Here is a 144179-nt window from a genome sequence, read left to right as displayed (position 1 = left end):
GGTGTTGTTAGGTGGGGCAGGGGCAATGCAAGAAAACTGGCGCATCAGCACTGAAGCTCCGGTTTCTTATAAATGTGTTCCATAGTTTTACTTGAAAAACCTCTAACTATAATAGCTGAATTTTTATGGTTTTGTGCATGTAAATTCTGATCCTAACTATAACGTCCCAGTAACCTTTGTATTTTTAGTGAATTTCTTAGTTTTTTTAAAAGCCAATTCCTAACTATAATGTCCCTAAAACCTTTGCTGTTTTTTTTTTTTATTTCAATGTTTTTTTTAATGCAGCGGGGGTGCATCCAACCCCCTTGAGTGCATCCAACCCTTTTGCAAGAGGGAAAAGCAAGGAGAAGACACTCAAAAATTGGGGAAAAAAGCTAGGAAAAAGCAGTGAAAACTAGAGAAAATCAAGGCAAAGGAACACAAAAAACACAGGTAAAAGCTATGACAAAGCAGTGAGAATTAGGGAAAAGCAAGGAGAAGGCACACTAAAAAGAGAAGAAAGAGCAAGGAGAAAGCAGTAGGGAAAAGTGAGCAGAAGACACACAAAAAATGGGGAAAAGCAAAGAGAAAACAGAGAAAATTATGTAAAAGCAAAGAGAAGGCACACAAAAAAAGGGGGGGAAAAATAAGGCGAAACTAGTGAAAATGAGGAAACGGAAGGAGAAGTAATTCAAAAAATGGTGGACAAGCAAGGAGAAGAAAAGAGCACGAGCAACACAGCAGCAAGGGGGGAGCTGGGCCATTTTTAAAAATGTTTCCATGGTTTTGCAGATCCACCGCAATTTTGTGACAAAAATTGAAAATAAAATAAAAAACTTTTTGCACTCCGGCGGGCGCCATTAGGGACCCCACCTGAAAGCCTAGGTGGACTTGTCTGAATCTGAGTTCCAGGATTGCTGGCAGAACTTGCCGGTCAAAGTGCTGGCAGCCGAGCAGCTGAAGTGTGTGGAAAAATTCATGAAGATTCGTCAAATGGCACCAAAGATTTTAGCGAAACAAAAAATACTTTGTTTATAGAAACTACGTCCTAACTATAACTACCTACTGGCGACCACCAGTATGCATTATGTAAATATATATATATATATATGAATAGAAATATATATATATCTATATATAGATATATCCATATATCAATAGATAGATAGATAGATAGATAGATAGATAGATAGATAGATAGATAGATAGATAGATAGATAGATTGTAAACTTTCATTTCTCCAAAGTCACAAAAAGCTCACATCTTGGACCAAAATCTGGCTTTCTGCCATATTTGATGTAATTCCGTTTGGTCATTTTTGTAGTATTTCTGTTCAATTTTCCAACTGAACAGGAAAACAAATACATGATTGCCACATCTATAGAGAAAAATCCAACTTCCCAGGGGCATTTATTTTTTCTTTTTCCTTCTTTGTGAGTTTGCTTTTTAAACAACAAAACACTTAGGGCTAGATGTATAATTTATCCAAATAGCGATTACCTAATTGTGATTATTTTTGGATCACAATTACAGAATTGCCATTTGAATGTATCAAACTCCAGGAGTTTCATTTAGCGATTCACAATGGCTCACAAATCTACCTAGTTCATTAATATTCATGAAGTAGGTCGCAATTTGCGACCCATTGTGAATGGCTATAATCACAGGAATGGTAGCCTGCTGGGCTCCGCAGACCACCATGTCTGTGATTCCTTTTAAATAAAAAAAAATATATATATTTTTTTTAAATGCAGCCGTTATCCTTAAAGGGAAACGGGATGCATTTAAAAAAGACAAATGAAATGTTTTCTTTTCATTTTCTAAGAGTAGGCGGTGGTCCTTGGGACCATTGCCTGCGCTTACAAAAATGTCTTCCGTGCATTTACAACGAGGAAGGGGTCCCACGATTGTGCGGTCTTCTCTAGTGAACCTTATTCCTTTTACTGCTGTCCAGTGACATTTACTTGGGCTCACTACTTGACCCACGTCCTGTTCCAGTTTTTCACTTTCTCGCCCCTAGCCTCGCTTCTGTTGTTATGGATCTCATCAACCGCTCTTCGATTACACTCCAGGTGCCCAGAGGTTGGAAACAAGCTGTGGTGGGCTCACTCATGACAAACCTGCTGTGCAACTCATACTCCAGCTCCCAGGGCATTCACACTCACCCTACAGGCTCCTCTGGCTGGCCATTTAGATCACATTCTCTATGAGCCTACAATCGTACTACACCATTCAATCCACCAGCAGGGCCCTCTTTGCAGAAATTCCCGCTTTACTCCCCTTGCCGCTCCTTAAATTCCTCTTTGCAATGGTTCTTTTTTTTTAGCAAAAATGAATCTCGCCCAGACAGGTGGCTGCTTATTCTCTCATCTGGCTGCAAAGACTTGGAAATTCCCTTCCGCTCCTGCCTCGACTATTAGATGATCATCTTGCCTTTCGTAAATCATTAAACATCGTCCTGATCTAATTCATTTTACCGTTCTCTTTTTCTGATTATCTAGCAGATATTCCTACTGCCAGCGGGCTCGTATGGGTGATAATGTGCACCATGAATGCATACCATAGAGCAGAGCTCTAGCTAGATGAATAAGATTGCCTATCCGTCTCAGATTCGTCCTTATTTTGTAGACTGTAGTATGTTAGATTTGGAAGTAAATCGCTCCAGGTTTGACACACAATAGGTGTATGCATTAATTTCCCCCAATTTGTGCTGCACGTATATTAAATCAGAACATTTGTGGATTAATGCATACGTTGTACACTATGCAGCTCAGAAACACGAGAGGCAATTACAGCCCTGTGTTGCTGTGCTGTCTGCAGCATATGCATTGGAAAATAAAGACACAGGCCCCATCTGCATTTACCCTCTACAATGAATCGCATCATGATACGACCTTTTACACTACATGTTGCAGGTTTGCTTGTTTTACATTTTGAATTTGGCATTTCTTCATTGCTCTAGTTGGGTTTTCATGAATTGTAGTTTTTATATTCAGATTTTGTCTTCTGTTTCTTACTTGCCTTCTGTAACTGCAGTAAAAAAGCAATCTCTGGGAAATCTGATATGTCTTGTCTTTGCAAACTGGTGAGCTATTTGTATTAAAAAATAAACTACAAGCATAGTTCTCAAAAATAAAATAAATGAAGGAGAACAAATGAGGACATGCTGCCTAAATGTGATGGCCATAGGCTTCTAATGACAATGCTAAATTATAAAGTGATTACTTATAACTCTTAAAGAAAAATAAATATGCTTCTTAGTAGGCCAGAAAAGATGATGCTCATTGGCAAGAAGACTTTGAATTACTGTAAACTTAAGACGTAGAGGCTGGTTCAGATTTTGGCAGATGCAGACGGACCGTCAAAAATAGTCTGTTTACCTATTCTTCCCCATGCATACTATCTACCACTGGCACTATGCTTACCTTAATGACCACTAGACCATATCTAACAACAATTTATCATGTCTTCATGTCAGATCACGTCTCACACTTCACATTCTCTCTTGAGGCAGACAGGCCAGAGTGCTTGTCATAGAGGATGACAATGATTTGAGAGAGTTGCTTATTGGCACACTGGACTACATGCAGCTATGCAGTCTGCTCTACAGAGAGGTTGTTAAGAAACGTCAGTGCCTCCACTCTCATGAGCGCTGGCAGTATGGGGGAAAAGAGGAAGTTGCCCAGGCGAACGAGACCCAAGTACATTTACAGACTGGGTGCTGAGTTTGTACCGAAGGGATAGGAGTGAGTGTGGTGCAGGTGGTAATGGTGGTGGTGGCTGCAGGAATAGATGTCGTAGCCTGATGTAATAGTAGCCTCCTGGCTGACAACTTCACCCTCTTTACCACTGAATCCCTCATGTTAGTGGCTCCGCCTTTTGACTCCTTGTTGGTCCAAGGGAAGTGTGGCCAACTTCTCCCGTGGTTGCTCTGGAGGAAGCTGAAAGAAGATGTATGTGCACATCAGTTGCATACTAGGGAGGTAAATAGCAGAAGCCACACAACAAAGAGGTCCAAAAAGTAGACACTTTAGCATATTAATCTTAACTGGGGCACATAATGTAACACAATAAAGGAAGTGATTTTGATTTTGGCAGACCCGTTCTCCAATATAAATGTCCTGGGTACTCTAGTCCAGATTTTTTAAGACTTCACACAACACAGCACAGCTAGAGAAGTTGATAAGCTGCTTTGTATGAAACAGAGAGAGCAGATCAGTGCCACATATAGAAAGATGTGGCTCAGTTATTCTCTCTCATTGTGCTGACACACTTGTGCCTGCCTAAGGCACACTTGTGTTGTTTCGAAGAGTGCCTGTGTTGTGGTGAGGAAAGCTTCAGCGCAGGAATGGATACTTTCCTGGAGAAAATACATATAATATAAGGCTATATCATCTTTGTAGGTATGTGCAGAATGCAGCACACATGGAAAGAGGAAAAAACAAAGAGAAAAAAAATATTTTTCCTCATTATACCAGACTTGACTGGGTGCACTATTCTGGTGCAAAACCCATGTTCACAAGTCTTCGTAAATATGGTTGTGCATAACAGTACATGGGTGGAACGCCCATGCTCCACCCATTTAACACCAATCTAATGCAAAATAATGAAAAGCAGTTCTATTCAATACTTTGTGTCACTTTTGTTTTTACAAAGCAAGGTGAAGCTAGGCATATCGAGCTTTGAGTAGTTTTGTAAATCCCAAAATAGACCTTGCTTAGAGGCTGAGACAGAAAAGTGATGCAACTTCTCGTTGACGCACTTGCCTAGCAATGGCCCACCAGATAATTTTCCTATGAAAGGGGCTGACCTATGCAGAGGAAGATAAGAAAACAAAAATGTTTTAAGAATCCGTTACGGTATACTTAAAAATATTAAAACATGATTATGCATACAGGGTTAGAATTACATTTAGCGTACACTAAGCCAAATTGTGAGTTGGATTTGCATGTAATAAAGTAGATTGGATATCCATTATATTGTTTGAGAATAACAAGTCAAACTACTTACAAATCATTGTCATTGTTTTGTTTAATAGTTTTTCATAAGTGCATGTTTGTTTTACTTTAGACATTACTGTAAGAAAGTGGACTATTATTTGGGGTGCACAAGTATCTACCTCAAAATAGTCCAACACTTGCCCTTAGTGTGACACTAAGAAATCAGGCTTAAATATATGGCATTATTGTAATTCTTTAAAGAAGTGTATACACTGTAGAAAACGTCACTTAAGATACAAAAAACTCCAAAATAATTTAAAAAAGAGAAGAAATCTATGAGTACAATAAGACCAACATGGCTAACATAAAATCAGGGGAGCCACAGATAAGATATTTTGAAAATGTTAGCAGAAAAAGCACCAAGAAAAATCAAGTACCCAATGTAATTTAATGGTAGCTCTGGAATGGAACCAAGGTTCAACTTCAGGCTGACTGCAAAAGAGCCCCGGTCAGGTACACTAAGTGGTTGGTTCTGGTGAAAGTCTGGATGTCCAAAAGATGAAAAACGTTTCTAAGTCCCATTTAAGAAAGACACCTTTCTAAAGAATTTTTTTTAAACTTTCTATTAAGTTTCAACACCAAAAGATACTTTGTCAATGTTTGAGAGGAAGAACATTATCAGCTGAAACTGTTTCTGCCTCCATGAAACTGAAGGTCATATAAATGCAGCAGGATGGTCTACTTTTAAGCTTTGGACAACTCTGGCTGAAAATTTTCTAAACCCTCAAAACAGAATGAGACTTAGTGAATGATTTATAACTCGGCGGACAGGCTACTCCATAGCAACCATATATCTCGTCTGCGGAAATCTGAATCCCATTATATTCTACGGGATTTAGATTTCGGTGGATGGGGTATCCATCAACGTTGTGATGGAGTAACCCATACGCCGAGTTCTAAACCTGGCCCTTAGTTTTTATGTTTGAGATGAGTGGACTTTTGAATGGGATGTATCTGAAAGCCAATCCAAACCTGTGGAACTGTAAGTTGGATACTGTTTCCAAGTGGGTCCTCCTAAAGCTTTCAAAAGATTCCAGACTGTTGTTGGCATTGAAACAAAGACAAGAGTGCCCTTGTGCCGAAGAGAGTATGGCAGCATCAGTTCTGAAGGCAATGCACTGATTCTGTCCCATGCAACAGTGGCAATGCATTCATTTGGCCCATGCAGCATCGGCAATGCATTGTTCCAGCCCACACAGCAGGGGATGCATTGGTTCGGCTGCAGCACATACCTTAGGTTCACTTCCAAGGGCCCAGTACTAGGGTGGCACACTTGGTGTGAACAGCTCACCAATGACAGAGTCCAGGTGTAGAGGCAGGTTGATTGAAAATCTTTTATGTCCCTGAGGTTTCATGTCAGGAGGCCACTCAGCCAGCCCTGTAGTCACTCTGGGTTCCAGGTTGTAGAGATGCAAGCCCAGGAAAGAGGGTGGCAGGCAGCAGGTCACTATAGCAAAGCCAGAGTCCAGCAGAGTGGCAGAACTCGTAGCATCACAGCAGCTCTCATTCATGGCAGAGTATCCACAGATCCAGAAGCCTCCTGAATTTGTGGTGTCAGGGGTCCAGTGCTTATACCCAGTTGTGCCTTTGAAGTGGGATCACTTGAAAGAGATGCCTTTAAAGTGTACAAAACATCAAAGATATGCCTTCGAAGTGCACAGAGTCCCCATCTTTCCTGTCCGAGCTCCAGACTCACTACAGGGGGTTATGCAGCCCTTTGTCTGGAGACACAGTCTATTCAGGTCTAATTAAGGCTGTGCCGAGCTCCTCCTTCCCATCCTGCCCGGAAAGTCAATCAATCACACTTGAGCTCCCATTGTCTGTGGGTCTTGGAGGAATATACAAGGTCCAGCTGTCACCCACCCCAGACGTGATCAGAGGCAGGCAGCAGGCACCAAATGGCTAAAGTTAGAAAATGCCAAATTTCTAGAAGTGGTATTTTCAGAATTGCAATTTGAAATCCAACTTCACAATAAGTTGTGATTTTAAATAGTGATTCCAGAGACAAAAAACTCGAAGTGAAAAGCAACTTTGGGAGTTTTTCACTTCCGGGACATGAAAAACTTAATAGTACATGTCCTACTTTTTACATATATTGCACCCTGCCATCTGGCCTGTCGTGGGCCTGCCCTAGGAGTGACTTACATGTAGGAAAAGGGAAGGATTACATCGGGCGAAAGGTTTACTCTGCCAGGTCAACATGGCAGTGTAAAACTGCACACAGAGGTTCTGCAGTGGCAGGCCAGAGACATGGTTGGAGGGCTACATAGGTTATTGACACAATCAGTCCTGCGGGCCTACTAGTAGCATTTCATTTACAGGCCCTGGGCACAGGTATGCACTTTACTATGGACTTATATGTAAATTAAATATTCCAAGTGGGTGAAATTCAATGTCATCATGTTTTAGGAAAAGAGCACAAGCACTTTAGCACTTGTAAGGAGGGGTAAGGTGCGAAGAATCTTTAAACAGACAAAACTAAGCAAGCAAAAAAAGGAGGTATAAATGAAAAAAGTCAGGGAAACCATGCCAAGGATGTCAAATCTAACAAAGAGGAAGCAGGTTCAGTCCTTCAGGGCTCCTCTCACATAGAAAGTGTTCTATGGAGGGTGCCTTGGTGTGTTACATTTATGGTTGATATTAGATAATGGGTGGGGTGACTCCTGGGCACTTTCTTACAATGGGATAAACATGTGTGGGACCAACCCTTTCATTAGTTGCTGTTTGTCTTACACTAAGCTGGCCCAAATGCCAAAATGTTTGAAGTCTTCAACCACGCTAAAACTGGGATATGAGGTGTGGGAGTATGTATGGGAGTGTCATATGGAACTCGCCAGTGTGCTCCCAAATCTAATAATAAAATTAAGTTTGAAGCAGGCCTTGAACCCACAACTAAACAGGATTCACACGTGTAGCAAAACAAACAGGGTCCCTCAGTGACCAATCAGGAGATACACAGCTGTTATCTGGTCCTGTTTGGTCCCTTTCAAGAATGCAAATGTACCTCAGACAGACCTGATAAGCAGGATTTGAAACTGTTGAGGCAACAGATGACCACTTCCCCCACCCTGAATATTCTGCTGGGATCAGAAGAGTTATCCTTATTGTGTAGCTCATAGGTGGAAGTTCATACCTCGGTCACACACCATTCAGGGGCAGTGGCTGTTTGCGGGGCGCAGAAGGGGCGGGCAGAGGGGAGAAAAATTAAATTAAGAAAACAAAAGTACCTCCTCTGCCACATCGCGCCACTCCTCTGCTGCACGCAGGCACAGGCTGCCCTGTGGCCAATCCTGATGCTGCTCTGAGCAGCGCCAGGATTGACTGGAAGCGCCCAGCCAGGGCGCTCCCAGGCAGACTGGGAGCCTGTGCATGCTCTCTCCAGCCCAGCAACTATGTTGAGCTCTTTCCAGTCCAACAACTATGTTGCTGGGCTGGAGATAGCCCTGTGCGTTTGGCCAGCTCAAGACGGTCGGCCAAAACACACATGCTCTCATAGGGGGAGTGCTGCGCACTCCCCTTCACTGCTCGTCACCCCTGTGGCCCCACCACTTTCAAAGAAAAGGATAAGAAACATAATTTATTATCCTTTTATTTTAAAGGTTTTGCAGCTGCCTCTGCTGGCAGGGGGGGCAATGCTCCTCCGCCCTAATGGAGGAGCCACCCCTGTTCAGGGGCTAAGTACAGGCTGACCAGCTGACAAAAACAAGTGCTAATTAGCCTCCTGAAGGCCTTGGCAGGGAAACAGCAAAAATTGCAAAATTTGCTTTTGCTTAGTATTTATTGAAACTCTGACTTCTCCACTGAATTGAATTTTAACAACTATCAAAAATAATGGTTTAATTATATTTCTTGCTGGTCTTCCTTCCTTAGATTTCAGCATTACTGTATTAATCTGCACCCTGGTTTACTACATAGAACAGCTAGGCCTGTCACAGTAAAAAGTAGCTTTTGGTGCCTTGGCACTGTAGGGACATTTGGACATTCATTTTCTATATGTCCCAATTTAAAAACCGTGTACCTTGCCTTGTGGGCTAGAAGGTCTGCATGGGATGACTTACTAACTTTTAAAAGGGAGGTCTGTAAGTGTCAAAAAGGGTTATATTGAAAGGTTTCACTGCAGTTATTACACTGCAGCAGTCAGGTTATACAGGGTAGGCCTGGAGCCATATTTTCAATGCCACTGTAGTGGATGGCACAGTAGAGACTGCCGTCCACAACTGGAATTTAAGTTTCCATGCCATAGTTTTATTTCTGAAATATATAGGGGGTCCAAAAACGTACACTGGACACTGCATAGATGTTTCACTGCATTAAGATTTCAAGATTACCAGAAGGTGAGTCCTAAAAAAACTATGGGGTTGATTTATTAATTTCTGGACAAGTTATTAAATGAGAATGTAACACATCAGCTGTTCATCTTAATATGAGTGCTTTTTTATAATATTTGACTTCTAATTATGTGTATGGGCTGTATGTCAGATTGTGATGGCGTAGCCATTTTGGCAAACAGAAGATCAGGGTCTTTGTGTATTACTTGAGGTTACTTCATTCCTAATGCCAGAGAGTACCCTGTCCACAAACATTTCAAGTGCCTTAAGAAATGTTCATGGCACAGTCCCCACTGACTTGTCATTTGCAAGGTTAAGTTCCATAGTGAGGGCCACACTTGTATCAGCCTGGATGAAGATGGTGATGAGACGAGAAGGCAGGTAGCTGTGAGAAGGAGGGTGGCCAATATTTAGTGAGAAAAGAGTACTGGTGCAGTTGTGTGCCCCGATGAGTGGGAGAAAGAGAGAGAGGACTGAGGATATCACGGGCCGTGCACCACACCAACTGCTGATGACTAGAAGTTGCATGAGTAGTGTGACTGTAGTGGGTGCGGCCACCACAGACCCAGCCTGTAAGGAACCCGAAAGAGATATCAGACTGCCCTGAAATAGGTGAGGAGATGAAACACTGTGACCTGCGCCCCACTCCTGGGGCACACACTATTGCATCAGACCTGGGCCTCTTGCCCTCCCTCCCCTGTGCACACAGAACGAAGAAACACAAGGTGATCAGAGACACACAGGGGTGGACAGGGACCCCAGCAGCCGGTGCCCCATGCATAGGGGCTGAAGTGAGTGGATAGTGACCCATTCTCTGTACCTTCCTTCATAGTTGAACTGCTTGCATTGAAAATGTTCCACAAGAAACCCTCTACTCCTAATGACAAACATGTGCAACAGCATGTTCGCCCAACATTAGGGGCTGCATGAGACTGAGACAAACCGGAGCACCCTGGTCAACTCCAACACATGGTGGCATAACCCAATTTACAAACCAGAACCACACCCTTCATGAGGTCAAATCCAATCCGGGGGAAAGAAAAAACACAGTGACTGACACCCAGTGATACAATAGTGTACATAATAGGGACTATTTCAACCCCTAGCCTTCCTCAACCCATGGAGGTTTCACTCAGGGCAAAAAGGAAAGTGACCCAAGGTGGTTAAGGCCACAGCTGGAAGACCAGAGGACTGGATGACTGCCTCTGAAGCACAACTAGGAGCAGCACTACAACAAGATAGCCCAGTCACCCCTTGTTTCTTTCCTGTCACGTGCTGACTCACTGCAAACACAGGAAATGTGACTCCAAGAGCCACAACCATCACATTCCTACCCAAAAGAATAGACCAGACAGGTGCTGGGAGGAAAACAGGCAGAGTACACTAGCTGGTCAAACACCACACATCAACATCCAACAATGGTGCACCCCCAAACTGGGAAGCATGCCCTCTACCATGACAAAGGATATTGCATAATTCTTAGAGACACCAGCAACAAGTGGCCTGCTGAGTCACTTTGAAACCACTTCTAAAAAACACTCAGAGCAACCTGAAAATGTTTTACAAGTGATCCTGGACACTAAGGCCTCACTGTAGTCCAGGTCAGATACAGTCACCATGGAGGTGAATTTAATCAAGATTGACCATTAAAAAATAATTGAAGTGAGTGGGTGAGATAGAATCAACTATGAGTAGATGCGACCCACGCTATAGTAGTTGCAGTCCCAGCTTTGCCTCATACAAATAGAAGTCACTCAGTTACAGATTACCCTAGGGTTGGTGAAAAATAATACGTAGATAGGAACGTAAACACCAGCGAAAGAGGAAGCCCAATACCATGGGAGTCATCCCACCTTGAAGCATGCAGCACTTGAGCATGCACAAGTAGTGACTGTGCTGATACAACATAGTCAAAACTCCTTCACTGTCCTGGACTTAGATCATGGATCAGAAGAGGAAACTGGAACAGATGACTTGCAAGACAATGGACTGGCCCTTGCTCCCAGGCTGGCGGACAACATAGCCTGACCAATAGACAGTGGTGTTCAACCCTTAAAAAACACTTTTAGAGCTACACCGCCATGACCATAGGTGACACATGGCAACTGTGATCTGGGTGTGGTGGTAGCCACACAGAGTTCCAAAGTTTCTGGGTGGAGAAATGAAGACAACACCCCCCCATACACTTAACAAGACAAGACAGACTTTCTCAGAGAGCTTAACTTTTGCATAGGCTTACAGTATTCAAATGGCATGAGACACCAAACAACATGCCAGGAAGGAGGTTATTGGGAAGTTGGTTATTAAAGAATTCCTTGTTAATACTGTGACATACATTGAGTTAGTCACAAACACTGCCCCAGCCAGGACCCGAAGGGTACATTGAATCCCTCATCCAAAAGCCCCCACAAAGATGAAACAAAAGAGTTTAGCACATCATGACCGAAAAGGACTCCCCCGAGACCTCCACATGACATCACTATGCAACAGCAGATAGACCCACAGAGGAGATGTAACGCCAGACACCACAATAACACCCAAATATAACATTGTGACCAGGAACATGCTGCTAATGCCCACACCCCACAAATAACATGCAGTCTATGAATACCTCAAATGATGGCTGTTGGACTTTTGGCCATACGCATGGTCATCCCTAGTCTTTTTGCCTCCTTCCTCCTGGTTTTTCTGACCTTTCGCTGTTGGCTCTAGGACTCTGAGCACTTTATCACTGCTGACCAGTGCTAAAGTGCAGGTGCTCTCCCATCTAAAGTTGGTATGATTGGCTTATACCTAGTTGGCATATTTAATTTACCTATAAGTCCCTTGTACAGTGGTATCTCTATACCCAGGGCCTGTAAATTAAATACTACTAGTGGGCCTGCAGCGCTGCTTGCGCCACCCACTGAAGTAGACTTTCAAACCTGTCTCAGGCCTGCTAGCGCAGGGCCTGTGTGCGCAGTTTTCTGCCACAGGGACCTGGCATCTAAATTTACTTGCCAGGCCCAGAACTCCCCTTTTACTACATGTAAGTCACCCCTAAAGTACGCCCTAGCTAGCCCTATGGGCAGGGTGCCATGTATGTAGAAGGCAGGACATGTGCCAGATTGCATGGCCTGTCCTAGTAGTGACAAACAGCCTAACTTGGTGTCTCACTGCTGTGAGTGCTGCCTTCTCATAGGATTGCATTAGAAATGCCCTGCCTTATGTGTAAGGGGTATTGTCTGATTTATGAGGGGTAGCGTAGGCGTGTTTGGTATGGTTGTGATGGTGATAATAAATACTGCTTACTGGTGTGGGTGTATTTTTTATTACTATCACAGAAATGCCACTTCTAGAAAGTGCACATTTATCTGTGCTTATAATTCTGGTGTTTTGCAGCTTGACTCCAATCCACGTCTGGGCAGAGTGACAGTTGGGGCTTTGTGCATACTTTTCAGACAGCCTGTACACAGGGAGGGTGGAGGTGTCACTGAGGTGCATCTGCATACTGAATAGTCTTCCTGGGCTGAGAGAAGGGAGAGGCGGGGCACACCTGCATTTGTAAAGACTGTGCCCTGGCCTCACACAATAGGGTCGTTAACCCCCCACTGATGTTTGGAGCCTGTGCTGAAAGGAGAGAGGGGGCACTCCCAGAACCAGTTGTAACTGGCTGGAACCTCCTCTCCCTACCATTGTAAAACACTGTAAGAACTGACTATAAGTACAGGGGAATTTTCCCCACAATTTGAACATTCTTGGAACTTGAAACTGGACACAGAACGCTGATGAATGGACTCACCAGGAAACCGCCATGGACTGCTGCTGCTGTGCTGACCTGTGACCTGCCTGGTCACTAGGAGGAACTGCCACCATCTGCACCCCTTGTGCTGGCCTGTAGCTGGGCCCACCAGCCCTGTGCTCCTTCTTGTTTAGTTGTTCCCAGGGGCAGGGTGCTGTGGCCCCTGACCCCTGCAACAATCTTTTACATCTTTGCCAGGAGGGAGCGCGAGGCGCCCCCCTCCCCTTTAAAGGATTTCCCTGACTTGGGCCCCCCCTTGGAGAGGGCCGGTGGAGGCCCGGGGGGCCCCCCAGTGATCACGGGTCCCAGAAGGGGCCCGTCAAAAATTCAGAGAGGGTGCGTGCCGCCCCTCTCGGTCTGCCATGTTGAGGGAGGCCCCCGTTTTTGCGCAGAGGAGCGCCGGGGGCCCCATTAGTTGTTTTAGGCACTGGAAGTGCCTCCCCATCAAGACAGGTACTTTTAAATGGACCAATATGTTCCTAATCTAAAGTTCTTTCTACAGACTTTGCTATTATGATATATTGCCTACCTGTTCTATGATGCTTTTACATATGTGTGCACATGTTCCTTTTATGGGCATGACTTGCTAATATGTTTCCCTAACTTGCCATAGGTTTTCTAATGTTCCTACTATGGGCGTTTTATGATATGCTTATGACAAGTGTTCTAATGTGATAACGTGTTTCCTGACTACTGCTTATGTTGCAGAATACTGAGTAACCTGTGTGTTATGTGTGACTACTGCTAGTTTGCAGAGTAACTAATGTGTAACGTTCTGACAACTGCTAAGGTAGCAGGATAGTACTGTTATGTGATGTTGGTCTAATGATTACGTTGTGTACAATACAGTATATTTTCATATAATCTGGTATTGTGTTTCCTTTGTGGTGGGGATATTGCGTCACATGTATGTGTGTGTTGTGCAAACGCTTTACGCATTGCCTCCGGGTTAAGCCTGACTGCTCGTGCCAAGCTACCAAGGGGGTGAGCTGGGGTTATCTTGGATGTGTAACTCCCTTGCCCTGACTAGAGTGGGTAAGTTCTGCCTGGCTGAGGTGCATACCCTAGCCAACCAGAAACCCCATTTCTAACATTGGTTGTCAGCGGTGAGGATAGGACTTGCGCTTGCACAATACCATTGTGACCCATTATTTCACTACAAGGATTGCGTTTAGACCATCACATGTTTGGCTTCTCTTAACTTTCTCTCTTTGGTCATTTTTCCTGTTGTCAGTTCTCACGCTTGGGTATTGTGGTTGTCACAGTTGAGTTATTTGTACCTTTTCAAGATGGGGCTTACCTTTGATTTAGAGGACCTGCCGTTTTACACGCAGGGGGAATTAGAGGGGTTCTGTAGAGAGAGAGGGCTGCCTGTAGAAGGGGACCTCATGAGATCTCTGAATTTCTTTGAAAGGTTTGTGACATTTACCCAGGGAGGGAGTGTGCTTAGGGGGTACCCAGAGGATCCTGAGTGTAGCGAGGGTTTCCAATGGGAGGGCTCTCAGACCTCATCCCTAGAGAGTGGTAGAGAGACTGATCAGGAGGGTGAGAATGACCGGTTGGGGACGCCAGTTGACAGGGAAGGCCCCAGTGATAGGGAGTCCCTTGCTGGGTCCAGTATAAGAAGCAGGGCTACCTCTCATTCCTTGACGCCTGATGAGCTAAGAGATAGGCGGGAAGAGAGGGACCTGAAGTTGCAGTTAGCGCGCCTAGCTGTTGAGGAGAGAAGGGCTGAGGTAGAGAAGGCCTTAGTACAGGAGAGAATGGCAGAGGCAGAGAGGGCCTTTGCCAGAGAAAGACTCGCTCTAGAGCGCAGTCTGAAGGTTCTGGACTCACCAGTGCTGCAGGTGGAGTCCAGTGGTGGCAGCAATGTACAGTGCTGTAGCAAAGATGTTCCTCACATACCCATAGATCTGGTACCTAGGTTCCAAGAGGGGGGTGACATACGTCAGTGGTTAAAGGAATATGAGAAGGCTCTGGTAGAGCGCAGGATCCCTGAAAAGGATTGGGGAACTGGCCTAGGGAGTTTTATTCCTGAGGAGGGGAGGGATGCCCTACTGACTCTAGAAGAGAGTGACAGGGAGGGGTACTCCGCTGTGAAGAACGCACTGATTATGAAGTATGGTTTTTCCCCTGAGGAATACAGAAAAAGGTTTAGGGGTGGTAAGAAACTGTCCCACCAGTCTTGGGAGGAGTTTGTGGAGGATTGCTGCATTGCACTAGATGGATGGGTGAAGGGTAGCACAGTAAACAATTTTGAAGGGCTATTTAATCTGATTCTCAGAGAGCACCTGTTTCGTTGTTGTTTTTCAGAGTTATGCCAACACTTGTCAGTGTGTGAGCTCTCTGACCCCAGGGAGCTCGCAAAGGAGGCAGACTTCTGGTTGCGTACCAGAGGGTCTGGTGTGGCATTAGGGGGTGTTCCTAATGAAAGTGGTCTAGGTGTTTCCCAACAAGGTGTGGTGGGAAAGGAATGGAGTGTCCCAGGTAGGTCCCAGTGGACTGGGATGGGTGAGGGACCCCATGTCCCGTCTCCGAGGAGAGGGAATGGGGCTGGGCTGAGGCCCAAGGTGCCCAAGATACCGTCCCAGGCCCCTGAAGGTTCCATGAGTGAACGCCAGGAGGTGAGCCTAACCTGTGCCGTAGGGCCAGCTGTTCAGAAGGATCCCATTTTGTCATTAGGACTTAGGCGGGTGGCTGGTGATAGCGTTCCGCCGGTCCTGGTGTCTGGTAGTCTCGCTCTACAGCGGAGGAGGCGGAAATCCAGGCATAGGGTTGAGAGGGGGCTGCGGGCCCCATTGGAGAACCTGGAGGGTCAGGGGTCAGCTCTGAGAGCAGAGCCCCCCAAAAATGACCTTGGTGAGACCATTTCTGGGCTGGGGGGAATCCAGACTCTGTCCGATGGGCAGAGGTCAGGAGACCTGCGCCAGCCAGACTCTTGTGTGGCCCTTGGGGAAAGTGTTTCCCTGGTGGGGGGTAGGTGTGCCCCCCAGGAAGTCCTGGTGCGCCAGGCAAGGATTCAACCGCAGGGTGGTGACTCTGGGTTGGATGATCAGGTCCAGGGGGTAAACTCTGACCTGATGGGGAGTACGTGTGCTCCCAAGGAAGTCCTGGTGCGCCAGGCAGTGGTTCAACCGCAGGGTAGTGACTCTGGGTTGGATTGCCAGATTCAGGGGGTAAGCTCTGATCTGGTAGGGGGTAGGTGTGCTCCCAAGGAAGTCCTGGTTCGCTGGGCAATGGTCCAGTCTAAGGGTGTCATCCCTGGACTAGATAGACAGGTTCAGGGGGTAAACTCTGATCTGGTTGGGGGGGCGGTTAGTGTGCTCACCCCGTGTGAAACTTCTGGTGGCTTCTCCCGAGGTGGGGAGACGCAGGACTCTGGAAGTGGGGTTCAGGGAGGGGGAAGCCCACCCCGGACCCCGGTGCAACCCAAGGGTGTCGTCCCTAGGTTGGGTGGTCAGTCGCCAGGTAGTGATCCTGGGCTGGCGAGAAAGTTGTGCAGGGCTGCTGTACCCAGCACCCTGGCAAGTGTGGATTCTGGTGATACCCCTCCTAGGAGAGGAGGGCGGGATCCTAGAAGGAGGGGTAGAGGGAGGAGAGCCTCGCCTCTAGCCCCTGTAGAACCTATGGGTGCGGACCCCAGGTTGGTGGATCAGTGGCAGGGTAGAGCCCCTGAACTGATCGGAAATGGAGTGGAGACAGGTTGCTTTGCACCTGGGGCTACCACCCCCCACTCATTATGGTTTCAGAGACCAGAGGCTCCTAGATGGCCTGGGGCCTGGTTCTGGCCATTGGCAGCTAGAGAATCCCCGTGGGTTGGTCTAGGCTGCCTGGGACGCATTGACAGAGAGATCCCAGTGGAGTCAGGAAGGCGTAGAACTGGAGCATGCCCCTGCTGTTGTGGGCCTGGGTCCTTGTTCTATCGCCCCAATCAGGAAAGTACATCAAGGTATTGATTGTTCTCCCCTGGATTTTGGCTGGTAGGGGGTTGTGTTGGACTTTTGGCCATACGCATGGTCATCCCTAGTCTTTTTGCCTCCTTCCTCCTGGTTTTTCTGACCTTTCGCTGTTGGCTCTAGGACTCTGAGCACTTTATCACTGCTGACCAGTGCTAAAGTGCAGGTGCTCTCCCATCTAAAGTTGGTATGATTGGCTTATACCTAGTTGGCATATTTAATTTACCTATAAGTCCCTTGTACAGTGGTATCTCTATACCCAGGGCCTGTAAATTAAATACTACTAGTGGGCCTGCAGCGCTGCTTGCGCCACCCACTGAAGTAGACTTTCAAACCTGTCTCAGGCCTGCTAGCGCAGGGCCTGTGTGCGCAGTTTTCTGCCACAGGGACCTGGCATCTAAATTTACTTGCCAGGCCCAGAACTCCCCTTTTACTACATGTAAGTCACCCCTAAAGTACGCCCTAGCTAGCCCTATGGGCAGGGTGCCATGTATGTAGAAGGCAGGACATGTGCCAGATTGCATGGCCTGTCCTAGTAGTGACAAACAGCCTAACTTGGTGTCTCACTGCTGTGAGTGCTGCCTTCTCATAGGATTGCATTAGAAATGCCCTGCCTTATGTGTAAGGGGTATTGTCTGATTTATGAGGGGTAGCGTAGGCGTGTTTGGTATGGTTGTGATGGTGATAATAAATACTGCTTACTGGTGTGGGTGTATTTTTTATTACTATCACAGAAATGCCACTTCTAGAAAGTGCACATTTATCTGTGCTTATAATTCTGGTGTTTTGCAGCTTGACTCCAATCCACGTCTGGGCAGAGTGACAGTTGGGGCTTTGTGCATACTTTTCAGACAGCCTGTACACAGGGAGGGTGGAGGTGTCACTGAGGTGCATCTGCATACTGAATAGTCTTCCTGGGCTGAGAGAAGGGAGAGGCGGGGCACACCTGCATTTGTAAAGACTGTGCCCTGGCCTCACACAATAGGGTCGTTAACCCCCCACTGATGTTTGGAGCCTGTGCTGAAAGGAGAGAGGGGGCACTCCCAGAACCAGTTGTAACTGGCTGGAACCTCCTCTCCCTACCATTGTAAAACACTGTAAGAACTGACTATAAGTACAGGGGAATTTTCCCCACAATTTGAACATTCTTGGAACTTGAAACTGGACACAGAACGCTGATGAATGGACTCACCAGGAAACCGCCATGGACTGCTGCTGCTGTGCTGACCTGTGACCTGCCTGGTCACTAGGAGGAACTGCCACCATCTGCACCCCTTGTGCTGGCCTGTAGCTGGGCCCACCAGCCCTGTGCTCCTTCTTGTTTAGTTGTTCCCAGGGGCAGGGTGCTGTGGCCCCTGACCCCTGCAACAATCTTTTACATCTTTGCCAGGAGGGAGCGCGAGGCGCCCCCCTCCCCTTTAAAGGATTTCCCTGACTTGGGCCCCCCCTTGGAGAGGGCCGGTGGAGGCCCGGGGGGCCCCCCAGTGATCACGGGTCCCAGAAGGGGCCCGTCAAAAATTCAGAGAGGGTGCGTGCCGCCCCTCTCGGTCTGCCATGTTGAGGGAGGCCCCCGTTTTTGCGCAGAGGAGCGCCGGGGGCCCCATTAGTTGTTTTAGGCACTGGAAGTGCCTCCCCATCAAGACAGGTACTTTTAAATGGACCAATATGTTCCTAATCTAAAGTTCTTTCTACAGACTTTGCTATTATGATATATTGCCTACCTGTTCTATGATGCTTTTACATATGTGTGCACATGTTCCTTTTATGGGCATGACTTGCTAATATGTTTCCCTAACTTGCCATAGGTTTTCTAATGTTCCTACTATGGGCGTTTTATGATATGCTTATGACAAGTGTTCTAATGTGATAACGTGTTTCCTGACTACTGCTTATGTTGCAGAATACTGAGTAACCTGTGTGTTATGTGTGACTACTGCTAGTTTGCAGAGTAACTAATGTGTAACGTTCTGACAACTGCTAAGGTAGCAGGATAGTACTGTTATGTGATGTTGGTCTAATGATTACGTTGTGTACAATACAGTATATTTTCATATAATCTGGTATTGTGTTTCCTTTGTGGTGGGGATATTGCGTCACATGTATGTGTGTGTTGTGCAAACGCTTTACGCATTGCCTCCGGGTTAAGCCTGACTGCTCGTGCCAAGCTACCAAGGGGGTGAGCTGGGGTTATCTTGGACGTGTAACTCCCTTGCCCTGACTAGAGTGGGTAAGTTCTGCCTGGCTGAGGTGCATACCCTAGCCAACCAGAAACCCCATTTCTAACAATGGCACATACACGTTTTGTGCCTTCAAGAGACTCACCTGACCATTACAAAATTGATGAAACTGCAAGAGATGGGAGGCAGATATATGGCACACCTTCTCAGTGTATGCAAAGAGGGCATTAACATGGATAGCACCATGATAACACGAGGGTCCCACTTGCAGTAGGCACAAGCAGGGTAGACATGAAAGCAGGTAGGTCATACTTGAAGGGCAGCTGGACAAAAACCTTGTGATCAGAGTGTTGCTATGTGCCCTTAACACTGACCAATCTGGCGATTAACTCTGGTGCTGATACATGACCCACTGAGGCCATAATGAGGGGGATTTTAACTATCTACTAGATAAAGACCTGGACCAATAAACACCACTCCTACAGGGTGATGGTTACACCAAAATGAAGATTCCTTTTAATAGTGGGTAAGCAACATGTAGATGTGGGAGGTGTGGAGGGTTAGAAATACAACCCATCTAGAGTACTGTTTCCATTCTCTGGTGCACTACCTGCGCACAAGGCTGGACCTGTTCCTCTGTACTGCCACAACAGTCAACATGAAATACCTAGATTGCACCCTCTTGGATCACAATCTGTTGGAAATCATGGTGCAGTTGGGCAAAAGAAGGGCTGAGATCCCATCCTGGAGCCCTCCGCTGAGGCACTGCAAGCTACACTCTTCTGGGACACACAAAAGAACAGAGTAGGAAGCCTTCAAGGTGGTAATAAGGGGACAATGCATAGCCAATACATGCGGGGAAAGACAAACCCTACTAGTAAAACTTCTCAAAAGCTGGAGTTGACCTGCAACAACTTGAAACAGACAAACCCACAAACTCAGAAGAGACACATGGTTTGTTTCCTTCTGACTTAAATATACAGAACTACTAACTAGATTGGGAAAGCTAGCCAAAACAAATATATAAACCTAAAACCCGGGGAGGTGGAAAAAACTGGGAAGCTGCTAGCATGGCTACTGAGAGAGGATGGTGTGCATAGGCGTGAACGCACTGATGTTATGATCTGACTGCATGGACATAACCATGCAAGTAGATATAAATGCAGCTTTTCACGACTACTACACCACCCTATACACAGAGGGGCCTGCATTAACCAGTGACAAACTGTTTGAACATGTACAAGACACACCGATACCCAGCATAGATCCACTGCAATGCAGCGAACTGGGTGAACCACTTCTCATGAAGGAGACATGAACCGCCATCACATAAATAGCACAAAACAAAACACCAGTGATCAATGGCCTCCACTTCACATTTTACTCCATCCAAAGTACTCAACTGTCACCTAAGCTGCTCAAGATTTATAATAAAACACAGATGAAGGAATTATTGCCAGAGTACTTGGTGCTTCTTGTTGGAAAGTGGATTATTGGTAAGGGCAAGAAAGTAATTACACTTAGCAATAGGCAACTAGCCCCCACTAGGTTCAATTAGGTCTCAATAAATTAACCTCAGCTCAACCCTTGGCAGATAGGGAATGAGCAATAAAGCTTAACATGGGAGACAAAGGCCCTCATCATGAACATGGTGGTCCAGATTTCTTATCTGGGGAAGGGGCACGGGAATGTGAAGGGCAGACAGGGGTGGGATGTGATGTGGAAGGAGTGGAAAGGGCAAGGAGGTGAGCATGTTTGGGGACAAGACGGGGTGAGCCAGTGGGTTGGAAGAGGTCAGCATGGCAGAGGAAAAGTTTCTTCGGAGCAATTGGGGTGTGCGTGGATGAGGGCATGGGGGTAGAGGCAGAGGGTGTGGATGTATATGGTGCTTGTAGTGGGTGCAGGTGACTGGACAGTATGCTGTGGTGTGGATGCCTGATGGGTGGGTGTCTTGGTGCGTTTGTGTGTTTTGGGAGGAGGGGGGTGGACACAGTGGGAGAAGACAGACAGCTAGTGTGGATGCATGTTGTGTGGGTGTCTGCAAGTCTGGTGTGTGTGCTGCATGTGTCAACTACAGTAGTTGTGGTGAGTGCAGGTGTGGTATATGGGGTGCATGTATGGATGTCTGCTATTGTGGTAAGTGCATGTAGAGGAGCAGCAAAGGTGAGTGAAGGTGCAGTGCATGAGTATGTGGATGTAGAGGGGACAGACAGGGAGGCGGAAGAGGTGGGCACACTGGGGGAAGTGGATGTTGTTGTGTGTGCATGTGTGTTGGCTGTGTGAATGCTTGTGGTGGGAGGTGTGGTGCTTGTGTTTTGAAGTGTGTTTCTTGTGTGTTGATGTGCTTGACTGGGTGTCTGAATGTGTGCCTTGGACGGGTGAAGGGAGTGGGGTGCTGGAAGGGGTAGAGGAGGTTGGAGGGGGGACGGAATGGCCAGGGAAACTGGCTGCCGTCCGAGAGGAGGCCAGAGCCTGAAAAGATCTCTGTAGGGCAGACACAGCACCATGAATGCCATCCAAATAGGCATTTGTCTGCTGCACCTCTGATGCTAGCCCCTGGATGGAATTGACAATGGTTGTCTGCTCTACAGAGATGGTTCTCAGGAGGTCAATAGCCTCCTCTGTGAGGGCAGCAGGGCTGACTGGGGCCAAGAAGACGCCCACCTTTCTGGGTGGGTGGGCACGAGCAACTCAGTGGGGAGCAGAAGGAAGGGCGGTGATGGAATGGGGGTGGTGGAAGATGTCACAGTAGTGGTGTGGGCACTAGGGCCCACCACTGCCGGGGAGCCCCCATAGGAGGAGGTCTTGGAGTCACTACCTCCTGTGGTAGTAGCCTCCCCCATGGAACTCCCCTCGCCCTCCCACCCACTGGTCCCCTGGGCATCGGTTGTCTCTGCCTCCGAGGATCCGTGGGGCGCTGCCTTCCCACTTGCTGGTGCCTCAGCTCCCTCGCCAGATGTTGATGCTGTACCAAACCAACACAAGAGAACAGGGATGCGGAGACAAAACAGGAGAGACACTTGTAAATATATGAATGGAGGTACATGATGGCCAGATATACACCCACCCAGAAGACACACCCAACAGGCAGCACCGTTCACTATGCCCATGGCCATGCCCCTGACTACTGACCAGAATACTTCTCTACACCCATCCCCTGGAATACCCAAGGAGCCGATGTATGGCAAACCTGACAAAGACACCCCTACTCCCTTTGGGGACCATAAAGTAGATGGACACCAGTCAAAGTCCCTGCCTCTAAGCAGCATGAACCCTAATGCACACCCAGACCAGACATCCCTCCAGACTGAATTATATGAAATTAGTACTCACCCCCTTGTGACTGCTGTGCAGCCTTCAAGCGCCCATCCAGGTCCGGGTACGCCACTGCCAGGATCCGTTGCATGAGGGGAGTCAGTGCCCAACCGGCACCCCTTCCATGTTGCGAGGACTTCCCCAGCTGGACTTCAATGATCTTATGCGCCCAGCGCCGCAGGTCCTCCCACCTCTTTCTACAGTGGGTGCTCTGCTGGTTGTAGACCCCCAAGGTCTGCACCTCCTTGGCAATGGCATGCCAATGTGCCCTCTTCTGGTGGTCGCTGACCTAAAAGGGTGACACAGAAATGGAACACAGAGGTCAGGCACTTGCACGATAGGAACAGCTGGCTATCATTCACTATGGGATGGACAGTACTTTCAGACATACAGGACAGTCGCACGCAGCATGCCATGCACCATTGCCCATGCAGGCTCAGAGGTACACACATATGTGCAATCAACACCATCAATAACACACACACAGTGCCCACAAAACCCAGATTCACCTGTACCTCTGGCCGTCCGTACAAGTTTTGCATACAGGGGCAGGACCCCATCAACTAACTTCTCCAGTTCCTCCTGGGTGAAGACTGGAGCCCTTTCCCCTGCAACACAAGGCACATCCATAGCCAGAGGCAGTCCACAGCAGTACACACAGTGGAGTACCTGTCCACATGAGATCAGGGAGTCAAGTGATCAAACGATGACGAATGCGCGTACGTTCTGCAGCGGTGTGCACCGTCACTGCCGGCAGCGATCATGATACGCCAGGATTCCCCATTGGCATCCATGTTAACCAATGAGGGTGTGAACAGCGGTAAACAACGCTTTACGCTGTGACGTGAACCACTAGCGGTATGAGGTCACTTCCACAATGAAAGGGCAGAATTACAGTGGGCAGACATTTTGCCATGACCTACGCATCTAGAATTAATTACTACTCACAATGCAGGCCTTATTAGCCACATGAAGCACCTAGGCCTCTGTCCATTCAGTATTGTAGCACACATGAAATACTCTGTTCCCTCCTTGGGATGTACATGTGTATCTGTCAGGTAGCAGTTATTTTAGAGACACTACAATGAACAATGCAGTGCACAAATGATGACAAGTGTGCCTATGTATGTGTCTTCATCACACCTTTTTGTAACCCCTCGTAGGTACCGACACTTCTGGCGAGGAAGGGCACCATGGGTGTACAGACCACTTGTGGATACGAGGACCATGGTGGAGTGTCAGATCATAATCACTTACAGACTCACATGTACAACAATTGAAGACCTTTGTGCATTACTGGATCCTGCACTAACTCTGGGAAATCATAATCAGCATGCCATTCCAACTGAAGTGTAGGTTCTCTCTGCGTTCCATTTCCTGGCCATGGGCTCATTTTAAGTGACATTGGGCATGGGTGCTGGATTTTCACAGCCAATGTTCAGCATGGTACTGACAAGATTTCTGAATGCATTTGTACGGCATCTGCAGTCCTATGTGAGGTTCCCCAAAGTACTGACCTACCTGCCATCAAGTCTGAATTCTATGCCTTTGCCAACATATCCCATGTTATAGGTGCCATCAATGACACCCACATACCGATCATACCCCCCAAGAGTCAGTGAACAGGTGTACAGAAACAGAAAGAACTTTCACTCCATGAACATCCAATTGGTATGTACTGCAGACCAGTACATCTCACATGTGAATGCCATGTTCCCAGGTTCAGTCCATGATTCCTTTGTGTTGAGGAACAGTAGTATGCCACAGAAGATGGAACAACTACAAAAGGACAGAGGGTGGATCATAGGTAAGTGTGCTTGTCACTAACTGACACATTGCAGAAAACCAGCCTGTCTGACTAAGGGGCATAACAATGACGACTCTGTATTGCACCATTTTCTAGGTGATTCTGGCTATCCAAACTTGTGTTGGCTCCTGACACCAGTGAGGAATCCCAGGACGGATGCAGAGAGGAATTACAATGAGGCCCACGTACGTACTAGGATGGTAATAGAGCAAACTGTAGGTCTCCTGAAGGCTAGATTTCGTTGTCTACATATCTCTGGGGGTTACCTGGCCTATGGGCCTGAAAAGGTGTGTAGAATAGTATTGGCCTGCTACATGCTGCGCTACATTCTATCCCCCTCTTGGAGGTGGAGGGTGCTGTAGGTCCTGATCAGCTACCTCAGAGAGGTGAGGAGAGTGATGGTGATGATGAGGAAGGAGAAGATGTCAATTCCAGGAACCAACTGATACAACTCTACTTCCAGCAACTGTGTGGGACTTGGGCCTGACATTAGGGTTTGAGACTAATACTGTCAGTGTGCTCAGTCATATAGGGGGGTTGGTAATGATAGGATAAACATGGCCCACTTCTGCATGGTACACACTGAAATTTTATGCATTTCCTCCTTGCCACCATTTAGGCACACAGGACTCCCTTCATGCACAGATTTGACAATAAAGTTGTTCTCTGCCAGTTGCATCCATACTTAACTTTGTTCACAATTTAACACAGGGGACAGTGTTACAGGTGTGAAATGTGTTATATTGGTTGAAGTGAGTGAATAGTGCTATTTACAGTGATGGCAAGTCGTAAGGGGAGGGTGCCCTCAAGACCAACATGGAGGATGCCTTGTGGTAGTATTGATGGGTCCATCTTGTCTAACAGTACTTCATATTGCCTCTTAGCAATGTGGGGTTGGTGATTGGGTGGGATGGTTGCTGTGCCTATTGTTGCAGAGTTACTTATTGAAGGGGGCCTTGTTCTTAGCTGGGGTTCCAGTGCCATATCTTGGCCTGAGGATCAGTTTGGGCACCTGCTGTTGATCTTCAGGGGATGACATGGTAGGCCCTTGTATTTCCTGTGAGGGTAGTTCCTGGGATGTTTCTGCTGCTGGGGTCATCTGATGCTGGTTGTCTGGTGCTGTTGTGGGGGCCTCTTGTCCTGTGTGGGTGTCAGACTGGTTTTTGACCAGCTGCAGCAGTGCTCCTGCTATGCTGGCCATTGTGGCATTGTGCTCTTTCCACTGCTTCATGGCCTGTTGGTGGTGTTCCTGCTGCATCCTCTGACTGTGCTCCAGGGTGGACACAATCTGTGCCAACCTGTCATGGGTATGTTGGTAGGCCCCCAATACCTCTGATATCACGTCCTGGGCTGCTGCATCCATCCTGTGGCCTCCTCCCTGGCTCACTGCCACCCTTGCACTTGCCCTAGCCCCCTGTGCCTGTGTCCCCTGCACAGGTCTGGCAGTACCACTTGTACTGGGGCCCTCACCTTCCTGCATGTTGGGAGTGGGAGACTGTGGCCTCTGTACCTGTGTTCCACCAGTCTGTGGCCTGGGTACACTGGTGTGGGGACGCCTGCCCTGGGCTGCTGGTCTTGACTGGGTGGTAGGGGTGACAGTGGTTTACTGGGTGGGGCTGCTGCATGGTGAGAGTCCAGGACTGTGTGAGGGGCCTGTCTGCTCATCAGTGTCCGTAGTCCTTCTTCTTCTGATGATATTCCTTGTAGGTGTGGATGCGGGGGGACTGTCCAATCACAGACAGACCACTTCCTCCCTGAATGATCACTTCCTGGGAAGTGTAGCAAACTCAATCCTAGGAAGCAGCATTCTTTAAAAATCCAACAAAGCTGAAACTGAATTTTGAAGATTATGTATGGCTGAGCTCACCCACTGGTGTGGCTAAAAATCCTACACACACGCCTCTCCTGCACTCTCCTAATCTAATCAAGAGGGCACCTAACTGTTTGGGGCTCCTGAGCTGCTCCAAATGTCCTTCCCTCCTTAGAAGACCAGTTTGTCTGCTCTCCCCCATCCTGTCTCACCTTCTGCTGAGACAGATCTCCTCCCCAAGGCACATCCTTTAGCCCAGGCCACTTCACACCTCACCTCATCAAGGCAGGCTGGCCAGGCTGCCAGAGGCTAGCCAATCAGAGAAGGGCACTATAGAGCTGAAGCTGTCAACTTTCAGAGTTTTAATACTCTGTACCTAAACTAGCTATATTAAATCCAAAAATGGCAAGTTGTGGGATTTATTATAACAATTAATTTGATACCAAACTCAAAATATCTGGCTCTTATGGGGATTTATTAAATAAAATAAAGTCTCCCCATTTTAGCCTATGGAGGCCATTCACTACAGTGAGGGGAAAACGAATTTGGCTATTTCACCTCACCAGGGCTTATATAACAATTTCAATAAAGTCCCTGCTTATAGTTACACGGCACCCAAACCTGGGGGCACTTAGGGCATACCCTAGGGGTGACTTGTATGTAAAAGTAAGGTTGTTTAAGACTTTGGAAGTACTTTTAATTCCAAAGTCAAATTTGTATATAACTTTAGTTTAAATGCAGCCAGCAAGGCAGGCCTGCCTCTGAAATGACACTGGGTACCTCAGCAGTGCACCTATGGGTGCAGTACCTATGCTGGGGTCCTTAAACTTACATGCTCTAGAATATACTAGGGACTTATAGGTAGCTTGATACTGCTGATTATAATAAGCCTAAATTGCATATCAATAGTACACAGAGCACTGGACCTGGGTCTGGTAAGCAGTACCAAGGGCAGAGCCAAAAGTCAGTAACTACCAGTATCTTTCCAAAATGTTTGGGGGTGACCAGGGCAAAAAGGAGGACTTGCCTACACTTCCCCAACCAGGCTGAGATCCTACAAATGTAAAGTCAAATAGACCATTGTCCTTGCTTATATTGGATTATGAAATACTCTGGAAGGTTCTTGCACACTGATTGCTGCCAATAGTGGGGTCCATGGTCCACTCGGACTAAAACATTTTCATACGTGCCAAGAACATGTTTTAAACATCACAAACCAAATATGTATTATGGGAGACAACACAACTGCCAATATGGTTTACCTAGGAGTGTCTCTTGACATAGGAAAAGCATCCAATACACTTGATTGGCCTTTCTCCTAATGGTACTCAAGATAATGGGCATGTGTTCCATATTTTTCAGGTGGATTTGTACTCAATATAATCAAACAACAACAGAGTTGAGAGAAGATGGGTCATATCAGACTACTTCAGAATAGGCAGGGGTACACGTCAGCACTGCCAACTCTCCTGATTGGTTTTCAAACTGGCCATGGAGCCATTGGCATGTTTACTCCATCCAATGGCAGCTGGGCGGGGGATATGCATGACTGGAAGATGGCATATCATTTCATTATATGCAGATGATGCCCTGTTTTATCTATGTAAATCACGAGCTACTTCCACAACAAGAGGACCTACTGGAAAGCTTTGGGGCAATCTCAGGCCCTAAACGTAACTGGGCCAAATCCTGCCTCTTCCCCTAATAGATATACCTGTACATAACTGGCTGGCTATCTCTCTTACCAGTCGTGACTGACAATGTGAAACTTAAAAAAATGTAGGTGTACAGATATATCACAAAACACTGGACCTCAATAAAGGGCATTCTAAGTAAAGGTCAATCTGAAGTTCTGTGCCACTCTGGATTTTCCTTCCACTCTTGCGGGTATGCCGAGTGGCAATTGCTAAAAAGTTTATATTACCAAGGCTATTATATTACCTTACTGGTGATCCTCCCACAATCTTTTTTCCAGAGAATGCTCGGCCTCCTCTCCTACGTCATATGGGAGTGTGGCAGAAAAACTTGGATGCTGCACGAGGTGCAGCACCACCCAGGGCTAGTTTTCAATGTACTCAAATATGTCATACAAACAAGATGGGGTGAGGGCCAAGCTGAACCAACCACATCTGCACTCCCAGTGGATCTTCACACCTATGTTGCAGGTAGGAAGGCGGTGACAAAACTGAACACTCTACTTCTGGCACAACTACATAATCTGAACCCAAGTTATAGGACAAATTGGGAAACAAATCTGAGAAAAGAGTTCCTGGAAAATCAATAGGGGATGATCAATAAACATGTCAAACCGGTTTCTCAGAACTCAAGATTCCCCTTTGCACAATTTAATTATGTGCACCAAACATACCTCACCGACATCTCATTTATTGTATTTTTGGAGGTACACGCAAAGAGTGACCCCACTGACAACTGATAGATACAGGGGCTCTAACATATGGTGGGAATGTCAGAAGAGAATCACATTGGAGATAGTAGACCATACTCTACTTACTGGGGCTCATGCCAAGATGCAAAAGGTGACAGACTGTCATGTAGATTTGTAAACTTGGTGTTCATACTATTAAAAAGGTGCCTTGCAAGTACAGCCCCGGAATGGGGACTGTGGACAAGAGACTTGTTGAGGTGGGCAAAGGCACAAACTGACACACTAACACAACTTAATCTGAAAGTCGAACCTGGACCCATAGTCCTAATATGGGATTATACATATATTAGGAACCTAGAAGCAAAGAACAATACCAGACTACCATGAACACATAATTAAATCACACCATAAGCAATAGACAATAGATTGCAAGCAGACCTCTGTACTAGAACCCAAACACAACCTGACAGGGTGGGAAATGACTTATATAAACCAGCACTAAAGGTGCATATTCACACTCATGACTAAGGCCCTCATTGCGACTTTGGTGGTCCTATGACTGTTGAGGTGGAGGTGGTTGAACCGCCATGGGCCCAGTGGAGCATCCCGCCAGGAGGGGTGACCTTGGCATTGGTGTGGGTAGATGTCTTAGGTGGGGGAGGGGCATGGCTAGTAAAAGGTACACTATGGGAGGCTTGGGAGGTGGAAGGCAGGGGTTTTGGGAGTGGAACAGGGTGCTTGGGGTAACAGGGACTGGGTCAGTGGGAGGGAACAGGGAACACTCATGCAAGAAACATTTTTTAGGGGCACACGTTTGGGAGTGGAGGGAGAGGGAGTGGTAGTGAGGTGTGCATAGTGAGGTGCCTTGGGTGCAGGTGCGAAGGTGGATATCATGTGTGTGCTATGTGACTGTTGGGTGTGTGAGTGTGTACATTTAGATATAGTGGGAGGAGGGGGAGGAGATGCAGGGTGATGTCAGAGGGATGTGTGAATGTATGTTGTGATGGTTTGTGCGGGTAGGACGGATGTGCTGCATGTAGGGGTGTTGACAGTTGTGCTGAGTGCATATGTGGTATATGAGGTGCATGCATGGGGTTTGCTATTGTGGTGACTGTGAGAATCAGTGCACTTATGGCAGGATCTGAGAGTGATGATGTGATGACTACAGGTATGAGTGGCGTAGTGCCTGTGAGGAAAGAGGTGGTGGGGGAGTCCGTGTAGGGAGTGGATGTTGTCGTGTCTGCATCTGAATGTTGTGTGTGTGCATGGCGGTGGTGTCTTTTGTGGAGCCTGTATTTGTCCTTGTGATCTGGGTCTGTTGATGGGGATGCATGTTGTTATGAAGGTGTGCCTCGGATGGGTGAGGGTAGAGGGATGTGGGATTGGGAACAGCTAGCTGGAGGGGAGGCGGAAGAAGAAGGAACACTGGCTGCAGTCAATGTGGAGGCGAGAGATTAAAACGATCTCTGCAGGGCAGACACAGCACCATGAATGCCTTCCAGGTAGGTGTTTAACTGCTGTATCTGTGATGCCAGTCCCTGGATGGCATTCAGGATGGTTGATTGCCCCAGAGAGATGGACCTCAGGAGGTCCATAGCCTCCTCATTGAGGGCAGCAGGGCTGACTGGGGCAGGGGCAGAGGTGCCTGTGACGAAGGAGATGCCCACCTTCCTGGGTGAGCAGGCACAAGCAACCGAGTGGGGAACTACAGGGAGGGCGGTGCTGGTAATGGGGATGGCGCACAAGGATGGTGCTGGGATGGTCCCAGATGGGTCCGCCACCGCCAGGGCGGCGTCCATCAGAGGAGGAATCTGAAGATGTAGTCCTCAATCCTGTCTCCCCAGTGGCACTCCCCTAACACTCCGTCCAACTGGTCCCTTCGGCTCCAGTGGTATCAGCCTCTTGGGTCCCTTGAGCTGCAGCTTCCCCACTTTCCGGTGCCCCTTCTCCTTCACCTGATGGTGCTGATGCACACAAAGACAGAGGTGGAGAGGGAGAGAGAGTGGCAGAGAAAGACGGGGTGAATGGGTCAATAACACCCCTACATACAGAGTAACAACAACACAATCTGCTTCTATGCCATGGCAGGCAATGCCCTCACCTCTACATGCCGCAACCGCAGGACACCATGGAGGATACCACAGCCATGCTGATGGAAACTGCTAATGGTGAAACAGTAGCACTCATGTACATGATGAGGGACAACCTAGTTACACTTGCCCAATACCTGGCACATTTCCATGGTCGTTTGTGGAGACATTTCCTGTACACCTTACTCAACTGAATCCTGCATGGCTAGATAGCATGCCCACTGATCCATTGACAAATAGCACAATGACATCTGGCCCCATTATACCTATCTACACATACAGTACATTGCATCTGATTGAGGGCACACTAATTAACTCGCTCACAGTGGTAAGCTGATAATGATGGCAATGCCCTGCCACGTCACTTGTACTGATGCTGATGCTAGGAGCTTGGATCTTAAACCTTGTTGATGGTCACCACGCAATTCCCAAATTGAAAGTAACTGCCCACATAAGTCACTGTCTGCATGGTATGGGCACACATCTATGAACCAATCATGCCAGGGTGGCTGATAGCCATAGTCGGCATGCTACTAACAATGACCTATGCTACATCATTGGACTAGTAGGAAACCCTAAGCCATACAGGCAAAACATCCATCAAGTTGTCAGTGTGTACTTACCCCCTTGTGGCTGCTGTGCTGCCCTCAAGCACCCATCTACCTCAGGGTAGGCCACTGCCAAAATGTGGACCATTAGGGTAGTCAGGGTCCCTCCCTCATTGGGAGGACATCCCCAGCTGGGCCTCTGCGGTCTTCCATGCACAGCGTCTCAGGTCCTCCCACTGCTTTCTGTAGTGGGTGCTCTGCCGGGCATGGACCTCTAGGGTCCACACTTGCATAGCAATGGCACACAAATACCCTTCTTTTGATGGGCACTGACCTGCATGGGTAACAAAGACAGAATGACAAAGTCATGTAGATTGGCATTACAGGGTCAGCAGTGGACATCACACATCAAACACATTTCCTGACCACAGTCACTTGCCCTCACGCCACTAATGCTCACACTCCTCACCCATCTCCATTAATCCACTCCGTCTGCCTCATCCCAACTCCTTTCGTCCTCACACACATCACAATCACAGATGACGGTGACATGAGACTCACCTGCAGCTCTGGTGCCCCATACAACTGTCTATACAGGGGCAGGACCCTGTCCACAAGCTTCTCCAGCTCTTCCTGGGTGAAGGCTGGGGCCCTATCTCCTGCAAGACGTGGCATCTTGGCTTCCAGACTCAGAACATAGCAGCACACGCAGTGAAGATCTTGCTTGCATGAGGGTCAGGAGTCAAGTGAGGTATGTAACAGTAAATGGTGGTTACGGCCACCGCATACTTGACTGTCACCGCCGGTAGTGATCTCCCTTGGCCCCAGTTTCCCATAGACAACAATGTCATCCAATGAGAAGTTGCACAGCAGTTTAGACCGCCTACTGCCATGACGTCTAATGCCGGTGGAATGAGGTCACTTCCAACTGTCGACCTGGCTACCCTGGAAGAGAGGCATGTCATTAAGACATATTGTCTGAACCGTCAGACCATCATGGAGCTGTGTAGCCAGTTGGAGCCTGATCTGTTGCCTGCCATACATAATCCCTATGCCATCCCTGCTGTAGTGAAGATGTTGTCTGCACTCCACTTCCTTGCCTCATGGTCATTTCAGATGACAGTGGGGTTGGCAGCAGGGATGTCACAGCCACTGTTCAGCAATGTGTTGAAGAATGTACTGTGTGCTTTCCTCATAATTCTGCCCTCCTACGTCATGTTCCCTCATAATGTGGATTTGAACACTGTTAAGGATGCCTTTTATGATATGGCACATGTCCCTCATGTGATAGAGGCCATAGAGGCCATAGATGGCACCCACATTGCCTTATTTCCACCCAGGATAAATTAAACAGTGTACAGAAATCGGAAAAACTTTCACTCCATTAATGTGGAGGTGGTGTGTCTCGCTGACCAATATATCTCACAGGCAACAGCCAGATTTCCTGGTTCTGTACATGACTCCTACATTCTGAGGAACAGCAAAGTCCCACACCTGATGGCACAACGACAGAGGGACCAGGCATGGCTCATCTGTATGTATCTAATAGGATGCGTGCCCCTGTCATCTCACGTCACTTCACAATCTACCCTGTGTCCCCACCGGTGTTGGGATGTGTCCTACCTTTGTTCACACAGGTGACTCTGGGTACCCTAACCTTCCCTGGCTGCTCACAACAGTGAGGTATCTGACAACAGATGATGAACTCCATTTCAATGAGGCCCACGGCAGGATTAGGTATGTCATCGAGAGGACCTTTGGCCTACAGAAGGCCAGATTCTGCTGCCTACATGTAGCCGAGGTGCCCTACTCAATAAACCACTTAAAGTCTGCCAGCTTGTTGTTGCCTGCTGCATGCTGCACAATCTGGCCCTGAGGTATCACATCCCATTGCTTGATGTAGAGTAGGTGGCAGCTGGACCAGTATCTGATGAAGGGACATAGTGAGTGATGAGGAGGAAGATGATGAGGATGCAGCTGACTCCATTTAATAATAATAATTCAATAATACATGAGAAACAGGTATGTGTCATGTGCAATGTATGTTACCTGTACTCCTGTCTGCATTGTGCCATAGCTCCTCCTGGTGTCTGTCATCAGTGGAGGTGGTGAGTGCAGCTTACCCTCTGGGTGGTTTGGGGGGCATATTGCCTATCAGATGAGGTGTTTCAGTTCAAATGTGAGTGCTATTTCCACTGTGCTATTGTATAGCATCACTCATGAAATTTATTGTCCATGTGCTATATTCCCTGTACTGCTTTGTCAACTGCAATTGTTGTGCCAAGGATAGTGTTGTCTTCAGCATTGTTATCATTCCCCACTGTCCAAAATGGAAAACGTGTAACCCAACTTTTACATCCCGTAGAACATGCCTTTAGGTGACATTAGTCTGCTGTGAGGGAAGGACTATTGGGTAAGGATATCGTGGAAATGGAGACTTGACATGGGCATTTGGTTTGTGATTCCACATGCTAACTCATACTAGAGATTGAGACATTGTTCAGCATGTGTGTTGAATGACCTACCGTGTCTCCTATCATGATAGTTTTCCTTGTCTTGGTCTATTTGCAGAGCATTCGTATGGTGTATCTCTGGTTCCTGCCTTACCTGGTGGCTCCCTTGACACATGTATCCAGATTATCTCTGCTCTACCATCAACCTTGCTGCATGTTGCTCCCCGTTCTGTTTATCTCACAGACATTTGCAGGACACTGGTTTGACTGTGATGACATCATTCAAATGCAAATCTTACTCGTTACAATAAAGACAAATAGGCATTAGCTGTGCTCAAAGGTGTTTAATGTTACTCACAAGTGCAATGTGTGATGAGTGGAGTCATGGTGGGTGTAACCATCAGAGTAGTTGTCCCATATCTAGGTAGTCCAGGTCCAGTATCTAAGGGGGCATTGGAAAATGGAAGCATGACAGTGGACAGTCAACAGGCTGTATCAGTGGCAGACAAGGGAGAATGTTCTGAAAAAGCTCACTTCCTGACAGTGGTCTTGGTCTTGGCATCAGTTCCTGCAGGATATCTGGATGGACATCCTCGCTTGCGTGTGGGTTCCTCAGCTACAGGGGGAGGGGTGCTGGTGGTCTGTGAGTCCTCCAGAAGTTGAGGGCTCATTTGGAATGTGGCTAGTGGAAGGGGCCTGCTGGTGGGTGGATGATGCCCTCAGGTTGGTGGTCAGTTCCTTCAGTACCCCTGTAATGGAGGCCATAGTGGCATTGAGGGTCTGCCACTGCTGCATGGCCTCCTGGTGGTGTTCCCTCTGCAGATTTTGGTTCTCTTGGACGGTTGTGAGGATCTTGCCCATAGTGTCCTGGGACTGGCGGTAGGCTCCCAGAACATGTGAAATGGCCTCCTGGCCAGTCCTTTGTTGTGTGTGCCCTATCCTTTGGGCCACAGGTGCCTGTGCCCCTGGCACAGTGTGCCCACTCTCATGGTCTTGGGTGTGCAGCCTTGACTCTGGTCCCTGTACTGTGGGGGCACACTGCTGATTGACCTGTCCTTGGGACACGGGTGTGGAGATGTGGAGTTGGCTGTGTGGTCTGTGTGGTGGTAGCCACATGGGAGGGGAACTAAGATGTGTCCAGGGTGGAGCTTGTAGTGGTGAACTGACCAATTGGCCCAGGCAAGTCCTCAAGATCCAGAAATCTACAGGGGCCTTCATCCTGGAGAGGGCTGTCTCTCTTCGGCATCGGCTGCCAGGTGGCAGTGGCAGCAGGACCTGTGGATGGAAAGGGAGGGAGTTACATTATCGAGATGAACTTGTTGGTATCATCTTCTGATGCTTGGAGTAGCTTGACTTGCTTCCCAGTGATGGCAATGATAGCTGCAGCACTGCAGACATTGCTTGCGGGTGACATGTTGTGGCATTGTTTCAATTTGGCATTTAAGTCTGGGGATTTTGGATTGCATTGCTGTCATTGCCATGTGTTGGTATGCAGTCATAGCATCCAGTTGGTATGGCTTGTGCTATGGTTGTCCATGTAGGTGTTCCACTATGAAGTGGGACTATGCATTCTTGATGTGTAGGGAGTGATGCATTGTTGGAGTTGTGGTGCTTGGCATTGTTATTGATATCTGTGCATTAGGGAGGGGCTGTGTGGGGATAGTGGCAGTGTGGTGTTGTGGCATGCAGGGGAGGGGCATGGGATTATGGGGACATAAGTGTGCAATGGGGTGGATTAGGGAATGATGGGTGGTGGGGACGCATGCTGGGCATGAGTGGTTGGTGTCTGGGGAGTGTTGTTGACTTACCTGAGTCGAGCTCTCCGAAGATTCAAGTCAGGCCCTCAGGATGCATGATGTCCAAGACCTTCTCCTCCCACAATGTCAGCTCAGGGGGAGGAGGTCCAACGACAGTCTTGTGGATGGCAATCTGGTGCCTGGATGCAATGGAATGCACCTTCCCCCGTAGATCATTCCACCTCTTCCTGATGCCCTCCCTTGTGCCTGGATGGATGTCTCACTGAGTTGACCCTGTCAACGATCCTCCACCATAACTCCATTTTCCTGGATATTGAGGTTTGCTGGACCTGGGATCCAAACAGTTGTGACTCTAACCTGACCACTTCACCTACCATGACCCTCAATTCATCATCAGTGAAACGTGAGTGCTTCTGACGGGACATGGTGGTTGTGTTGGGGGATGTTATGTGTATATGGTGCAGTGTAGGGTGGTTGGTAGTGTGGGGGTGTTTGGTTGAGTGTGCTGGTGGTATCTGGTGTATGTGTGCAGTTGTAATGTGTGTACTGTGTTGGTGTTGCAGTTGTGTGGTGTGTGATGTTTGGGAATTGTGGTGGTGCCTATGGTTTAGACGTGCAGTGTCTTCCTTTGCTGTGCTCCTCTGTCTCTCTGTTGTTAGTTGTTGTTGCAAAGGATTGTGTGGGTGTGTGAGGGTATGTTAAATAGTGCAGTTAGCAGGTGTGTGTGGTGTGTGTCACGTGTGGGGTATTCAGACTACTCAATGTGGTGTCAGGTTCTGGTGGAGGTGATGTTTTGACTGAGGTGGTTTCGCCCTGCCAATGGTTTACCGCCATGAAATGACCACTGTGCTGATTTGTGGGCCATAATATGGAGGGCGGGTGTTGTTGGCGTGGTAGTGCTGGTGGTTGGACCGTCTCTCTCCCGCCCTCGGTCGGCCTGATGGTTTGGGATTTATGGCTGGATTTTGGCATATTTGTTTGTGTCTTGTAATACGGCGGTCACTGTAGCACCATCACTGGTGGTATTTTGGCGGCCACCACCACAGTGGTCTTCCAAAAAGAGTGCCAAAGTCATAATAAGTGCCTAAGTGTCACACTCCTGGCAGCAGCTACAGCAAGGAAATTACAATGGGGACAGGCAACTAAGTATTGGACTGTACAGCATACTTGGAAAACTGAATACCACTCGTGGAACATTGCCTATTGGCACACCTAAAGGGCATCCACAGGACACTGAGGATAGATGCCAACACTCCAACACTCTGAGACTAACAAGAAGAGACTCTTAAATGAAGTACCACTCACTTTTCATATTAACTTGACTTATGGACTGCGAAGGGAGGGCAATCTGATGGGAAACTGATCTGTACATGCTAGGCATATATTTTGGACAATAATGTATACTTGCACAGATGTTGCACTGTTTAAATTAAATAGAAATTTGAACAGAAAAATAAATTAAGTACATTTGATACGGTCCCCAATAATTTTGTGGATGGTCCTGTGGTGAAGCTAACTTGTTATAGGCATCTGTTTGAGTATTGCTATACACCATATCTGCATGCCATTCTGACAATGGGTAATGGGCCATGGTCCCATCTTATGGTTACCTTGTGCTTTGCCAGTAGAATTCCCTTTGCCACTAGTTTCCTGACCTCCTTTTTAACATCTTTATTATACTCAGGAGAGGTGCGGCCACCAGCCGAACTCTGTAATAACACTTAGTTCCTCAAACACTTTCAACCAGAACCCCTGCACTTCAGGACAGTGCCATACCATGTATAGGAAGCCTGTCTCCCTCTCCCCACATCTCGGGCAATAAGACGTAAACCATATTTGTGTAGCCTGCTAGGCGTATAGGATATCCGATTTATACATTTTAAAAAAATGAGTCTGTGCCTCCTGTTTAGCGAGATGGAACATGTCACAGAGCAGCAGTATTGCCATTTTGCATCTGGCAAGCCTATACCTAAGTCACTTTGCCAGTCCAATCTAGCCTTATTACACCAGGTCTACGTACTTCCTGGGCATGGGCATACAGCCTGGATACCAATTTACTGTCTATAATCATAGAGAGCGCCTGCATATCTGGTGGCTCTAGTAACTCGTCCCCTAGTAAGTCATACATAGCGTGCCTCACTCTATGGTATTGATACCATAAAAGTAGTGTAGGTGCTTCCAGTTGTTCCATGATAAATTCCTGGGGCCTCACCACCCCCTCCACAAACAGTTCCCTAAGTTTCTCTATGTGCATTTTCTGAGGTGCTGAAAGCGCTGCCCCATCTCCACTTATGGGAAACCAGGTGCACCGCTCAAGTTTGGTATGAGGTGAGTATACAAAAGGGAGAGCCTGTTTAGTCATAAGATGATGCCATGCATGTGTGGTGGTGTTCAATAAGTCCATCACGTCGTGCCTACGCCAGGTAGGGTGCAAATATTTGATAGGGCAGGGGAACGGGGTGCCGACATGTCATGCTCCATGTGCTAGTGTGGCAACGTATTGCGTCCATGAATCCACATGTGAGCAAACATGGAATGTGCTGCCCTGTAATAGGTCTCTAACTCAGGGACATTCAGCCCCCCGATATTGTACGGGTATGTCAAAATGTGCCACTAGACACTTGGCTGCTTACCTGCCCATGTCCATTAGATCAAAAGCAACCGTATCTTGGAGAAAACATGCTTAGGCAGCAATATGGGGATATTCTGAAAAAGGAACAGGAACCTCAGAAGTACTACCATTTGGCAAAGTTCCACCCCAATGAAAGCAGCAGTTTGATCCAATGTTCCACTGCATTGGTTAATTTTTGTATGGCATTCCCATAGTTATCTGTTATGACTACAGCAGGATCTGTGTGAATCCGTATCCCCAAATAGCACACTGAATCAGTCTCCAACTGGAAAGGGAACTCCATTGGTATTGGGACCATAGCTAGGGTAAGGGGGAAAACAATAGACTTATTCCAGTTAATGTTTAGGCCAGACAGGCCTCCAAAGCGTAACACCTTCCAAAGCATGGGTGTGAGGTTGCTGGCTGGGTCTCGAATATGTAATAAATTGTCATCTGTGTAAGCCAAGAAGGCCAACCTGTAGCCCGGGAAGCAAACACTCCTATGACTATGGTATTCTCGCAAAGCACACACCAACGGCTCTGCCACCAGAGCATACAGCAATGGCGAAAGCAGTCAGCCCTGCCTCATGCCTCTCGAAACAGTAATCGGGCTAGAGATTCTACCATTTACTCTCACCCTGGACACTAGGGCGGTATATAATGTCTGCACCATTTGAATGAACACCTCACCCACCCCCATGCGGTTCAACACCTGAAACTTAAAGACCCACTGAATGGAGTCAAATACTTTTTCAGCATCTAAGAAAACTGCCACCACCCGTACCACTGGGTCTATGTGTTGTATGGTACTGAAGAGAGTCCTAAGATTCAATGTCAGACTACAAACCAGTACGAATCCCACCTGTTCCGCCCCCACCATCGTCGGCAGCAGCGATGCAGGCTATTCGCTAGGTTCGTAGCATTGATCTTTGTGTCTACATTTATCAGAGAGAGAGGTCTAGATGAGGAGCATAGTAGTGGGAGCTTATCTGGCTTAAACAATGTTATAATTAACACCTCTCTCCTACAGGGTGGCATTTCTTTATGTCCAGCCATCTCCTCATATCAGATATCAGATGTCGTATCAGAAGGTCCTGGTATGACTTGTAAAAAGTTACTGTAAACCTGACAAATCTCTCCTGGCTGCAGTGGTGCCATCAAATGTTCTCTATCCTGTTAGTTAGCCAGGGCAGAGCTATGTGCACTAGATAATCTGATATAGAGGCTGGGTCAGTAGACACTGGAATTGTACACCGCAGTGTAGTACTCGTGGAATCGATTGACAATATGTATTGGGTCCCTCAGCAGTCCGCCTCCCTCATTCTACATCTCCAGTATCATGTTGTGTTCCTGGTTAGGGTGCAGGAGTTCAGCCAGTGTTGTCCGCAGGCAATCCCCCTCCCAATATGTACGAGCCATGGCATCCTTCCCCATATGCTGAACCTCTGTATGTGCTGTCTCTCTAAATTCTGCTAATTGTCTCAGGTATCCAAGTGTTTTTTCTCCAGACATCCTATTTCACTCTCCAATCATGTCAGGTACTCCTGCAAGGACTTCTGTACACCAATACTTTGAGATAGTCATGCCACAAATATATACCTTAAAGGTCTCCCACACAGTGCTAAATTTAGTGAATAAGCCTTAATTTGTGCTGAAGAATTCTTGTATTGCTAGGGCAAGTTCCTGATGGAAGGCTGCATCTAGGAGTAAATAAGGTGGTAATCACGACATAAACTGTGCAACTCGGTTGCCTCTTATCTCCAGAGTGAGAAGCACTGGTGCATGGTCTGAGTACATCCTGGGCCAAGGACAATGTACATGAGCCCTGGGCATAAGACTTCTGGCCACAAGCCAGTCATCTATACATGTGTGCAAGTTGTGTACAACTGAGTAGTGAGTGTGTCCGCCCTCTGCAGGAAAGTCATGCCTCCAGATGTCAGCCAGACTAATATCCACCACCATAGAGACAACCACTAGAGCAGCAGCAGAGGGCCTCCTGTGGGGACAACCCAAGCGGTCTACCGCCGGATCCAATACACAGTTACAATCTCCTGCTCGCATTTGCGGGAGGCCCCCATCATCACTAGTTTTACAGACAGGCCCTGATAAAACTGTGGATCATCATAATTAGGTCCATAAAGTCCCACCAATATGAACATGAGGTCCCCCTTAGTATAGTGAGCTATTATGTCCTTTGATAGTTCTCATATGTGAATCTCCGAGTTCCTGCTGTCCAGATTAATACCCAACGTGCATGTGAAGTAAAACCTGCAGCCAGAAACTGACCCAGGAGCCTACGGGTGGCTAGGACAGAGTTGTCCGGGGCCAGATGTGTTTCTTTTAGCATTACAAGGTCTATGGCATGGCGTTTTAAATAGGCAATCACATTCCACACCTTCCTGTTATCATTTAACCCCGATATTCCACGTCAATAGCTTCAAAGCAGGTAGTCATTACCTGAAGGGTCTAACCCATGTCCAGCCATATTCCAGTCAATGTATTATAGGATGTACTTGGTCTAAATAAAAAAGCTGCCATCCATTGTTGCAAAACTTATACAGAAGCTAGAACTTTTCCCAACTGACATACCGCAACCCTCACCCCACCCACGACAGACTGTTCCCCAACTCACCCATTTCTGCATTCAGAAACCCACCCAATCCCACCCATTCTCTGTATGAGACACCCCCCTTATGGAACAGTGTGGAGTAGACACAGGGGTGGATGCTACCGGGCCGTTCCCTATCATGCCCCCTCCTGGCCGTCATATTGCATATCAGTATACCACTGCTATTCGCTAGGAGGAAAAACTCTTCCCGGCGACCAGATCCAACCTCAATCCTGCCCTCACCACTGTCAGCATCAATAGCCACAAATGCATGGACAGCTTCCTATCACCCAGACAGGGCAAATATGCATTATGTCTTTCACAGTGATCCAACATATCATTATACGAGCACGTTAACAGTCAATCACTAGTAATCTTTCCATCCGACTACGAGTATCATTGGGGGGAGAAGGTTCACGGTCCCATCCCACTGTCAACAATCCGCCAAACAATTAGAACACCTTTAGGAAAACAAAAAGTATCAATCACAGTTAACTATGTTTACAGCATTTCTCTCTCGCATCAGGGAGGGCGAGCCACAGCGGCTTCTCATGGAAGCCCTGTGTTGCTAAAATTGGGTAAGGTGTTAATGATCTTTGAAAGGTTTTGGCTGCCCAGCCACCATGATCCACAGCTTGGCCGGGTAGAGCTTGCAGTAGTCCAGGCCCACTCTCTTCTTCTCGGCCTGCCATGTGGCCCATCCGTCCATGTGCTCCAGCCCTCTGCTCCCGCCAGACCCCTCTTTTCTGGATGCACAGACACCCTGCAGAATAAGATGGCTGCCACAGGGCTCATAAGGCTGCCAGGGGTGTCAGGATCATGTTGAATCGGTGACGGCTGACAGAGCACTCTTAAGTTGCAGCCATCTTATGGCCCAGCAAGCTCCATCCCAAACAAAAAAATAAATAATACATTTACAGTGCATGAAAACTTCATATATATTTTTCAAATGCTTGCCATTTTACATGTGCCTGTATTTAGAAATTTGCTTAATTATATTTTATAAATATATTAATCAAACATTTGTGAGCCTATACCATTGCCATATTTCACTCATATGTTGCAGATATATCCATCAACCACCCCTGGCAAGACAGACAAGCATGTAATCCATGTGATAATGGATATGCAAATGTAATGGACACATGACCATACCATGTCTAGATCTAGAAACAATGCAGAAAAGACACAACATTAACATTAAAATGTACAGGCTGAACCATACCACCATTGATTGGTTGAGCATAACAATTTTAATTTGAACTTCTGTCAAGCATCAGAGTTCAGACTGCTATCCCACCTATTGTGAAGATAATGACACTGCTACTTTTCTATACTACTGGCTCCTACCAGAAAACAGTTAGCTACTCTAATGTTATGTCACAGCCAACTTTTTTAGCTGTCGTCAAATGGGTCCTGGATGATATAGTTATGTGTATGCATCAAATTTCCAATGCAAAATGCTGCTCTGAACAATATCAAGGCCACGTTTTATGGATTAGATGGCATGGCACATGTGGCTAATGCTGAGCACAGATCTCTTGTTGTCCTTGTGCAACCTCATGGTTAGGAGCAAGTGTACTGCAATGGGAAGCTTTGCGTAGCTTATCTCTACATCACCAGTGTGTGTGGAAAATGTTCAGGTTCTACCAATGACTAGCAAGTGCTATGCAATAGATTCATACCTCAAGAGATGCAAGACCTTGCACCAAGGAGCATACAGCCTATTGGTAAGTTTAAAATATTATGTTGGTGCACATTTTTGTAGTAATGTTGTGTCCTTCCAAACATAATTTTGCTTACTTCCCTTTGTGATTATATTTTCAGGAGTCTCAGTGTATCCAAGTTATAACTGGTTTTACTTAACACCTCTAGGAGACACAACAATAACAAGTGTAGGCCAATAAGCAAATGAGTGTCCAGTGGAGCAACCTTGGGGCTCCTAAAGGCCTGGTTCAGATGGTTGGACAAGACCACTTGTTTTAACACCTCTAAGAGACACAACAATAACAAGTGTAGGCCAAGAAGCAAATTAGTGTCCAGTTGAGCAACTTTGGGGCTCCTAAAGGCCTGGCTCAGATGGTTGGACAAGACCAGTGGGGTACTGTTCTACTTTATTGGGAAGATCTGCAAGGTTGTGCTGCTATGTTGTATGCTTCATGACACTACCCTGTGGAGAAACATGCCTTTCATCCATAACGACAATACCAGTGAGAACCCTAGGTTGATATTGGTGACAGGTTTCTGCACATTGTGAATGATGAAGACGAAGACACTGACCTCATACATGAACACATTGAAAACATGTTTGACTGATAGTAAGTGACTTTGTAAAAAATTTCATTTGCTTGCATTCACCTTGGACAGATTACCTATTAGAGTTTTTGGTATTAATAGTCACAATTAATTTCAGATTCTGTTTTTAATTTCATACTTGGAATATAGACTAGTGTATTGTTAATTCTTACATTTAATGATGCACATTATATGTCAGAGTTTATGTTATTTATATTTCTGCTTAATGCTTCCCAAGCTATGTCATCTACCGGGACACTAGAAAGCCAAAGGAGGATACTTTGAAGTGTTGATCAGATACTGGTTGTAGAGCGATTAGCAGAGCAAAGTGCCTGACCATTGGTCTATTGGTTCTGAAACAACACTTAGACTGATGCCAATATAAAAGAGTTTTATTAAAGGTACATGATACATATTGTGTGTGTGTCATCGTCAAGTTTAATGTCTCTGTAAAACATGAGGACGGCCCAATGTGTATCTGAAGACTAATATTTCAGTTACTAATGTATATAGAGGAACAGTTGGTACTGAAATGTGACAGTGACTTTACACCGACATAATATTATGCACCTTGCATTGTTAATGTCATATTCTCTTTGTCATTATGGCTCATGCAACTTTTTATTTTTAAGTTTATTCTTCTAGATGTTGTGTTTCTCTGCATGGTTACATGTAGACAAGTGTTTGTACACATTGTTGATATGCCTTTCTTCCTTGCTGGTCTTTTGGATGGCTGACACGTTCATATTAAAATGAACATATGACCAATCACATTAGGTGTTGTTGTACATTCTGAGTTCACATTAATTCTCAATTTGTATTTTATAGAATATGTATTTTTATGGAATATGTATTTTGAGGATCTAGACTAAACATGTAGAAAATATGTTAAAAGTGAAGAAATGGTTGATAACAAAACAAAATACATTTAAATATTTTCTGAGAAGGATTTAATTTCACTCATCATTTTTAGGGGCATATTTGCATGGAAATGGCCCAGTGCGGTGCTGCAAACAATCTTGCTTTACCAAGCTGCGTAATTTCCCAGAACACAGGGATGTGCTGAATTTACAAGAATATGGTGCATCTCTGTGTTCTCTCCTGCGCCGGCACTAAATTAGCTGCCTAGTGCCAAGTTAGGCACCTTTGTTCCATGGTGCAAGAGTGCCCGCATTGTGGTGGTGTTAGTTTATGTGCGAGAAAGGACACCTTTCTGTACAAAAATAATAACTAATGGCAATGTGTTCCTTCTCTGTGTGTTGCAGAATGCAGCACACATAGAAAGAGCAAACAATGAGGAGAAATAAAAGTATTTCTCCTCATTGCATCACGCTTTGTGGCACTGCCTCAGATTTATGTTTCCTTGTAAATCTGCGGCAGTGTCAAAAAGCAATGGGTGATGCATGGGTACGCTCACAGCAACACACATTGCACGCCCCTTTACCACAAAAATCTGTTTTGCAGTGGCCCATATTTACAAGGCGGCGTTAATCAACAAAGAGTGACTTAATGCCACCTTGTAAATATGGTGCAGGGCATTACGCCACCGGAGCACTGCAAAACGTGACACTCCAGTGGCACAAGGGGTTTGTAAAGAAGCCCCTTAGTCTTTATTTTATTTGTTTGTAATGCAGAATACCTTCAGTTTCAGATTATCTGAAAATGAGTTAACTTGTATGCAGAATAAGGATTTAACTGTAAACCAGCAATTGCTTAATGTCCTTTTACAGACAACAGTCAATGAGTGGCTGTAGGAAGGAGCCACTGTTGGCATAGTTACCCCCACTTTTTGTCTAGTTTTGATGCCAAATTTGATTGAAAGTGTGCTGAGATCCTGCTAACCAGGCCCCAGCACCAGTGTTCTCTCCCAAAATCTGTACCTTTGTTTCAACAATTGGCACATCCCCGGCACACAGCTAAGTCCTTTGTAAAAGGTACCAATGGTACCAAGGGCCCTGTGGCCTGGGAAGGTCCCCAAGGGGTGCATCATGTATTATGCCACCCCAGGGGACCCCTCACCAGCTTGTGTGTGCTGGTGGGGAGGAAAAGGTAAAGTCGACATGGCACCCCTCTCAGGGTGCCACGCCCACAAATCACTGCCTGTGAAATAGGTAAGAGACCCCTCTAGCAGGCCTTACAGCCCTAAGGCAGGGTGTACTATACCACAGGTGAGGGCATAGCAGCATGAGAAATATGCCTCAACAGAGTCTAAGTCCATTCTTAGACATTGTGGCCCATATTTATACTTTTTAGCTCCATATTTGCATCATGTTTTTACACAAAAGCGGCGCAAACATACAAAATATATTTGAATTTAGTAACTTTGCACCAATTTTGCATCAAACAATTTTCACAACTGTGGTACTAAAAAGTATAAATATGGGCCTGTAAATGCAGTGTTGCCACATTAAGTATATGGTCTGAGAGTTTGTCATTACAAACTCCACAGTTCCATAATGGCTTAACTGCATACTGGGAAGTTTCATATCAAACGTCTCAGCACGAAAAGAAAACAGTGATGCCAGTGTGGGATTTATTGAAAAATGTACCCAGAGGGCATCCTAGAGATGCCCCCTGTATGTTAGCCAAACTGCTAGTGCAGGACTGACAGGTCTCTGCCAGCCTGCCACTTTCAGACAAGTTTCTAACCACATGGGATAAGAGCCTTTGTGCTCTCTGTGGTCAGAAACAAAGCCTGTCTACTGCTTCAAAGAACCTGTACAAGAACAGCGACACATCCAGCGGGACCAGCAAGTTCTGCCAAGCTCCAGAGGACTGCCCTGCATCCAAAAGGACCAGGAACTCCAGTGGACAGCAGCCCTGTCCAAGAAGAAACAACAACCAATGATGCCAGCCTTACTCTGAATGCTTGAGTCCTGACCGCTCTGCACCTGAGGCCCTTGGCCCGTGTCCAGGTGGCCCAACCAGCTAGAGAGGATCCCCAGGTGATTCTGAGCAAGTTCCCACCCTGGGTTGACCTCTCCACCCCTCCTCGATGACGCATGCAGAGGGAATCCCGAGGACCCCCCTGACCGCGAAAGCTGTGGATGAAGAAATCTGACTCCTAAAAGACCACTACACCTGCAGCTCCAAGCCCTTGGAGAACCTGACCTCCAATGCAGCAACATTCAGCAGGCAGCCTTCCTCCTTGTGGCCCACAGAGTCCACTCATAGAGAATCATTGGAAACCCGATGCCTTGTTTGCACCTTGCACCTGGCCACCTCAGTGCCACTGAGGGTGTGTGTTTGGTGCCTACTTGTGGCCCCCCAGTGCTGCTCTAAACCCCCTGGGACTGCCCTTCGAAGATGTGGGCACTTGCCTGCCTCCAGATCTGAAACCATCTCCATTGGAGCCCATGGTAAATTTGCCTCAACTTTGACCTCTGCACCCGGCTGGCCCCTTATTGCTGGTGGTGGGTGTTTGGGGTTAAACTGTAAGTTTTGTACTTACCTGCAAGTAAATCTCACTTTTCTGCCCCCCATGAACTGTCAACTTTTAAAACAGATAATTGCCAATATTTCAAAACCTGTATAACTTATCGATCTCAAACAAAGTGCTATTGATAATTGTGTGAAATACGAAACTATTGAAGTATTTACCTGCAACTTGAATCTTATGGTTCTTTAAGTAAATTAAGAATATATAGTTTTGCTATATAAAAACCAATGGTCTGGAGTTAAGTCATTGAGTGTGTGCTTCTTCTATTGTCTGTGTGTGTAGAACAAATGTTTTGCACTACCCTCTAATAAGCCTAACTGCTCAACCACACTACCACAAAAGAGAGCATTAGTGTTATCTACTTTAGCCTCTGTTAAGCCTCTGGGGAACCACTGGATTCTGTGCAGACTATGGGGGTCATTACAACCCTGGCGGACGGTGTTAAAGCGGCGGTAAAACCGCAAACATGCCGGCGGAACAAAAAAGGGAATTATGACCGTGGCGGAAACCACCAACATAGACTGCCACTTTAACACTCCGACCTTCACGGCGGTACAGACAAGCAGCACGGCGGTCACCGCCAACAGACAGGCGGGAGACAAAGTACCGCCCACAGTATTACAACAGGCCAATCCGCCACCTTTTCTGGGGCGGATTTACCGTGGATAAAAACACGGCGGAAACAGCTTTTGCAATGGGAAAACGCTCACCTGAACACACTCCACGAGGAAGGAGGACACCATGGAGCCGGAACTCCAAATACTCCCTGCGATTGTGTTCCTGCTCCTCTACGAACATCAGCAACGGCAGCGCCGAAGACAACGGTGAGTACTGCACCTACGACATAGGGGAGGGGGGAGGCAAAAGTCAGGGACACACACACGCAACACCCCCACCCCTACCCCGACCCTCACACACTACAACACACACACCAATGCATTACCAAACATCACAGGAACAACCCCCAACCCCCCCGGAAGAATGCAAAGACAAAAGGAAATTCAGTACAACCATTGTAATGTATCAAAATACAGTAAGCTCATATATACATAAATATATACACATTCCAAATATATACATCACGATTAGTAGTGCAGTTATGCACATTTCAATGTTCGTGGACCACTTGGCCCAAAATGCATGGGCGAGGCCCACACACGATACCTGTCCAGAAACGGAGAGAACACTGCAGGGGCATCAGATAGAAATACAACAGGCACCTCAGGGGGAAGGGAAGGGGGGGCACCTCAGCCGGATGACAGCACCACGCTAGATCCACAACGGGGCTCCATGCCCATTGATGTATCCTGGGGAGTGCAAAGCCACAGTCTCACAAGTCTTTGCAGTGGGTGGGTTGCCCACTGTACCATCCTGGGGAGTGCAAAGCCACAGTCTCACAAGTCTTTGCAGTGGGTGGGTTGCCCACTGTACCATCCTGGGAGTGCAAAGCCACAGTCTCACTAGTCTTTGCAGTGGGTGGTTTGCCCACTGTACCATCCTGGGAGTGCAAAGCCACAGTCTCACAAGTCTTTGCAGTGGGTAGGTTGCCCACTGTACCATCCTGGGGAGTGCAAAGCCACAGACTCTCAAGTGGATAACAGTCTCCATTGGTTTTGGAGGGGGATTGGTGTCCAGAGTGCTTCATCCTGTTAAGGACAGACAGAGTGGATGCTGTTCTCCACTGGTTCTGGAGGGGGCTGGTGCATCACGCTCCCCGTGACGGTCCCAGTTCCGTCACTGCCCCTGCCGCACATGGGCTAACGATGCTTGAGTTGGCGGTGCTTGCCCTGTTCAGCGGTGCTTGCCCTATTCAGCGGTGCTTGCCATGGCGGTCTTTGCCCTGTTCAGCGGTGCTTGCCCTGTTCAGCGGTGCTTGGCCTGTTCAGTGGTGCTTGACTTTGCTGTCTCTGACCTGTGCAGCGGTGTGTGCCATGGCGGTCCCTCATTGGCCATCGGGGCTGTGGCTGTCGGGGCCCTCCTGGGCACTGACTCTGGCGGTGGTCTCCGGACCAGTGACAATTGTGCTGCCCTCCTGGGCACTGACTCTGGCGGTGGTCTCCGGACCAGTGACGATTGTGCAGCCCTCCTGGGCACTGACTCTGGCGGTGGTCTCCGGACCAGTGACGATTGTGCTGCCCTCCTGGGCACTGACTCTGGCGGTGGTCTCCGGACCAGTGACGATGGGCCTGGCGGTGGCGTCCTGGGCAGCGGGGAGGATGGCGTCCTCCTCCGCCGTGCTGCTCTTCCCAGACTTTGGTGACTTCTTCTGCCCCTTCCCCACCTTGGGAGGAGTCACAGCTGACTCGACAATCCCCCCGGGACCCTTGTGAGCGGCTTTGCCGGCAGGAGTCTTCACCCTCTCCCGTCGGGCACTGTCCAACTTCTGGTGCTTCACAGGGTGTGGACTGGCAGTGCTTTGGCTCCGTGTCACACTGGCTGCCCTGGTGCCCGGTGCACTCCACATACCTCTAACAGGCACCTCTGGTACCGGACTATTTTTGGCTGAGGTGCTAGTACGGGACCTATGAATTGGAGGGGGGGGTGGTGGGACAGAGGTCAAGGTTGCTCAGGAAAAGTTTCTGACGAATACTGGGACGGGTAGCTGGAGGGGGTCTGGGAGTGGAGGAAGAGGACGTGGTTGTAGGAGGTGTAACTTTTGATGCTTTGGGTGCAGGTGCATGTTCTGGAGGCTGTCGTGAGGTGAATAGATGTTGGGTGTGTCACAGTTTCAGCGGGTCTGATTAGGACTCTGGTTGGGAAACCCCTTGAGGTCACCGAATATCCTAAAGAGGTAGTATACTGGGGAAGAAGAACAGCTAAAGGCATACACGAAAAGGACGGCTATGGACAGACACAGGAAACAGGAAAGTAAAAGCAGAGCAACCCTTGTGTGAACAAATAGGAAACGGATTACTAGTGGACAAACACGCTGGGGTTGTACACAGAGTAAGGCGCAGAACATCCCACAGTGACAGGGAATCTCAATGCCTCTTTGAAGTTTGCTCTTTCAGATAGTCACCCTTCCAGCCCCATAGAAAGGAGGCAGCAGAAGTGATTCTGTCTCTAAACCCTAGAGCACAAACAAGGATAGTACTTACATACACAGGACACGCTCTTGTGGGTCCAGCTAGAAACACAGTGGCGATTCCTGAGAAAACAGCAATAGCACACTGTCACTGTTAGGCACGAAAGACAGCGTATAACACTAGACAAGGATGGGGGCTGGAATTGCCTCCTGGAAACCAGGAGCCAACCCCAGTACAAAGGAGGACACTTATACACTGGTGAAGACTGATAGAACACTTACCAGACACAAAGAACCAAGAAGAAATAGAAACAGAAGGGAACAAACAAAGAGGCAGAGGCAAGAACTGGGAACAGGCTCAGGCTGAAGTAAAGGCAGGACTAGGACTTGAACACAGGGTGCAAACTTCTGGCTGGAACAAACAGAGATAGGACTGGGAAACTGAGAGCAGGCTCTGGATGGAACAGGCAAGGACAGAACTGGAATACAGGGAGTAGGAATGAGTAGTAAACAGGACTGGGAAACAGAGAGCAGGTTTAGGCTGAAACAAGGCAGGAGCAGGGCAGAGAAACAGGGAGCAGGCTCTGGAAAAAAAAACAGGTACCAGGCTAAGAGATAGGGAGCAGACTCTGGCTGTAACAATCAGGAGCAGGACAGAGAAACAGGAAACAGAATCAAGCTGGAACAAAACTGGAACACCATCCGACAAAGGGTCTTGAGGAAATGGCTGCTTATAAGCAGTTCCAAGCTGGGCTGCACAGGAGAGGTCTCAGGTGTGTGTAATTTCAGACACTTGCAAGTCCTGGAGTAGAGGATCCGGTGAAAAGGAGCAACTGGACTTCTCCCATAGAAAAAAATGGGAAACAGAATCCAGGTTTTCCTGACTACCAGGCTGTGCATTATGGGAGTTGCAGTCCCAGGAAGCAACTGTAGTACTACACAAGTATACCATGGCCAAAAGAGAAACAAACAGGAGTCAGCAAGGGACTCTAGATAAGTGTTTAAGGTGATTCCCAGGCTTCCGACAGTCCCCTTACCGCGCTCCCTAGAAATGGGACAACAGAGTTGTAACAGGGTGTGTGTGTGCCCGCGTTTGTGTACTTTGGGAGGGGGCGTCACAGACACACTGGGAGAGGACACAGGGGACGTGTAAATGGTAGTGGGGGTGGTGAGTGCAGGTGAGCGGGGTGTGGTGCTGGGTGTTCTGGTGCTAGTCCTAGTGGCTGTAGTGGTGGTGCATGCAGGTGAGAGTGTAGACGAGACTGGGAGGGAGGAGGGAGATGAGGAGGAGAGGGACACAGTGGAGGCAGTGGATGTTGCTGTGTCTGTATGTGGGTGATGCTTGTGTGAGTGCCTGTGGGATGTGTGGTGCTTATGTTTGCCTGAGCTGCCCTTGTGTGTTGACGTGTGTGCAGGCTGGTCTGATGGTGTGCTTGGGATAGGCTGAGGTACAGGGGATTGGGTCTGGGTGGAGGAAGTTGGAGGGGGGAGGCTAGACACAGGGACAATGGCTGCCATCAGTGATGAGGACAGAGATTGTAGGGTTCAATGATGGGCAGCCTGACCAGAATGAATGCCCTCCAGGAATGCATTAGTGTGTTGCAACTCCCTTTCTACACCCTAGATGGCATTCACAATGATAGATTGCCCAACAGTGAGGGACCTGAGGAGGTCAATGGCCTCCTCACTGAGGGCAGCAGGGGTGACAGGGGCAGGGGCTGAGGTGCGTGGGGCGAAGGTGATACCCACCCTCCTGGCTGAGCGGGCACGGGGTGAAGGCTGAGGGGCTGCTGGGAGGGCGGTGCTGGTAGGGGGGGTGGCGGGTGTACCTGTAGAAGTGGGGGGCACAGATTTTGCCGCCACCACAAGGGAGCTCCCATCGGAGGACGAGTCTGTGTCACTGGTTGCTGATCCGGTGACCGCCGTGAAGCTCCCCTCGCCTTCCGTCCCACTGGTGTATTCAGAGTCCGTGGTGTGGCCCTCCATGGCCATGTGGGATGCAGCCCCCTCGTGCTCCGGTGCCCCTGTACCTCCGCCTGATGATGCTGATGCACACAGGAACAGGGAGAGCACAAAAAGGGGTGGGGAAACAGAAGTAAGACAGGTTGAGTGCATGGCTTACCGCTACCGTTGGCGGACAATACAGACACAGCAGCCCCCTGCACTACGCCGCGCTCTTGGGCTCTACAGATGCAGTTCCTGGGATATGGCCTACATGGCTATGATAGACATCTGCACACATAGATGACACAGTGGCATGTATACCTGTACTTGGCACTCTACAGAGGTGGGGTGGAGTGCCACATGGCCTGCATTACGGAGGGGCCTAGCCTACGGAACTCGCCCTGGCCTAGGGAAACTCACAGCCCTCCTCCCCAACCAAGACCCCTTCACTGCGCGCAAAGTCATGAGAATGTGAGTGTATTCACCCCCTTGTGTCTGCTGTGATGCCCTCATGTGCCCATCCAACTCAGGGTAGGCCACCGCCAGGATCCGGAACATCAGGGGGGTCATGGTGCGACGGGCACCCCTCCCACGTTGGGAGGCCATCCCCAGCTGAGCCTCTGCCGTCTTCTTGCTCTAGCGGCGAATGTCCTCCCATCTTTTACGGCAGTTGGTGCTCCGTCTCTGGTGGATCCCCAGGGTCCGGACGTCCTTGGCGATGGCACGCCAAATATGCTTCTTCTGGTGGGCGCTGACCTACATGACATGTACAGGGGAAGAAGAGAAGTCATTACCAACTGCACCGTCAAAGTGAGTGGCCCACATCCCTGCCCTTGCCATGTGGCACATACATTCACACTCCTTCATGCTCGCAGAACTCTGCCCCCTTCCTACTTACATCCAGCCCTCTCCAGCAAGGCATATCCCATACAACGTGCACCCTATGTACTCACATGTTGGTCTGGAGGACCGTAGAGTAGCGTGTACTGGGGGAGGACCCCGTCCACGAGCTTCTCCAACTCCTGTGCAGTGAAGGCAGGGGCCCTTTCCCCAGACGCACGTGCCATTGTCTCTTCCAGACCGAGGTCACAGCAGCACTTGCAGTGTAGGTCCTCTCCTGTCGAAGATCAGGTATTGTGTGATTGAACAGATAGAAAATGGCGGTCACGTCCGCGGCGAAGACGTCCGCGGCGGTGCGTATCATCACCGACAGCGCACTTCGTCATTGGCTCCTGGGACCCATAGGGTCCTATGTTAACCAATGCAGCATTGCGCCGCGGTCTACGACCGCCTACCGCGACGGTGTAGAACGCCAGCGCAGTTACCTCACATCCCATTGTCCCACTTTAGAGGTCAGGCATCCGACATTTCAGGGGCCCACATGGCTTCATTTTCAAATGCGTCACACATACCTAGGCCTGGAGTCAACACACATACAGAAAGCTTTTTGTATTTTGTGTCGTGTTCTGTGTAGCTGTGGGTACATACCTCTGAATTGGTTGACTCTGTGGTCGCTGTTGTCCTTCCTAGGCACCGTCAGCTGGGACATGTGAGGAGATGGCGGAACCCTCCGGTGTACCGACCGCTGGTGGACCTGTTGACAATGGAGGAGCGACATTTAATCATCACCTACAGGTTTGACCGTGCCACAATCCAGGAACTGTGTACCCAGTTGGAGCCAGACCTTATGTCACCAATTCGCCATCCCACAGGAATCCCCCCTCAAGTGCAGGTGCTATCAGTGCTCCATTTCCTAGCAAGTGGGTCATTTCAAACAACAGTGGCCATGGCATCAGGGATGTCCCAGCCTATGTTTTCAAACGTGTTGTCCAGAGTGTTGTCTGCCCTGCTGAAACACATGAGGAGCTACATCGTTTTCCCTCAGGTGGAGGATTTTGCTACAGTTAAAGGTGACTTCTATGCCCTGTGACATATCCCTAACATCATAGGTGCCCTTGATGGGACCCATGTAGCTCTGGTCCCCCCTGCAGGAGTGAACAGGTGTACAGGAACCAGAAGAGTTATCATTTGATGAATGTACAGATGGTATGTTTGGCAGACCAGTACATCTCCCAGGTAAATGCTATGTTCCCTGGCTCAGTGCATGATGCCTACATCCTGCGGAATAGCAGCATCCCTTATGTGATGGGTCAACTCCAGAGGCACCGGGTGTGGCTATTAGGGATACTCTGGTTACCCCAACCTGTCATGGCTACTGACCCCAGTGAGGAATCCCAGGACCAGGGCAGAGGAACGCTACAATGAGGCCCATGGGCGGACTAGGAGGGTGATCGAACGCACCTTTGGCCTCCTGAAGGCCAGGTTCAGGTGCCTCCATATGACAGGTGTTTCCCTATTCTACTCACCAAAGAAGGTGTGCCAGATCATCGTGGCCTGCTGTATGCTTCAGAACTTGGCTTTGCGATGACAGGTGCCTTTTCTGTAGGAGGATGGTCCAGATGACAGTGTTGTGGCAGCTATGGAGCCTGTGGACAGTGATGAGGAGGAAGCTGAGGAAGAAGACATTGACAACAGGGACTCTGTCATACAGCAATATTTCCAGTGACACACAGGTGAGAACAATTTCTTTACTAGTACATTTACTTTCACACTTCTACTTCTATCCTGTCTGTCAATTTGAAGCAGTATTTGGTAACTGAGTAGTACATTTCCATTACGGTTTCACAGGTGTGGTTACCAACGTGTGTCATCTGCTTGCATCCTTCATGAACTTGTAATGTGTGACATAGGTATGTTTACATTACAATCTTCGAAAGGATTTTGTCATTGTCATAGATAATACAAATTTAAAAAATCACAGACTGACTCCAGATTGTTTTGTGGTTCAAGGGTGTTTATTGACGTGCTAATTATTGGAGGGGGTGGTCAAATGGTGATGGGTGATGGTGGAGGAATGTCCATGGCAGAGTCCAGTCTATTAGTCTCACAGGTGCACTGCCCATATGGGCATAGGAAGTGGAGCTGGGGCAGTTCCAATATGGACAGGGTAACAAAGTGGGACAGTGGGATGACAATCAGGGTGGTCTCATTTCTTGGTGGGGGTCTTGCCATCGTGCTCTGTCCTGTTCCTGGATCTCAGGGACCACTTGCGGGGTGGTTCTCCGTCTGCAGGGGGTGGGGTGCTGGTGTGATGGTCCTGTGGCGGGGCGTCCTGTCCACTAGCACCGGCTGAGGTGGTGGGCAGTTCATCGTCCAGGCTAGTGTCAGGGGCCCCTTGGAGTGCCACGGTGTCCCTCGTGGTGTTCTGTATGTCCTTCAGCACCCCTACGAGGGTGCCCAGGGCGGAGCTGATGGTTCTGAGCTCCTCCCTGAAGCCCAAATACTGTTCCTCCTGCAGGAGCTGGGTCTCCTGAAACTTGGCCAGGACCGTAGCCATCGTCTCCTGGGAGTGGTGATATGCTCCCATGATGGAGGAGAGGGCCTCGTGGAGAGTGGGTTCCCTTGGCCTGTCTGCCCCCTGTCGCACAGCAGCCCTCCCAGTTCGCCTGTGTTGCTGGGCCTCCGTCCCCTGGACTGTGTGCCCACTACCACTGCCCCCAGGTCCCTGTTGTTGTTGGTGTGGTGGGTTATCCTGGGTTCCCTGTAGTGGTGGACACACAACTGATTGATGTGTCCTGGGGACGGAGGCATGGGCCCGCTGGGTGGGTGCTGTGCTGGTGTTACCAGAGGCTCGAAGGTCAGTGTTGGGCTGTGCCTGTGTGAGTGGAACCGACTGTCCTGAGGCCCCCGATGGTCCGGGCTGGTCATCTGGATCCAGTTGGCCAGAGCTGCTGTCATCACTGTTTGCCTCTTCTGTGGGTGGGGTAGAGATGTCTGAACCTCCTGTCTGGTGACGTTAGGTAGTGGTCCTGCAGGGGTATAAAAGCATGATCTGTGTGTGTCATGGTGTGCAATGGGTGGGTGAGCGTGTACCCCAGTGCTAGCATTCCTGTGTGGGGGCTTGTGGGATGATGGTTAGGGGGTATTATGGGTATGAGCAGTGGGCATGCTTTAGTGATGGGTGTCCATGCTTTGTTGTGTCATGCAGGGCTTGGTGTTGGGATGTGTGGTTTGTGTTATTAGTACATTAGTGAGGAGTTGGCGCGATAGGGGAGGGGATGAGGGTGGGGGTGTGTGATAGCATGCAGGTAGGGTGGGGGATATGATAGTTAAGATTTGACTTACCAGTGTCCATTCCACCACCGACTCCTCCGAGGCCGTCAGGATGCATAATAGTCAAGACCTGTTCCTCCCATTTTGTTAGTTGTGGGGGAGGAGGTGGGGTCCGCCGCCAGTCCGCTGAATTGCGATGTTGTGCCTGGAGACCACGGAACGCACCTTCCCCTGTAGGTCATTCCACCTCTTCCTGATGTCCTCCCGATTTCTTGGGTGCTGTCCCACTGCGTTGACCCTGTCCACGATTCTTTGCCATAGCTCCATCTTCCTAGCTATAGAGGTGTGCTGCACCTGTGATCCAAATAGCTGTGGCTCTACCCGTACGATTTCCTCCACCATAACCCTGAGCTCCTCCTCCGAAAACCTGGGGTGTCTTTGGCGTGCTATGGGGTGGTGTAGGTGATGTGTGGGGTGGTGTATGTGGTGATGAGTGTGGTGATGTGTAGTGGTGTGGGGTGTTTTGTGCGTGGATGTTGTATGGGTGATGGTGTTGTGTGCCTCTCTGTGGTGGGGTTGTCTATTGCTGTGCTCTCTGTCTGTCGCCTTCATCTCTAATTTTTGGTCGTAGGGGTTTGTGGGTGATGTGGGTGTGTGTTTTATATTGTGTTGGGTGTGTGGGAGTGGTGTTTGTATGTGTATCAGGTGTGTGTATTTTGAATTGTCCAATGTGGCGGTGTTTTGGAGTTGTGTGTGTATTTTGAGCTCGGCGGTGTGTACCGCCAATGGAATACCGCGGTTGAAAGACCGCCGCGTGGATTCGTGGGTCGTGCTAGCATGGGCGTGTTTCTGTTGGTGTGACGGTGGAGGTTTTGTTTTCGCCAGTTTATCACTGACCTTTGGTGTGGCGGACTTGTGTGGGTGTCTGAATTTTGTCAGATTCCGAGATGTGGGTCATAATAGCTGTGGCTGAATTCCGCGGCCGCGGCGGTGTATTGGCAGTCTTCTGCATGGCGATAAGCGGCTTTTACCGCCAATGTTGTAATGACCCCCTATATCTCACTTTGATATAGTATATACACAGCCGGCTTCCTACAGTGGATGTGAAATGTGTGGATATAATTTGGATCAGGAGAGACAAACCTCACATTAGGACATCACTTTTTGCATATCTTGGTGTTAGTTTCTTTGGTGTTGACTTTGAACGACCCCTAATAGTGTCAACAGAGGAGTGGTAACAAGAGGCTCTGTCAGCTAATTTCCTTGAAGCTTCCAGGAGCTGCCATGGAAAGTGGCAGCTAAATTAGACAGGGAAAGGGATACTGACTGCATTGTGAAACCATTCTGCATTACCCCAGAAAATGAATTTTAAAATATGTAACTCATGTTACATTTTAATATATCATTCTAGGTACTTATCTGATCATTCTGTGCCTTTAGGAGTCCAGAATGCTGGCACAGCTGATCCCCTGCTGCATAGATGCACCCAGCAGGTCTCTTTAATGGTGTTGACACTGGTGACAGAACTCTATTCTGCCTCTGTCCTTTCTAAACCAGCCTATGACCTTGACTGGATGGCCACAAGTGTAGTGTGTTCTGGCTGCACATCAGGTGTTATGGCTTTGGTTGTCAGAGGAGACAGGACGGGGTGGCCATCAATGTTCCTTTTCATTCTTTTTCTCTATGTGTGGCAGTGGAAGATCTCTGTGCACTGCAGACAAGTCAATGTGCATCAAGGAACTAATCATCAGTTGCATGAATCTGTGGCAATCACCACTCCAAACCTTTAACAGAAAAAGAGAAAACAGGTGCATTCCACACATGCAGCTACATTTAATAGGGACTTGAGGCAGTTTTGCAATGAGATATACTTCTGCATGACATGAATTGTTTACTCTAGTAGCACTTACACCCCAGGTTTAAAAAAAGATAGGTCTCAGAAGGTTGCACATTTATAGGATTCTACTGAAGGTAAAGTGGTGTCCTGGTGACAATACTCTTGAACAGCTAGAGCTGGTTAATGTAGCATGTTTAACCACAGAAAAGAGAGCTAGAGGTGGTGGTATTAGCTTTTACAACACGTAGTAAGGAGATCCTAATGGTGAACAAGTCCTTAGACACTATTGAAAGGGAGGCAGTCATCTTACCTGGAAGATCATGAGTATATTTTTTGTGGAGTTCCAGGTCCCCCGGGTGATCATGACCAGGCAGGATTATGGGGTTTTGGCATGGTGTCTGTCTTTTTCCTTGAACTTTACTTTCTGCTTCTGGCCTTGCTACCTGCGTGTCCCATCCCCTTCCTCCCCTGAACCATTCTCTTCTTTCATGGAATCCAGGACCTCCACGGGTGCTAGGTCTGTGGATCTCGAACTTCACATGATATACTTTGATGATATACTTTCTTTTTAAATCTGTCTAGCAACACCATCAGTGTCCCCTCACTCCTGTGCATGGCTTCTATACTATGCTCCTCAGTGCCATTGCTAGTACTACAGATGAAAGTATTTTTCTCATCACACTGTTGAGTCTCAAACAGGGAAAACCTGTCTGTTATTGTTGAACAATTTGAAAACTGCTTGACTTGGGCTATCAAAAGTTGAGTTTAACCAGGTACTGGCGTCAGACTGTGACATTATTGAAGCTAAAAAGGGTGTGTCCCTAATTCACAATCTACACAAGACACAGCCTCTACTTGTGACTTGAGTGTGGGGTGGAATCGTACAAAAAGACAGCTAGGGGTACAATATGCTATGCAGTGCGTACATAGTTTTGAGAAGTGAGTCATTTTATACTCAACATTACAATGGATGAATTTGTTATGTTTCAGTAATCAACATCCTAATGGGGTTGGTTGGTAAATGCAAATAGAAGGAAATTGGGATGTTAGAACCCAACTACAAAAACATATGGTTAATTATGTCACTTTTAACTCAGTCTTCCATATCACATAAACATGATTTATTGTTGTACTTGTTACAAACATACACATGCATTGCATCCTAATGGAAGCTAAATGGTGTAAGAAAACTACATTAATATGGACCAGCCTAGTCATTGCATGTCAGTTGTGACAGAGCAAGCCAGAATTGTATATGCTTGTATTTGTTATATGCTCTGATTTTTGCACCACTGCAAGCTCAGATTGTAGGTGGATATTTATAATGGTCCACAATTGAGAGCTCTGTAGTTGAGGCTGATGGAAATATGAGATTCACACAATGCCTGTCAGTGGTTCCTAAGGGTGTTCAGAATACTGTGCATCCAATTGTTAATTGTTGGCCCCTATGCAGAGAGCACAGATAAATGGTAAATTTGTAATTGTGATTATATGCAATGCGTGTGAAAAAGATATAAGACACCTTAATCAACAGTAGGTGAAAGTACATGAAAATGCAGTTCTCACAAGTAAGGGGGTATTGCACTACACTTTCACCAAACCTTAGCAACAGCTGCACTTCTGCTTTCCATGCCCCTTTTAGAGACACCCTAATTTTTTAATCCCACTTAAAGCCACAGTGACAAGTATGATTTTTTCTTTTGCTGGCAGAACTCAAGAGACATCATAAAATAAACTGATGAGAGGACAATCTGTGCTATGGAAGGGGAGGGGGCACAAATATTAACAATTGTCTTCAGTCCATAGCAGAGCGGGGAATGAGTAGAGGTGAGAGACCCAGCAAATTAACAGCAAGAACTGAGCCAACGGTCAGTCCTGCCACTAACAGCCCATGTACGACCAAACTCTTCAAATATTTGATATCTAAATTGTGCACCATGCTGGAATAGGATAAGTCATCTTCAAGATACAAGAAAGTGTATATTTTTAATGCACAGAAGCATTTCACCTTAGCGCATCATTTTATTTGGAAAGTGCTTATTAAAAGTGGGAATATTTAAGCATGAACTCAGAAATGTTCCTGCCCCAGCCCTGATGACAATGCTATAAGTGAACAAAGACACACGTCAGTTGTAATGCATACAGAATACATGACCTGGATTCTTTTTTTACATAGAGCAACTATATAAGCTATTAACTCAAACAGAAGCTAAGGGGGTCATTACGACCGCCAGGGGTAATGTGGCATCCGTACCACCAACAGGCCGGCGGTACGGAGACCCGTATTACGACCGCAGCGGTAGCACCGCGGTCGCACCGCCGGGGCTGGCGGTTTCCCGACGTTTTAGCCCCGGCGGTGATAATCCGCCAGGGCAGCGCTGCAAGCAGCGCTGCCCTGGCGATTATGACTCCCCTACCGCCAGCCTGTTTCTGGTGGTTTGCACCGCCAGGAAGAGGCTGGCGGTAAGGGGAGTCCTAGGGTCCCTGGGGGCCCCTGCACTGCCCATGCCACTGGCATGGGCAGTGCAGGGGCCCCCTAACAGGGCCCCGTGCAGCTTTTCACTGTCTGCATAGCAGACAGTGAAAAGCGCGACAGGTGCTACTGCACCCGTCGCACGGCCGGCGGGCGTAAACTAGGTTTGCGCCCACCGGCCCAGCGGGGATGTTGTAATGGGGTCCGCGGGAGTGCCGTGTGTTTTGTAAAATGTACATCCTGAACTCAAGTATTTGAGCATGCTCTAATATGTGATAAAGAACAAAAAAGATGCTCAGTCACAAGATTGGTATCTGTTTCTGACAAAAAAGATACTTTGGACCTACTTAAAGGATACAATAAGATTTTAGGGGGTTATTACAAATTTGGAGGAGGTGTTAATCCGTCCCAAAAGTGACAGTAAAGTGACGGATATACCACCAGCCGTATTACGAGTCCATTATATCCTATGGAACTCGTAATACGGCTGGTGGTATATCCGTCACTTTACCATCAATTTTGGAACGGATTAACACCTCCTCCAAAGTTGTAATAACCCCCTTAGTGATAGTGAGAATCCACATTTTATTTTGCACAGTTTTATGTAGTGCAAACATTGTGCAGTTTTATCTGTTTTTACAACAGACACCAATATTAGGTTTTGTCAAGATATGTCAGTGCCACTGACAACAATACATCCATTCCAAAAATGTCTCCAGGAAGCTGCTGCTGTTGCTAAATACTGGCAGGACCCCCCTCCCACACCTGACACTAATAGAGTAAGCAGTTTGTGTAACAGCTGCCTGCTCCACATTTTGTCACCCACAGTGGCAAAAAGAAATTGCCTATGAGAGGAAGTCTCTGCTTTCACACAAATTCAGCTCCTCCACCTGGCTTTCAAACCACATTGCCACTCCACTTCAGAGCCTCACTTGGTCTCACATGGAGCACTATAGTGTGTGCTTTGAGAGAGTGTGTGTCTGATGGGAAGGAGGGTGCTTGCCCATGCATGCTACAGGGAACAATGGTGGCCACAGTTGGGGATGGAGGTTCACAGGGGGACTGTGCACCTCTGCTAGATACATTAAACCTTGTGTTAGTAAGGAGAGAAAAAGGTATACGATGATTGCCAAACAAACATGATGGGCCAGGTTTGTCTAATAAAATCATCTTCATCAGCAGAAGTGCTGTTCCCAAAGAAGGCTTGTGATCCTCTTTCCTCGGGCAGAGTGGCCAACACAGGCCTGAGGGTGCATGGTTCGGGCATCCTTCAAGATGGCAATGGCCTGCTGAGCTATGCGCCGAGTTTGAAGTTTATTCCACTTGCAGACATCATGTAGGGGATATCACATCTCAGTTCATTAGACTTTACCTCAAAGTACATGGGTAAGTTGGCAGGGCTGCTTTTCTTCACCTGCTTCTAAGTATTTTCTCAAAGCTGGCCCTGGGGTCACGCCCCCTCACTGTTGATGCCATGTCCGCAATTGTGTGTGGTGTTTAGCTTGCATTTCCTCTGATACTAACTTCCATACAATGGGCTCAAATTAAATCTCTTCTGCACATGTATTTTTCACTTTATTGATTCAAAATCCCTATTCTTTGACTATGAATAACTATTTGCTGTGCTCGCCTTTATTTAAAATATTTTTCCAGCTTCCATGTAGATTAACCTTACATGAACAAGACATTTCATGACAACAGGTACATATCCTTCTGTATTCACCTCATATTCTTTGCCAATGTTGACATGGAGTGGTTTTCCTCTTTAATACAGCTTTGTAGCACACTTTGACAAAACAGAACAATTTCACAAAGCTGGCTCTATTATTCTCCATGCAGTTGCCATTTTGACCTGGCAAGTGCACCCACTTGCCAGGCCTGACCCTTCCTTTTAACTGCATTTATTAAAGTCACCCCTAAGTTAGGTCTTGGTTAATCCCAAGAGCAGGAAGCAGTGTATTTAAAAAGTTGGACATGTATTTTTAAGTTTAACATGTTTTGGTAGGGAAAAACTACTAAATTTGTTTTCAGCTTGTTTTTCAACACACGTCTTGGGTGGGTGACAGTTAGGCTTTGGACATTCCCTCTAGACAGTCACACACAAAAGGAGCTGGGTGTGACATTTACATCCTGATAGCCTATCGCCAGGCTCATGGGCCTTCCTGACCTAGATGGGAGGGAGGAGCTGACACTTACACCTGAATACCGCTGTGCCTGCCCCCACACAAAGATCTGCATAACCCCTGTAGAGCATGTGGAGTCAGGGAAGGAACCATGTGCACTTCAAATGTCACTCTTTGAAGTCTCCTCAACTTCAAAGGCTCAACTGGGTATAAGTACTGCACCCTAAACTCCACTAAATCAGTACACTTCTAGACCTCAAAACATCATGCCAGGAAGAAGGACTGCTATGCTGCCAGGAAGGACTCCCACTCTGCAGAACTGCATTGCTGTGTTGGGCTGCTGCCTCTTGCCAGGGAGTGAGAAGGACTGGACTTGCAACTCTACATCCTCCAAGAACCTAAGGGACTCCAAGGGCTTGCAGGCTTGCTTCCTGTTCAGAAGTATCAGGGTGACCCAAAACTTCTTTCAATCTTGCTTCAGTTGCTGGACTTTGCCAACTCTGAGTCCAGCCCTGCCAAGAGGTGCCAATCCAGTCTTGGGTCTTGGAAGTGGATTTTGCAGCTTTTCTTCTATAAATATCAATACATCGCCATCACAGCGCTGATCAGAACCGTCGCACCTCTCCTCATAGCTGACGCATCGCCGCTGCCACTGAGGACAATGACTTTGTCTCACAGATTACCTGGCTCTGGATCGAGGCATCACCATCAGTCCCAGAGCATCAGCTTCACAACACCTGGCTGCATAGTTCAATGATGATGCACTGCCATCATCGCAAAGGGTTTGACGCCACACCTCGAGGACATTTTAACTTTCTAAGATTACACTTGAAGATATTCTTTAAAAATTAATATCTCAAAATCTACATATTGTTTTTTGTCATTTTGGTCTCGTTTTGTTTACTGAATTGAAGTCTATTTTTCTAACTTGGTGTGAATTACATTTGTGTGATGTTTTCACTGTTTTACAGTTTTAAGTGTTGCACAAATACTTCACACATTGCCTCTTACGTCTGACTGCTCTGTACCAAGCTACCAGAGGGTGAGCACAGCTTAATTTAGGGTGTGTATCTGACTTACTCTGACTAGGGTTGTGATCCCTACTTGGACAGGTTGCATATCTCGTCCACCTAGACACCCAGTTTCTAATAGGGTCCACTTCTATGCCCTGGATACAAGAGGTAGAGAAAATGCTGTCCTTTAGTGTTCTCTTCAGGTCTCAGACAGCAGGTTCAGTCCTCTTCTGAACTTCCACAGTTCCAGAAGTGTTCTGATGCGGGCACCTGGAGATGCAACATTTATGCCTGGCATGATCTATTGGGTGGGACATACCATAACTAATGGCATAACGGTTCCCAGTGCTAACTCTACCCACTTTGGGCATTCTCAAAATTGTGAAAGTCTTCTGCCACACTAAACCTGATCTCCAAGTGTTGGGGGTGTATGGGGAAAGTGTAACATGGTAACCCTAGAGCCCTATCACTTCTAACACTAAAATCTAGTTTGAGCACATCCTGTGCGCACACAAAACGAGAGCCAGAACTCTGGTAGAAAAAAAGTGGGGTTTTCCAGCAATAGAGACTACATATATAAGATTTGATTTGACATCCTGGTCTAGCCCTTTGAAGTGCACCCCAAGTCTTAAATGTAAAACTCCAGCAGACCTGTCAAGCATGTTTGACACTCAAGCAAAGTTTGACATTGTAAAGGCCCACTTTGATAGGATCTTGCCTGGCAAAGGGCTAGGCCTGGGTGTTAGCTACACCTGCCTATGACAAAGTCCCTTTCAGATTAATCAGGTTCCCGGGTCCAGCCCTTAAGCCATCCTGTCAAGGGCACAACAACACCTCCCCTCACCCAAGGCCTTTTTCTCAACTCTGGGAGTAAGTTCAGACATCATCAACTGGCCTAGTCAAATGCTAATTATTAGCTGGCAGAAATGAGAGAACAAAATGAAGATTAACGTCCAGGAAATTCGGTCAGTGAAAATGTAACTTGTCACAAGTTACTTTGTAGAATATTTAGTAAAACTATAACTTTACAATTAAATTTGGCTTTTAAGACATATTAAAAACTGTTGTTTCATTGCTTTTCTAGCTAGTCGCATTCTTGATATACTGTATTAGTATTTAATAAAGCATCCCACTGTTTTCCTATGGGAAAAAACCTTGCTACAGTCAAAATAGCTTTTATGGCCTTTTTACTGCAAACACATATGCAACAGTAAACTTTTAAAACTCATCAATTTAAATACCATGCACCCTGCCTCTTAGGCAATAAATCCTACTTAGGGGTTACATAAGTATTTCAGAGGAAGGTTAAGTCCGGCAAAGGGGTTATTTTGACATGTTAAATTTGCAGTGTAAGACTGTACAGCCAGGCTACAGTGGGAAGGCCTGCAGTCATTTTTACCTTGCTATTGCAGTAGATGGCATAATGGGTGTTGCAGTGTACTTGTTACCGGCCATGGGTCCATTTTGTGCCACATAATAGTGACTAATAGGTAAATAGAATATACCGAGTAGAGGAATTTCAATTTTACAATGTTGAAAGGAGGAACACAATTACTTTATCACTGGATAGCAGGAGTAAAGTGCACAGAGTTCTAAACATAGGGACCCCCAAAAAGTGAAAAATCAGGCTGGCTGTGTAGAAAAGGTAGATTCCTACAAATACTGTGTGAAGTAAAATCCCTCAAAATCCCCAATATCAGTGTCAGTAATTTTAAATAATCGTAGGCTTCTTATAAAGTTATTGAGAACATATTGCACAGTCTGATTGGAACATTAAGGTTATAATCAATTTACAAAATATAGATTCACAATGCCTTCCAATTTTTAGTACAAACTAGTGCTGTAATGTAATACTGAAAAACCAATAAAACACATATACAGTTCTGAATGCCAATACACAGGTGTGATTCAAAGACATCAAGATTAGCTGATTCTATGTAGCTCCACCAACTCCTTATTGTAGAGTTGTGTCTGTTAGCTTTATGCACAGTACAGATGCAGCACTACCCTCCATTTCCTATACAGCATCCATGACAGTGTTTTTTCCTGCAGACTAACACACAATCTCTGGACATTTACTGGTAACTGGCTGTTTGAATTTGGATTAATGGTTGACTGTGATGTGAGCTCTGGTCAAGCAGCAACCACAATTCTAGTCACGATAAGGCCAAATTAACCTGTACTCACACTCTGGTAACTTAGCACAGAGACGTCATGCTTAACTTAGAGGCAATGTGTAATCTATTGCTAAAACACTTCAAACAGTAAAACAGTGAACACCACACAAAGAGGATCCCATGCTAGGTTTGAAAAATACAGCCTAATTTAATAAATAAAAGAAGATCAAAATGAATAGATCTAATTAGTAAAATTGGAGATTTTGAATTTTAATATTTTAATTTTTTTTCTCCAGAAAATAGCGACAAGAGGTGTACAGTACCAACTGTGGATATCTGGTTGCACCGGACCAGGACAAGGTCACAAGTTCAGGTTGACTTTGATGGAGTGCTGGCCAGCTAAAGGGACTCAGTTAGGCCTGCAGAGTACCTTAAATTCTGGTTGCGGAGAGTTGTGTAAATCTGCGCCAAAGATGTGTTGCACAGCTGCGATGATGTGTCAGTTCCGAGATGTGGTGAGGCTGTGGTGTGAGGTCCTGTTGCTTCCACGTCAAGGATCCCTTTGATGGGGCTTGCGGTGCAAAGTCCAGTGTCAGGAATGTGGCATGCAGTCAGGGCAATGTGTAAGTTCTGAAGTGCTGCAGATCGGGATGCAGAGTCCGGCTTTATTGTCAAGGTTTCCATTGACAAGTGATGTGAAGACCTGTGTTGAGGATGCATCACGCAATGGTGGTTCGGAACATAATGCAGGCTCTGGAGGTGATGTGAGTCTTTGTGATGGGTACAACCCACCCAGCAGCAAACACGCGTTGGTTCTGCTCAGGGTTGTACCACACAGCAGAGCAGATGCATCAATTCTACTGGATCCACAGAGGCAGGGAAAGCACCTTAAGCCCTCTTCCAAGGGCCCAGGACTGGAGGGGACACCACTTGGCAAGTAAGGCTCACAGATGGCTGAGTCTAGGTGCAGATGTAAGGTTGTTGGAAGCCTGTCATGTCCCTTAGGCTTCATACCAGGAGGCCAGCCAACTAGCCCTTGATGTCGCTCCGGGTTCTGGTTTCAAGTGCTGCAGTTCCAGCCGTTTTCACCCAGGCAAGAGGTCAGGAGGCAGCAGGTCAATACAGCAAAGTAGGAGTCCAGCAGACTGCAGTCCAGTAGAGTGGCAGTCCTTCAGCAGCACATCAGTCCTTCTTCCTGGGATCTAAGGTCTTTTTTTTATACTCATTAGTGCCTTTGAAGTGGGCATACACTTCTAGAGGCATTCCTTTGAAGTGCACAGATGTGCTGCCTTCCCTGCCCTGGCTCCAGACTAACTACAGAAGTATGCAGTCCTTTGTGTGTAAATAAGACACAGTCTATTAAGATGTAAGTGAATCTGGGCCCACCTCCTCCCTCAAATCCAGCCAATAATGGCCCATCCAGTCACATCTAAGCTTCCACTGTGTGTCACTCTCTAGGACGAATACACAAAGCCCAACTGCGAACTACACCCAGTCACATGTGACAGGATGCAGGCACCAAATATCTAAGGCAAGAAAATGCCAACTTTCTAACAGTGGCATTTTTAGAATTGTAATTTGAAACCTGACTTCACCATACATTAGGATTTTAAATTAGGAATTTCTCTTCCCACTTGGAAATTAAACGTATAAAATGTAATAAGTCAACTCCAATTGTATCCTAGGGGAGAGAGAGGCCTTGGAGTAGTGAAAAATGAATTTGAGAGTTTTTTACTTCCAGGACAGGAAAAACTTGAAACACATGTACAACTTTTTAAACACACTGCCACTGGCCTTGGGGCTAACCAGGGCCTACCATAGGGGTGACATCTATGTATTAAAAAGGAAAATTTGGGCCTGACAAAGAATTTATTTTGCTAGGTCAACATGGCAGGTCAAAACTGCACACAAAGGATCTGCTATGTCAATGGCAGGTCTGAAACATGTGTAAAAGGCTACGTAAGTGGGTGGCATAATCAGTGTTGCAGGCTCACTAGTAGTATATAATTTACAGTCCCAGCCCACATGTAGTGCACTTTACTAGGGATTTATAGGTACATTTATTATGCCAATTGGGTTTACATCAATGTTACCATGTTTTGAGGCGAGAGCACAAGCTCTTTGGCACTGGTTAGCAGTGATAAAGTGTGTGGAGTCATAAACCAAATCAGCAAAAACAGGTGGTCTGAAGGTAGAAAGTTAGGAGGAAACCACATCAAACATGTCAGGTCTGGCTCTGACAATCTATTGTTAGGTAGATTGCGCCACAGTTGAGTGGGACAGCTGAACTACTCTGGTTAGTAGACATAGACCAGTTTGCAGTGCTTTTGGCTGATTTATATATACGTTACTGTATTTTCAATACCATAAAGATGAGCTGATGGATGTGTGTTTGTCTTTATAATGTAAAAACTAGTAGTCTTTGCACTTTTCATCGATCAACGTACTCAATGATATGTGAGAGTAATAAGTGTCAAAGTAGAGTGTTAGTTGACAAAATGGGTCAACTTTACTGTGACTCCACTTTTACATTAAATAGCTTTTACATAATCATTTTAATAACGTGTGTTTGTTAAAAACTCAATTTGAATGAATAAAAATAAACTTCCAGAATGCCGTTATATTTGTTAATTTAAAACCCAGATGCAGAACATTTTGTCCTGATTACATGAATTCAGTTGTTCCAACGTCTACTAAAGCATTTTTTAATATTGCATCAAGAGAGATAGTTTATGTAATGTGACATAAGAATATACCAGTTTGACTGTGTTTCTTATATTATGTGGGTTAAGGAGAATGTTGTGCCAGAGTAAGTACATCATGGATTATAAATACATAGAAAATGTATTGAGGTGTGAGAGACATCAGGAAGCCTGTTTGTGTGATATGTTGTCGTTAGTGTAGAGATTTGTGTTAGGGATTAGGGTTGTGAGAGTGTGGGGAGGGTGAATTAGTTACTGTGATACAGTTAGTATTTGTGCTTACTAGCCTCCACTCTGTCTGCAATTCCTACAATCTCTTCAGTGTGGAGTGTGGACAACACTTTCTCCACCTAAGCCTTGGGATTGAGAGGCCTCCAAGACCCACCTCCAGTTTCCAGGTCCTGTTGATGTGCCCTGGAAGTGATTCTCCCACATAGGTCATTCCATTGCTTGTGGATAGCCTCTTGTGCGCCTCTGGTGTTGGAGACAGCATTCATCTAATCCACAATTTTGGCCTACATTTGCCTTTGTTGGCTCATGGTTGTTGTCTGGATCAATGCTATAAACAACTAGGGCTCAAAAATAATTATCTCATCTCACATCACAATTGACTCATTTTCAAAGAGCCTGGGTTGTCTTCTTCCAGTAACTATATCAAATAATGACGCCGTAGGTCTGATGTTTTCGGTTCATGTTAGAAGTGGCAAATGGTTTCTGTGGTCAGAGGAGTGTCCTTTGTAGTGGGAGCTGCCCGTATTGTTGTTGAGTGGATTTTTATTAGTTGCGTTGATTGGCAGGTCCATCAACACTCACATGTCTGCTGTCAGTCATTGCAATCCTCCATTGTGAGGGTTCCTCTGTCCCACTTTCACAGGAGACAACTCTAAATATGGTGGACATATGTCTACCATACCAACGTTGTTGGAGTGATGTCCTATGTCAAAATACAGGGACCAATGATGAAAAACAGCTAAAGGCCCTCCTCTGACATGATGGATGCAGTCTGTCAAGCAAAGCCCTAAATATGATTAACTGTCTGCCTGATGGACGGATCAGATCCACCATTACGGAAGAACAGTGGCCTGTCTGCCAAACTCTAGCCCAAGCCTATAGTTTTTTCACACATGAATAAATATAAAATAGGCCAAAGAATAGAAAGCAATTAAAAAATAGGCAATCCTTTTGGCTCTTGCACTGAAGTGCACTTCTTTTGAGACAGATGTGCACGGGTGAGCAGGGAAAAAGCCTCCTCAGTGAAAGAGAGTCAATGCTTGTAGTGGGCTGCCTCACTGCCTCCTTAATGCAAGATTTGGTGGGCGGAAGCAAAATATGAATGACATTTGAACAGATCAGGATGAAGAGGGCTGACCCAAAGATCCGTAAGGTGTTCGTTGAAATGCCTTGATTTAAAGATTTTTTTATATTATTTCTTGAGGCTGGCGCGGCACCTAAAGCTCTGTAGGCCACACCTGTAGAGCTGCAGAAAACGATAATTATAAATCAAGAGAGTGTGGCGAAGGACCAGAGCTGCCGACTTTGTACCTGGGGAACCAGCTTCGAGTCCCAGCATGTCTCACCATCCTATGATTCTGGGCCGATCAACCAATGCCTCAGTGCCGAAAAAATTAAAAGAATGTGTTCTTATGTAATGTAACTTGAGCTCAATGTAATGCGCTCCAATGCCTTTGGATTAAGTTCGCGCTGTATAAAAATGTGAGTGTTTACAATCTACTTTTTTTCTGTTGTAGTGTTTTGCTTCTCATCTTTAATTATATTTGATTACGGTAACAAAAGAAGACAAATAGAAATGGAAAGATTTCACTACTTCTAAAAGTTTCGATTTCGTGTAATAAAGAAGACTGCCATCTGCATAGTATATTTGGTCATACTCTCTTGAATGAGCAGAGACTGCATTAGTCATCTAACAAGTACACACAAGCACATGGGACCACACACACTCACATTCTAAGACCCTCTATCTCGACAAAATAAAGGTCCCTTTGTTCTAGAATGCAGTATTCTGCACAAACACTGTTTCTGCCAGGTACGTGACTTAACTGAAGCACTGACCTCCGACCTCCGGTTTATATTTCTCCTGGCTGCCGAGTCAGCCATGTGGTGCTCTGCTCGTCGTGTTTCCCATGTGAAGCCTAAAGCATGCCTTCCCGCAAAAGGCGCACATCAAGCCGAGGCTAGACTAAGCCACACTTTCACAGACCAACAGCAGATAGAGTTTCTTTCACTACCTACTTCACGATGAAATACATTTTTCAACCAAACATGCTACCACAAGCTGAACTTTAATAATAAACGTTTCACAACAAACCTTGTCTGTCAGTAGAAGTCGGAGATGGCTTGTTACTTACTGGTCAGCTTCATCTACAGTAGTCTCCAATAAATCTATAAACTGTCGGACTCAGCATACTGTATGTAGCTCAATGTGCCATTATTTTTAATTCTCAGGCAGCGTCAGTTACTGACTAAATAAAATATCAGAATAACTCAGACTATCCGACTGCTGTCGATTACCGCAGTCATACAATTAGAACGCTGACAAAATATTCTTTTAAGCGCTTTCGTGTGTAACTACACGGAAAAGGAAAAATAAACAAATAATAAGTTGTTAAACTGTACAGTTGCAATACATCTTAATTATGCTTCGTTTTATTCCATGCATTAATGACTCTGCCTATGCATTAATTCAGAGCACTATCATCCATGCCTGTAGTAGCAGCTTGCTCATTAATACATTGCAAATTGTAACATGGAATTTTAAAGTAAGTAATATTAGACATTTACATTTCCATCCTTGAAAGTGCACCGTTTGGTGCTCGCTGCCCAGAAATGTCATTAGCGTCAAATCTCATTCTCACGAAGGCAACAGCTGAGTACGTTGCACGTTATTAGCAGAACAGCTCAGATGTTTATTTTAGTATCGTATAAAGCCATCACTACCCCTCCCACTGGCTTTCTTTTGCACGTAATCAGATGGTACAAGTAACACTTCTAATTTCAAGAGGATGCTGTCAACAATATACGTTTCTAGTTTTGGCTTCAAATTTAGGTTTGTATCACGATCACACGTGTTAGAAATTGCACTTGAACACGTTAAATACGTGGGTATCAGGCACCCAAACACAGCCAAAGCCATAGGATATGCGGTAATAAGCCTTCAGTCACATGTGGTATGTAGGACCCCTTTCGTGGATCCACTGTGCATGCAGCTGCTAGTGGGCCTCAGCCATGAGGGACTGGGTCTTTTGCATCTGATGTCATGGGAGCCCTCTTCCTATGGCTCTGCAAACTACTGGGTCAATTAGGACCCCCTTCAACACTTGGCGACTCAGTGGTAGCAATGGCAAGCACTCAAAGGCTTCTCAGGGAGTTTAGTGTGGAGGTACAAGAGGCTCAGCACTCAACAAACACTCAAAAGCCTAATAACTTCATTGCCCAACCCAATGCTTAACTTTGTCTGCAAAATAAGCATGGATTCTGGTTGTAATGGCTTTGTAAACACTGCATCAGCTTTTGAAGATAGCGAAGACTGCTAAGAAGGGTCAATGGAGTTCTGTCAGGACAGAGATGATGTGATTATACTTATTCAGGCTCTGAATGAGACAGTCTGTGGCATTTAAGATGCCTGCAGGGGTGCTAGTGTGAAGTCTGGGAAGCATGGAGTAGGGAATTACCACCATCAAGTGTGTATGAGGGCTTGAGCACAGTTCTGAAGTCGCCTTCACTTTCTTTGGAAGAGAGACCATGTAACAGACAGTCTTTGTTTTTTTGTTTAATTCCATGACTTGGCTGCTCAATGTACCCCATAAGTAAGCAACAGCAGTTCTTTTATGATCCTATATTGTGACTGACACAATAATAGACCAATAGAGCAAGAGGCCTGCCAGAATGCCCTTACATCTAAGTAAATGGTATATATATATATATATATATATACACAATCAATTTGAATGGTGGCATTTTGCTTGTGCTCAATGTATTTAAAAGCAAAAACACTTTTGTGCTGCCTACTGTGCCAATATCTGTTTATAAAGGTTCTTTGGCTTTTTTTCATTTTATGAGGTATCAACAGCTCCTGAAACACTGCTACTGAACCTGCACTGCTGCTTGCATGGTTTCCGAATCCCTTTTGGGCACTGCAAGTACCTTCTGAATGGGATAGATGGCTGCCCAGCCGTGCTCATACACAGGTAACCAACTTTTGAATGGGCTTCTAACCTATTCCAGGGTCTCTGCCTGTCCATGCACATCCAAGCTAGGGCGACTATTTTTCAATATTTTTGTAAAGCTTTATTACAAAGACATTCAACAGCTGCCTGTGCATGCACACATATACTCAGGTACGGGTACCCATTTTTAAATGTTTATATGATACATGTTTACAAAAATATTAAAAATAACAAGCAAGGGCAAAGATAGCAACCAACCCCAGAACTATTGGCTTTGCCAATGCTCGTTTTACTCTGTTTTCCGGATTAAATCCTGTTCGTGCTGATTTCTTAAAGGGCTGAAACATATTATTTCAAGACGTCTTTGCTTTGCTACAGCACAATGTCGGGCCATATCTATGAATGATTTGGCATTCCATATGAACGCATCAATTTTTTCCACGTCAGCACATTCTGAGGGTGTCTGATATTATGATAGAGTTTTGGTTATTATTTTATGCTTACCACTGCTCATAATCTAAGAGTATTGATGCAGAAAAAACGTGGTGCATCGTGCGTGTATGTGAGCCAACAATACTTTTTATGTTGTGTATTTGAATTTCGTTACTGGAACACATTACTTTGGCAAATAAAAATCCTTCAAAATATGAGTCATCTTTCTCATATTCAATTGGTCTTCTAGGTCATTTGTTTTTAATATACTGCAGTTGACTTTGTGGTAGATTTACCCGTAGTGCACAGGCACATTCCATCCATGTGTCTGGGAAGTGGTTAAATGCAACATGAATATACCCCCTACAGAATATGACGAGTGGTTCACGAGTCTCCCTTATCTCAAATATATTGATTGACCTTGGTCTGAGTAGGGTCCCATAAAAGGTTTGAGCTAGTGCTTAATTTGTAAATGAATGAGTGCTTGTGGCCATAGCTCTTTTCCAGTGGTACTATTTAAAATCAAATACCATAGCTGAGTAGACTTGAATTCATCTCAGGTCCTTTTAAACCACTGCCAGGCACTGCTAACCCCTTATTTCCCTCTTTCTGGTCCCTGCTTTCTCCCGTCTTTCTCTTCCACCTTATTTGCCGTTTGTGTGTGTTTCTCTGTCCACCTTGAAATAAATATCGGATGCGGCAAAATGAGTGTCGGGCCCCAAAAATGAGTGCCAGTGGCCTCACCGGCGACCACTGGCTTAAATTAAGCACCAGTTTAGGGTTCCTGAAGGAGTGTGGGCTACACTGTGTTGCAGGATCTTGAGGGGCCTTTGTTAAGACCCCGTGTCTGTGGATTTAATCTCTGAAAAAAACTGCCTTATAGAAGGAGACTAATATCGTCCCGAACACCTAACGCTTTCGTTTCTGCAAATAGTTTTTAAACTGCACAGGCTTTCCATTATCAGTATAAAACATCGGGAGATTAGTTACTTTCTCTTTACAAACTTGCACCAGGTGATCATGTATTGGTCAGCAAGCATATCATCTTTATAGTTTAAAGTTTGAATCACACTAATGAGAAATACCTACTTTGTTTCAGCTCTCTTTTATCACTTCAGTGGCTCAAGGACTGCTGGAGAATTCCATCTCCCTGCTGCTCATGTGCATGCACACTGTACCTTAAAGCCCACATAAATACAGGGGCGTAGCTTGGTCAGTAATATTGGGGAGATGGGAGGAGAGCTTCAGATTATCCAACATTCAGACTGGCATATCATTTTTAAACATTCAGACTGGCATATCATTTTTAAATACATTAAAGGGCAAGCAAGGTACTTGAGCGGGGCCTACGGGGCAATGGAAGGGAAGAGGAATGCAGATTGGTAGGAGTATTAAGAGAGAAAACAATATTTTCTAAAATAAGCAATATTTTTGAGGCCTTTCAAAACCGAGAGTGAGAGAGTGTGTTTGCGTTTTTGTCTATTTGTATGTGAAAGGTCCTGGTGAAATATGACAGGCACCTCACAATAACCGACTAAAAGCACCTGTACCCAACTATTTATCACAAAATACATTCATCAGGGGGTGTCACACCCCAAACATCCCCCTGAAGCTATGCCCCTGCATAAATACTTCAACTAATAATTCTTAGTTGTTCTTACTCTCATGGTAATATGCAGTTTGCAGCTACTTGGCTGAAGGTGTTTCTTTAAGTGCGTTACATCATCCTTGTAGAACAACTTGAGGATGTACTCACAGAGTGCTCTGAGCCTAATCATGTAATCTTATATAAACTTTACCAGGTCTTTAGGAAAATAATAGATGAGTTACCCTAGCTGCGCTTTTTATCATCAGGGCAGGATACAAACCATGCACCTGTCAACATTTATCGTTATCGTGAAGAGACCAAGTTTAGCTTGTGTAATAAAGTTTTTATAAACCCTGCGTCAACACTGGAACATATATCATAAATATCCTGCTCATTCTTTGAAGGCCACTAGATCATCAAAAGTTACTGCCTTGTTGAGGGCGATTTACAGGGCTCCTCCCTCGTCTGGAGATGCCTCTAGAGTTATAAATTAACTTGTAGCAGGAACAGTCTGTTCACTGTTGTTTTTTCTCTTCTAATGCGCTAAGTTTTCTAAAACAGTGGAACATTTCTATTGCACAAGAAAACGTCTTTAAACAACGATATGATTGTACTGTGACCATTAAACTATTTGAATAAGTTTAAAACACCCTAGGCCAAATGGATGTTCAGTTACTCCTTTAAACAATGCTGATTGGTTTCAAACCAATTCGTATTCCGATTCAAAGTAATACACATTCTTCACTTCCATCAGGCAACAAAACCCACTCAAAGTGATGTTACATAAAGGACATTTGACTGGGTTTCTAGTTTCACCAACGATCTCTGTGGTTCAAACAGTATAAACTGTAGAACTTATCAAAATAATGGGGTCCATTACTGTTCATGATTCTGGTAACTACTTTCACTGGCCTAAATGGAAATGACAAGAGGTGAAGAATTATTGTACCTAACATTTCTAGGTGTATTAATACTGAATGATTTATTGAGGAATAATATTCCAGGTTCCACCTTGAGAATTTGTCTCTAGTAAAAGCAGCTTTGAATACAAGTGATCATGCATAAATTGCTTATGCCTAATTTGGTGTAGTAGCACTGTTCTCCTCAGGTTATTCACCGCTGCTTAGAGTGTCTATAGGGGACCACAATAAAAAAATGTCCTGAATGTTCCATTTCTAATTTTAATTTATGAATATTGGTGTGGACTCGTAGCACTTCTGAGTTGTTTTGGGATTGTTTTTTGTGTGTGTACTGAGGGGTGTGTGTGTTGTGAATACACATTCTGGGCTGCGTGACTGTTCATGATCAACTCGCTCTCTAATGATTGTAAATCAAAGATTAGCACATGCAAATGAAAATGGAAGTAATGCAGCTGGAAAAATGTGTGTGACAGTACCCATAAAAGCCTGCTATCATTAGCAAGCAAAGACTTAGGCATCAGGCCCTGGTTTTAAAAGTGTTTACATGTGTAGTCGAGAATGGCACATTCGTTTAAGGGAATGTTAATCTTGTAAACGTGACATTCTAACAGTGAGTTGGAAAGTAAAGAACAAAGCATGCGGTCAGGGATGGGTGCCCATATCTAGTTGCAAATGTTTCACGGTAGATAATGACACGTGGCCCTCGTGCCCTCATAATCCAGCCATCATAGTCAACAGTATGTGAGAAAACTAGCTTCCATGAACTTCATTGCTGACACTCTACTTCTGATTCACATGACTGATGGCACAGCACCTCGGATACATTCCTTGCTGTTGGAACTCAGCATTTGATTCTGGTTTTAGTGCTGTCATTCAGTGCTAGCTTATAGTGTATTGAGCCATGAATATTATGTTCTGTTTTGAGAGCAACAAACTGTCATCTAAAAGCCCTCTGGCATTGAAGTGTTTGAATGTTTAGCGCGATACACATACCACTTGTTCCGTATTTATGTCTTCATTGTGTGTTGCGGGATGGGATGTGTGTGTCAGTGAAACAGATGCTCACATACTTATCCCACCCGGCTGTGTAAATCTTTATTTTCCACCTCAAGACAGAGTTAATTTGTTTATGCTATCTGATTTTATGCATTTTTACATTCCCTTCCTTTCACCTGAGGTTTACACTTTGTTTCTGTAAGTAGCTTTATAAAGAAAATGCTCTGCTCTGTTGACCCATTTAAATGAAAAGACATATTCTAATTGTTGAACCTTATCCAGGTATTGATAAGAAGCGCTAGTTTAATGTCTTTGCTTTGGTAATATACATGAAAAGTGCAACAAGACAAGTAAGTGGTCAAGGGGATCATAGCACACATTTAACAGAAATGGCTGGTATTGCCCATTTAATTTGGTGGTGAGAAGCATGGTTGACAGTAGCCGCAGGAATGGGCTGCAGTGAGATGAGGTAACCTAGACCAGCCAATTTTTAAAAGATTAAACACGCTTACTACTTTGTACCATCAATGCCTCATAGATTCAGAAGTTTCCTCATCTGAGGTCCCGTTGGAGTCGCGCGTCGGCCTCTCAGCGATGTGTTCGACCTGCTGTTACATGGATTAGCCTCAGGGGTATTGTGGGCAGAGTCAGCACTGGGGGAACTGAAAGCTGGAGGCCACCAACTCTCCCTTCTTGGATCCCAAAGTGGGAAGGGTATGCCCAGACGTAGGTCCCATGCTTGCTTTGCCACCAGATTCAAGTTAGCCTAGCTGTTGAAGGGTGATACCCTGAAACCGGTCCCAGGATGCTTGTTTCTGGTCCAGGAAGGACATGGCCTGGCAGTTTGGGCTGGACTGTTCTCATGGGGGACAGGGTCAAGACTGATTTGTAAATACCAGGACCCATATCTCAGGTAGCTTATGCAACTGAATTTGCAAAACACAGTAATCAAGTGACTCCACATTTTTCACGCACAGCTCTCAATCACCTTCCCGATCAGCATGTACCAAGTTTTTCACTAGAGTTATCATGTGTAAAACATTTCCCCAGTACCATCCAAGTTCAGATTGTTCTTCACATATGTAAAGAAATGGCTCCCTGTTGCAGTTACCCCCCACTTTTTGCCTGATACTGATGCTGACTTGACTGAGAAGTGTGCTGGGACCCTGCTAACCAGGCCCCAGCACCAGTGTTCTTTCACCTAAAATGTACCATTGTTTCCACAATTGGCACAACCCTGGCACCCAGGTAAGTCCCTTGTAACTGGTACCCCTGGTACCAAGGGCCCTGATGCCAGGGAAGGTCTCTAAGGGCTGCAGCATGTCTTATGCCACCCTAGGGACCCCTCACTCAGCACAGACACACTGCTTGCCAGCTTGTGTGTGCTGGTGGGGAGAAAATGAGTAAGTCGACATGGCACTCCCCTCAGGGTGCCATGCCAACCTCACACTGCCTATGCAGTATAGATAAGTCACCCCTCTAGTAGGCCTTACAGCCCTAAGGCAGGGTGCACTATACCATAGGTGAGGGCACCAGTACATGAGTACTGTACCCCTACAGTGTCTAAGCCAAACCTTAGACATTGTAAGTGCAGGGTAGCCATAAGAGTATATGGTCTGGGAGTCTGTCAAAAACGGACTCCACAGCACCATAATGGCTACACTGAAAACTGGGAAGTTTGGTATCAAACTTCTCAGCACAATAAATGCACACTGATGCCAGTGTACATTTTATTGTGAAATACACCCCAGAGGTGCCCCCTGAAACCTTAACCGACTATCTGTGTAGGCTGACTGGTTTCAGCAGCCTGCCACAACCGAGACATGTTGCTGGCCCCATGGGGAGAGTGCCTTTGTCACTCTGAGGCCAGTAACAAAGCCTGCACTGGGTGGAGATGCTAACACCTCCCCCAGGCAGGAGCTGTAACACCTGGCGGTGAAGCTCACCCCTTTGTTCCAGCACCGCAGGACACTCCAGCTAGTGGAGTTGCCCGCCCCCTCCGGCCACGGCCCCCACTTTTGGCGGCAAGGCCGGAGGAAATAATGAGAATAACAAGGAGGAGTCACTGGCCAGTCAGGACAGCCCCTAAGGTGTCCTGAGCTGAAGTGACTCTAACTTTTAGAAATCCTCCATCTTGCAGATGGAGGATTCCCCAATAGGATTAGGGATGTGACCCCCTCCCCTTGGGAGGAGGCACAAAGAGGGTGTACCCACCCTCAGGGCTAGTAGCCATTGGCTACTAACCCCCCAGACCTAAACACGCCCTTAAATTTAGTATTTAAGGGCTCCCCTGAACCTAAGAATTTAGATTCCTGAAACTACAAGAAGAAGAGGACTGCTGAGCTGAAAGACCCCTGCAGAAGGAGAAAAGAAGACACCAACTGCTTTGGCCCCAGACCTACCGGCCTGCCTCCTGCCTTCTAAAGAAACCTGCTCCAGCGACGCTTTCCCCAGGACCAGCGACCTCTGAATCCTCAGAGGACTGCCCTGCTTCAAGAAAGACAAGAAACTCCTGAGGACAGCGGCCCTGCTCCAAAAAGACTGCAACTTTGTTACAGAGGAGCAGATTTAAAGACCCCTGCAAATCCCCGCAAGAAGCGTGAGACTTGCAACACTGCACCCGGCGACCCCGACTCGACTGGTGGAGAACCAACACCTCAGGGAGGACCCTCCGGCGACTCCGAGACTGTGAGTAACCAAAGTTGTCCCCTCTGAGCCCCCACAGCGACGCCTGCAGAGGGAATCCCCAGGCTCCCCCTGACCGCGACTGCCTGACTCTAAAATCCCGACGGCTGGAAAAGACCCTGCACCCGCAGCCCCCAGCACCTGAAGGATCGGAACTTCAGTGCATGAGTAACCCCAAGGAGGCCCTCTCCCTTGCCCAGGTGGTGGCTACCCCGAGGAGCCCCCCCCTTGCCTGCCTGCATCGCTGAAGAGACCCCTTGGTCTCCCATTGATTTACATTGGAAACCCGACGCTTGTTTCTACACTGCACCCGGCCGCCCCAGTGCCGCTGAGGGTGTACTTTTTGTGTGAGCTTGTGTCCCCCCCGGTGCCCTACAAAACCCCCCTGGTCTGCCCTCCGAAGACGCGGGTACTTACCTGCTGGCAGACTGGAACCGGGGCACCCCCTTCTCTCCATTGAAGCCTATGTGTTTTGGGCACCTCTTTGAACTCTGCACCTGACCGGCCCTGAGCTGCTGGTGTGGTGACTTTGGGGTTGCTCTGAACCCCCAACAGTGGGCTACCTTGGACCCCAATCTCAACCCCGTAGGTGGTTTACTTACCTGCTAAAACTAACAATACTTTACCTCCCCCAGGAACTGTGAAAATTGCACTGTGTCCACTTTTAAAACAGCTATTTGTGTTTTATGTGAAAAGTATATATGCTACTGTAATTATTCAAAGTTCCTAAAGTACTTACCTGCAATACCTTTCAAATGAGATATTACATGTAGAATTTGAACCTGTGGTTCTTAAAATAAACTAAGAAAAGGTATTTTTCTATAACAAAACCTATTGGCTGGATTTGTCTCTGAGTGTGTGTTCCTCATTTATTGCCTGTGTGTATGTACAACAAATGCTTAACACTACTCCTTTGATAAGCCTACTGCTCGACCACACTACCACAAAATAGAGCATTAGTATTATCTCTTTTTGCCACTATCTTACCTCTAAGGGGAACCCTTGGACTTTGTGCATACTATTCCTTACTTTGAAATAGTGCATACAGAGCCAACTTCCTACAACATATTTTGACAAACTGTACAAACTTGGTTTTCAGGTTTTCTTATTTTGAACTGAGTGTATTTAATATTGCCTGGCTTTACATTGTGACTTTTGAATGAAGTCCACCCTGTGCTTTGCTCACTTCTGAGATAAGAATTGCAAAACCTAATTTGTCATTCTTGTTCCATAAAGCATTTCAACGCAATGTTTCTATAGCCTCAGATATGAGGAGCATACACTGTAACAAACAAACATAATGAGTTCAGCTCAGTACTGACTAGACAGTTTTGCTTCCAATGATTTCAGCATCAATAAGTGCATCATCTATCCCACATCCACTGAGATAACTTCCTACACACTGCAACACAATTTTTGTCATGTAGAAAACACCCATCATTGGATAAAGATTATCAAATTCTACTGGATTGCTCATAAAAATGTCAGCTACAATATGGAAAAAACCTTCATTACAGAAAATTGTCAGGATAGGCTTGTCTTCAAGCTGAGCAAGCACATTTTGGAAATGTTTTAGAGCTGTGTACACTGTTGCATAGCTTGTTACTGGAGATAGTATTACTGGTAAAACCTCAACCTTCTTCAGTGGGACTGTATTCTGGGAGATCAGAGCATAAATTCCAGCTCATGGATGAGCTGGCTTTTCTTCGTCCTTCAGTCTGCATCGAATTAGTGATATGATAAATTCAGTTGAATCAGCTTTTGGAGCACAGCATAAGGTAAAAGAAGATCCATGTCTTCAGCCACTTTGAAACTTTCTGGTAGACTGGAACGTGTTGATGGCTTGTAGTGATTTTCCAAACGTGGCAAGGCAGTTGGATTATTAGTTTGCAGCTTCATTTGTTCATGCCTACAGCTGACACAGCTTATTTTCCAGCAGCTACTTCATTTGTACAGTCTTGAAAAAGCACTATGGCAGTATCATGTGTGCTGGATGTTTTAGACAAAGAAGAGATTTCTTCAAAATCAAAATTGTCAAGAGCAGCAATTGTAAATCCTTTCCTGGTAAAGTCACTTAGAAGTGGTGTGCTGTTGGATTCACAAGATTTTACATCATGAAGTGGTAACAAGTCACTGCTCCACACTATGGGCCTGATTACAAACCTGGCAGTTTCATGACTGCCAGGTTCATGGTGGCATTCCGAGTGCCATATCAAGACCGCGGCTGCCAGCACCGCCAGATTATGACGTCTCGACGGTCTGACGGTGCTGGTGGTCTTAATCCACTAGGGCAGTCCTGCTAGTAGTGCTGCCCCGGGCATTATGGCTTTGTTCTCCACCAGCGATTTCCTGGTGCTACTACTGCCATGAAAAGGCTGGTGGAGAACGGGTGCAGGGGACCCCCAGGCTAACACCATTGCAATGTTCACTGTCTGCCTTGCTTTGCACACAGTCAACATTGCGAGGGTGCTGGTGCACCCTGCACACTACAGCATTGCCGCCGGCTCGATTATGAGCCAGAGACAATGCTGTAGGCCATTTCCCACTGTGTCAGTGAGTGGAAACTGTAGTTTCTGCCCACTGACCCAGGGGTAAACTCGTAATGGGCCCGGCAGGGAGGCAACCACAATGGCGGCAACCTCCCCGTCAGGATTTCGGTGGACAGCCTTTTCTGTCCGCCAAAATTGTAATGACCCCCTATGCCAATATAACTTGGTTATACACCAATCCTATTCAATGAAGTGATTAGCTCTCTACTTTTGCACTTATCATGGATTGAGTTGGCAGTCATCATGCGTAGAGGAGTTTTCCTTTTGCCATTATGTGATTCATAAAACGTGATTTAGAAACAACAGTACATTTGCAGAGCATAAGCTTGTTGGTTCATGGAATTGTCTTCCACTTCTCTGCTTATATTGTCAAAGCCATAATCAATGTTGTCGGCTTCTGCTCTGAACTCAATAACTTTAGTTTGTAACAGTTTGATTTGCTGATATTAAACAATGATGTAAAAAATGTTAAGACAACATAAGGCATTCTTGTTGACTCCCAAGATTTGCAGAGCTCTGGGGGATCACCAAATTTGTCATTAAGTCCAAAATCACAGTCTTTCAGGATGATTCTTAAAATGGTTCCTGCAGATTTTACTGCATCTTGTGATCTTATTTTGGCAGCAAAAACTTCAGAAGTCAAACGAGCTGACAATACCAGAAGTGGCTCATTTTTTGTTAAACTGACAAAAACTAATTCTGTCATTGTACATTCTCACCAAAAAAATCTTAATTTTATTATTATGGATCAATACAGTTTCATCAATTTTGACCACTATTTCTCTGATCTCACTGAGTGTGAACCCGTAGCCAGCACTCAAGAGTAGCTTTTTAAAAGAGTGCAAACTTAACTGAAGGCTGGCAGTTATGTTGCTGCTGACAGCTCATCGTACATTCATATTTTCAAATGTGTGCATGTATCCCTTTGGTCCCTGTTCTGGCTAAACCACAGATAACTCATCGATCTTCTAAGTGGAAAGGCATTGGGTATAGTTGGCTTTGCTTTCTCAGGAGACTCAGATTCTTGTGTTTCACTGGTTTCTGCTATTTTTTGAAAATATTTTCAAAACTTTTTTCCATAATATACAACTTGTAGCACTTGTTGTTACAATGATAAAATATTTGATCCTCTTCGTCCATCAGTTTCAATGTTTTGTGAACTTCGTCTTGCAGTATTTCTGAAGCATCTTAATCTCTCTTCTTTTCAGCCGCAGTTGATGTTAGCTTTTCGTTCAGGTTAGTTTGGCATATGATACATTTTTCTTTGTTGCAGGAGTCCTCAGATCTTGTAGTTAGCAACACTCTCTCAGGAGGTGAAGATCTTCTGCTACCACCTGCTTTGCTCATGTTTGTGAATTTGAATCAACGGAAAACCTGAAACAAAAGCAATATTGAAATAAATTACCAGTATAATGGCTGAAACACATCATTATAGAGCCACCATTTAGGAAAATGGTGGAAGGGGTGCTCTGAGGAGTTATTTTCTGTCTTTTTAAGAGTACGTGACTCCAAAACCTATGTTTTGACTCTCAAATAAAGTATATAGGTCTCATGGTTCCTGAAATATTATATCATCACTGCAACACATCCGCCATTTTCACAATGTTGACCAGAAAAATCAACACAGAGTAGCAATGTCTACCCAAGCTAAATTACCTCTCTAATGATACAAAAACATAAATCAAAAATGAAAATCTCTAGACAACGACTTTTTTTTAAAGTGTTATATCAAGGGGTCAGGACTTGAATGTGAATGGATTAAGAGCTAGGAAAAAATACTTAGGAAACAATGTGGCTCAGGTTATAATGCTACAGGATACTCCCCTGAAGACACCAGACTGCAGGGCCCTATTTAGTAAATGTAGCTAGGTACAAGACAATGTATGCTCAGAGCAGCAGAAAACAGCATGAAACACGTGGCTATGGCCATAAAAAGACTCCTGAATTAATGAACTTGAAAACTGACAATACAGGAAAATGGCCTGTAGCAATTTAAAAGGACAGCAATATATCCTTGTAATATGCACTTTATTACTGCCCCAACTGTGATGATCCAACCTACTTAAATATATTCGATAAAACTTAGGATAGGTTTTTATGTAACTCCACAGAATTCCGTAGAGTGAAACTCCATGAATTCTGCCCACTGAGCAGGCCATTGTCATATTTTATGTGCTCAAGCAACTTTTGCCACCTGTTTCCTTTCTCCCACCATGGGGCACCCCAGAGTATTGCTTGCCCTCCAGATAAAATAGCTAATTCTACTGATATTTTTCTACATTTTCCACTATTGTGTTGGTGTCTAGGTGGTAGTCTGTGTGTCGTGGTTATTATTTTAAATGTGAAAAATGTTCCTAATGTTACTGATGCTCTCATTATTTCAAGGGCTCTAGTGGGCTCTATTAGGTGCCTTTATATCATTGTTCCTTTTCTAAAACATTGAGAATTGTTGCCTGATATGGGATGTGTGCTCTGTGCCACCCTCTGTGCACTATGTTGTTTAACTGAAAGGGTCTGCGTCAGTGCTCATAAGTTTCATTCTGGTACTTACCTTAATGTAACATGTTTATTCTAATTAGTTATTACAGAAGGTTTTACTTCAGTTTGTCTTAGGCCTCCCTAGTTGTAACGAGGGTTATGTCGAATTGCTCATTGGTTATAAAACCCACATATTGAACACTATTTTATGTAATATCAATGTTAAATGACAGCTTTGTGTTGAACTTGAGATCGAGTCTAACCACTAGCATGCACATTATGGTTATGTGTGATGACATATATTGCATTCAAAACAAGGGCAAGTCTGCTGACCTGCCTCTTTATTTCTCTTGCCTGCAGGTAAATAGGAATGATCACAAAGAGAGCCCGATTATTTCCTCATCATGAACTACATGACTCCAGGTCTCTATACTAACCAGGAGGAAGTGAAGATCATAACCAGGAAGCTGATCCCTGCCGAGGACATGTCCTATGAAATATAAGAGCACAGCACTGCCAAGTCTGGCATATTCAATTTTTGACAGAATAGCACAACTCAGTATCTCTGCTAAGTCATCTTCTGGACAGAAAGATAGTATGGAAAGCAGGAATGGATCCAATGTGCTCCTGATCCAAGATGCCACCACCAAAATAGAAGCCAATTTCCCTCAATGCTTCAATGACCACATTCGTGGCTGTGACTAGTGTGTCAGAAACGTAATCGACTCAGCAAACAGTCTCACTTACTTTCTCCAAGCCACCCTCCAGATTTAGGGAAAAAAGTGTGGAACTCTGTTGAATGGTACATTAAAAAAGTACAATTTCAGTGGTGATGATGATGAAGATGAACCTGCTGTTCTTGGTGGTGAGAGTGCCACCTAAGAACTGAAAATCACACTGTGTTGAACGTTCACCTGTCACACCACATGTCATCATCGTTTTTAAAGCAAAAAACCTCCCCCTAAGTCATACCCCACCCCAAGCAAACTCAGTCTACAATACGTTTTGGATGTAGATTTGTAAAATTAGACCTCATTCCCATTTTGGAATATTTTTGCAGCTAAGCAGAATGAGAGAAACACTGCAGAATGCACAATTTACCAGATGTAGGTGCATCAAGGGAGACCAGGCACCTTTTTACCAGAGACCGTTTTAAAAACAAACAAGCAGTCAAATAGACAAAGTGTCCCATAAATGTGGGTCCTGCTAATATTGCACTAAAGCCAAAAGTGGATGAAGTAGAAGATGATGATGTGATGAAGATATGAAGATTGCAGCTCACAGGGCTGAAAGTTTCAGAGTTCAGGCCACCAAGCTTGATGCTCATCGCCTAACTTCAGCATGAGGAACCTATAGCTGGCAAAAGGAAAATGCAGTCTTCCCAAAATTTGTAGCTACTTCATCTTTACAGAGGTTCTTTCATATTATATTTCTAAAAATGGTACAGATTAGGAGAAGGAGTTCCTTAAATTTGTTTCAACCATTCGTCAAGAACAGAAGCTTGCATCCTATGCCTATTTCACCTGTCTCTGTGCCACAGTTGCATAGGGATAGATTGGAAGTGTTTGCTTGTATTCAAAGGAGGCTTATCTTAGTGGTTCTCTTCATGTGGCTATTCTCTGAACGGTTCATAATAAATGACCAGAGATGGACAGGAAGGCTGCTGGAGTCATTGCTTGTGGTTAAGGCTTTTGTCAGTAATACACCCATCACTTGTTTGTTTTCCTTGATATATTAACACTGACTTGGCTCACTTTGGGCAAGAAAATCAGCAGCAATGCAACCTGATATTCTTGTATGAAAATACAGTTGGCCCAGATTTACGTAGAACTAATGCAGCACAGCAAGTAAAGTTGCAGTGCTGAATGTCGAAGAAGACTTGATTTTGCTCTCCTCTCCCCCTGCACTGGAGCACTTTTGGCTGCCATGTTCTAATGCAGACATCATTGTGCCACAGTGCAAGGGTGTCTGCACTGTGGGAAGCATAGTTTTTGTGCTGGAAGGGGTTCATTGCTGTACACAAACTATGCATTAAGGCATGTCCTGCAGGTGTGCACCACAATGCAGCACACATGCAAAGTATAAAAACCAAGGAGTAATTAAACTCATTTTTCCTGCTTCCCGGTGACATAGGATTTTGGCACAAATCGCTGTTTACAATTCTTTGTAGATAAGTACTTGCATTAAAACTACTGCATAGCAATGCCCATGAACCACCCATAAAACTTCCCTTGACGCAAAGGCAGCAGACTGAGAAGTTAAGTGTTACTTTGGAGTACAATACAATGCAAATCACAATTTGTGTTGTATTGTACAAAACACTTTGAGTAGGGGTTGCTTTAAAAATGTAATACAGACCTGACACACAGTATTTGTAATTCTGGGCCTTGTTTTTGAGAGTTGAATGTATTCTATTTTCTTGTGGTCTTGTACTGGATTGTGGGATCTGCAACATTTCTTGATACAACAAACTCAAGTTATGCTTCTAAAGATTTTATACCATGAATCTCTATCCAGACTACAAATAAAATGTGTTTATGAGCAGATGTAGTTTGAAAATCAATAAATGAATCAGCCTGCGACCTTTTTGCAATGCAAAACTTGTAGCGGTTTTCCATACTTCAGAAACGGGTTATCGGTAGTACCATTGAAAACATATAATATTGCACTCTTCTTTGTTAATCACAGTTGCTGAATGCAATAGTGCACACACATATAAACTATATATCATTTAACTAACTGGCCTTCATTGAATATATCTGATAGGCTAACCCACACCATCTGCAGTGAGTTTATTCTATCTCCTTCAATAATCATTGAAAAGAAAATCGACGTCATGTTACAAAAGAGCTGGCTTTTACGTTCAGCCCTACAGTCTAATGGTGAATGATTATAATTTGATGGTGCCAGCGTAACCTAAACTGTAAACCAATCCATATCTAAACATCCCTGCATAAGCAAATCACCGAATAAAGGTGAGTTGCAGTCCGGGTGTCCTTTATCCAATAGGATGTTCCCTAATGAGAAACACATTAGTAAAGGCAACGAGGAGCAGGTCTTTAACTATGGAATGGCTCTATTTTTACCATATACTTATGTGACATACAGTTGAGTTGTTTTCTTAGGCTGATCAAAGCAGGTATTGGTATTTCCTTTTTTTTTGTTACAAACCTGGTTGAAACAGACAAGCTAAACTCTGGTACAAACGCATGACTACACACTTGTTTATTTATGTATATCATATCTTATCCCACAGATGTTAAAGGGTTGCGTGTTCCCTAAAGAAGTAGTGTAGAAACTGTTTAAAGCAATCAAACCCACTGATACTTTACAATTTCCTCAAAATGATCTTGAAATGTCGGGTTTATCAATTCCTTAAAGAAAAAAGAATGCTTTGCCGGAAGATTGAAATATCAAAACGATAGAATTTTGCGGTAAAGTGATCACCAATAAAGACAAGATATAACAAAGTAGAACAGAGCATTTTTTTAAATGTTAGGGTGCTGCTAACTCAGAGTTCCCAGAAATACATAAAGTGACATTTGAAGGAAATGATTTAAACTCATTTTTTGATGCAAGTATTGCAATCCGTGGTTCCAAGAGTGCCCTTCTGTATCTGAGGTGTGCACCTTTATCTAATGCTCCAGTGGAGCTGGGCACTGCACGCAGCCTTGTTGATATGGGCCACCCTGACGTTGTTTTCTGCGCCTAAGGGGCGTGCAATGGGTGTTGCTGTCGACATACCCACACAATATCCATTGCTTTTTGACACTGCCTTAGAAATCGTAAACCCCTAGGCAGCACCAAAAACTATCACCTCCCCGGGGAGGCATTAAAGTGGTGCAACAAGGAAAAATAAGTTTATTTTTCCTCGTTTTTTTCTCTTTCAATATGTGCTGCATTCCGCAGCTTACTTCAAAGGAGCAAATAGCCATTAAATATTGATTTTGTGCAGGAAGGTGCCCCTTCCTGCACAAAAACAATTTCCCCTGCAACGCAACCATCCTTGCACCATGACGAAAGGGTGGCTGCATTGGGGCTAGACAGCTAATTTAGTGCTGGTGCATGGGGAAACACAGGGATGCACTGTAATCTTTCAAATATGGCACATCACTGCATCTTGGAAATGATGCAGCTCGGCGCAGCAAGATTGCATGTGGCACTGCCCTGCACCATTTCCTTGTACATAAGGCCCTATGGACAGCACTGCACTGTGTCACTTTAGAAATTCAGGGAAGCCCCGTGTTTACAAAGATACAGTGCACCCCAATGTTTTCCCTAGCATTGGCACTATAATTAGCTGCCTAGCGCCAATGCAGGCACCCTTGCACTATAGTGCAAGGGTGCTGAGTTGCAAAGGATGATTGTTTATGTGCCAGAAGTGTCCCTTCTGGCACATAAACAATCAGTAATGGCAATTTGCATTCAGAAGCACACATAGAAGTAGAAATTTTCATTGGTTAATGATTGAACATGTGCAGGAAGGAACACCTTCCATCACATAAACAATCATTAATGGTGTTTTTCTCTTTCTATGTGTGCTGCAGCACACATAGAGAAAGCAAAATCTAGGAGAAATAAATGTATTCTCCTTGTTGCGCCATGCTAATGGTAACCCTGGTGTGGCGTTAATTTTTGGCGCTGCCTCAGGTTTACAATTCCTCATAAATATGGGGCATCGTCACAATGCAATGGGTGTTACGATGAAACGCCTACAACAACACCCATTGCACAGCCTACCAGTGATGCGTGTGAAGGAGCCATATTTACAAGGCTGCATTAAGCCACAAAAAGTGGCCTAACACTGCCTTGTAAATATGGTGCAGGTCATTGCGCAACCGGAGCGCCGCTAAAAATAACGCTCTGATGGAGCAAGGGCCTCGTAATTGAGTCTCTATGTTTGACAAATGCTTTAAATATTACCTTTTACTTTTCTGATTTACATTTCTAGTACGTTGTTGCTTATATATACCTGATAGGTCATGGTAGAAATATGAGGTATTATCATTACAGTACATAACAACCTTTTGTGCTAATTTGTAGAAATGTACTCTATCTACAAAACTGGAATACTGTCATTAGATATGAGAAGTAAAAAAAAGGGTAAAAATATATTAACTCAAACAAAAATGTCTAAATATAGGTACAAGTTGATTTCATAATTATTTCAAACGTTTCTCAAGGTGTAGTCATTATATTTGTAGAAGCATACACCTGAACAGTCAAAAATGATGTACAAAAGGCAAGTTTTCATTCAGTGCATAGGGCATTGAACAAATTGGCGCAGGTTTATGAAAAGTGGCTCTTCATGTCATGAAGTGACGCTTTTCTTGCAGGCCATTATGCTCCCGTAACGCCACCATGTGTGCACCATATTTAACATACCATGGCACAGGTTAGGGACAATAGATTCATAATTGGCGCTAATCCTGGAAAGTACATAAAGGTCATTATAAATATTGGTGTGCCTCCTTTTAACCCCTGCTCTGTACAGATATAAAAAATGCTGAAAAAAGTGTCACAGTGAAATGTCATAGATGCTACTGCGCCATTTTTGCAGGCCCCCTAAAGGGGCAACGCCTCCTTGCATAGATTATGTCTGGCGCAGGCATAATGTGGCACAAGAGTTTACAAAGTGGTGCAATGCAAACACTGCACCACTTTGTAAATATGGCACAGAACTTTAGCCACACTATTGCCACATTAGTGTAAAAAAATGACGCTAATGTGGTGATAATAGGCACTAGGCCCTTCTTAATTTTGGGCCATTCAGTGTTATTATGAATAACTGTGTGGTTATAAAAGTCTAAATTCTTTACTGGTAATATTCATTTGTCCTAGCCCTGTACTACAGAGTCCATCTTGGAAGGGTTAGCGCCCCAGGTGGATAGAGATTTTGCACCCTTGCTCTAATGGTAAATAAAATGAGGCAAGAGATGAGCCCCTCTTGTGTTCACAGATCAGTCAGCAGATGATTACAGCAACTAGCCTCTGGCCAGAAACATCAATGCACCTCTCCCAACTCACCCGAATCATCCATAGCATAGCACTGTCACTCTGGCTTCCTGTTTGTTTGTTGGGGTTGGTGGAGGTATTGTTGGTGTATGGGTTCTGTGATTGAGAGACAGGTGGAAGGGCAAGAAAACAAGCTTATGGGATGTTAATAAAAGACACCAATAGCATGTTGAAAATTCCAGTATAGATGCTGATGTGATGTTAAAAGCAGCACCTGTGGCAGGTTGAAACACTTTTGTGAATCACCTGAGTAAAAGCAACATATTGGTTTACATGACACTAATGCAGACAGTGATATAAGCCCACCTGAAGGTTGGCGAACTGGGCCCTGCTCGTCTTTCCCAAAATCTGGCCTTGTTGCCCTTACTCATCCCAGTCATTTGTTGATGCAGTGAATATAAGTTTGCAAACCGCAAGATTGGTTCCATGAAAGAGGCCCACAATCTCAACATCCTGCAGTTTTTTAAAGATGTTTAGGATTTAGAAAATAATCAATTATGCAATTATATAAAGGATTTTGCCCCTCTGCTGAACTTATGCCACCAACTCTCCCTTCTTGGATCCCAAAGTGGGAAGGGTATGCCCAGACATGGATCCCATGCTTGCTATGCCCCCAGATTCAAGTTAGCCTGGCTGATGAAGGGTGATACCCTGAAATCGGTCCCAGGATGCTTGTTTCTGGTCCAGGGAGGACCTGGCCTGGCAGTTTGGGCTAGACTGTTCTCATGGAGAACAGGGTCAAGACTGATTTGCATATGGCTAGGTCCAAACTGGAATAGCATGACAAGCACAAAAACTGATGGATTAAACCCAGATCTGTGACTGGGGGTGAATGTTTGATTTGTCTTGCATTCCGTCCATCATCTGTTGTTTTTTGCACTTTTATAAAGGTGCCATTTTCTTGCCTTAGCCATTTGGTGCCTGCTCCCTGTATCTGATCACATGTATGGCGTGGGGGACAACTGGGATGTTTGCATTCCCCCTAGATAGCCACACACAAAGGGATGCTTAGATGTGACTTGATGGGCCATACTTGGAAGGATAGAAGGGATTACCGAACACAGCCTCACTTACACCTGAATACGCTGTATCCTCTTCACACACAAAGGGCTGCATAAACTTCCTTAGTGAGTCTGGAGCCAGGGCAGGAAGGGCAGGACATCTCTGCACTTCAAAGGCATCTCTTTGAAGTCTCCCCATTTCAAAGACACCACTGGTTATAAGAACTGGACCTCAGACACCACAAAGACAGTACACTTCTGGACATGTAAATACTTTGCCAGGAAGCATGCCTACTGTTCTGCTGAAGGCCTGCCATTCTGATGAACTGCTGTTTGCTGGACTCCTGCTTTGCTGTGCTGCCTGCCCTCTTGCCTGGAAGTGAGAAGGAGTGGAGCTGAATCTCTCTAACCCAGAACCCAGTTTAACTCCAAGGGCTAGTTGGCTGGCCTCCTGATCTGAAGTCACAGAGACATAAAATATGTCCAACCACCATGCTCCTGGACTCTGCCATTTGTGAGTCTGTCCTGCCAGTGGTGCCACACCAGTCCTCGACCATTGGAAGTGGGCCTAAAGTGCTTTCTCCAGTGGAATCAACACATCCTCTGCTGCAGAAGCAGTATTGAGGCATCACTGCTGCTGCGTGGAGAAAATCAGTGTATCGCCTATACTGCATGTATCAGAACTGGCACAACCAGAATTGCATCACAGCTGTACCACACACCTCAAAACTAGCACATCGCCTTCGAAATTGACACTGCAGTGCTTTTGTCAGCGCACGGTTTTCACATCCCCATTGATGGCATCCACAATGATAAAACTCTGAATCACAGCCTCTGTGCTTATCGGAACCAACGCATCACCTTGACTATCCAACACATCCTCCACATCAACACATTAGGAACTTGCACCACAGCCTCACCACATCTCAGAACTGACCCATCACAGCTGTTGTGTGGATAAAATTGACACATCTCCTCTACTGTGTGGTTCAGGACCACAACCTGGATTTAAGGTACTTTGGTTCAGCGAGCCAGACTGGGTCCCTGTAGCTGGCCCATGCTTCATCATGGTCTGTCTGTACTTTTTACTTTGTCTTGGTCCAGAGTGGCCAGATATCCCTGGTTGGCATTTTTGGTTTCTAAGTGCTGTTTTAGAGTTTGTTCTTTAAAAATTCATAACTCAAGTTTTACTTTTTGGATTTTTGTGGTTTTGGTTTTGTTTTATTTTATTTATTAAAATAAGTTCCATTTGTGTAACCTCAGATCCTTTAAGGCTGGTGTTTTCACTGTTTTACTGATTAAAGTTGTTCACAGACACTACACATATTGCCTTCAGGTTAAGCCTGACTGCTATGTGCCAAGCTACCAGAGGTTGAGCACAGATTTATTTAGCATTGGCTTGTGCCTCACCATAACAAGAACTGTGGTTGCTGCCTGGCCAGGCCTCACAACTCTGTCAACCCACAACCCATTGCCTCACAGTTACCAAGCTGACACCTTCCCTTTTGAAAATGGCTTACCTCCTCATGAAGGTTGTCCGTAAAATTTCAGTGTTTTGCAACCAGATTCTAATTGCAAAACATCAATACATATCATAATGAATCATTATTTGGGAGGGACTCCCAAAGGATGCCACTTCAAAATAGAAAATTACTTATGTCCTTCTAAACCCATTTTACAATTCAAATCATGAAAATGTGTTTGACGAATGCCAAAAAAGCCATCTAATGAATCACAGGGCTTCCAATAATGTAATCGTTTCATTCACGTAGCCCCACATCTTCATAACATATTGCGGGAAGAATTGGGTAAAATTCTGGCTTTACGTCACACGTGGGTTTCAAGAGCAATGTGGCAGTTCAAGTGTGCTCATTCTTAATCTTGATCAGAGTAAAATGGCATATTACTTTTTAGAAATGGCCCATCTGGCATGGTTACCCCAAACATTTTGCCTTCTTCCTACTCTTTTTCTGACCTTGTTTTTGTTGGCTATAGGACTATGAACACTTTTTCACTGTTAACCAATGCTAAAGTGCATTTGCTCTCTGCTTAAAACATGGTAACATTGGTGTACCCACAATTGGCATATTTAATTTACCTGTAAATCCTTGTAAAGTGGGTATACTATATACACGGGGCTTGTAAATTAAATGCTACTTGTAGACCTGCTGCACTGATTGTGCCACCCACTTAAGTAGCCCTGTAAACATGTCTCAGGCCTGACACCGCAGATACTGTACGTGCAGTTTCACTGCCACTTTGATTTGTCATTTTAAACCTCTTGACAAGCCTTAAGTCTTCCTTTTATTACATATGTTACCCCTAAGGTAGGCCCTGGGAAGCCCATAAAGCAGAGTGCTATGTATCTAAAAGGCAGTCCATGTACTTTTACATTTTGCATTTCCTGAAATGAACAACTCCCAAAGTAATTTTTCATTAGTGTGAGGCCTACTCCTCTCATATTTCAGCATTTGGAATTCCTTTATACACTTTTAAAGTGTAATTCCTGATCAGAAAGAAGTAGATGCATCATGTTTCATATCATTTGAATGATAGTGATGAATCCACTTTTCTGGTAAGTTCAGATTTATAATTAAGTTTAGAAATGACACTTTTAGTGGGCATTTCTCTGATTTCACTGCTCTGTGTGCCTGACAGTCTGTCTTGAATACATGTCTGGTCTGGGCAACAGCGACATTCTGGCATTCCCTCCAGACACCCACAAGCAGGCCACTCAACTGCACCTGCATTGATCTGCATTCAGATGGGTCTTCGTGGGCAGGAAGGATGGAAAGGTCTCACACTTACACTTTAAAGGGTAGTGACTTGAGCCCCAGACCTAGGGCCAATTACCCCAAACTGATGAAAAGGAAAACAGTACACTTCAAAGAGATCCTTTGGAGTCATCCCCCACATCAAAGGTACTTTTGGGTATAGGTACATTGGCTCTGACCCCCCTGAAATCAGATCTCTACTGGCCTTGGGAAGCACTCTGCTGGAGTTGAGACGGCTGTGCTGTAAGGATTGCCACTCTGCCTGGACTGACTGTTCCAAAATAACTTCTTCTCTGCATTGCAGAGGTGCAATGCCCTTAATGGTCTACATGCATGAAATGTGGTAGTGCATAGTTTACAATAGCCATTACAAATGCTCTCATTCAAACAGCACAGTGCATTTTTCCCTTTCTTTGCCGAAAACGTATGGTCATAAGGAGGATAGTGTGCTAACATGAAGCTTCAGAGGTACTCCGGAACCAGTGGTGCTAATTTTATCCCCTGCCTGTGTAAGGAGGAGAGTCTGGGGCACATTTGTCCAGCTTGGAACTCTAAGGGAGATCGCTTGCATGTTTAACTTCTGGGCAGGAGTTTTCTGCTTCCACTCCTTGAAAAATCCACTCTGTGATCCATCTTGCCTGACCCTACTGAACCAGGACCCTAATTGCTTCACTGCTGGCTCTGTGCCCCTTTCCCTTCAGTGGTGACCTGGTATTTGTGTCCTCCTGCCTTTCACTATTTAATTTTTTTCTTCCATCTCTTGTGAGTGTATCTTCATTTTACCACAGTATGGGAGTCAGTAGTAAGACCATATTTAATCTTTCTTAGTGAGATCAAACCTCTATCCTCAAAGTCTTCCTTTCCCGTGCTTTTTGTGGTCATTGTGATCTAATCCACTGAGCTTACTGAAAAGGAAATGGACCACAGTACTGCAAAATGTACTATAAAGTGCTATACTGTACTTTGAAATACTTACACTTTTGAAAATAATGGTAGGATCAAAGGAGGTGGGTGAAGTGCAAAGATCTGCCTGTGGTGGACTCCATCTGTTTACTCTCCCCCACTCAATGTGTGTAGCCTCTCAACAGTGCACTTTGATCTCCTTTCCTGGCATGCCATTCCAAATGTCAAACAATAGACTTGTCCCCAGCATGCATCCCATGGCGTTTGGACAAAATATAGACTTTTAAATATCGGGAAACACAAATATCAGAAAAAATATACATTACTATTGTTTGTTTAATTTTTATACATTTTTGACTATATCTTGTAATTTTAAGTTACATAGAATTTGTAATTCAATTGTATATTGGTAATGGTCATTTATAGTATTCTGGTGTATTGTTGGTTTTGTAGGGGGATTGGATGGAATGTTAACTAAGCAAAAACAAATGTATTAATATTTTTTTAATTATGTGCTTGATATTAATTGTGTTAATTATGTAATACTGTTTTATTTAGTTATATTTTAGGTACAGCTTACTAGGGTTGTAGGGGTGAAGGGTGGGAAGTTAATTAAACAATAAATAAGTGATACTACATATTGATTTTATTAACAATTAGTTTTTTATGTATTAATTATGTAAGTTATAATAATTATGTATGTTTGTGGACAAAATATAGAGTTGTAAATATATTGTACATATATACATATGCAGTCCCTTTTTAGGTGTGGGCTCCAGGGTTAGTAGGAGTATAGGGTGGGATTTTCATTGAGCTATAATTACTTACCTATTAATTATTAATTAATAATTATGTATTTGATGATTAATTATGCAGATAGTGTAATAATTATTACAATTGTTTTAAGTAATACTTATTGTACAATGAATTATTAATTGTTAATAAAATATGTATGTGATTATCATCCTATAAATTATGCCATTTTAGTTATGTTTTAGATATGGGATTCTAGGTTTGTCGGTGTATAGGGTGGGGAGTTAGTTAATTAATAAATAAATAACAGCTATTTTTAGTTGATAATTGATAATTATTTATTTGTTTGTTAATTGTGTACATTGTTTAAATGTTTTTTAATTTTTGATATAAATAAATATTTTATTTTAATAATGATAATAATGTTATTCTAATATGTGATGTGTTTGAAGTGAAGTACTTTTACTACTGTTGCTTAGACTGGAGTGGGAATAGTCAATTTAAACACTGCAAAGTTCAATGTTTTCCCTTCTGTTGCACAGACTGGAGAGGGAATAGTAAATCTAATCCCTCCGAAGTAAAACACTTTCCAAACTTTTGTGCGTGTGCTGTTTGGAGTGGAAAAAGTAAATTTAACTAGCTCGAACTCCAATACTTTCCCTTCTGATGGACTGACTGGAGTGGGAATAGTAAATCTTCTCCCTCCAATGTTTAAAGCTTTCCCTACTGTTTCAGAGACTGGAATGTGAAAAGTAAATCTTATCCATCCAAAGTCTGACACTTTCCCTACTGTTGTGCTGTTTGGAGTAGAAATAGTAAATGTAACTCCTCTGAAGTCCAATACTTTCCCAACCGCTTCAGTGACTGGTGTGAGAATAGGGAATCTAACCCCTCCAAACTCTAATGCTTTTTCTCCTTTTGCTTAAACTGGATTTGGAATTATAAATGTAATCACTCCTAATTCAACGCTTTACCTACTGTTGCATAGACTGGACTGGGAATACATAAAGCCAGTTCGGCAGACGGAAAGACCAATCTGCTGAACTTCCGACAGGGAGATTGCCACCTTCCTGGTGACCTCCTCACTGCCCCTATTATGACTTTCCTGCTGGGCTGACCGGGGGAATTCAAGGTTTCCACTCATCAGCCCAAGGGGAAAATGGTGGCAGCATTGTTGCTGGTTCATAATTGAGCCGCTTGCAATGCTGCCCCCCTCATGGGGCACCAGCACCCTCGTAATGCGCATTGGCTGCACAGCAGACAGTGCACATTACAAGGGTTCTGGGCAGGGTGCCCCTTGCAATTGTTCTCCGCCAGCCTTTGTGAGACCACCATGAAAAGGCTGGTGGAGAACCAGGTCCTAATCACCAGGGGAGCGCTGACTTCAGCACCGCCCTGGCTGATTACAACCGGTACCACAGTCAGCCCATCGGGAGCATTGTTCCCGGCAGAGATGGCGGTCGCTTGGCGGTCCGACCGCTGAACTCTTCATTTGCCAGTCGGAGCTCCAAACCAACATGACATGACTGCCACCGAGAGTCTGGCGGTCTGTTGACTGCCTGACTCATAATGAGACCCTAATCTTATCCCTCCAAATTCTAACACTTTCCCTCCTGTTGCACTCTTATTGGAGTGGGAATAGAAAACCTCACGCCGATGAAGTCCAATGCTTTCCCTGCTGCTGCATAGACTGGAGTGGGAGAAGTAAATCTAACCCCTCCTTATTATTGCACCGTTTAGAGTAGGAATAGTAAATCTACCTCCTCGGAAGTCTAACACGTTCCCTAATGTTGTGCTGATTGGACTGTGGGAATAATAAATCTTATCCCTCCAAAGTCCTACACATTAATTAAGTTAAATAAACTGGAGTGGAAATAGCATATCCAATATTCCCAGAGTACAATACTTTTCCTGCTACTGGTTAAATAAACTGTTTTATCATAATTTGTTAGTTTATTAATTTTCCGTTATGTGTTTACTTCATTGAACTATATGTATATATGTAAATATGTATATGTATACATATGCATATTTAGCTATAGCTATAGTTAGGACCTAGTTTCTAAAGGACAAGTGTCTTTTCTTTTGTTACTAACTTTGGCGCAGTGTGACAAATCTTCACAAAACATTCCAAATTAGTATGACAGTCACTTCAGCTGCTATCTTGAGAGATTTGGTGTGATTCGTCAAACAGTACCTGAGAAAAAGGGGGGTCCCAAAATGCTTTTTTTCCCATGCAATTTCCCAATGGGATTTTGAACATGACTTCAGCCTGAACTACTGGATGGAATTACACCAAATAAATTTGGCAGGAAGGTAGCTCATGGTCCAGATAGAGCCTGTTTTGTTATTTGGTGTAAATCCATTTTGTAGTTATTGAGATATTAAAGAAAAGAAAAATGTATATAGAGAGGCACGAACACTTTGCAAATCCTACTGCTTTCGTGCAGATTCTGATTGGCTGCCAAAACTTCAACCTGGAAGTGTTGGCAGCTATTTTGGGACTTCAACTCAACTGAGTCCCAAACAAAAAGATAAAAAATTAAGAAAAGGTTGCAGGGTACGAATACCCTGACCCCTTAGCCTTTGCACTGGGGTTCTCCAGGGACCCTGAATGGCAAAAAAACATTTTTTTTAAATGTTTGCATTGCGATTGATTCACAAATCTGCTGACAAAATTTAAAAAAAAGAAGCGCGTTCTCCAGTGCTTGTTTCAGCTTAGCCCTCAAGTGGCCCCTGTCCTAGGGCTCTTTTGATAGGCCAACCCCTCACACATGGTCTTCGGCACTGGTTGGATTAACGTAGTGTAATTAAAATCAATATTAAAATAAAATAGAAATTCACTTAAAAAAACAAAGGTTACAAGGACGTTATAGTTCACATTTTAAGGATACAAAACCATAGAAATTCAACAGTTATAGTTAGAGTTACTTCAAGTAAGTATAACTAATGCCCTAAGGTAACTATAACTCATGCCCTCGCCATGCACAGTTTTTTCAGCAAAATATTAACTGAAAATATTACATTGATATCATCAATGATATCAAAGATGTCATGAGTGCCATCATTTGTGGGTTCATTAGCAGTGCATGGTGAGGGTGCGAGCTATAGTTAGTTTAGGGCACGAGTCATAGTAACTTGAGGTAACTCTAACTATAACTGGTTAATTTCTATGGTTTTGTACATTTAAAATGTGAGCTTAGCTATAACGCCCCTGTAACCCTTCGCTTTCTAAGTGAATTTCTATGTTTCTTTTAAAAATTCTATTTCCTAACTATAATGTCCATGTAACCTTTGTTTTTTTTTCATTGTATTTCTGTGTTGTTTTTAATATATAGTAATTTTCATTAATATGTGTTAATCCAACCACCCCCACGCACAGCCTTTGGCCCTGCCAGGCGGCGGTTGGCCATGGGGCCAGACCAACCTTGCATCATGCATGGCCTTCACCTTTGAGCACGGGAGGTTGCTCACAAGACCTGGCCTGCAGCCAGACCCTACAGTCAACCCCCCAACCATCTAATCCCATGCTGTGCACAGCCCTTTGACTGTGTGCAATAGGAGTTGGCCACTGCCTCTCTGGGTGTGAGGATAGGTGTGCAAGGATGGATCTGGGGTGAGAGTAGCTGTCAGATTGCTGGTCTGGGTGTGAGAGTGTGTTCATCAGTGTTTTAGTGGGTGCATCTGTGTGTGCCCTGGCCTGTGAGTAGGTGCATGAGGGTGTTAGTGGGTTTGTGATTGGGTGTGTGACAGTCTGAGTGGGTCTGTGAGTGGGAGTGTAACTGTCTGAGTGGGTCTGTGAGCATGTGTGTGAGTGTCTGAGTGCATCTGTGAGTGGGTGCATATGTGTCTGAGTGGGTCTGTGAGAGGGAGAAAGATTGAAAGAGATACAGAGAGAGAGAGAGAGAGAGAGTGAGAGAGAGAGAGAGAGAGTGAGAGAGAGAGAGAAAGAGTGAGAGGGATAGATACAGAGAGTTTAGGCTTAGAATGTGATATTTCTGGACAATTGAAAAAGAAAAATGGTATTTAAAAAGAGTAAATTACCTTTTAGTATGAGCCTTAAAGGTTTGTAGTAAAAAAAAAAGAGGGAAATGAGTAAGGCTGGACTCGAGCACTCAATGCTCAGAGTGAAGGTCTGTGACCTTCCGACTGAGCTATTTGTTTTCTTTTCTAAATTTTGTTTTTTATCCCTTCATGGGTTTTCAGAGAGCATGGGGGCACCCTCAAGGGCTCCCAGTGGTCCCTTCATATTTATTTATTTAATTATTCATTTATTGTTTATTATTTGAACAAAATGCCCTTTATGAGCTATTTGGTTCGTAGTGCCATTGCTTCAGCAAGCATGGAGCTGCTTTAACAGGTGGTGATCCCAGGGCAGGAGGGAGGATGTGCACCCTGTCCTAAATATTTACGAAGCCCCAGGGAGGTGGTGATCCTCAGGGTGCGGGGGCGCGTGCCCCCCAGCTCATATTTGATTGTAGCCCGGGGAGGTGGCAGTCCCCAAGGCTGAAGGAAAGGCCGATGGGCCTCCCCCATACTTTAAAACAATTTCACCCCGGGGAGGTGGTAATCCCCAGGGTGCAGGGCGCCGTGTGCCACACCACACAAAATTTCCATTTCACCCTGGGGAGGTGGCAGTCCCCAGGGCAGCGGAAGGTGGCCAGGAGGACCCCCTGCATTTTTGTACAAATGCGCCCGGGACTTGGCCTAACCGGGGACTAAATAAACACAAATTGCAGGACCCCACACTTCAATTCTTTTTTTATTTTATTGCGGATCCACAGATCCATCACGACTCTGCCCATTAAATGTAAAAAATGCTTTTTAGCCCTGGGGGAACCCTAACCACCATAACTAAGGGGTCAGGGTGCTTTTACCCTGGCCACTTTTCTTAGTTTTTTACCCTTTTTCTGTGACTCCGTTTCAGCCGAGTCCCTAGATGGCTGACAACACTTTAATGGCTTCTGTTTTTGAAGTGTTGTCAGCCAATCACATCTCAGCCTGAGCTCGGGAGGGGTCACAAATCTTTTGCATCCCTAGATATACAAATTTGTTTTCCTCTTAATTTCTAAAAAAACTACTGAACGGAATTACACCAGAACAAAACAAGAACTGTTTCAGGACCTACCTTTCTGCCAAATTTTCTGTAATTCCGTCCAGTAGTTTTGGAGCTATCGCTATGCAAAACCCCAATGGAAAAATGAATGAGGAAAAAATGTTTTGGGATGCCCCCTTTTTCTCCGCCCCCCCCCCCCTATGGACAGAGCACCCCAAAACTTTCCAGACAGCAGCTGACCTTAAATAAGTTATATATATATATATATATATATATATATATATATATATATATATTGTTAAACATTAGTGGAATGTATGTATTTAATACATTTTCCATTATATTAAAGTTATATATTTAAATATATAAGGTTTTCAAGTATAAACGGCATGTATATTTTAAAAAAAGTGATATTTTCCATGTTTTTGGACAATATTAGTGTGAATTGATGTTTTAGTTCTAATATTTTTGTACTAATCATTATACCATGATATTTTGGTGTTGGAAAGTGGATTATTGGTAAGGGAAGGTAAGTACCTACATTAGCAATGAGCCACAACCCCCCACTAGGCCCAGTCAAGCGTCTCAATAAATGAATCCTTGCTCAACGCTTGGTAGCCTGGCAATGAGCAGTTAGGTTTAACTTAGGAGGCAGATATATAAAGCATAAAAATCCCACATCAATTTATAAAAATTAATTATATGTTATTTTTCAAAATGTCACAAAAATGTCAGAAATCCAATAAAGAGAACTGGAGATATGAATTTTTAAAGATTAAGGGGGTCATTACAAGTTTGGCGAGCGGAAAAGGCCACCAAACTCCTGCGGTCAGATTATCGCCAGTGCGGCTGCCTTCCCGCAGCCCCCATTACAAGTTTCCCACTGGTTCAGTGGGTGTAAAAAGCACTTCTGTCCGCTGACCCAGCAGGGACCAGCCCACAACACTGACACTGGCTAATAATTTAGCCGGTAGCAATGTTGCGGTACCCGTCGCGCTTTTCACTGTCTGCAAGCATGGCAGGGCTATCCATGAGGGCCATTGCACTGCTCATGCCAAGTGTGTGGCCAGTGCAGGGATCCTCATGGGGTCCACTGCACCCTGTCTTCACCACATTTTACATGGCAGTGCAACTGGCATGGAAAACCTAGTGGAGAGGGAGGTAGTAATCCCCAGGACTCCGCTGACTGCAGTGCCGCCCTGGTGGATTAGGACCGCCAGCACCGCCAGTCCCACCAGCGGAGGGAAACTGCCGGTGCTGGCAGTCTGACTGTAGCAGCGGTTAGACCGCAAGGGTCGTAATGAGGGGCTAAATGTTTTCTAGCACCTAGAAATCCAAAGCTCCACTCTGGACATCTGGTTGCACTCGACTGGGGACAAGTCAAGAGTTGAGGCTGACCACGATGGAGCCCTGCTACACTGTGCAGGAGTGCTCCGTTAAAGTTTTACCTTCACACATAGTCGTTTTCATGAAGACTTTTCCTTGACCGGGACTAAATCTTCTTCCAAGGTCAAGTTGAAATTGAGGAGCCTTCCTCGGAAACCCTGCCCTGGAGGCCTCAGTCAAACTTTTACCTTCTCACTTTTCCGGGAGCTTTTCATCCCCGATGTCAGACAACCCTCCACAGCAAGGTGATTTTGATGCACTGTCATGCGATTATCTTTCCATGAACCCCCGGTCAGATCCTGGAAGTCTGAGGCTCCAGAGCTTTTCAGTTGGACGAATCTGCAAGTTAGGCCGGGTTGTGGTCGTCGTTGGCAAGGTTGACTCACGATGTCCGGATGGTCCACTTATGCAGCTTTTTTCCAAAGTTGCTCCAAATGTCTTGATTTTCTTCCTGAAGTACTTTTACGTTCCTTCAGATGTCCACAACTCACCCCATGTTTCCAAAAGCTCAGAGTTGCTCCTTGTGGGTAAGGACTTCAATTACCAGAATGCACCTGGTCCAAATTCTAAAATGACCACTGGTTGGCTGGGCTATTTTTGCAGGACTTGATGCAGGGGACACTGGTCAGCTCCTTTCTACCTGTAGCTTACAGGAAGTCCCTTCTTGAAGTTGTAGAAGTAAGGCAAAGTCCTTTTCTTGGTGTGCAGCTGGTGCAGTCCTTCTGGATACAGTGTCCAGGTGCAGGCTAGGGGTCCATCAGGGCAGTCCTTCTTCTTATTATCTTTTTCCAGTAGGGATTTGAAGTGTAGGGCATATTTATCATTTCTCATGGGGCGGTAGGCAAGGGTGTGCTCCTGCTCAATCGTGTGAAGACCGCCTCACTCTTGACTGACCATTTCCTGGGAACTGTTGCAAAAATCAATCACAGGGAGCAACAACATTCCTCCAAAATCCAAGATAACAAAAATTCAATATGTGAGTTTAAATCTCCCACCAGATTCTTCCTTTGTTTCAGCCTAGGCCACTTCACACCTCATCAAGGCAGCCTGGCCCAGGCTGCCAGAGAGTGACCAATTAGAGAAGGGCACTACAGGGCTGAAGTTGGTAACTTTTAGGAAGAGTTCTAAAACTATTTCCCTTTTCAAGTTAAATTAAACTTGAACAGGGAAATAGTGGTAAGTTGTTGAATTTATTACAACTTTTAATTTGATTCTAAACTTGTAATATTTACTCCCTTCCTATGGAAAATAAGACTTTATTATTTCAAAATAAAGTCTCTCTATGTTTGCCTATGGGGCCTATTCACTGCAAAGGAGAAAAATGAAGTTGGATATTTTTCCCTTACCAGGTCTAATAAAACATATTTTTATAAAGACCCTGCTTATATGTACACTACACCCAACCCTGAGGACATTTAGACCATTCCTTAGGGGTGAAATATGTAAAAATAAGGTAGCTAAGGTCTTTGGAGGTACTTTTATTTACAATGTCAAATTTGGGATCAAATTTACCTGAAAAGTAGCCAGTAAGGCAGGCCTGCCTTTAAAATGACACTGGACACCGCAGCAGTGCACCTTTGGGTTTACTACCTATGCTAGGGCCCCTAAATCTACATGCCGTACCATATATCATGGACTTATATAGCCAATTATACTTAGGCTAATTTTAATTAAAGCGCAGACCCTGGGATTGTTTAGGAGTGCCCAGGTCACCATCGGAGTCAGAAAAATACAGTATGAGTGAAAAATTGGGGCAAAAAGTTAGGGGGCTTCTGCAATCAGCCCAGTTTTCCCACAGCAAAGCCTTCAATATGGTCATCACAATTATGTAGTTGTCTTCTTTGCAAATATTGTGTTGCCAGTTCCTCAGCCACATGCCACCAACTACACTATTTCTGCATTTTCTGCACGGCAAGGTCGACAGCCCTATGACACCAGATTGATGACAGTGACTGGTAAGTCAACATCCAGTGCAAACTATATTTGTTTATACATATTCTCATCTGCATGTGTGAGGATGGTGAAGCTATCAATCAATGATAGACTGTCTTCAACATGTCTTACCATCAGCGAAATGGGTGAAGTAATAGCTCTTATGAAGGCCTAGGAAAGTATTAGTAATGCCAGTTGAATTTGTGTATTTTCAAGAATGTCATGCTATACTTTATAGGTGAAATTCCTGAAATTACGGCCAGTTTGTGTAATTACACACAATTTGTGGTAAAATGTTTCTGCAAATGCACAATTTTCAGTAAAAGTTTACCTCAAAAGCACAGGAACAGCAGATCATTAATAGCTGTTGTTTGCAATGTTTTTGTTTAAAGGCGTCTTCACAGCAACAATTGGTGCAAGGACATATTCCTCACTAATAAATATGTCAAAATGAAAAATTTGAATTTCTTGTATGTTAGAAATGGGGTTTCTGGCTGTCAGACTATACACCCTGTACAATCAGGAACTACCACTCTAGTCAGGGAAAGTCAGATAAACACTTTAAATTAACCTGTGCTAACCCTGTGGTAGCTTGGCAGTATTTATTTATATGTGTAAAACAATACCAAAATAACAAAAATCCAATGTACACATTTGAAGTTATGAAATTGAAGGCAACCACTAAATACTGTGATCAAAGACACATTCTTTTCCATTAGATCCCTTGTAATGCTAGTGAAAGGAAAATGGACTTTCTTAACATGGAAACGCAAAAGAAAAAAGGGCATCCACAGCAATTAATTATTGCTTTTATGGCAGATGTTTTGAAACTAGTATGTTTGAGTCAATCCCAGCCACGATGTCATGATGTCACGCCAGTCAGCTGTAGAGACTTCATGCGTCTTGTGTGTTTGCAATACCTTCTTCTGGAGTAACAGGGGCCCACATCACTGGATCTCCCCAGGGGGAAGGTGAGGGAGTGATTGGACGTGCTGGGTACAGACCCAGTAGCCCAATGCCAGAAGGGAGCACAAGTTCGACAATCCTATGATGAGGCTCCCCACCATGGAGTTGATGATGACAGCGCTCAGCGGTGTTCTGCTCTTGGGGGCAAACTGCGCTGATGGATCAGCACTGGCAAAGCTCCCGTTGACAAGACAACCCAGCAGTGCTGGCTGGAAGGGCTTCTCTTGGCACTGCAGCATCTTTCAGCACAGCAGAGAGCTTGGTCCTTCAGGGAACAAAAGAGCTCAGCATTTCACCATTCACACCGGCCATCAGGCACATGTTAATCCAGAGCAAAGCAAAAAGCACTCAATCTTGCTGCACACAAAGTGACTACTATTTAACAGCAAAAGTTGCTGATCAGGTATGTGTGGCTCCTTGTCAAAGTGCAGCTGCTGGACTCATGTATAGCAGAGTCCTACAGCAGTAGGATAGCAGTTTTGTTATGGTCCTGAGACTTTCTGAACAGGGGTAAGGCCAACAAGCCCTTGGAGATCGCATCAAAAGAAGGCAGAGACCAGTTCGCCTTCAACAGCGTCTAGGAGCAGCAGACAGCAGGGCAACAAAGCCAAAAAACTGTCTTTCCAGAAAAGCAGCCCAAATGAGTCATTTAAGCAGCACAGGAGTTCCTCTGGCAGAGATAGTGTCTAATTTGGTAGGGTCAGAGCCCCAGCTCCATGAACTCAGGTCTCCCTTCATCCCAGACCTGGCTCCAATCTTTAAATAGGGGTAATCAGCCCTTTGTGTAGAGCACACACGTCCCTATTTATGTGTGTCAGTTCCCGTCCACCCTTCCTGCCCAGAAAGGCCCATCAAGATCCAGATGAATGAAGATTAGTGCTCAGACACACCTTACTTTCTAAAAGTGGCATTTCTAAAATAGTAATGTTAAATCCGACTTTACTATTGAAGATGATTTATCATTACCATTCCAAAGATATGAAAGATGGCTAAGTTACTCCTTTGTGATCGAGAGTTACAGCTTAAAGGTAAATTAAGGAATTCCCAATGCTGACCTATGATAGGAGTAAGCCTCACAGTAGTAAAAAATAACATTGGAAGGTTTTTCACTACCAGGGCATGTTAAACTTAAAAATACATGTCCTGCCTTTTACTTACATAGCACCCTGCCCTATGGGCTACCCAAGGCCCACCTTAGGGGTGACATATGTAATAAAGTGGAAGTTGAAGGCTTGGCAAGAGGTTTAAAATGCCAAGTTAGAGTGGCAGTGAGACTGCACACACAGACTCTGCAATGGAAGGCCTGAGACAGGTTTGAAAGGCTAATTTTGTGGTGGCACTACCAGTGTTGCCAACCTACTAGTAGCATGTAAGTTACAGGCCCAGCGTACATGGTATATACTTTAAAAGTGACTTACAAGTAAATCAAATATTCTAATTGTCGATACACCAATGTTACCAAGTTTAGGGGAGAAGCACATACAATTTAGAACTGGTCACCTGTGGTAAAGTGTTCAGAGTTGTCAAGTCCACAAAAAAAGATACAGCAAAGATGTGAGGCAAACAGATCGGGGAAAGAACACCCTAAGGCTGTCAGGTCTAACAACATACAATTACGCATGAGTTTGTGTAACAATGGGATAGCAAGTTAAGTCAACTTAATTCAACCTTAGACTGACATGTGTGTCCTTACTGCACAGCATGCAACATTGAATTTAGATTAGTGTATGTCGCCTGCTACACGCTCAATCCACCCTTCTCTGCATTTCAAACGATCAATGAGAAATATGTACTTTCTCACAGTGTCTATCACTGTCTCACAACATGTGAATATTGTTTTCTATCTTACTGTATTCACAAAGTAGCTATTTTTGAAAGTCCAAAACAGGCATAACACTACTGGCATCTCCTGACACCTAGTTGCTATTTATGAGTCTGATTCACCAAAGTAACTTACACCTGTGTGTAAGTTTACTGTTTTTTTTTTTTTGCTATTTCCAAACTTACAAGTTCATAGTAAGTATACGAAAGGAGATTATGCAGTCGGGAGAATTCCTCACATAAAAAGATAGTGCAAGTCCATAGTTTTATGTGCAGAGTTTTCCACCTGACTGCAGATACTAAGTAGAAAACTTAGTATTAACTCACAGTTTGTGAATAACAAAAAAAAGGAAACATATGCATGTTTTACTTTTGGATGGGGCTTTATGTTGAGCTACATTAATACTCTGGGCCTAATTACCAAACTGCACTTAATAGTAAATTTTCTAGTACAACAGTAGTACTACAAAACATACTACATAGTCCTATTCACAAACTGCAATTTTGAGTAAGGTTACTACTTTTCTACATTCACAAACAACATTTTGTAGTAACTTACACTTTTGCAGTAATTTAAACCTTTGTAGTAGCTTAGGGCCTGATTTAGATCTTGGTGGAAAGGGAATACTCTGTCACAAATGTGACAGATATCCTGTCTGCTGTATCATGATCCCATTATATCCTAAGGGGATAGTAATATGGCAGATGGGATTTCCTTCAGCTTTGTGGCAGAGTATTCCATCTGCCAAGATCTAAATCAGGCCCTTAGACTTTTGTACTAAACTCCTACCACAGTTTTTCTTTTTTACATGAGAGGGTGTTGCAGCACCTTTGGATGGCCAAGTGTAGTGTTGGACTTACTACAAAAGTGAAAGTCACTACAAAAGTGCAGTTTATGAGTGCCGAAAGTAGTACGTGTACTCAGAATTGTAAACTTACACAAAAGTGTAATTTACCATTATATATCAAGCCCTGTGTGTGTGTGTGTGTGTGTGTGTGTGTGTGCGTGCGTGTGGGTGTGTGTGTGTATGTGTTTCCCCACAGCTGTATTGAAATTATTTCCTTTGGTATCCACACTATCACATATTCATCCCCCCATTGCAGGGTCTACCCTGAAAGCAGCAGTTAAATACTCTATTACTGATTAATGAGATAGGTCTGTGGCCATAGTAAACTTACCATTATCTACATCCATTGATCATTTCCCACCTTAAGTTAGTCCTTTTATTAATTTGTTTATGTGAAAGGAAAATTACACATCATGTTGTGACATTTTTCAGCATCAGCACCTGTCCTAGTTGTCATCAGATACATTGTCCAAGACCTAATGTTTCTCAGTAATATTTTCTGTAGCTGCTGCATCTGGGGGCACATGTCCACAGCCACCATGTAATGGGGCCTGCTGGAGAGCAGGGATCTGTGACACTCTCAGATTATACACAATCCTGTTTCATGTCAACAGGCCCATACCAAGACCCATATTCATATATACACCATGTTATGTCCATCTGGATAAGGCCTGGGTGAAATTTAAATTATGCCAGCATAATATGCATTATTTCAGAAGTTCATGTTATCCCTCTTACACAAAATTCCAGTAGTTATGACATTGTGCCACTTCACATAATTACAGCTATGTGCAATAACGATTTACCACAAATGTGCCATTATTGGTGAAAATTTAAAATAAACACACAGGATCAACAGAATGTAAACAACTGTTGGGTTTTGCACTATTTTTTAGGACAACCTGCATTCTTGCAACAAAAATGGACATACTGATTCATTTCACATTCAAATATAGCGCTAAGTGTTGAATATGCATTTCTTGTAATTAGATGTAATTTTGTAGATATTTTGCATAGTTATAAGCAATTAAATTATGCAGATTCTAACCCTATTCTGAATTTACCAATGTCAACATTATCTTTAAATTATATTACAACATATTTTGCTGAGACAGTATGAATCTCTGCCCTCTCAAATACCAAAATGCCAACCATTTCTCTTATAGTGAACCATTTGGAGACAATCCGTTGAACGTCAGTGACATCCCACTCTACAAGGGAAGAGGAAATTGTTGTCTCAAGCAGGATGCCACTTCACAGACCTCCTCACTGCCAGCTAGCAATCCCCCTCAATACGTAGTCTTTTACATTGAAACACTGAGATGCACTAAAAGGATATAGATGTTTGTTTTGGTGATGCAACATTCACTTCCACCATAGAGTCACAGTGAAGTACTTTTGTTGCCTCGCCTATTACACATTTCCACCCAAATGTTTTCATTTTCTCGTGAATAGGAAACACACAAGGAGAAAGAGTTCTCTCCTACGGAACAATTTCAACTCCACAACTTCCCAGGTGTGGCAGGATGTCTTCATTGATGACAAATCTGAGATCCAAGGAGCGGGGAGGACCTTGTGTTTCCTTTCTATCCAAGAGGGGAACATTGCCTGAAACTATCAAGACCTTCCCACTTTGATGAAGAGATGGATATTGGTCTTGGCAAACAAAAACAAAAGCCTCCAGAAACTAATTAGGACTAATTGGGGACATATCTAGTAGTGGAGGAGGAGGAGGATGCAAGACACCATGACAAGTTCATTAAGTTCAGATGAGCCCTCACTAAAGGACTGTCTCAAGCTGCAGGGCTGAATCAGGTTCCTTTGACAACAGATGGTCAACAACCACCTTGTAGGGCCCAGCACACTCATCAGCTACATTCATCAACCTACATGCTTCTATAGAACAACCTGATCCTCAAGCCAAAATGGATCCATTGGCCCATGGGGTCATTGATGACCATCCTGTGGGCATTCACAGCAAGCACCACTCAAATAAACACTGTGGTCACCATTTATTCCCCATGCAGATGTTACAATCGTACATGTCTGGCAATAACTCCCACAACTGTAAATTTGTGTCAATATTTTCCCTGCATTCCCTTCAAAAGTGAAAATAGATACTTAGTTGACGATAGGTAAAGAAATCTAGAAGGGGGGTTGGACAAAGCAAGATAAGTTGTGAAACATAAGGGGAAATTATATACACTATTCAAAGAGGAAAGTATTTGAAATTGAAGTCAATGGCAACCAAAAATCCTAAACTGTTCTCATGAAATGTGAAGTTGCTCCCTAATCAAGAATGAATTTTGTCATCTGAGATCTGGTTTGGGGCTGCCCATCTCATATCTTTCAGAGGTGGGATTCACCTCTCCCACCATCAAGGGTGTGGCATGATCATTGACAGGGCAGGACATAATACCCATTGAGTCCTGAAATGCACTATGAGTTGAAGATGTAGTGGTGGTAGCTGAACAGGGGCTGACAATGACACTAGATGGGGGAGGAGCGGGTTATATGGGGAAGATATGGCAGATGTCCAGGAGGGAAGTAAACAGGCCATGTAGTGATGCTGGACTGCCTAGGTATCTTGCAGGACTTTGAGTACAATCAAAATGATAGCTCAAACATGATCAATACTCTGCAAGACTACCGGCTCACTACAAGGTATCTCCTTTATAGTCTCTTTAATTTTTCTTGCAATATATATTAATCAAATAAGAGTGAGTGAGTCATGAGGACACAGAAATGTTGGGTTAAACATACCTTCAACCTCTGCTCTGCTTGATGGGTGTCATCTGTGGGACAGTGACAGAAGAGGCTACCTTAGTTACAAGTGATGGTGGTGCCTTGTCGGGAGTCCTGTGGTGGCTGGAGGTCTTGATGGTAAATTTACTTGTTCTTCTGAGACTACATGTTTTTTGTGACCAGATGGAGCCCCATCATCCACCTCCTCCTTGCATATGGTGTCTGGAGTGAATATCCCAATGTACTAGTTACACACTCCAACCAGAGTCCATGGGATTTGGAACATGTTTTCTGCTGGTTGGATGCAAAATCATCAACACTGAAGCCCTCCCTCTAGTCTTCTCTGGTGGTTTCTTTGCATGTCTACCTTGCAGGTTAGGGCCATCCATGGCTGTGGCTTCCCTCCTTGTTCATGGCTGATTGTTATGGAGGAATAGGAAGATAGTAGATGATTCTTGAGTCTAGGTATTACATGTTCACTTCTTAATTTGGAAGGGGTGACAGATCGCCCAGGGCAAGATGGCCGCACTTTAGTGTGGCACTGGCAGGCATATTTATTAATCTGACAAATATCCTGCGATCTGCCGAATGTTAAAAAAAAAGCAGACTAAGCGCCAGAGCAACTGAGTGATACTGCGGAAGCCATTCTGGTGAAGCATAGACTTTGTTTTCCATAGGTTGTCTCCTACAGCTGCCAGATGTGTGTGATAGCCTAGAGGAGCATTGCACTATGTGGCATTTGGTCTGTGTTTTCTGAAATCCATAATTTATGGAGCTTGATCAAGGCCTTCTCCCCCACTAGAAGGACTGTCTTCCTTGGAGACGTGGCTTACATGGGCAGAGGCTAGTGGGCAAACATGAGCACACAGGTACAGGGCACAGCATAGCCCGTCTGATTGCCAGCTAAAGCATGTGGCTCTGGCTGTTGTCCATGAAGGGCCCAGCAGTGCAATAGACACAAGCCTGTGTGGGTTGTGGGGCGGAGGGGTTCTCTCCCTATGAGCTGCAGGTACGAACCTCCTGAGTAATTGGACTGTGCTGCAATTCCTACCCTAAGCCTGCCGGCTGGTGCTGACATTTAAGGAGCAAAAAAATGATAGGGGCATTCATCAACCTTCGATCACTGGCTGGTGTGAGACCACTCCCTGACATAGGGCTTGTGCCTGTGATCCTTGGTGAGCTTTGTGAGCTCCTAGTGTGAAGACCCTTTGGTGGCCCAGAGGTGATCCAGAGGTAACCAGGGGAAAAGCAGAGAAAAGTCAAACCCACCTTAAGTTTGAGACCCCGGGCTCTAAAAAACCATCACAGGATACCCCACTGGATCGCAACCAGGCTATGGGCTCCTTAAGTATGCTTACACTCGATACTACACTACTGGCAATGCAGAACGGTCTCTAATCAATCAATGGGAAATTTAATTCCATGAATTTATGTATGCACTACATGGCTACTAAATTGGTCAAACAATCAATGTGACTCACCACAGAAGAGTGGAGGAATTCAACAGTATAGGATGAGCTAAAGTCTGTGTGTATGATCCGCCTGAGTATGGAGAAAGTCCTGGCAGTAATACAAGCAAACAAATGAGAAATTGGAGGCGTGCACACACCATAACAACTAACATAGGATAGATGGAAACATATGTGAAACTACACTGTTTGGTGATTAAAATGCATCACATTGTGGAAAGAGTACACAGATCACTCATGATGAGGCCACCTCCTGAGGCATCCCTGCCCCTAATCATAGGAAAATTACTGAATTATTGTGACTGGTACACTGTGCTCCAGCTAGCCCATGATAAGAAAGACATTAGTTATCAATGCAACCAGATCACATTTTATCCAGACTTCAGAGTGGCGCTGCAGGTGGCCCACCGGGAGTTCCTGGCAGTCAAGAAACACCTCCAAAAGTTGTAAATCTCACATGCTATGCTTTACCTGCCTCGCCTTTGCATAGACTATAAAGGAAAACTATTTTTGCAAACCCCAAAGTATCAAAGGATTTCCTCAAATCTCTCTCATGGTGGAAACGAGATCAGCGCATGGACAACAGCAATAAGGAAGATACATCATAGAACTCGCACCCCTGGTCCGACTCACGAAATGCATAACCGGTGCTACTGAACTATTCACTAGACGCATGTGGGACATGTGCTCATCTGTATGGAGATGGTCTATCTCAACTACCTGCCTGACCCTGGTGAGATGGCATGGACAAGAATCTCTCCGGCTACCTCTGTACATCAGGATGGAGTCTGGGAACCTGACGTCCTCTCAATAGGGTGCACCTTGAGTGGATATGATAAATAGATCCACATGTTAGGTGATGTTTTGGTATGTTCTGTTTTTACTTCTTTGACTTTGTCAGACCAGGGAATGTCTTTAGCAAGTTTGAAATGCTGAAGTGGGAGAGGGGATTAAGGGTTTGCTTGATTGTACATCACCAGAATGTCACTCATTATACTAGTCTCATGTTATGAGGTATAGTGTGCTGAAGATTAAATAATGCAGCAATTATACTCATGATGTTACAGTGATCAGATTTGGGAGTCAAGTAACCTTTTGACATGGAACATACAACTTCTTAACTGGTCCTCTCCTACCGCCACTGCCATAACATTCAGATTGCACACCTGCAGGAGACACGTCTGACATGCTTCACTGAACACCATATTAGAACTAGGTGGGTGGAGTACAGGCTGGCATCCTCCTATTCCTCTTATTCTAGAGGGTTTCCCTGTACACTTACACAATCTATGGTGGATGATCAGTGTCACCTTGCAATAGCACATGGGATGCTATATGGTATTCCAGTCAAAATGGTTAATAGATACGATCCTAATGTTGAGGACCCTGGTTTTTAATAATAGACAAAATGAATAAACTGTTCCTAGCAAAAAAGAAGAAGGGAAACCCGGTGGATTAGGAGCAAGAGCCCTCACACATCCATTCAGGTGTCATGGTTCATCATTGGGGTGCTCCTCGTCAGACCGGCACTGCAATGTCTGACGGGCTCCCCGTTAGGGGGCTCTTTGCCGGAGATTTTTTTAGAGTAACTGCTGTAATGAACTTAGACCTACAGGCAGGTAGTGATTCAAGAGCAGGAGAGATTTAAAATTGATTCTCTATCCCGACAAGCAATTCTCATTTAATGGGCAGAAAGGGGATAGGACAAAGATTAAAAACAAATTGAACGTGATAAAATGAGGTCATGCTCAAACACTTTCTAGGAGTAATGGGGGGCAAAAAATTATCTCAAAGCCACCCAAACAACGGTCAATGTGTTTCACGTCTTACGGTCTAACAGATCCACTGACACTTCTTCAAGACCATACATCAAAAATATACTTCTCCTGTATCACATTAATTAAAGCATTATATTGTAGTTTATCAAGAGTCTAATAAACCAGGCCAAACTTCGCAGTCACTTACAATAAAGCGTACTGTCCGTCCAGTCAACTAAACATATTAAGGTCACCCCAGGAAAAATAAGAAGGTGGATAAAAACAATATAAGTAATAGTAATGTAATCGTGACCAGTGCTGGATTAGTGCGGACACTGAGTGATAAACCACAAAGCACAATGTGAAACTAAAAAAAGACACCTTACCATCCCATATTCTAGGAAGGGCTCCACAGTAGAGGTCCATGGACTGATTACCCTCGATGTCAAGGCCCTCTATACAAATATACCCCAAGAGGCTACATTACAGACAGTGGAAACCTTATTGCGTGAAGACCCTGGGAACTTGTCTTCCCCTATTACTTTTATCATGCAATGTGCAACTTTGGAAATGACAATTTTTTTTTTCAGTTTGAAGAGCAGCTTTTCTACCAGATCTGGGGTACCTCAATGGAAAGTACCTTTGCCGCTAGTCTGGCTTGCTTGTATATGTATAATTTTGAGAAGCAGTTTATCCTCACTCACACTAATCCTTTCCATGATGATATTAAACTATGGTGTTGTTATATTGACGACATCTTCATAGTATGGCAGGGTCCCCTGGCTGAAGTCCAACTTTCAGCGATTGGATTAATTCACTGGATCCTTATCTTAAATTCACTTCCACTGTTTCTACTACTCAGGTGGCTGTTCTTGATCTGTTGATTACGGTAAACTGTTTACTTGTACTTATCACAAATCCACTGACCGTACCAGTTTAACCGTTTCTGTGCCTTGGACGAGGTGACCTGGTCCAAGGCTACAGTTCCCGTGTGCCTTGGACGAGGTCACCTGGTCCAAAGCACAGGAACTTGGGGAGCACTAGCGCGCCCCCCCTGTGCACCCCCCTCACCCCCCAAGGCGGGGATGGAAGGGGAAGACCTTCCCCTTCCACCCCGACCCCCTCACCTCCCTGTGACATCATCGCGCGAGCGTGCGCTGATTTGTCACAGGGGCCTCCCCCATAGTGCTGGAATCTCTGCTTCCAGCGCGATTGAAAGAGAAATGCTCAGCATCACGTGGGGAGGCCCGGAGGGGCTTCAAAGGGAAGGAAATGTATTTCCTTCCCTTTGAAGTCTCTCCCAGGGTTTCAAAAGCCGCATTGCTTGCAATCCGGCTTTTGAAACCCCACTAGACACCATGGATTTCTTTTTTTCAGAAAGTGACAAAAGGGAGCGACCCCTTGGGCAAGGGTCGCTCCTAGGGGGGGGCATTTTTTGGGGAAGGCCTTTTCTGCTCTAGGCATCAGGGATCATTTTTTTTTGCTTTTCTTTTTGTTATGTTTTTTTTTTTTTAGGTGGGGAGCGACCCCTTAGGCAAGGGCCGCTCCCCTAGGGGGCAAATTATATTTATGCCATTTCTGCCCCCCTTGGGGGCAGATTGGCCTATTTTGATGAGGCCAATCTGCCCCCAAGGGGGGCAGAAACCACTAGACCCCAGGGAGTTTTTTTTCTTTACGTGAATTTCACGCAAGGGGAGCGACCCCTTAGGCAAGGGTCGCTCCCTGGGGGGGGGAATTATTTTAGATCATTTCTGCCCCCCCTGGGGGCAGATACCTCTAGACGGCAGGGCAATTTTTTTTTTGTGTTTTTTTTTTTGTTTGTTTGTTTTTTTAGAGGTGGGGAGCGACCCATTAGGCAAGGGTCGCTCCCCTGGGGGGCAAATTGTATTTAGACCATTTCTGCCCCCCTTGGAGGCAGATTGGCCGATTTTAGGTCAATCTGCCCCCAAGGGGGCAGAAACCACTAGGCACCGTGGATTTTTTGGCGCCAATTTCACGCAGGAGGAGCGACCCAGTAGGCAAGGGTCGCTCCTGGAGGGGGTGGGGGTTGGGGGGGCAAATTTATTTTAGGCCATTTCTGCCCCCCCTATTATTAGGCCGATCTGCCCCCAGGGGGGTCAGAAACCTCTAGGCTCCAGGGCAAAAAAATGTTTGTGTTTTTTTTTTTTTTTTTTTTTTTTAGAGATGGGGATTGACCCATCAGGCAAGGGTCGCTGCCCTGGGGGGCAAATTGTATTTAGACCATTTCTGCCCCGCTTGGGGGCAGATTGGCCGATTTTAGGTCAATCTGCCCCCCAGGGGGCAGAAACCACTAGGCACCGGGGATTTGTTTTTTGGCGCCAGTGTCACGCAGGGGGAGCGACCCCGTAGGCAAGGGTCGCTTCCGGTGGGGGTGGGGGATGGGGGGGCAAATTTATTTTAGGCCATTTCTGCCCCACCTGGGGGCAGATCGGCCTATTAATAGGCCGATCTGCCCCCAGGGGGGGTCAGAAACCACTAGGCGGCAGGGCAAATTTTTTTTTGTGTTTTTTTTTTGTTTGTTTGGTTTTTTAGAGATGGGGAGCGACCCATCAGGCAAGGGTCGCTCCCCTGGGGGGCAAATTGTATTTAGACCATTTCTGCCCCCCTTGGAGGCAGATTGGCCGATTTTAGGTCAATCTGCCCCCAAGGGGGCAGAAACCACTAGGCACCGTGGATTTTTTTTTTGGCGCCAATGTCACGCAGGAGGAGCGACCCCGTAGGCAAGGGTCGCTCCCGGAGGGGGTGGGGGTTGGGGGGCAAATTTATTTTAGGCCATTTCTGCCCCCCCTGGGGGCAGATTGGCCTATTATTAGGCCGATCTGCCCCCAGGGGGGGTCAGAAACCTCTAGGCTCCAGGGCAATTTTTTTTGTGTGTTTTTTTTTTGTTTGTTTGTTTTTTTAGAGATGGGGATCGACCCATCAGGCAAGGGTAGCTGCCCTGGGGGGCAAATTGTATTTAGACCATTTCTGCCCCCCTTGGGGGCAGATTGGCCGATTTTAGGTCAATCTGCCCCCAAGGGGGCAGAAACCACTAGGCACCGGGGATTTGTTTTTTGGCGCCAATGTCACGCAGGGGGAGCGACCCCGTAGTCAAGGGTCGCTCCCGGTGGGGGTGGGGGATGGGGGGGCAAATTTATTTTAGGCCATTTCTGCCCCACCTGGGGGCAGATCGGCCTATTATTAGGCCGATCCCACTAGGCGCCAGGGCAATTTTTTTTTGTGTGTTTTTTTTTTGTTTGTTTGTTTTTTTAGAGATGGGGAGCGACCCATCAGGCAAGTGTCGCTCCCCTGGGGGACAAATTCTATTTAGACCATTTCTGCCCCCCTTGGGGACAGATTGGCCGATTTTAGGTCAATCTGCCCCCAAGGGGGCAGAAACCACTAGGCACCGGGGATTTGTTTTTTGGTGCCAATGTCACGCAGGGGGAGCGACCCAGGAGGCAAGGGTCGCTCCCGGGGGGGGTTGGGGATTGGGGGGGCAAATTTATTTTAGGGCATTTCTGCCCCCCCGGGGCCGGCTGAGCTAGAGGCCAAAATCCACAGGTAGGCACTTTGCAAAAAACACCTCTGTTTTCTGTGAAAAAATATGTTGTGTCCACGTTGTGTTTTGGGCCATTTCCTTTCGTGGGCGCTAGGCCTACCCACAGAAGTGAGGTACCATTTTTATCGAGAGACTTAGGGGAACGCTGGGTGGAAGGAAATTTGTGGTTCCTCTCAGATCCCAGAACTTTCTGTCACCGAAATGAGCGGAAAAAGTGTTTTTTTGGCCAAATTTTGATGTTTGCAAAGGATTCTGGGTAACATAACCTGGTCAGAGCCCCGCAAGTCACCCCATCTTGGATTCCCCTGGGTTTCTAGTTTTTTTAAAATGCGCTGGGTTGCTAGGTTTCCCCAGGTGCCGGCTGAGCTACAGGCCAAAATCCACAGGTAGGCACTGTTTTCTATGAAAAAATGTGATGTGTCCACGTTGTGTTTTGGGCCATTTCCTTTCGTGGGCGCTAGTCTTACCCACACAAGTGAGGTATCATTTTTATCGGGAGACTTGGGGGAACGCTGGGTGGAAGGAAATTTGTGGCTCCTCTCTGATTCCAGAACTTTCTGTCACCAAAATGTGAGGAAAATGTGTTTTTTTAGCCAAAGTTTGAGGTTTGCAAAGGATTCTGGGTAACAAAACCTGGTCAGAGCCCCACAAGTCACCCCATCTTGGATTCCCCTAGGTCTCTAGTTTTCAGAAATGCACAGGTTTGGTAGGTTTCCCTAGGTGCCGGCTGAGCTAGACGCCAAAATCCACAGGTAGGCACTGTGCAAAAAACAGCTTTGTTTTCCGTCAAAAAATGGGATGTGTCCACGTTGTGCTTTGGGGCATTTCCTGTCGCGGGCGCTAGGCCTACCCACACAAGTGAGGTATCATTTTTATCGGGAGACTTGGGGGAATGCTGGGTGGAAGGAAATTTGTGCCTCCTCTCTGATTCCAGAACTTTCTGCCACAGAAATGTGAGGAACATGTGTTTTTTTTGCCAAATTTTGAGGTTTTCAAAGGATTCTGGGTAACAGAACCTGGTCAGAGCTCCACAAGTCACCCCATCTTGGATTCCCCTAGGTCTCTAGTTTTCAGAAATGCACAGGTTTGGTAGGTTTCCCTAGGTGCCGGCTGAGCTAGAGGCCAAAATCTACAGGTAGGCACTTTGCAAAAAACACCTCTGTTTTCTTTAAAAAAATGGGATGTGTCCACGTTGCGTTTTGGGGCATTTCCTGTCGCGGGCACTAGGCCTACCCACACAAGTGAGGTATCATTTTTATCGGGAGACTTGGGGGAGCGCTGGGTGGAAGGAAATTTGTGCCTCCTCTCAGATTCCAGAACTTTCTGCCACAGAAAAGTGAGCAACATGTGTTTTTTTAGGCAAATTTTGAGGTTTGCAAAGGATTCTGGGTAACAGAACCTGGACAGAGCCCCACAAGTCACCCCATCATGGATTCCCCTAGGTTTCTAGTATTAATAAATGCACAGGTTTGGTAGGTTTCTCTAGGTGCCGGCTGAGCTAGAGGCCAAAATCTACAGGTAGGCACTTTGCAAAAAACACCTCTGTATTCTTTAAAAAAAATGGGATGTGTCCACGTTGCGTTTTGGGGCGTTTCCTGTCGCGGGCGCTAGGCCTACCCACACAAGTCATGTATTATTTTTATCAGGAGACTTGGGGGAACATAGATTAGCAAAACAAGTGTTATTGCCCCTTGTCTTTCTCTACATTTTTTCCTTCCAAATATAGGAGAGTGTGTAAAAAAGACATCTATTTGAGAAATGCCCTGTAATTCAGATGCTAGTATGGTCACCCCGGAATTCAGAGATGTGCAAATAACCACGGCTCCTCAACACCTTATCTTGTGCCCTTTTTGGAAATACAAAGGTTTTCTTGATAGCTATTTTTTACTCTTTATATTTCAGCAAATGAATTGCTGTATACCCGGTATAGAATGAAAATGCACTGCAGGGTGCAGCTCATTTATCGGATCTGGGTACCTAGGGTTCTTGATGAACTTACAAGCCCTATATATCCCCACAACCAGAGGAGTCCAGCAGACGTAACACTATATTGCTTTCGATAATCTGACATTGCAGGAAAAAGTTACAGAGTAAAACGTAGAGAAAAATTGATGTTTTTTTCACCTCAATTTCAATATTTTTCTTTTTCAGTTGTTATGTTCTGTAGGAAACCCTGGTAGGATCTACACAAATGACCCCTTGCTGAATTCAGAATTTTGTCTACTTTTCAGAAATGTTTAGGTTTCTGGGATCCAGCATTGGTTTCATGCCCATTTCCGTCACTGACTGGAAGGAGGCTGAAAGCACGAAAATTTTTAAAAATGGGGTATGTCCCAGTAAAATGCCAAATTTGCGTTGAAAAATTGGGTTTTCTGATACAAGTCTGCCTGTTCCTGAAAGCTGGGAAGCTGGTGAATGTATCACCCCAAACCCTTTGTTGATGCCATTTTCAGGGGAAAAACCACAAGCCTTCTTCTGCAGCCACTGTTTCCCATTTTTTTGAAAAAAAAGAAATTTTCACTGTATTTTGGCTAATTTCTTGGCCTCCTTCAGGGGAACCCACAAAGTCTGGGTACCTCTAGAATCCCTAGGATGTTGGAAAAAAAGGACGCAAATTTGGCTTGGTTAGCTTATGTGGACAAAAAGTTATGAGGGCCTAAGCGCAAACTGCCCCAAATAGGCAAAAAAAGGCCTGGCACAGGAGGGGGAAAAGGCCTGGCAGCGAAGGGGTTAAGGACATATGACAGACAGCACCCCAAAGCCCTACGCAATAATCTTCCCTTTGGGCAATTCCTTAGGTTACGACGCAACTGTAGTTCATCGACGACTTATGAGGTTCAAGCTGATGACCTACAGAGAAAACTACATGCACGTCAGTACCCAGCACATATTGTGAAACAAGCCCGCAAGAGAGCCCGAAACAACAACCGGGAAGCTCTTCTATGCAATGAGAACAAGGAGAGTATTCCACGTCTCACTTGTGTCTCAACCTTCACACCATCATCAAATGTTGTTAAGAAATTAATCAACAAGAGGTGAGCAATTCTTACAAGTGGAGGAGAGTCTATCCCTAGACCCCTCTTTGCCTTTAAGAGGACACAGAACATTAAGGATTTAGTGGTACATACCAGACCACGCAACAATCGCAGGGACAACTCACAATCGACACTCTGGAATCTTCCTCCAGTGATTGGCCACTATCTATGCGGGCAGTGTAACGTATGCCCTCTGACCAATGCCATCAAGACCCCTGACTTAGAACCTTTGGGCCACTGGAGCCTTACAAAACACACTAACTGCAACACTAGACAGTGTACCTACATGATCACGTGCCCTCGTGGTTTACGCTACGTGGGCATGACGACTAGACCCGTAAAGTTAAGAATAAACAACACCGCAGTAACATCAGGTGTAGGCGCATTACCACGAAACTCTGCGCTCATTTCCTTGAAGCGCCCCACGACCCAGACGATTTTAAATGGGCGGTCCTTGATGTTCCTAATTATCAGGGTAATATGACATGCTCATTGTTCAGACTTGAACAACGTTGGGTGTAGAGACTCCGGACACATGTCACAGGCCTAAATGATGATATACCTTGGATTAGTCTGTCTCAGAAAACCCATTAGATTCTACAGCAGTTACCCCTGCCACTTTTAGTAGCAATTAGATACATAACCTAAAGATATTTGGTTATTTCCTTTTCTTCAGTACTATACAGCTGTGAAATGTGACATCCACTACTTGTTCCCAGTTTAATTTATATATCTTTCTAGAGACCGATGTCTAGAATTTGCTCCAATTTTTTGAGCCCATGGCAGTTGGATACTTTATGAGTGTGTACTGGCTCTGATCTTGACTAGCGTAATCTCCTACATCAGTTGATGTTTTATTTTGAAATTAAGTATTTTAATTGTTATTTTTCTCTATTACGATTATCTTTTCCATCATGGCTCCTAAAGCGGCATTTTCTATTCCTTTTACAGTGTTAATGCACCTATTACACTGTTTTGTCCTTCCTCTATTTTTACAGCACACGCCGGAGAAACGCTTCACTTCCGCGTTCTCCAACTACATAATACCGCGCCTACCCGCAGAATGCACTGATTCAGGAGGATGCGCTGGGGTAGGTGATGAAAAGAAGATTGTCACAGCAAATTGTAAGTACCTTGCTGCCCCTCCCTCTACTAAATTGGATAAAGTGTGCGCTTGTCGCTATTGACCTAGCCAGATCTTTTTTGACATTATCCAGGTATCTCAAAACCTGTGCTTAATTCGCACTTGGGCCCCTGTCTACCTAGCAGTTGCGGTCATGTGAACACTTCCGACGCTGATATTTGAAGCGCCGTTCCCGCTATAGGTACTTAGGGCCACATACATTACCCTATCTGTATACATAATTTAGAAATCTTGTTGTGCTACATTTTGGGTATAATTATGAACAATGTTTGAGTCAGTTTTTCACCTATTTCTTGCATATGATAATGACAGTGTATTATACTTTTTGACTTGACCTAAGGTTGCTATTTGGCATTAAATGATCCCTTTTAAACTTGATAGGAGTATATGCATTTGTGTTAATTATTTCATTTCTCTACTTAGTAGCGACAACCTTATGCTTGTACCTCCTATGGAGCCCTTCCTAGAATATGGGATGGTAAGCTCTCTTTTTTTAGTTTCACATTGTGCTTTGTGGTTTATCACTCAGTGTGCGCACTAATCCAGCACTGGTCTCAATTACATTAATATTACTTATATTGCTTGTATCCACCTTCTTACTTTTCCTAGGGCGACCTTAATATGTTTAGTTGACTGGACGGACAGTACGCTTTATTGTAAGTGACTGCGAAGTTTGGCCTCGTTTATTAGACTCTTGATAAACTACACTATAATGCTTTCATTATTGTGATACAGGAGAAGTATCTTTTTGATGTATGGTCCTGAAGAAGCGTCAGTGGATCTGTTAGACCGAAGACGCAAACCATGTTGACCATTGTTTGGGTGGCTTTGAGATAATTTCTTACCCCCCATGACTCCTAGAAAGTGTTTGAGCATTACCTCATTTTATCACTTTCAATTTGTTTTTAATCTTGGTCCTATCCCCTTTCTGCCCATTAAATGAGAATTGCTTGTCGGGATAGAGAACCAATTTTAAATCTCTCCTGCTCTTGAATCACTACCTGTCTGTAGGTCTAAGTCCATCACGGCAGTTACTCTAAAAAGATCTCCGGCAAAGAGCCCCCTAACGGGGAGCCCATCAGATATTGCAGTGCTGGTATGACAAGGAGCTCCCCAATGATGAAGCATGACATCCGAATGGATGTGTGAGGGCTCTTGCTCCTAAACCACCGGGTTTCCCCTCTTCTTTTTTGCTAGGAACAGTGTATTCATTTTATCTATTGTTACTTAGGGAGACTATACACTGGACCTTTAATCCTCCCTGTCCCTCTCTTTGATGTTGACCCTGGTTTTTACACAATACTCTGGAGCCATCTCCATGCCATGTCACCAACGAATATTATATGGGAAGGAGATCTGAACACATATCTGAATCCTCCAGTTTTCTAATCTATGGTGTCCAACTGACAGGACAAGTGCTGTGCTGATTTTATTAGAGCACGGATAGATGAATACAGCCTGGTAGATATTTGGCAACTGCAATACCCACTGTCGAGGGAGGGCACATTCATCTCATCTGTTTATGGGTTGTGGTAAAGATTGGACTGCCGTTTTGTATCCAGGGGATCTGTTGCAAAGGTAAAACATATGCCTTGAACACTCTTTGATCGTGCACCAGTGCAGTTGAGATTAAATTTACCCCATATCACCCTGGTTCCATTATATGACACTTTTGAGCATCAGCTTTACTTGACACTATGTTTAAAGATGGAATCCGATGGGCTATTATTGAGTTTTTTTAAAACAATGTGGGCACTCTGCCGAGAAAGAATACTCTCTGGCAATCCTTCAAGGTCCTCGATTGGGGGGATGTGCATCCGTACTCGGGCAGATATGCTGAAAATACCTCACAATCAAACCTAATTAAAAAAAAACATCTGAAACAACAAGCATGCACTCAACATGTGTGGCATGTCAATGAAGGTAAACATCAAATACTGTCTTCCTTCTTTTGCTGTTCTTTCAGTTGGTGATGGAGGTCCAGGTTAGTGTTTGCAGCTGCATGATCTTCCTCACCCCAAGAAATACTGGAATTCACATAAATGGGAATAAAAAAAAATTACAGGCCACTCATAATAAAGGCCTCTGAGAAAATTTCTGAAATATACTTTGTGGTGATGTCTATAATAGGTAAAGATAGTGGTACAATAATGTTTTTTTCATAAACATTTATTCAATTTTTGGTTTTGTGTATGCAATGTTTTTTATTTTTGATCATTTTTGTTTATGTGGTTGCCATGCAGAATCTGTGAGAGTCCATGTGTAGTGTGAGACTTATTTCAAGGTTTGGCTGAAGTAGATTTGAGCCTGTTTGAGCAGTATGGCCACTTGAGTACATATGTGTGCACATTTTGTAAACTGCAACTGATTTCCCATTTGCAAGTTTGTTTTGTATTTGCATGTCCTTTGATGTATCCCTCCTGTATGTTCCCTGTTCTCGGCTAACTTTGTAGCAGATATTTCACATCTTTAGTCCATTCCCTGTTGTTATAAATATCATGTATTTCTAGTCTGAAGATCTTTGTTGTCGATATGAAATGTGTGTTTTTAAATAGGTGAATAAGAGTAATGCAATCAAATTAACAATTCTATTTTAAAATGCTTTATGAAATGATGATAATTACGATTAATCAACTGCATTCATGATATTTAAACGTTATGTTTATTGTATATTCTAACAGTGTTCATACGCTTTCTGGCTAAACCGCTTGTTGTTTATTTTAACAGTTTGCAACAAGCTTTCTGACTATAACAACCTTGCTTATCAGGCCATAGGTTAGAGACGAGCTTTGCAACAGTGACATCTGACAGAAGAGGCACAACTTCAAAACTAGCTCTAATCAAACTGCCGTATGGTGGGAAGACTTCACTGGCAGCTGGTGGGCTCTGTGTTTATCCACAACCTTTAACCCAAAGTATAGGAAATAGTCATGTAAGGTGTACCACCTCTGAAACTCAGAATTGGTAAGTTATTTAGTAACCTGCTTGAGCTAGCATATCATTTAGAAATAAAACAAGCATATGCACTAGGTGAAGGTTTAAAAATAAACATTTTAACTGTACTTCCTGTTTCCTAGTGTTTTGGCTGGGAAGAATTATTTTCGAAAAGAAGTGGTGGATGTCCACTTATAGTCCCAGACTCAGCTGGTGGGGCTGATCATTATCTGCAACACTTCTTATACAGTGGATTGAGTTCAACTGTATTTTTATTTGGGTTGGCACATTGACTGAATCATTAGTGCCAGGGGGCCAGAAAACTGAGCCCTGCAACTCTTCACAATTACCGCCCCCAACGTGTACTTCAGAAATGTATAACTAACTTATAGAACAGGTACAGTTGCAAATATACAACCTAACCTACCTAAATTGCACTAAGGAGTATATTAAGGAGTGCTATGCCAATATGACTCCACATACTCATAAAGACCTTCTGTAAATAGTTGCCTAGTGTAAATTTTCTAATAGGCCAGCATACATTGTCTAATTTGTAAACTTAGCATTATATAATTTAGATCTATGCATGACAAGCACGACATTTTGCAGAACTGTTTGATGCAGATGTCTAGTTTGAGCCGAAACTCTGTTGTGGGAGACAGGATCAAGCAGAAATGTGCTGTGAGAAACAATTTCTTGCAAATAAGTCCTTAGCTCAAGTGACATTTGAATGTAAGATATGCCATTGCATTTAAATGATGTTTGGATAAAATATTAAGGGGCATATTTAAGAGCCCCTGGTGCCATTCTAATGCCATATTAGCATAATTGTTGTACTCTAACATGGAGTTATTTCAAACAAACAAAACGGCTCAGTTAATGGCGCCGCGCTCCAAAACACTGGTGCTCAAACCAAGGGCAAGCCGATCCCTCAATATAAAATTCCAACACAACGTTCGGTTGACCACTCCACCAAGAGAAGTGATTTAATCATTTATTGACTGTGAGAAAAGAAAGAACAACGCGTTTCGACCTTTTCGGTCTTTGTCAAGTTCAAAATTTCCCAATTCCATCAACACCCTATTTATAGCTAATTACAATTATACCCAAGCGATGCAAGCTGGGACTTGTAGTGTTGACTGAAAAAAGGAGGAGAAAAAGAGCAAACAGTGCCAAACTACAAAACACCTATAAACTTAAATCAACAAAAAAATATATATATTTTATACATACTCTTTGTCACAAATTTAATTCTATTAAGAATTAAATGATTCTACTATCACATGCAATGTTGACTAAATATCCACATCAATTTGTCATTGCTCGAAATATTTACATATAAGCCTTAGTACCCTGAAATTGAATTGAATTAAATATTATTACATGCTTTGCCCTATATATTAAAACGTCATATAATATATGCACAAATACTTGCTAACCCCGGTAGCCAATTCATCAACATGCTGGAAGACATAGAACGGTTGTGTAATAAAAGACAAACCAGTCATTTGGAAAACCTGACAAAAAAGGAACGTTTAGCTTTGAGGAATTTGATGCTAAACAATCAGATAGTAATAAAATCTGCGGACAAGGGAGGAAACATAGTGATTCTCAACATATCTGACTATATGAAAGAAGCCTATAGGCAATTGAACAATCCACATGATTACAAAAAATTGACAAAAAATCCTTTAAAAAGAATGACTGCACATTTACATTCTAAATTGGATGAATGGTTTCAACAAGGACTATTGAATCGTGAGGAATATACCTATTTGAGAAAAGAAAATCCAACCTTACCGACAATTTACTTTCTACCAAAAATTCAGAAATCAGCAATATCACCACCAGGAAGACCAATTGTATTGGCATGTGATTCATTATTTGAAATATTGTCGGACTATGTTGATATTTATCTAGCCCCCATGGTTAGAACCTTAAGTTCATATATTAAGGATTCAGGAGACTTACTAAAAATTCTGTTGGATACTGATTGGCAGGAAGAGTATTTATTAGTTACAATTGATGCAGTCTCCCTTTACACATCTATCAATCATGAAGTTGGATTAAAAGCAGTAGAATATTTTTTAAAACAACTGAATATTTCCGAATTAGAACATTTGAACATGTTACTATCCATGATTGATATGTGTTTAAAGAACAATATTTTCATGTTTAATCACGAAATCTTTTATCAATTGTGTGGTACAGCTATGGCATCTCTCTTTCCCCAAATTATGCGAACTTAGTAATGGGTTGGTGGGAAAGAGAAATAGCATGGGCCAGAATGAATGATCAATATGTTGAGAGAGTATTATTGTGGGTCCGCTTTATTGATAACCTTTTTATTATCTGGAATGGGTCCAAAGTTGAATTCATGGAGTACTTTATCATCCTTAATAATAATCAGGTAGGCTTAAAATTCACATGTGAAACAAGCACAACATCGATTAATTTTTTAGATATTACCATCTATATTGAGAACAATAAAATAGAAACAACAGTATATTGCAAAGAAACAGCTTGCAACAGTGTACTACACGGACAGAGTTTTCATCCTAAATCTTTGATGAGGAGTATACCCATGGGAGAATTTCTTAGAATGAGGAGAATTTGTTCTAATGACAAAGAGTTATCTATAAAATGTTTAGAAACTTATGAAAGATTCAGGAATCGAGGATATAATGAAAACATATTAAAGGAAAACATGATCTTAATCAAATTAAAAAAATGAGAGGAAACTTTATTTAAGAAAAGAGAATCTAACCTGAAGGAACCAGTTAGAATGGTTATGAGATACACAAAAGAAAGTGGTTGTATAAGGAATATAATTGAGAAACATTGGAAAATAATTGAGAAGGATCTGGATTTGGGGCCATTAGTGGGTTCCAAACCTCAGTTTTCATTTAGAAAGGCACCTAGTATTAGAGACTTAGGTGGTCATTCTGACCCTGGCGGTCAAAGACCGCCAGGGCGGAGGACCGCGGGAGCACCGCCGACAGGCCGGCGGTGCTCCAATGGGGATTCCGACCGCGGCGGTAAAGCCGCGGTCGGACCGGCACCACTGGCGGGCTCCCGCCAGTGTACCGCCGCCCCTTTGAATCCTCCACGGCGGCGCAGCTTGCTGCACCGCCGCGGGGATTCCGACCCCCCCTTCCGCCATCCAGATCCCGGCGGTCCGACCGCCGGGATCCGGATGGCGGTAGGGGGGGTTGCGGGGCCCCTGGGGGCCCCTGCAGTGCCCATGCCACTGGCATGGGCATTGCAGGGGCCCCCGTAAGAGGGCCCCTACATGTATTTCACTGTCTGCTGCGCAGACAGTGAAATACACGACGGGTGCAACTGCACCCGTCGCACAGCTTCCACTCCGCCGGCTCGATTCCGAGCCGGCTTCATCGTGGAAGCCTCTTTCCCGCTGGGCTGGCGGGTGGTCTGAAGGCGACCGCCCGCCAGCCCAGCGGGAAAGTCAGAATTACCTTTCGACCGCGGAACGGTAACCTGACGGCGGGACTTTGGCGGGCCTCCGCCGCCCGCCAAGGTCAGAATGAGGGCCTTAGTGGTGAGAAGTCACTTCACTCTTAATAAAGATTCAAACTGGTTGGAAGTGGAACAAAAAGGTGTAAAATAGGCCAATCTATGAAAAATATTCCATTTGCAAATGGGCAGGTGAGAAAAATTAAACACAGAATCACTTGCAATACCAAATTTGTAATTTATATTATTGAATGCCATTGTGGTCTTAAATACATTGGGAGCACCATTTGCATACTTAAGAAAAGAATATTAGAACACATGAGAGCAATAACCAATAAAGATATGACTTATGCTACAGCAAAACACATGCAGACACATACATTGAGTGATTGGAGAAGTTTGAGATATTATGGAATAGATCACATTCCAGACCAGGAAAGAGGAGGTGACCGAATTAAAAAGTTACGACAGCTGGAGTCTAGGTATATAATTCAAATGCGAACGAGAGTCCCGCATGGAATGAATTACGATGAGGAATTTTATGTACATTTATAAAATACATCAATGTAATTTTGGAATTTTGAAAAACTCTGTTGATGAATTGGCTACCGGGGTTAGTAAGTATTTCTGCATATATTATATGACGTTTTAATATATAGGGCAAAGCATGTAATAATATTTAATTCAATTCAATTTCAGGGTACTAAGGCTTATATGTAAATATTTCGAGCAATGACAAATTGATGTGGATATTTAGTCAACATTGCATGTGATAGTAGAATCATTTAATTCTTAATAGAATTAGATTTGTGACAAAGAGTATGTATAAAATATATATATGTTTTTTTGTTGATTTAAGTTTATAGGTGTTTTGTAGTTTGGCACTTTGCTCTTTTTCTCCTCCTTTTTTCAGTCAACACTACAAGTCCCAGCTTGCATCGCTTGGGTATAATTGTAATTAGCTATAAATAGGGTATTAATGGAATTGGGAAATATTGAACTTGACAAAGACCGAAATGGTCGAAACACGTTGTTCTTTCTTTTCTCACAGTCAATAAATGATTAAATCACTTCTCTTGGTGGAGTGCTCAACCGAACGTTGTGTTGGAATCTAATATGGAGTTTTAGACCAAAAACACTGCACTATGGGCCAGATGTAGGAAGGAAAAAAATTGCGAGTCGGAAATTGCAAGTCATTGCAACTCGCAATTTACGACTCGCAAAATGGGATCCAACAAAAAAAAGCAACATCAATTTGCGACTCGCAAATGATGTCGCACCGCAGATAGCGAGTCCGCTGTTAGCAAGGTCGCTTTTTGCGACCTCGCTAAAAGCGAACTCGCAATTTGCGAGTCGGGTGTCGCAAATTGCGACAGTGCCTCAAATTGCATGCAGGTGCAGCAAAACAGTTGGAAAAACATTTCCTGGCTCTTGCTGATGACATCAGAGCCAGGAAGACATCAAATACACCTGGGAGGAGGGAAGACCACACCCTTTTCAAACTGCTGAGCAACTACCTGGAGGAACAGCTGCTACCATGGAAGACACAGGCAGTGCAGGAAGGAAGAGGAAATTAAAATTCTCAGAGAAGGAACTTGAGGTGCTGACAGAAGAATGCTGCCAGCACCATGACCAGCTTTTTGGAAAGGCAGCCCTGAGTGTCCCAGACACTGATAAGAGGAGGATCTGGCAGGAAATCCAGGAGAGGATCAATGCCATTGGGGTGAGCCACAGGAGCATTGAAGAAATAAAAAAACAGTGGTATGACCTGCGCTTCAGGACAAAGGAGAGGGTGGCAGAGCGCCTCAGGGAGATGAGGAGCACAGGAGGAGGCCCATCCACCATCCCACCACCCACAGTCCTGGAGGAGTTGGTGGAGCAGACACTGGAGCCTGAGGCAGTGTCAGGAATTGGAGCACTGGACACGTTAGCGCAAGGGACATCCAAAAGTGAGTACCATGTAACATGCATGTACACCTATAAATGCTATACCCACACTCACCCAGTACACAGCAGCATGCACAACCAGACTAGCTCCATTCCAGACTAGCAACCACCAGAATGGTGCATTATGGGCAATGTTGTACAGTAGACAGCATATAGGCAAATGTTTATTATGAGGCATACAACAGATGTTAGAGACTGACAGTGTGTTCCCTATGTCCCTGTTCTGCTTTCCTTCTTATCTCGTATCAGAGCTTACAGAACATATCAAGAATGCACTTCTGAGTTCAAAGAAGACCTTTATTGTTGTTAATTCTTCCCCACCCACAAGTTCGTGAGAGACGAATTAATAGATTTCAAGCACACGTTCAATGAAAACAAAATATATCACAGTACTTCTCAGTTGCAATGTACACAGCAGGTTATATATATAAGATATTGAATGCAAAGCAAAACAAATACTTCACTGTGTGAGAAACTATTTACAGCTTCATCTTTCTGGGGTCTGCAAGTTGATGACTCCGGTCAACTGTGAGAAAGAGATTATCTACCCACACGGGAGACTGGCAACTGGCGCCAAGTTCCAGCCCGAAGTCCAGCAGATTTGAATCTAATTCTCTGAATCCCGAGCCATCCTTACAAAAGCGTGCCCCCTCCTCTCAGACTCGGGAAAACTACACAAGCCTTCGGAGACTGGCCAGATCTCCTAGACTCCTCCTCTTCCCAAGCCTGAGCAGAAAGGAAAACACCAAATGTACTCTCTCTTATCAGGTCTAGTCTGGTGTGAAGCATCTTGTGGAAAAACACAGCTTGGAAAAATACAGCTTGGATTCTCAACTGCAATGTCTAACTTCACTTAAAGGCAATAGGCAGCTAACCTAAATATCAAATGTAATGTCTAATGTCAAGTCAAAGCCAATAGGCAGCTGAGCTGAATACAAAATGTAAGGTCTAATATCATGTCAAAGCCACTAGGCAGCTGAGCTGAATACAAAATGCAATGTCTAATATCATGTCAAAGCCAATAGGCAGCTGAGCTGAATACAGCATTTCAAAGCCAATAGGCAGAATACAGAATGTAATGGCTAATGCAATGTCAAAGCCAATAGGCAGCTAAATTGAATACCGAAAGTAATGGCTAATGCCATGTCAAAGCCAATAGGCGGTTAGGCTGAACAAAACATATAGGGCCTGATTCTAACTTTGGAGGACGGTGTTAAACCGTCCCAAAAGTGGCGGATATACCACCTACCGTATTACGAGTTCCATAGGATATAATGGACTCGTAATACGGTAAGTGGTATATCCGCCACTTTTGGGACGGTTTAACACCGTCCTCCAAAGTTAGAATCAGGCCCATAATGTGCTACTGGTGAACATTGAGCAACTAATATGCGCAGAGGTGAAACAGAAAGTCATTTGTCAAACTCAATTAATATCATCACATTCCACCCTATGACCAATGAATTTTTGTTTCACATATCTCTTGTTTCAAAAAAAAAAAACATCAGCACAAAAAAAAAACATTATCAGCAAATCAGATTTGAATGATCAAAGCAATAACTGTAAAGCAATGGAGGTGGATTAACGTATAGATCTCGTAACCTTTCACATCAGATACATCTACACAGAAAAGACTGAAACTTTTATACTCTAAATAAGATGATAGTGTCTCTAAAATAGCAAGTTGATGTAGCATGAGTACTACTCATGTAAAGGTGCACGGTCCACCTGAAAGGTTTGCTGGAAGGTAAGTGAAAGTCAGAGTTCCACACGAAAAAACACAGACAGTTAACTGTTAAGGTTGCTTAGTTCCAGTGGAAGAATGTAATCAACCAAATTGAACTTGAACTGAAGGCGCCATTTGCGCAAAATGGATCCATGGTGCTCGTACTTTACTCAGTCAGGTTCAGGTTGGGGGTTCGGTCCCTTCCCCGACCCCACACGCACACACCCAAAGGGGGACCGCACAGCACACTCAGGGACAGTGGCGAAACGTGGTGGGATCTGCAAAAGAAAAAAGTATGACTTTTCTTGCAAATAACATTTATCATTTAAAATGTACCCTTCCTCTTTCTTTCCCTGTTTTATAATCAGCAGGACGTTTTTGGGGCCCTTTGTTATAATTTCCGCAGATTCTGGAGGGTCACTTGGGGCTTCAACCCACACCTCAGCGCTGAGGTTTTTATCTGCTGCGCCACAGCTTCCCTTTTCTTGCACTGTCAGAAGGGCTGGGGCAGGCGCATTGTTTACCAAACCTCCATTCACTGCATTTTTGACAAATTGGGCCATTCTGTCTCCAATTTGTATGAATGAATCAGATTATTTTCTAGTTATCAGCATCATTTTGATTTCTCCTTGGTAATCTGCAGCAATCACTCTCCCTAAAACCTGATCAATTTGCCATTTCTGTTCTGGTAACTTTCCTCTCCACAACTGCTCTGTGACTGCTTGCATGACAGATTTCTTTTGTGCGTGCTGCACAGTTTTTATCAAATCTAGGGGAATGTGCATCCCTCTCATTTCTGCCCACCTGTAAGTGGCTTTTTCTCCTAGCTGTTCACATTTCTGGTGCACCCACTTAGCCATCCCCACTAAGTCAGAATTCTGGGTGAACACTTCTCTCTCTGAATTTTTCTCTTTAACATCTGCAAGGGAATTGAACCAGTTATGCACAAGCCATGTGGAAAACCAAACGGTTAAACCATTGTCAATGAACCAAGAATCAGTGTAAAAATGACACATCTCACGTAGCTCTTGCTTTAAAATCTGACACACATTGTACAACGCTGTTCCTTCTCCTGTTCCAGAAAACAACATTTCAGTCAATGAATCATTAGTCAAACAAACATGCTTTTTATCCTCAGTAGACACGAATTCAAATGGTGCACTCAATTTCACTGGTGACTCTTTTACCTGTGGTACTCTAGCCCTGTCTTGCAAGTACCAGATCCAATGTATGATCCTAGCTAGGGGCACTCTTTTCTTCCCCTGTTCCTGATTTACATGTAAATCAGTGTTTCCCTCTTGCACTGCGCAGAAACCTAAAGTCTGAATTATTTCATTTGCCAAATCACAAGCGTGCAGCTGCATATAATTTTTCCCAGTGACCATATACCAAAGTGTTAGGATTTCACTCAGATGAGGGCTATTCTGTTTCCAAAAATCAAACAAGCTAATGAAACTCGGTGTCTCTTGCTTAGTGCAAATGGTAAGAAACTCTAAAATCTTTCGTTTTACTTCATTTTGCAACTGTAACTCGTAAACCACATTGTGAGCTCTGTCGTTCTTCTCTGTGTTATCAGTTAAGGAATGCACTTTGACTGCCAAAAAACCTGGCTCACACGAAGGCTCAGAGTAGCTCGAAGCTGTCTTAACCCCCTCATTACTGGAATGGGAAAAGACAGATTCTTCTAAAACAGCATTTTTATAACTTTCAGCATTATCTTGCATTAATGTATTCTGGCTAATTTGCTCACGTAAATTCTTATTTTCATGTTCCAACTGCCTACATTTCTCCTGCATTTCTCTGTAAGCAGATAAAAGTATCCAAACCCTTCTGTCAAAAACAAAAGAATCATCATTGCTTCCAAAAGGCACATTTTCTAAATATGCTTCATCAAAACAAAAAAACATGTTTCTCACAGCACCATCAGACAGTTTAACTACACGTGCATTATCAAACATGGTCTGCCGTGCTTCTGAAATTCTCCAAACAACAAAAAACAATTATACTTTCAAATTGTGCACGTAGAAATCTATAATTCGACCCTACCCCACTCTTGGTACCAAAATGTTCTGCTTTCCTTCTTATCTCGTATCAGAGCTTACAGAACATATCAAGAATGCACTTCTGAGTTCAAAGAAGACCTTTATTGTTGTTAATTCTTCCCCACCCACAAGTTCGTGAGAGACAAATTAATAGATTTCAAGCACACGTTCAATGAAAACAAAATATATCACAGTACTTCTCAGTTGCAATGTACACAGCAGGTTATATATATAAGATATTGAATGCAAAGCAAAACAAATACTTCACTGTGTGAGAAACTATTTACAGCTTCATCTTTCTGGGGTCTGCAAGTTGATGACTCCGGTCAACTGTGAGAAAGAGATTATCTACCCACACGGGAGATTGGCAACTGGCACCAAGTTCCAGCCCGAAGTCCAGCAGATTCGAATCTAATTCTCTGAAGCCCGAGCCATCCTTACAAAAGCGTGCCCCCTCCTCTCAGACTCGGGAAAACTACGCATGCCTTCGGAGACTGGCCAGATCTCCTAGACTCCTCCTCTTCCCAAGCCTGAGCAGAAAGGAAAACACCAAATGTACTCTCTCTTATCAGGTCTAGTCTGGTGTGAAGCATCTTGCGGAAAAACACAGCTTGGAAAAATACAGCTTGGATTCTCAACTGCAATGTCTAACTCCACGTTAAAGGCAATAGGCAGCTAACCTAAATATCAAATGTAATGTCTAATGTCAAGTCAAAGCCAATAGGCAGCTGAGCTGAATAAAAAATGTAAGGTCTAATATCATGTCAAAGCCAATAGGCAGCTGAGCTGAATACCAAATGCAATGTCTAATATCATGTCAAAGCCAATAGGCAGCTGAGCTGAATACAGCATGTCAAAGCCAATAGGCAGAATACAGAATGTAATGGCTAATGCAATGTCAAAGCCAATAGGCAGCTAAATTGAATACCGAAAGTAATGGCTAATGCCATGTCAAAGCCAATAGGCGGCTAGGCTGAACAAAACATTAAGGGGGTCATTCTGAGTCTGGCGGGCGGCGGAGGCCGCCCGCCAGACTTCCCCCCTCCAAAATACCGCTCCGCGGTCGAAAGACCGCTGAGGGTATTTTGGCTTTTGCACTGGGCTGGCGGGCGACCGCCAAAAGGCCGCCCGCCAGCCCAGTGCAAAAGACCCTTTCCACGAGGACGCCGGCTCAGAATTGAGCCGGCGGAGTGGGAAGGTGCGACGGGTGCAGTGGCACCCGTCGCGTATTTCAGTGTCTGCAATGCAGACACTGAAATACAAAGTGGGGCCCTCTTACTGGGGCCCCTGCAGTGCCCATGCCACTGGCATGGGCACTGCAGGGGCCCCCAGGGGCCCCACAACAACCCATACCGCCATCCTGTTCCTGGCGGGAGAACCGCCAGGAACAGGATGGCGGTATAGGCTGTCAGAATCCCCATGGCGGCGCAGCGAGCTGCACCGCCATGGAGGATTCTTAAGGGCAGCGGAAAACCGGCGGGAGACCGCCGGTTTTCCGCATCTGACCACGGCCAAACCACCGCGGTCAGAATGCCCTGCGGGGCACCGCCAGCCTGTTGGCGGTGCTCCCGCCGACCCTGGCCCCGGCGGTCCGTGACCGCCGGGGTCAGAATCACCCCCATAATGTGCTACTGGTGAACATTGAGCAACTAATGTGCGCAGAGGTGAAACAGAAAGTCATTGGTCAAACTCAATTAATATCATCACAGGCCCACAGGTCTCCCACAAGACTCCCACCAGCCACACCATCCAGGGTGAAGACAGCAGGCCACAGGCAGGAGGCTGCAGCAGCCAATACAGGGCCCAGCACAACACCAACACAGTCCCCTCCAGATGAAGAACTGGACATGGAGGAAGGAGACACAACACCTGGTCCCAGCCACACTGTGAGACAGCAAGAGCCTGAAGCACCACTGCGTCGCAGACACAGAGTCCAGGTCCAGGCAGTGGCCCAGTAGGATTTTGGGGAGGCATCCATGTCTGCAGTTGAGGCATCCCTCCTATCTGGTCAGCGCCTGCAAACAAGGCAATTGAGGATTATCTTTGGGGCAATGCAGAGGATGGAACACAATTTCACACATGGCCTGGCAGAAGTGAACACACAGTTCAAAAAGCCGGAATGACAATGTCAGTGACCTCACACAATCAATCCGCCAACTGGTGACGGAACTGGTGGCTGAGAGACAAAGTGCAAGGCGCTGTGAGCGCCAACTAGTACAGAGATTTGACCGCATGGCAGCGTCCATTGTCCGTCTTGCATTGAACACCACAGGCCTGTCACGACGGACCGTGAGCCTGCAGGTGGAACTGGGCCACTTTGCAGGGGATGTGGTGCGGGGACTGGGCCGCATTACCCACGCTGTGGACATGTTGGAGGCCAGGCAGGTGGCAAGGGGCACGGGTGAGACCTCTCAGGACAGTGAGGAGGGGTCCACTGTCAGCAGTGCATCTGCCACAGACACACGTGTACTGCGGAGTGGCAGTGCACGTCAGAGGTCTGCTGACCCACCTGGCCTGAGCCATGCTGGGCGAACCAGGAGGAGGTGTTAGGCACAAACACTGCAGGACTCATGAGGCACATGTAGTTAATGTGTCCTCATTAAGGGTGGACATGTGCAGCCCCTTACCGACAGTTCTGTTCTTTAGTTATTAGGTTCACTTATTAAAATGTGTTTGTTTGATCCACTACACAACTGGGCTCTTTGTGTGTGACATTGGTGAGTGTGGTGTCTGTTGCCACGTACCTTCCAAAGTATTGGGTTGCAATATGGTCCCGTCTCTGTCTGCCTTGATTTGCAATTCTTCTATCCCCAGGCTGGCGATGTGGTAGCTCTTGCTCATCATCCTACGAATCAGGGTCTGCAGGGGTGAGATGTAGTCCACGTCTTGTGGCAATGTTGTGTAGGATTGCGCATGCGCCAACGATCTTGAATGCTGTTATTGGGGCATACTGGAGCGCACCTCCACTTCTGTGGAGGCATCGGAATCTTGCATTTAACAGTCCAAAGGTCCTCTTTATGACATTTCTGGTCCACGTATGTGCACTGTTATATCGCCTCTCATTCTCATTGCTGGGTGTTAGGTACGGGGTAAGTATCCATAGTCGTAGCGCATATGCACTGTCACCTGTTTCGCAAAAATAAGCAATGTTAGCAGGGCATGGATGGTTTCTACAGTGACTTGTGTGCATGGCTTCAGGGTGTCTTCAGCAATACCTAACAGATATCCGTCTCCAAACTCCCCACGTTCTAGGTGTTGGTGTATCCCACTGTGCCTGAAAATGTATGAGTCATGTGTACTCCCTGGAAATTTGGCTACCATGTCAGTGATGACATAATGGGCGTCACATACCACCTCAATGTTCAGTGAGTGTGTACACTTCCGATTGCGGAACAGATATTCGAGATTTGCAGGAGGGAATATTTGTATATGTGTCCCGTCTACACACCCTATTATATGTGGGAAGTTGGCAATTATGTAGAATTCCAACTTGGTGCTGTTAATTTCTGCCTCATTCCTGGGTAGGTATATATATCTGGACCTGTGTGTGAGTATGGCATCTAGGAAACTTCTGAAGAAACGTGAGAGTGCACTTTGGGATACCCCACCTGCCACAGCAATGACCCCCTGATAGCTACCCGAGGCCAAGAGGTGCAGTGAGCATAGCACCTGCACATGTGTGGGGATGGCGCTGCCACGCACAGTCTGTCGTTGAAGCTGTGGATTGAGTAGATCAGTTAATTCTAAAATTGCTGCACTGCTAAGTCTGTATTTAGCGTAAATCTCCTCCTCAGTTTGTTGGAAAAGTGTCTGCCTGGTTCTGCATATCCTCTCCTGTCTCTGGCTCCTCCTCTGTTGTGCGGCGTGGACTCTCCTCCTCCTTACTATCACATATATTTCAGCCATTTTGAGTAACCCAGATGCCTTCTGGGTCTCCTTTTATACTTTGGTTCTGGTTACCACCTGCTCTGACTTAGTGGTAATTTGGGTGTGCAAAATGGGCTTTTTGCAACTAGTCGCAATTTGTGAGTGGCTTTTTCATATGGTTTGCGACTCACAAATTGCGTCTTCCTATTTGCGGGTCGCAAAATCAGGTCACAATTTTTGCGAGTCGGTAATGGCTCGCATCGCAATTTGCACTACGGGAATGGGATTTTTGCATCCCATTTCCGATTTTGCAGGTTCGCAAATTGCGATTTGGGCCATTTGCGACTCGCAACTTTTTGCTACATCTGGCCCTATATTTATAAAGTGGCGCATGCATGCTCAAAGCAGGCATTAAAAGGGAGCATGCAATGGGCCCCTACTGCAGAGTACATCAATAGCATAAAGAAAATGACGCCTTTGCCCCTTACCCTGCACCATAGTGCGTGGTATTTTAAATATGGCGCACAAATGGTGGCTGCAGGAGGGCGCTGAAGGGCACAAGAAAAGTAGTGCTGCGCTGAGGGTGCCGCACCACTTTTCTTAATTACGCCCCTACATTTTTGATATTGTCATAAATATTATATAATGTAAAAAATAATGTGAAGACAATTTTGTATTGTGAAGTAAATATTTATTTAGAGACATAATTATTTATGTTGCCTATTTGTTTAATAGGTATTGTATGTTTTTAAGTGTAATTTGTTACTTTTAATGTATATTTTTACATTTTATTAACTATTTTTATTGTAGTAGCAGGTTGTTTTTAATGAGGGATTGGATGGGAAGCTTTTAAAATTACTAATGAGTCTATAATAATACATTGTTACTTGTTTCATCATTATGAAATTGAATTATTTAAATTATTTAAGTTGTGTTATTTGTTTATTGTTGGATGTTTTATATGACAAATTATACAGTATATTTAAATGTCTTTTATTTGTGTCGATTTGTTTATATTTTAATAGCAGGAAATTGATTTTGTAAGGAAGTGGGATGGGAAGTTAGTTGAAGTATAAATAATTTAACTTGAATGGTAAGTAATTTTTAGTTGTCCATTAACATCAACTCCCTTACAGTTGGCTTCAACAAATCCATAAAAGTGCACATAGCATACAATGTAATAACACATCCAAAATCCATCAACTCACTTTTTCAAAAGTGCTCTTTGAAATACTAACAATATAAAATCAAATCTGTTTCCTTGACAACATTTGTAAATATATCTAGGCTGGCCTCACTATTAAAATGTAAATATTTAAACAAATGTAAAATAAACCTCTTTTGCAAATCTCCAAAGTTTACACAGACATCATAAAGTGTATGGTGCTGTGAGTTGATATAGAATTGCACCAGCAGGGACCCAGTCTTTTCACCTGGTGTCAATCTTGTGGCACCAGCAATAAACAAGGAATCATCAGAATTAAACCTGAACCTAGTTAATAACAAATTATGGTAGAAGTTGGAAACAAAATTCAGGTATGGTTCGATCAACACAGATGATTTCAATAGGGTATGGGTACATACTGAGGGATTAACTAACTTGTTTGATTATGCTACAGAAACATTTTTTGGGTCCATTTCAGGTAAGATTTAGTAATACTGGGCTGGGTGTTAAAGCACTCAGGGTGGCCTAAATCCATATAAAAAAGACTCAACATAGTTACACCAAGGAATCTGAAGACTTACGCAATCCTACTACTCTATTCAGTTCTTTTCCAGCTTTATTTCAAGTTGATAGCCTCCCCAACAGGGTGTGAATTTTCTAGTGCATTTAGAGGTGTAGCAATGTATCCCAGACCTAATTCTTCATGTGTTATATAAGAAGCAGTATTCTGGGGTAAATAAAATAGGCTTTGCATTAAATTATTCTCTGTGATTTGCAACATAAAGGTGCCCACAAAACACCACATGTCACTACCTAATAGATCTTTGTCAATGTATTAATTATTTTAGTCCCCAGTCAGGAGCAAACTCAAATACAACAGAAACTGGCATAGTAAATGAATGTTTTTTTAGTATTTTAAAGCAGTACCCATCTCCCTGCTTGATTGAAAGCACGCCCAGACACGTAAACAATGAGATCAGAGAGGTCACAGATCATTCCACTGTCTTGACCTGTTGGATCAACATCATAATATGGGACATACTAAGGTTGGTAAAATGGTTCAGAGAACTCATAAAACTCACAAATGAATCTAATAAGAATTTAGGACCTGGTGCTGTTCTGTTAATCAAGACTGCATTGTCAGCATAATGTAGTGCCAGTATGAATCTAGGGCCCACCAGTGGCGTATCACAATCATCCCTGAGCAGGGAGGACTTGATTAATATACAATGTAAATGAAAAAGGAATGAAAATGCACCTTTGTGTACCATCGGAGCCTAGTCTTTCCCGAAGCCATCAGAACCCTCTTCAATTTGGATAAAAAAATTAATTATATCCAAGTCAGCTCACAGAGAAATCATCAAAGGTCAAACTTTTTCCCTTTTGATGTTGTCAACGGTGGACACGAGGTCCATAATGGCAATATGTAGACTCTCCTGCTTAGCCATCATATATTTATATATAATCAAATGCAGGTTTAGACATTGATCAAACATACTCAGACCAGGCTGGAAGCCATATTGTAAACCTGAAATTATCAGATTTTTCTCCACTTAACCAATGAGTCACAAAAGAACTACTTGGTTTTTAGAAGCATTTCTTTGTTGCGATTTCAAGGTGAACACAGTCAGTATCAAGAAACAGTATAATCCAGGTACTGAAAGAGGGCACATATATATATAGTGTAAATTAAAAAACATAAAGCAACAAAACGTCTAAGTCAGTGAGAAAACAAATGAAGAAATTCACAGTTGGTACAGATCTTACAGTACAAAAAAGTGATTAGGATGTGTCTGAAGTAGAGGCATTATCTCCTATATACACTTCTGGCAGGAAAGTAACAAACCTCCACAAGGCTGAACCAAATCAGGTATGCATGTCATTAGACATTTTCAAGGTCAGTATCCAACTCACTGACATATCAAATGTAGTAAAAGTAAATGTCAAACAGCGTAAGTCAAAAGCAAAGATTGAAGTGCGGGAGAGGGGGTAAAAGTGAAAAAAAAAAAAGGTCTATTGTGCACACTGACATGGCTGTGTGTTATAGGTCTTTGGGATAGAGGAAAGTATCAAGGGTGGCCTAAAATTGGAACAGTTGGTCTAGAAGTTTTTATATGCAGCTCTCCTAGGTGCCCAAATTACAGTGTTTAATGAACCATTTCTGGTGAGTAGGTACATATGAGGATCGCCGGTGCCTCAAAATATATACTTTCTCAACCATGAAGGTTTTCAATATATACCTAGGTGAATGGAGGGTGGAATGATCTATATCAAAAAATTGTGCATTATGGCAAATTTGGCTGAGACTGTGAAGGGGATAGAACTAGTGTTGTACAATGTTCTCCATATTGAATGCTAGTAGGAAGTCAAAGTTGAGCAGAACCATAGTATGGGGGGAAGGTCACAGTCAGTGGTCTGGTAGCACCAGCAGGTATTAGGCTGGATTAAATGAGCACCATGCATTTTGTAAGGGGACCAGTACCATTCATGTAACAGTATTTGAGTTAGGCTTCTTTGAGAGAATGATCATGGTATTCCATACTCTTCTCCCAGTCCTCTTAAGAGCAGACAAGTCCCAGTCCTTCCTAGAAGTAGACTTTAGAGTGCTTCAATGTAGTGTTTGACTAGACATTGGAAAGGATCTGATATAAATTTGAAATCGAGCCTCTGGGGGTGGCCCCATGTCCTAAGGAATTTCAAAATGGGGGTGTTCAGGAGGTGTACCGGGTCTCACCTGCCAACCTCATTGACAGTTCCTCAATTGCCAAGTGTTGTGACGGGGTTAAAGAGAGGTCCATTTGAAGAGGTAAAAGAGTCAGAAAGTGTCTCCATTAAGGACATCTCCAATAGTCTCTTAAACACATATGTTGACCAGATGACCAACTGTGTGTATGCCCTCATTCAGCCAGAGTGGTGCTTCATTGTAAATCAGACTGTCAATCCCTAGGCACTGGAGGGCACCTTTGCAACATTCCCACATAGCAAGCACTGTGATGGGACAATGGGGAGAACAGGAGAGAATAGTGTTGTAGAGAGCACCCAAGCCTGCAGGGGTTCAAGGCAGTGTACACTCAAAAAGTGTCCATTGAGGTTGGGTGTCAATAGGCAAAGGAAAGTCCTGTCTCCTTTTTTGAAAATGTGGCTAATGCCTGAGTGTGACAATGATGAGGGGATCTGTGAGAAACTGGGTTATTGGTAGACTGGGTGTAAGCCCTAGTCCAGCAACTGTCACAGTCCCTTGCAGGGTGATCTTCAAAAAGTCACTAAATTAACCTTTACTTAACCCTGGGTAGCTTGGTACATAAAGCAGTCAAGCTTAACTTAGAAGCTATGTGTAAAGTATTTATGCATCACACAAACAGGACTAAAGTGAAAACACAGCTCAAGAAAAAAATCCCAAACGAATTTAGAAAAAAGAGGGTATATTTTAATAAATAGTTTAACATCAAAATAACAAAAACCCAAATCTGCAGAACTGTGACAGTTATGACTTGTTATTAGTAAGACTAGCTCCTAAAAGATCAAAGTGCCAACCACGGTCATCTAGCTGAGTGAGCCTGGGTCAAAGTAAAAAATATGGCTGACTACGATGGGGCATGGTTTGGATGCAAGGAGTGGACTGGGACCAGTGCTTACTTTTAGCGAGCAAGGCTGTAGGAGGTCTCTGAGGAGGGAATGTCATCATGAAATTGCCTTGGATAGAAGCTTGGTGAAGATTTGTATGGTCAAACTTAGGGCCTGAATATGAGCCTGGTGGTATCAAGATCACCAGGCTCTTGGTGGCGGTCGGACCACCATAGATGTGGTTGTCCGACCGCCACATTATGACCCTGGCGGTAGGATCACCAGGAGACTACCGCCTCTGCCAGCATCTCTTATCCCGATAGGTTGATGGCAGTCTTGGTTGTGATCAGCTAGAGCAGCAATGAAGTCAGCACTGTCCTGCTGATTACAACAATGTCCTTCACCAGCCTTTTCATGGTGGTTTGACTACCATGAAAAGGCTGGCAGAGAGCAAGTTCTGGGGACCACAGGTGGGCATCTGCACTGTCCACAACATTGACAGTGTCTTGTTCATCAGGCAGTGTACATTCCAAGGGTGCTGGTAGGCCCCCCTGTGTGACATGTTTTCTACTGTGATTTGTCAGCCCAGTGGAAAACTCATAATAGGGCAGGTCGGGAGACCAATAGGTCCACGGAGGTCTCCTCACCAAGGGTCTGGCGGTTCGGTTTTCCGTAATCAGGCCCTTAGTCTACAAAATGGAGATCAAAAATCTTCAGCTGGATGAGGCAAAGGCCTGTAGCCAAAGACAGTTCCACAAGGCCAGATACCCCATTGGGGAAGGACTGCTGAAAAGGATTTGTCGCTGCTGGGAAGAATGTAGAGGGAGAAGCTGCAAAGCCAATACGAATGGCAATGCATCTTGGGTGGCTAGGCGAGCAGGTTTGTCCAGTCTCCTCCTGATTGTCAGAACAGGTTTTAGCCAAAAATTCCCCACTTGGAAGTTGGCTATCTGAGCACCTTTTATACCATTCCCAAAGGTCCATGACTAGAGGGGCACCAGCTGGAGGTTCAGGACCCACTCAGGCTGGGTCCAGGTGCAGGTTCAAGATAGAGGAAGGCTTTTGTGTCCCTGTGGCTCTCAACAGGAGATCAATAGACATGCCCCTGTGAGTCACTTTGGAGGTCCTGTGACAGTTGAAGATCCAAGCTGTGTACCCAGGAAGAAGGTAGCAGAACAGCATGACAATAGACCACAAATCCAGCAGGACAGCATTCCTTCAGAGCATCAGTCCAGAAGAGTGGCTGTCCTTCCAGAAGCCCAGCAGCCCTTTTTCCTGGATGAGTATTGAAGATCCAGAAGTGTATTGAACTGGTGTTGTCTGAAGTCCTCTTTTTTACATGGGTGCACACCTTCTGGAAGGTAGAAGAAGCTTCTAGATAGTGGCTATGAAGTACATGGAGTTTCCTGACTCTCCTGCTCTGGCTCCAAGCTGGCTGCATTGACAATGTGAAGTTGATCGGCCCTCTGTCTGAAGGTAGAGCACGGCCTATTCAGTTGCAAGTGAGGTTGTGCTGGGCTCCACCCCCCCATTTTGTTAGTAGATGGCCCATTCAAGTACACCTAATCCCTTTAATGAGTGACTGTCTGGGAAGATTTCGCAAAGTCTAACAGTCAGTTACACTGAGCCATGTGAACCAATCCAGGCTATAGGTACAAAAGGGCTAAGGGTAGAACAATGCCAACTTTCTAAAAGTGTCATTCATTTTTTTAAATTTGTAATCATAAACCCTACTTTACCATTACATATGGGTTTCCATTACAATTCCAAAGCCACCAAACATAATGTAGCCACCAGCTCCCATGTGGACATTACAGCATATTAAATGTACTGAAGAATCCCCAATCTTAACCTATGGGAGGGGTAGGCCTCACCGTGAATATCAAATGTAGGAGATTTGAAATACCAGGACATGTACAGCTTAAAAGTAGATGTCCAACCTTTTAATTACACACCACCCTGGTCTACCTAGAGCCTTCCGAAGGGGTGCCATATCTAATAGAAGGGGAGTTTAAGGCTTGGCAAGGGGGTTTTCTTGCCAACTCAACATGGCAGTTTAAAACTACATTCAGGCTGCGGTGGCAGGCCTGGGACATGTGTTAAGGTGCTGCTTGAGTGTGTGGCATAATAAGTGCTGCAGCCCACTAGTAGCATTTAATTTCCAGGCCCTGGGTATATGGTATACCACTCTGCAAGGGACATATAAGTACATTAAATAAATGGGCCAATGGGTATAAGTCAATTAAATCCGATTTAGGGGAGAGAGCACAATCACGTCAGCACTGATTAGCAGAGGTAAAGTGCACAGAGTCCTAAGGCCAACAAAAACTAAACCATTAGGTTTGGGGGTGATACTGCAGAGAGGGCCGTTTCCAACAGGATCCCTTCTATGGCAGCAGCATTTGATATCTGTGTGAGTAATGAGGCCCAAAAATAAACATTTAGTTTAAATAAATCTCAAGGGACCCCCAGCAGGGCCACTAGCTTTATTGTTTTAGAGCCATTAGTTTGTGTCAGTAATATCATCAAGGTGAAATGTAATTTTCATATAACCCTGGGGATCATCAAACCATATTCCATACCTGGTTGGGTCAGCTGAGTGGTACATTTTTTTTTTTAAACTTCTGAAACTTTTTGAATGTCACTCATCTTTTTAACAACCGGTCAGCATAAAATGGCATGCTTCAGAAAAGTACAGGCAAGTTTCAGAAAACATGTATGGAAATGTTGCAGGCTAACAGTGAGTGTGATCATAATCCTATGTGATAGACAGT

Source organism: Pleurodeles waltl, chromosome 11 (assembly GCF_031143425.1).
Source record: "Pleurodeles waltl isolate 20211129_DDA chromosome 11, aPleWal1.hap1.20221129, whole genome shotgun sequence".
NCBI classification, from domain to species: domain Eukaryota; kingdom Metazoa; phylum Chordata; class Amphibia; order Caudata; family Salamandridae; genus Pleurodeles; species Pleurodeles waltl.
This window is presented reverse-complemented; position numbering follows the sequence as displayed.